Genomic DNA, 144,179 nt, shown 5'->3' with positions numbered 1-144,179 from the left:
TTTTTCTTCACAAATGGGGTATCAGCATACTCAGAAGAAATTGTACAAGAATAATTGGGGTCCATGTTTTCCTGATACCCTTGTGAAAATAAAAAAATTGTGGCTAAATATAATTTTTGTGGGAAAAAATTCCTTTTTTATTTTCACAGTTCTACGTTATAAACTTCTGTGATGTACCTAGGGGTTCAAAGTGCTCACCACAGATAAAGATTATCCTTGAGGAGTCTAGTTTCCAAAATGGTGTCACTTGTGAGGGTTTCCTTTGTTTCGGCACATCACAGGCTCTCCAAACGTGACATGGCATCCACTCTCGATTCCAGCCAATTTTACATTCAAAAAAGTCAAACTGTGCTACATCCTTTCCGAGCTTTGCCGTACGCCCAAACAGTGGTTTTCTCCCACATACGGGATATAAGCATACTGAGCAGAAATTGCACAGCAAATGTTGTTGTCCATTTTCTCTTGTTATCGTCGAGTAAATAAAACAAATTGGGTGTAAACTAAAATGTTTGTGAAAAAAAAGCTAAATGTTCAGTTTTTCCTTCCACATTGCTTCAGTTCCTTATTGAATGTGGTTTTGAACACCTTCAGGGGTGCAGATATTAGAATAGGTTTCACTTTTTAGGTATATTCTGTCATATAGGCCCCTCAAAGTCACTTCAAATGTGATGTGGTCCCTGAAAAAATTGTTTTGTAAATTTTGTTGGAAAATGAGTAATCGTTATTCAACTTTTAACCGTTCTAACTTCATGACGAAAAAAAATTATTTTCAAAAATTGTGTTGATGTAAAAGTAGACATGTGGGAAATGTTATTTATTAACTTTTTTGTGACATAACTCTTTGATTTAAGGGCATGAAAATTAAAAGTTTGAAAATTGCTAAGTTTCAGTTTTTCACAGGAATTAATGGAATGTGGAAGTAAAAAATGAACATTTAACTTTTTTTCACAAAAATTTTACTTTAGACTAGTGATGAGTGAGCATGCTTGTCACTACTCGTCACTCGCTCAAGCATCAGTGTGCTCGGGATGCTCGTTACTCAGTGAGTATTTTTTGAATGTTCGTGTGGGAGCTCGAGTTCCCTCCCTGCATGTTTGGCAATTTTTAGACAGCCAATAAACATATGGGGATTACCTGTCAGTCACTGTAATGCCATAGCCATCTTGGTTGTGGCATTACTGTGATTGGCTGTCCGCATACCGTCATCAGGTTTATATAAGACCAGTGATGCTATGCTCGTCACACTGTACCCAGGAAATAGGCAGTGTAGGGAGAATTGCTGTTGAAAGAGGAACAAAATTGTAGCTGAATATTAGCCAGGAATCCAACCACAATTATATTTCTGTTAATTATGTAAGGGGTTACAAATTATGATGTGTTTCTGTAACCCCTTTTAAGTATGTCCCGGTTACTGTATGTTATATGTGAATATATATATATATATATACTGATATAATGTGTAGTGTAATGTTATAATGCTGCTGTATGTATATATGTTTATATATGTTTCTTCTTTCTGCACAATGTATATTATAGGGACAGTGCAGATAGTGCTAAAGCCATTAGGTGGGGGTACAGAGCCCTTAGTCTAGTCTCCCTGTAAATAGTTAACATAGGAGGGGTTAGCTGGGAGTAAGGTAGTAGGATTTCCTGGTTTAGTTCTCAGGGCGAGAAGTCAACAGTGCTTGGGTGGGCAATATGCCTGAGCTGCCCAACACCCCGTAACGTTGAAGTGTGTGCCCAGCCTTCTAGAGACAGTACTCCAGCTAGTGAAGATATAGCTGATGTGGTAGGAGATCGAGTTCCCCAGAAGCAGGAAACAGAGTTTCCCAGTAAGAATATTGCAGTACAGTACACGGCAGGACAGACCAGCAGATTACTCAGTATGTGGAGATTGCTATCATGGGTGGACTCCCTTGGTGCCAGGGTGAAACGGATGAGGGTTTCCTTGTATACAGTGAGCTTACACAACGAGGAAGCCAGGAAAACATACAGTGCGGTATGTCCCGATCTTGAGCCATGTGACAGGGAGAGAGGAGAAGGGAAAGATGCAGTATCGTGTAACGTGGAAACTGATGTAGATGATGGAATGTATCTGGATGTGCTGAGAAGATCTGAAAGTAAAGTTTTGCATTTTGAGTTTTACCTGTATTGTGTCTCTGTTCATTCGCATGAAGCCAAAGGTGACCCCACGGAAAGGAGGCCCCGTCAGCACCAGGAATGATGAGGCAAGTGTACTACAAGAGCAATGTAGTGTGTTATGATTGGGACACTGAGGAGGAGAGCAAGCCCAAGCTAAGCCACAGAAGTTGGTAACTAAGCAGATTGCAGACCCCTGATCCTATCCACACAACTAGCAGTAGCCGTGGAGCGTGCCTACGATGATCCTAGACGCCTTGGCACAGCTGGAGAGCTAACTAAGCCTAAAGCAAGAAAGGAGAAATCTAAACTGCCCCAGAGCAGACCCCAAAGGAAAAGATAACCCCCAAACATATATTGTCGGTGAGACAAGATGAAAACACAAACACAGGTAGGAAAATAGACTGAGCAAACGATGGGGCCAACACTCACTAGACAAGACAGGAAAGGAAAAACACTGTCTGCGATCACGCAAAAAACCCTGCAAAAAAGTCCAACACGTCTGATGCAAAAATACTGAAGTCACACGACTTCGCCCACTATATCAGCACTCTGGTATATTCTGAAAGCAAAGCAAAAAGAGGCCAATCTAACAAGGGACAAAAATGAACTGACATAAGCAGTGACATATGGATGGTGATTCAGGACAGCCCCAGCCAGAGCTGGCTGACCCACACAAAACTGAAATAGACAAAACCAGATAAAGTGTAAACAGAATAGCAAATGAACACTTAGCTGAACATGCTGAGCTGGAAACTAAGACCTCAGGAGGCAGGAAGAAAATCACCAGCAGGGATAGAGGGAGTCGGCTGTCTTAAATCCCAGTCTGAAACCCCAGATCTCCAGTCGTCCTCATTATCAGGTGGCAAGCCTGTGTTAATCAGATCAGCTCCATTACCTCCAGTAACCACCAGAGGGAGCACAAAAAGAGAACTCGCAACCCCTCTGTCAATTTTACCAGCTCCACTACCTTCAGTAGTAACCAGAGGTAGGACAGAAAGCGAATTCACAACAGTAGTGTGTCTGTGAAGGAAGGCCAGGGCTCAGGTGCCCCGATGATGCAAGTACAACAACAGTTCTTCTTTGGGCTAATGATAATCAATAGTATTACTGCTGTTAGCAGCACTTAGGGAGAGATTTTGTTGAAGGGATTGTGTAGGACAGGATAGGGTGAATTGCGCGTCCTTTATGCTGCAGCCTGCAACTCATACTAAAACCCCTTTTCAGGGCTAGTAAAACATTTTTTGCTCTTAATCCTGCAGATTGTTCTGAGCAGGAAATATTATACACCATTTTTACTGCAGCAGTTGTGCATCAAAAGCAAACAGCCAGATTTGGTTAGATGTCAATAGCAGTGCTATATTGATACTGCAGTCTTATATGTACATCTGAGGTGTGCAATTTTTCTTGGTTTTTGGCCAGCAGGCCGCATCACATAAGACAATTACACGTGCCGCGTCCTGTTGTATTGGTTACCGGCCTGCTCGCCGTGTCACTCAGGACGGGGCACGTGACATAACTAATACAATAAGACAGGGGGAATAGGGAAAACCTGGGTAACAATAACAATGGTGGCCCTGCGATAGGGAAACGGGGAAGTGGAGACCTCCTGCACTCCCCTGAGTCAGTGTCTCTAAACACGCCTAACGTTCCCTAGGCCGGTTCCACATCGGCCTGTGGGCCGAGTCACATAGGACAATTACACATGCCGCGTCCTGTTGTATTAGTTACCGGCCTGCTGGCCGTGTCACTCAGGACGGGGCACGTGACACACCCACACACACAAATGATACACCATTTGAAAGGTAATCTTGCCCCCTTCAGCAAGAAAATAGCCAAACCAACCACACATCCACAATTTCATCACAAAATACAGTTTAAACATTAGTTTTCATAAACCTGCAGTAAGGAAAAATGACCTGCAGGTGGCACCACACTACCCCAAAGCACACTACCACAAAGCTGCTTACAGACATCACAAACAAATCCACTGGTGCAGCAGTGATGTTATAGCCCTCCACAGGCAGGGCTGTAGTCCCAGGGCAGAGTAGGTGAAGTGACACTTAGATGGTGTAGTGTCAGGCGCAAGGGATGTAGCAGTGCTGGGCGGGTTGGCGCAGGAATAACTGGAGTACACCAGGGCATGTAGTTCCAAAGCTTTACTCACAGTCTGTTGCAGATACAGGTGCCCGCATCCGTGCCATGTCCTCCGGGTCAGGAGCTCAGCCAACTTCCAGGCAAGATGAAGTACTCCTTTCCAACGCTCCGCCAACATATGTGCCTTTTATGAACGTCTCCTCTTATAGCGCCTTTGAATGAAGTACTCTCAGTACTGAGTTACACTGGAGTTCTTCCTGTCAGATGTTCCTATGAACTCAACTTGTACGGCAGACAGCTGTAGCCTGCTTCGGGGACTCCTTACTACTAAGTCCCGGCTCTCTCTTATGTTGCTGTTGTGCCCCAAGTCTTGTGTGGGAATAAAGTGATGTCAGCTTCTATTCCTCCGGTGTCTGCTGCAGGACCATTAGTATCCATACAACCTCTGGGACCGGACCCCGGCCTTGCGCTGTGAACTTGGGAAGGGTTCTCTCTTCCAACCCTGATCCTTAGTCCTCCTATTCTCCTTACATTCCGTGCTAATCCTTCTTCCCAAAGGAGAATCAAGCTTCCTTTCTCTGTCTCTTTCCTGTGCCAGCAGACCCAGATCACTGTGGCCTGCTGCAGCACTTCCTTCTTACATCCCTCTCCCGGGGATCTTCTCCGTCTCACTCTCTGTCCTTCTACATCCTCACTCACTGACTGAATGACTGACTGAATGACTGACTCACTCAACTCTTCCTGCTCTTTTATGTAAACTAAGCTCCACCCACCTCCCAGCACGTTTCGTGTTCCATGCAGGGAGCCACCATGGGGTGCTATGCTACACTCCAAGCAGGGAGCCGCCGAAGGTGCTTTGCTACACTACTTTGTGGTGTGGGGTGGAGGTGTTGGAATGTGGTCAGGTGTCTCCACCTTACCTGGATGGTGGGGTACCACACCTCAGGAGGAGGTGCAGTACCTCTGTGGCGACTGAACCCTCAGGGGCGCCAGATAATCATGCACTTCTTTTTTGGGATTACTTTGCCCCACACACACAAATGATGAGTCATATATGCAAACACATTTGTTAACATTCACTGTTTTTTCACTGATTACTTCGCCCCACCACACAAATGATACACCATTTGAAAGGTAAAATAGCCCCTTTCAGCAAGAAAAGAGCCAAACAAACCACACATTCACGATTTTATCACTAAATACAGTTTAAACATTCATTTTCATAAACCTGGGAAAGAATGAATGACCTGCAGGTGGCTCCTCAACCGGAAGACATTTTTTGGCCTCTACATATCAAACCAATTTATTGTATTACCAATCTACATATATAAATACCTGTCTGTGTTCCTCATCTCATGAAATACATTTAGGCTAAGTGCACACGTACCGGAACTCTCGCGGAAATTACCGCGAGAATTCCGGAATTCCAGTCCGCGGGAAAATCGCATTTTAAATTCCCGCGATTTTCCCGCGGAAAAACTAGCATTTTGCAAGCGTATTTAGCTTGCAAAATGCTAGTATTTTCCAAGCGATCTGTAGCATCGCTTAGAGAACTGATTGACAGGTTGGTCACACTCGTCAAACATAGTGTTTGATGAGTGTGACCAACTTTTTACTACTGTGGCCGCCTATGCAGCATCAGTAGTAAAAGAAAAAATGCAAAAAAAAATAAAAAATGGTGTTATTCTTACCCTCCGACGTCCCGCGCATCCGTTCCCAGTAATCCTTTGCGAAAATGCCCGCGATGACGTCCGTTCTCGCGGGATCGCGATGTCTCGCGGTTATTCGCGATGACGTCGCGCGAATGACCGCGAGACTTCGCGATCCTGCGAGAACAGACGCCATCGCGGGTATTTTCGCAAAGGATTACTGGGAACGGGAGCGTGGAGAGAAGCGGGAAGGCTGCTCGGGACGTCGGAGGGTGAGAATAACAATATTTTTTATTTTTAAATTCTTTTTTTTACAGGGATATGGTACCCAAAGCCCGGAGGACAGTCTCCTCTCCTCCGGACCGTGGGTACCATCCGCAAATGTTCTGCTTACTTTCCGCATGGTGTGCACAACCACATGCGGGATGTAAGCGGAACAATGCATTCCTATGGGTGCGGGATCGCCGCGATTCCGCAAATTAATGAGCATGCTGCGGTTTTTACCGAGAAGCGATTCCGCCGCGGTAAAAACCGCAGCATTAGCACAGCATTGCGGAATCCCATAGGAATGCATGGGATGCTTATTTTTCGCGTTTTCGCGGCAAAATCGCGCGATTAAAACCGCCGCGGAAACGCGAAAAAAACGCCACATGTGAACTCAGCCTTACATTTGACCAGCTTGCTTTTTCTGAAATTGCCTGCGCCCCGACGACCAATGTGATAAAATTTTGCAAGGGCCAAGCTAGTACATTTAAAGGGGATTTTGCATTTTTTTTTCTCTGATCATGGATCCGCTTTGTAACTTGGCGGATTAGGTGTCCAATCTGACTCAAATGATGCAGGATTTGTCAGTGGAACATTGGGCTCTTGCCTCCTCTCACAACCAACTCTAGTGGGAGCTTACTCAGACTGTTAAATCTTTTCAGGGTTTCATGCCTAAATCAGTTGTCCTTACACTCTCCTGACCCTATGGCCAGGCTCCCTGATACTTTCTCTGGAGAGAAGGAGAGGTTTCTTGCATTCAGAGAAAGTTGTACTGTATGCTATTTTTTTTCTCTTAGACCCAGCTCCTCTGAAGATGAGAGTCAACAGGTGGGGATAATTATTTCATTACTCTGGGAGGGACCTCTAACCTGAGCTTTTTCTTTACCTGCTTCTGCCCCTGAACGTACATCTGTGGACAGGTTCTTTGAGGCATTAGGACTGATTTATGACAAAACAGACTGGGCCAGGGTAGCTGAGGACATGATCATGGGTCTCTCCCAGAGTAAACTCACTGCTGAACGGTATTGTTCTGAGTTTAGACTGTGGTCTACTGAGGTGTCTTGGAATGACTCTGCTTTGAAATGCCAGTTCAAGAGAGGACTTTCTGATTATCTCAAGGATGCGCTGGCCCTCCATCCACCACCCAGTTCCCTGGAGGAGGCCATGACCCAGGCCATTCGTATGGAATGGAGGTTACGGGAGAGAGGAATTATCCAGCGTGAGATTCTTGTATTGCCTGCCACTTCTGAGGTGATGCCATTCATGGAGACTAAAAAATAAAAAAACACAAAAATTGAGCTTGGTTTAAGTTGGTACACATGCAGCATATAAATGCATGTTCACATGGCCAAAAAGCATACAAAACCTACAAAAGACAAAATGAAAAAAACCCCTGCTATAATTAAAAAGTAAAAAGCAAAAGTGCATTTAAATCATACACTTTTGCTTTTTACTTATTTAATTATAGCATGGTTTTTTTTCATTTTGTCTTTTGTAGGTTTTGCATTCATGGAGACTATAGAGGTTGGTGTCACCAACTTCACAGAGAAAGAGAGGAAGCAACAACCTGATGGGAAATTATGTTTTTATTGTGGAGATCAGGGACATTGTAAGAAGGACTGCACCTCTTGTCCATTGAGTAACGAGCTGCCGAGTCTGGGTGATTGTCGAGGAAGTCACCCAGACTCTCAGGTACCATTTTCATCATTTCAAAAAGTTTTGTTGGAGGTAGAACTGTGTTATGGAGGTGGTTTTGCATCTACTTCAGCTTTTGTGGACTGTGGATCTTCCATGAACTTCATTGACTCTAGTCTGGTGTCCAAGTTAAAGTTAGGGATGGTTAGGCTAGAGACTCCCATCCATATCACTGCCTTTGATAAGACACCGTTGGCTCAAAATGTTATTAAGTTTGTCTTTGAGGAGTTCCTCCTCAAGGTTGATTCCTTGCACCAGAAACAAATTTCATGTTATGTTATGAATAATCTTCCTGCAGGATTGGTGTTGGGGTTCCCCTGGTTACAGAGGCATAATCCTGTTATAGACTGAGGATCTCATGATATTATTAAATGGGGTCCTAATTGCTCCAATGGTTCTCAATCTGCTGTTTTTGTGTCTACCATTAGTCCAGAGGGTATTCCGGAGTACCTGAAGGACATTGGGGACATGTTCTCAGAAAAAGAGTCTGAGGTCTTACCACCACATTGTCCTTATGATTGTATCATAAATCTTATTCCGGGTTCTAAATTACCCATAGCCTGTTTGTACAATCTTTCTGTCAGGATCCTGTCAGCGTCGGCAACTGCCATGGCTGAGCAGGGTGACTTACCCACACTGCGGGAGAGCACAGGGCCCAATACGGTAGTGAAGGTTTAAGCAGACAGGACCAGAGGCACGGAAAATAGTAAGGAGTACCAGGACCTACGATCATGTGACTGCAGGGGGCGGGGCTTAGCGTCCTACTACTGCAGATGATGTAATGTACCTACTGCAGGAATACTGTAGTAGAGGAGAGGAAAACGCAGATCAGACAAGTAGAGGTCATACACGAGAGGGCGGTGCGGTACCAAAGGGATGAGCAGAGAATAGTCAAGTCACAAGCAGAGAGTCATACACGAGAGGGCGGTGCGGTTCAAGAGGGACAGGCAGAACTCATAACAGGGACAGAACCGGATCAAAACCAAACAAGCAACAAGTTATCAGGCACAAGGCACGCGTACACAAGAGGTCAACTAACTCAGCCGAGGGCAGGAGTATAACTGACACCGGACCTAGGTCTAGTGAGCATTAAATAGCTATTCTCTGCCAGAGAGAGGCAGAAACAATTGACCCCCTGTCTGACCAGGACGAGCCAAAGCGAAACCTCGTCCTGGATCATGACAGTACCCTCCTCTCAATGGGGGGGGCACTGGACCCCCAGGTCTCTCAGGATACTTGGCGTGACCAACCCACGACCGTTCTTCAAGACCGTAGCCTTTCCAATGTACCAGATATTGAAGGGCACGACGGACCAACCTAGAGTCAACAATTCGTTCCACCTCATACTCAGACTGTCCGTCTACCAAAACCAGTGGCGGGAAAGCTGATGATCCCTCCCCACTGGACCTCACAGGTTTCAAAAGGGCCCTATGGAAAACATTGGGGATCCGTAGAGATGGCGGGAGACGCAACCGAAAAGCCACCGGGTTAACCGCTTCTGTAATTTCATAGGGACCTATAAACTTAGGTCCAAACTTCGCAGAGGGGACCTTGAGCCTTATATTCTTGGTAGATAACCATACCTTATCCACAATCTGAAACACCGGTCCCACGGATCGTTTTTTGTCTGCAAAAAATTTAAATTTATCCTGGGCCTTCGTAATGTTACTCTGGACTTCCCGCCATACCACCCCCAACCGCTGAATAGTCTCATCCGCCCCAGGACACCCAGAGTTAAAACGGGAAAATTCTCCAAAATGAGGATGAAACCCATAGTTGCAGAAAAAGGGAGATGTACCCGTAGACTGGTTAATGCAGTTGTTAAACGCAAACTCGGCCAACGGTAACACAGAACACCAATCATCCTGTCGGGCTGAGGTCAAGCAACGCAGAATTTGCTCCAGAGACTGATTGGGCCGTTCGGTCTGCCCATTAGTTTCTGGATGATAAGTGGATGAAAAGGACAGACCAATACCCAACCTCTTACAAAAAGCCCTCCAAAATCTGGAAACAAATTGCACTCCTCTATCAGACACCACATTCAAGGGTACCCCATGCAACCGCACCACATGCTCAACAAACAATCTGGACAATGTTTCCACATTAGGTAGAGCTGCCAAAGGTACAAAATGTGCCTGCTTACTAAACCTGTCCACCACAACCCAAACGACGGTATTACCCTTGGAGGGGGGAAGGTTGGTGATGAAATCCATGGACAGATGAGTCCATGGTCTCTCAGGAATTGGCAGTGGTACCAATTCCCCGGCCGGCCGGTTATGGGGGTTTTTTGCACGGGCACAAACATCACATGCAGACACATATTCCCCAACATCAGAGGCTAAAGAAGACCACCAGAATACTCTAGCAATGGCCTTCCGGGTAGCCGAGATCCCTGGATGTCCACCCTGAACTGAGTCATGGAACTCCCGGAGGACCTTGAGATGAAATTGAGCTGGCACGAAAAGTTTATCCACCGGCTTAGCCGGAGGTGCAAGAGACTGGGCTTCCCGAATCTCCCGTTCCAACATATTAGAAACACCTGCCACCACCACCCCAGCCTGAAGAATGGAGGATGGAGGTTCGGGGGGGACACCGGATCTAGACTGCATGACAAGGCATCAGCTCTGACATTTTTGGATCCTGGCCGAAAAGTGATCGAGAAGTTGAATCGGGAAAATAAAAGTGACCATCTAGCCTGTCTGGGAGTCAACCTTTTAGCTGACTCAATGTAAGCTAGGTTTTTGTGGTCCATAATTACGGTTATAGGATGGACAGCCCCCTCCAAAAAATGCCTCCATTCTTCAAAGGCCAACTTTACGGCCAGAAGTTCTCGATTCTCAACATCAAAGTTTCTCTCCGCAGGGGAGAATTTCTTCGAGAAAAAGGCGCAAGGTCTCAAATTGGTCAAAGTGGCGGGTCCCTGGGACAATACCGCCCCCATCCCCACCTCTGAGGCGTCCACTTCAACAATAAATGGTTCAGACGGGTCCGGTTGAATAAGAACCGGAGCAGACATGCAACATTTTTTAAAAAACTGAAACGCCGCTATCGCTGCGGGTGACCAATTCTTGATATCGGCTCATTTTTGAGTCATGTCTGTGAGGGGTTTAACCACCTGTGAGAACCCCCTTATAAATTTGCTATAATAATTGGCGAATCCTAGGAAACGCTGCAGTGCCTTCAAATCACAAGCATGAACCCACTCGAAAATGGCCTGCACCTTATTAGGATCCATGCGATACCCTTCAGCAGACACAATGAACCCCAGAAAAGACAATTCCTGAACAAAAAAATAAACATTTCTCTAGTTTAGCAAAGAGACAGTTCTCCCAAAGCCTTTGGAGAACTGACCGAATATGACCAATGTGAGCCTGTTTATCAGGAGAATAGATCAATATGTCATCCAAATACACCACCTTAAAGCGTCCAATAAAATCAGAGAACATGTGATTTATGAAATTTTGGAAGACCGCTGGAGCATTGGTCAGACCGAAAGGCATGACCAAATTTTCAAACAACCCTTCAGTAGTGAGAAAAGCAGTTTTCCACTCATCTCCTTCCCGGACTCGGATAAGGTTATACGCTCCCCGTAGATCTAATTTCAAAAACCACTTAGCTCCAGACAACTGGTTGTATAAATCAGGAATAAGTGGGAGGGGATACGTATTTCTCACATTTATCTTATTTAACTCACGAAAATCGAGGCAAGGGCGTAAACCACCGTCTTTTTTCTTTACGAAAAAGAACCCTGCCGCCACGGGAGAAACAGAAGGACGAATGTGTCCCTTACGGAGACTCTCGGAAAAGTATTCCTTCATTGCAGCCCGTTCTGGACCTGAAAGGTTATACAAGCTTTGGGCAATTTAGCACCTGGAACCAGGTCAATGGCACAATCAAATGGGCGGTGTGGTGGTAAAACCTCAGCCTCTTTTTCGGAGAAAACATCCGTATAGTCTTTTAGGTACTCCGGAATACCTTCCAGACCCACGGACGACACAGACACAGTAACAAGACATTTTTCAGAACAATAGGGACCCCATTTAACAATGTCCTGAGATTCCCAGTTAATCACAGGATTATGTAATTGTAACCAGGGGAACCCCAACACCAGTCTCACAGGCAGGTTGTCCATAACAAAACATGAAATATGTTCCTGATGCAAGGAACTCACTTTAAGGAGAAACTCTTCTGTATGAAATATGACATCATTCTTAGCCAGTGGTGTTTTGTCAATGGCAACAATGTGAATAGGAGTCTCCAACCTAACTGTCCCTAACTTACACACCTGGACACCAAGTCAAAGTCAATAAAGTTCAACGACGATCCACAATCCACGAAAGCAGAAGTGGTTGTGGAGACACTCCCACATCAAAGTTCCACTTGTAACAACATTTTAGAAAATGGAGAAAAGGGTACCTGAGAGCCTGGGTGACCTCCACGACAATCACCCGGACTCAGTCGCTTGCAGGTTGGTGGACAAGAAGGGCACTCCTTTTTCCAATATCCGGAATCCCCACAGAAAAAACAGCACTTTCCCAAGCGCCGTTGTCTCTTTCCTTTCTCCTTGAAGTCGATGGTTCCCATCTCCATGGCTTCCAATGTAAGACTGGCTCCCCTTCCTTGAGAAAATAATGGGGTTTCAACCTGCATCACTCCCCTTGCCCGTAGCCTGCGATCCATTCGGACGGCTTGTGTCATAGACTCCTCCAGGGAATCAGGCGGAGGGTGAAGAGCCAAGGCATCTTTCAGATGTTCAGACAGACCTCAACGGAACAAACCCTGGAGGGCGGCATCATTCCAGCAGACCTCAGCAGCCCAGCGTCTGAACTCTGAGCAGAACCACTCAGCTGAGTGCTTCCCCTGACACACTCATCACCCTGTCCTCAGCCATACGCATCCGATCAGGCTCATCATAAATATGCCCCAAGGCCTCAAAAAATGCATCCACAGTCATACGCTCAGGGGCAGTGGTAGGAAGGGAGAAAGCCCAAGCCTGGGGAGCTCCCCTTAACAGAGACATAATGACCCCCTTCTCTCTGACTTTCATCCCCCGAAGAGTGTGGTCTCAATGAAAAAAAAAGCTTACAGCCCTCCTTGAACACTTTGAATTCCCTTCTATCTCCAGAAAAAGTATCCGGTAACTTAACCGGAGATTCAGGGGAAATTACTGTAACCTCCCGAGCCCCTGATGATAAAACCCCCTGCACAGTGTCAGCGATCAGCTGCTGAGACTGAGCCAGGGCTAGTTGTTCCCCCAGGAGTCTCTGAGACATCTGAGTCAGGTGCTTTACCTGCTCAGAAAGAGCATGCATAGGATCCATCACACACACAGGAGAAGGGGAGCAGAGAAAAAAAATGGTAACGGTCAGTTATAATGTCATGATCCTGTCAGCGTTGGCAACTGCCACGGCTGAGCAGAGTGACTTACCCACACTGCGGGAGAGCACGGGGCCCAATACGGTAGTGAAGGTTTAAGCAGACAGGACCAGAGGCACGGAAAATAGTAAGGAGTAGCAGGACCTACGATCACGTGACTGCAGGGGCGGGGCTTAGCGTCCTACTACTGCAGATGATGTAATGTACCTACTGCAGGAATACTGTAGTAGAGGAGAGGAAAACGCAGGTCAGACAAGCAGAGGTCATACACGAGAGGGCGGTGCGGTACCAAAGGGATGAGCAGAGAATAATCAAGTCACAAGCAGAGAGTCATACACGAGAGGGTGGTGCGGTACAAGAGGGACAGGCAGAACTCGTAACAGGGACCTAACCGGATCAAAACCAAACAAGCAACAAGTTATCAGGCACAAGGCACACGTACACAAGAGGTCAACTAACTCAGCCGAGGGCTGGAGTATAACTGACACCGGACCTAGGTCCAGTAAGCATGAAATAGCCACCCTCTGCCAGAGAAAGGCAGAAACAATTAACCCCCTGTCTGACCAGGATGGGCCAAAGCGAAACCCCGTCTTGGATCATGACACTTTCTGGCTCGGAACGTTCCGCTATGAAAAACTATATCTCTGATAGTCTATGCAAAGGTCACATCAATCCCTCTGTCTCACCTGTGGCTGCTGGATTCTTTTCTGTCAAGAAAAAAGATGGTGGTTTACGCCCATGCCTCGTTTTCCAGGAACGAAATAAAATTACTGTGAGAAATACCTTCCCTCTCCCACTCATTCCTGATCTCTGTAACCAATTGTCTGGGGCTAAGTTGTTTTCCAAACTTGATCTCAGGAGAGCATATAACCTTATTTGCATTCAGGAAGGGGATGAGTGAAATACGGCATTTCTCACCTCCGAGGGTCTGTTTGGAAATTTGGTCATTCCCTTCGGTCTCACAAACGCGCCCCTGGTGTTTCAGAACTTCATGAATTATGTTTTTTCTGATTTTATCAGGCGCTTCATAGTTGTATACCTGGATAATATCCTTGTTTTCTCGCCTGACAAGAAATCCCACATTGGTCATTTATGTGCTGTTCTTTACACTAAACCCGAGAAATGTTCATTTTGTGTCCAGGAGCTTTCCTTTCTGGGGATCATCCTGTCTGCTAATGGCTTTCGGAAGGATCCTGGAAAGGTGTGGGCCATTTTTGATTGGGTGCAACCCAGAAACCTCAAGGGTCTGCAGCGTTTTCTGGGTTTTGCCAATTATTGTCGAAAATTTGTCAAGGGGTTTTCTCAGGTGGTCAAGCCACTCACCGATCTCACTCACAAGGGGGCTGATCTCAAAGACTGGTCACCCCTGGCGGTTAAAGCATTTATTATATTAAAGGCTCATTCACACATCAGTATTTGGTCAGTATTTTGCATCAGTGTTTGTATGTCAAAGTTAGGAATGGAACTTACCAAGAAAAAAATATAATTGAAAGACTGATGTCTGTTCTTTGTTTTGGAGACACTCCTGGTTTTGGCATACAAATGCTGATGAAATACTGATCAAAAATACTGATGTGTGAAAGAGGCCTAAAGAAGTGTTTTATGTCTGCTCCTGTATTGGTTCAACCTGATCTGTCAGAATCATTCTTCATAGAGGTGGATGCATCGGAGCTGGGAGTTGGGGCAGTGTTGTCTCAGGGACCCGTTACTTTGACCAATTTAAGACCATGTGCCTTTTTCTCCAGGAAGTTTTCTTCTGCAGAGAAGAACTATGATGTTGGTAACTGGGAGTTATTGGCCAAAAAATGGTTTTTTGAAGAATGGAGGCATTTTTTGGAGGAGGCGGTTTATTGTATCACGGTTACATTGAATCTGCCAAGCGGTTCACTCCTAGACAGGCTAGGTGGTCGCTTTTTTTTGTCGTTTTCATTTTTCTATCACTTTCAGCCTGGCTCCAAGAATGTCAAGGCAGATGCCTTATCTCGCAGTTTTGACCCGATATTCCTCCTTCCAATGGCAAAACTGTTATTTGGGTAGTGGATGACAGATTCAGTAAACAGGCACATTTTGTACCTTTGACAGGATTGCCTAATACAGAAACACTATATAAGTTGTTTGTTGAGCACATTGTACGGCTGTATGGCGTGCCTTTGAGTGTGGTGTCTGATAGAGGGGTACAGTTTGTGTCCAAATTATGGAGGACATTTTGTAAAAGATTGGGTATTTGCTTGACCTCCTCTGCCTAACATCCCAAGACCAACGGTCATACACAGAGGACCAATCAGTCACTTAGGCTGGTTTCACACTTGCTTTTTTTTGCAGCGCGTTTTTCCCGCAAAAAAACGCATTGAAAAAACGCATACAAAAGCATACAACTGCTGCGTTTTTTTCAAGCATTTTTATGAGCATGCATGAAAAAAACGCAGCGTTTTTATGCGTTTGTATGCGTTTTTAGTGCGTTTTTTCCAAACATTAGGTGGCCCCTCACACTAACCCAAACCATGACTTTACTAACCCTAACCCTGACCCTAACCCTGACCCTAACCCTAACCCTGACCTTAACCCTTAACCAAACCATACTTAACCCTAACCCAAACCCTAAACCCTAACTAACCCTAACCCTGACCCTAAACCTAACCCTAACCCTTAACCAAACCATACTTAACCCTAACCCAAACCCTAAACCCTAACTAACCCTAACCCTGACCCTAAACCTAACCCTAACCCTAACCCTGACCCTAACCCTAACCCTGACCCTAACCCTAACCCTGACCCTAACCCTTAACCAAACCATACTTAACCCTAACCCAAACCCTAAACCCTAACTAACCCTAACCCTAAACCTAACCCTAACCCTGACCCTAACCCTAACCCTAACCCTGACCCTAACCCTTAACCAAACCATACTTAACCCTAACCCAAACCCTAAACCCTAACTAACCCTAACCCTGACCCTAAACCTAACCCTAACCCTAACCCTAACCCTGACCCTAACCCTAACCCTAACCCTGACCCTAACCCTTAACCAAACCATACTTAACCCTAACCCAAACCCTAACTAACCCTAACCCTGACCCTAAACCTAACCCTGATCCTGACCCTAACCCTAACCCTAAACCCCCTTAACTAACCCTAACTCTAACCCAAACCCCTAAATTCCATGGTTAACAAAAAAAAACGCATGTGCAAAAAAACGCATACATAAGCATGCCAATGCGCACATATGCGCACCCATAGACTATAATGGGTGTCTTGCTGTAAAAAAACGCATTGCGCGCGCATGCGTTTTTTTTGAGGCAAGTCGGACGCACCAAAAAATGCAACAGGATGCATTTTGTGCGCCCGAGCGCATACCGCAAAAAAACGCATGCGCGGTAAAACGCGTACAAACGCATGTGTATGCGCACATAAGCGCATCCCATGCAAAGTATAGGAAAAAAACGCATGCGCTATTTAGCGATAAAATACCGCGAAAAAAAACGCAAGTGTGAAACCAGCCTAAAACAGATTTTGCGGTGTCTTGCTATGTCTCAGCAGGATGATTGGTGTTCCTCATTGCCCGTGGCTGAGTTTGCATTTAACAATCGGATTAACCAGTCCATTGGCACCTTTCCGTTCTTCTGTAACTATCCTTTTCATCCCCATTTTGCTGAATTTTCTAGGCTGGATTCAGGATGTCCAGGGGCTGATACGGCAGTTCAACGATTGGGGGAGTTGTGGAGGGAGGTCCAGAAGAACTTTTGGGAGGCTCAGGACAAACATAAACAGTTTGCTGATAAGCAGCAGTCTGTAGGACCTATGTTCCTGGTAGGAGATAAAGTGTGGATATCTACCAAGAACATTTGTCTAAAAGTTCCTTCTGCTAAGCTAGGTCCCAGGTTTATTGGTCCTTACAAAATCTTTGAGGTTGTCAATCCAGTTGCCTTTCGCTTAAGTCTTCCTCCGTCGCTTTGGATTCCCAATGTGTTCCATAAGTCCCTTCTTAAGTCATTTGTACCATCCTCTGCTGAGCCCTCATCAACTCCGCCTCCTGTTTCTGTAGATGGTCAGACCGAGTATGAAGTGGAACGGATTGTGGATTCTCACAAGGTCGTCAGTTCACTTCAGTATTTGGTCCATTAGAGGGGTTACGGTCCTGAGGATCGATCTTGGGTAACGACGAGATCTGTCCATGCATATCGATTGGTTCGGGCATTTCATACACATTATCCTGGGAAGCCTGGGGGTCCGGTGGCCCCCCCCTTGAGAGGAGGGTCCTGTCATTATCCAGACCGGGTTTTGACTCCTGTCTTTCCATGTTCCCGGTCTGGTCATTTCAGGGGTTAACTTTTTTCAGCCTCAGTCTGGTCTCAGGTTTGCTATTTAGCTCTGCTGCATCCTGCAGGTGTTGTCAGCAATAGTTCTGCCTTCGGCATGTGTATCTGACTCTGGTATATCCTGATTAGTCCTGCTGTGATCCCTGACTTGCCTCGTGTCTGTTTATTCCCTCTGTCTGTTCTGACTCAGTGTTTCCCTGTAAGTTTGTTGGCTCACTGGTTTTGACTTGGCTTGCATTCGGACCTGCTTCTATATTTGTCTTATTCGCTTCCGACCGTTGCTGACCCTCTGGCTTGTTTCTGACCACGTGCACTGCTGTAACCTCTGGTTCTTCTGCTTCTGGCTGTTTCTGACTTGGCTTGTCTGACCATTTCTTTGCCACCTGGTGGCAATTGTGCTGCTGCTCAGTGTTGCTACGCTGTGTGTGCAACCTCTTTTGCCTCACCAGCACCCACTGGTGGAGGTTGTGCTATACTGCACTGCAGTAGCATGACACACACTTGGGTTTCCTTCATCTGGTGCTTCCTGCTCCTCTTGTGTGTAGTCCTACAAGGCCCACTGTCCTAGTCCTTGCTAATCCACATGCCATACAGCAAGTCCCACCCTGCTATGGCTTGGACGATTCAGCAGGTGAACAGACAAAAAGGGAGAAACTTTTCTGACACTTAGTAGTTTGTTTGTTATAGCATAATACAAACTGTATCACAATGTACTGTATCTTTGAAATTGGGGAAAACTTAGCCCATTGCAAAATATTAATAATAAATTTGTAAGTAGAGATGAGCAAACTTTTCAAGGTTCGGTTCAGTTAGATTTGACAAACGTACCCGTATCCCATTTGATACAAAGGTAGGCAAAACTAAACACATATACAACGCCTTCAGGGGGGGCAAAAAGCTGATAAAACAACTAAAATTAGGGGAAGATGCCATAAAACGTGGCATGAATTGACCCACAGTAAAAATGTGATAATGGCACACCAGCAGTCAAGCATGGGCCATGCATTAGGTATCAGAGTCTGGCCCAGCATTTACAGCTTTTAATTAAAGTTTAAATTAAGACAAGGTGGGTGTAGGCCTGCTGGGCTGGGACCTGATAACTCATGCAACAGCTCAAACTGCTTTTTTTCTCAGCCAGATTCAGGTGGCACAAATGACAGCTTGGTAGACGACGAGTGTTAGAAAATGTAAAGGATAGTAACAAAGGTAGTTGACAGAGGGGAGAATCTGGGAAATGGGGTGACAGGTGTATTAGTCAAGCAGAATTTAGGATAGTTTGGATGGGTGCTAGAGTGCTAGAACAGAGTCCACAGAGCAAGAGGTTGCAGTAAGTGAGTCGGGAGATGATGAGGGCAAACACTAGTGTTTTTGCAGATTCATGGTTGAGGAATGTACGAATCTGGAAGTTATTTCTGAGTTGATGTTGACAGGAAAGGGCATGGATCTCAACTTTGAAGGAAAAGTCAGAGTAAATCTTACTGGACTGGGGAAAATGGGCAGCCATTGACTTTGATGTATAGGTCCGTTAGGGTGGTTAAATCAGATGATGGAAAGATGATGAATTCGATTTTATTCATGTTAAGTTTTAGAAATCTAGCAGAGAATGATGAAATAGTGTACAGACATTGTAGGATTCTGTTTAGCAAGGAGGTAATATCAGGTCCTGAGACTTAGATCTGTGTTTTATCAGCATAGAGGTAATACTGAAAGCCGTGATACACCATGAGCTTTCCCAGGTCAAAGGTGTAGCAAGGATCCTAGAACTGAACCTCGGGGGACACCAACAGATAGGGGGCGAGATGAGTAGGTAATGTGTGAGTGGGAAACACTGAATGTCCTGCCTGTTAGGTATGAGGAGATCAAAGATAGGGCTAAGTCTGTGATGCCAGGAGATAAGAGACTCAGTAGTAAGAAGGAAGGGTCCACTGTGTCCAGGAGGAGGACAAAGTAGTGTCGCTTGGATGTGGCAGTTAGTAGGTTGTTGGTGACTTTAGTCAGGGCAGTTTCAGTGGAATGATGCTGTTGAAAGCCAGGTTTTACGTAGTCAAAGAGGGAGCTGGAGGAGAGTTGGGAGGATAGTTAAAATTGGAAGCGCTGTTCCAGTAGTTTTGAGGCACATGGGAGAAGTGATACAGGGCGAGAGCTATACACAAAAGGATAGGTCAAGAGATGGCTTTTTGATGATGGGTGCGATAGAGGTATGTTTGAAGTATGAGGGGAAAACAACAATTGTTAGTGACAGGTGACAGAGGCGAGTTAGGGTTGGGCTAATGACTGTGTTAGGTCGGAGTCACACTAGCGAGAAATACGGACGAGTGCTATGCGATAAAAAATCGCATAGCACTCGGAACAATGTTAATCTATGGGGCAGCTCCCATCATCCGCTATTTTCTCGGTCGTATTATACGTGTGGAGGAAATTGCAGCATGCTGCGATTTGCACCGTATTATGCCCGAAACTCACCAATGCCAAGTCTATGGGTGCGGCGTGGTACTTGACTGTACAGCGGACAGGTATGGATATTGTTGCTTTTTTATTTTTGATTTTTTTCAGGAGAACGATGGCTTCGAATGGATTGGGAGTGTAATAAAGATGGAAAAAAATGTGTGTTTATTTATTTAATTAAAAGTCTTTTTTCTTAATGTGTGAGTGTTTTTTTTAACCCCTTTCTGACTAGTGGATTAATAATGGATAAGTATATTTATGTAATTCACCGCGCTATACTGTGTAGGTTTATAAATACACAAAAAAAAGGGGGAGGATACTAGATCTTTAACCAGATTGTTAGTTGTTTAGTACTTACTTATAAATGAGGTTGATGTAGAGTGTTCAATGTAGATTGAAATATCTATGTTGTGAATAGCTCGCAGTTTCTTTCGTTTGACGGTCGGAGATGCTAGTAAGGTAATAATAATAGAATTAAAATATCCATATATGACTGAAAAAAAGGGTTTTTTTCAGTCATATATGAATACTTTAATTCTATTATTATTACCTTACTAGCATCTCCGACCATCAAACGAGAGAAACTGCGAGCTATTCACAACATACTGTAGATATAAGTACTAAACAACTAACAATCTGGTTAAAGATCTAGTATCCTCCCCCCTTTTTTTGTGTATTTATAAACCTACTCAGTATAGCGCAGTGAATTACATAAATATACAGTCTATTTAGGTTTTATAACAGGAGCTGACACAGTCCTGTCTTTTTCATCAGCTGCATCTGAGGTTTTGTTCAGATAGGTAGCGCCCGTGTATACTCTATTTTTCAATAATGGATAAGTGTCTTATTGACACCTCTCCATTACTAACCAGTCTTACAATAGCAAGGTGACATTAACCCCTTACTACACCATATGCCACCTGCTACAAGGCAATCTGAAGAGGGCAGGTAAATGCCGTTATTGAAGCATTTAACAGATGCGCCTTTTCTAGGGTGGCTGGGGACAGATTTTTTTTAGCCGGGGGGGGGGGCAAAAACAATGGTTCCTCTGTTGGCTATTAATATCTGCCCCCAGTCACTGGCTTGCCCTCTCTGGTGGAGAAAATTGGGCAGGAGCCCATGCCAGTTTTTTCCTTGAATTAATCCTTTAATTTAACACCTACAGCTCCAAAATTCTACACACACGCACTACTAACATTATTAGTGAGGGACATATAAAAAAATAACGAATATGCAATGGTTTACTGTTTGTAAACCATGTTTCATATCCTGTCGGGTTCTGTAATGATTTTACAGATGCCGACAATAATATTTTCAGCTATTCTGCTATCTAGATCTCTATGAAATATATACATATATGTGTGTCTCACTGACATATATATATATATATATATATATATATATAGACTGTATATATGTTTTCACGAATATTTGAGGCTATGGACCCATTATATGTCCACTTTGCAAGACGGGGAGAAAGTCTTGCCATATGGATGTCACACGGATCTTACACACATGCTTAGATGCGAGAAAATCGCATCCTCGCATTGCAAACGGCTGACATATGGATCACTGTTCAGGGAACACTTCTGCTATTCTCCTCCGTAGAAAACGGAACATATTTTTATAAGTTGTGTGAGACTCCGGCCTTAAGGTTTGGTATGAGGTGGGACGGGATTGGGTCAAGTTCACAGGTGGTAAGACGTAGAGTTGAGCGAAACGGGTCGAAAAAATTCAAAAGTCACCGACTTTTGGCAAAGTCGGGTTTCATGAAACGAAACCCGACCCTAGGATGAGGTCGGCCACGAGGTCGGCGACTTACGCGCCAAAGTCGCGTTTCAAAAGTTTGTTTTGCGCTCTTTTTCAGCCAATCAGGATCCACGGACACTGTGGGCAACGTGATGACATAGGCAGGGGTCACCACCATCTTTCAGAAGGGCATGCAAGTGATTGGCTTGCTTTGGTGGGCGTCACAGGGGGTATAAAAGGGCGTGCACGCCGACCGCCATCTTACTTCTGCCGATCTCAGTATAGGGAGAGGTTGCTGATTCTGTAGGGAGAGCGTTAGGCAGGGAAGAAGAAAAAAAAACTGCTTCTGCTGCTAGCGATTTGGCCTGCACAACACACCAGTCACTGTGTGTGCAGTGCAAGGGGAGGCTATATAGTGGTGTATCAGTGGTGTTGGTTGTTGGGCTGCCTTCTAAAGCTTCCTGACATTCCTGCATTGCTGTTTACCCACTGCTCCGCAAACTGCTTTTTTAAAAGCAATCCAATCTCCCTTATCCTCTAGTCACTTTTGTCACAGCTGTGCCATCGAGCCTGTGACATAGCGCTCAGATATCAGTGGGCCTCACACAATCCAAAAGTGTCCAGTGTCCAAAAGTGTGTGCAGAGATTCAAAATCTCCCTTATCCTCTAGTCACTTTGGTCACAGCTGTGCCATCGAGCATGTCACATAGCGCTCAGATATTCATTGGGCCTCACACAATCCAAAAGTGTCCAGTGTCCAAAAGTGTGTGCAGAGATTCAAAATCTCCCTTATCCTCTAGTCACTTTGGTCACAGCTGTGCCATCGAGCCTGTGACATAGCGCTCAGATATTCATTGGGCCTCACACAATCCAAAAGTGTCCAGTGTCCAAAAGTGTGTGCAGAGATTCAAAATCTCCCTTATCCTCTAGTCACTTTGGTCACAGCTGTGCCATCGAGCCTGTCACATAGCGCTCAGATATCAGTGGGCCTCACACAATCCAAAAGTGTCCAGTGTCCAAAAGTGTGTGCAGAGATTCAAAATCTCCCTTATCATCTAGTCACTTTGGTCACAGCTGTGCCATCGAGCCTGTCACATAGCGCTCAGATATTCATTGGGCCTCACACAATCCAAAAGTGTCCAGTGTCCACAAGTGTCTGCAGAAATTCAAAATCTCCCCTGTCCTATAGACACCTTGTACCTTGTTTTACATTACTATATAGTTTGTTGGATTTTGTCTACATTTCTACCAAAAATGAGGAAGGCTGGTGGAAGAGGCCGTGGAATTGGGCGGGGGTTGGCAGCTGGTAATGATGGTGTTGGTGGTGGATCTGATGGTAGTGGCAAGAGCAAAATAGGACCGAATGCAGGAGGTGTTGAGCCTGCGTCATCGTCTGGCTACATAAGGCCTCGAACACTTAGTTTTCTAGGAGTTGGCAAACCGCTTTTAAAGCCAGAGCATCAGGAAAAAGTTTTGTCTTACATTGCTGACTCAGCCTCCAGCTCTATCGCCTCCTCTTCTTCAGTTGTAAAAAGTAAAAGCACTGAGTCATCATTGGAGGCTCATGTTCATGAACCACACCTTTCCTTGTGTCCTTCACCCCAACCAAGATTGAAGGATGACGCAGGCCATACTACTGATTACTCCATGGAGCTGTTTTCACATACCATGCCTGGATTATCAAGTCAAATGGTGAATTACCCAGGCCAAGATGAATCTGACATGGAGTGCACTGATGCACAGCCGCTGATGGATGATTCTGCTGGTACATTCACTCAGAGCACTACATTGTCCTCGCAGTGTACAGAGCCAGATTCTGACCCTGATGAGACTCAGGTGCCCCTTCCCGCACACTATACCACCATACACGGTGACACAGAGGAAGGTGCACATGACATAGAAGAGGAGGTGATGGATGACCCAGTTGTTGACCCAGATTGGCATCCATTGGGGGAAGAGGGTGCTGCTTCCAATAGCTCAGATGAGGAGCATCCACAGCAGACATCGACATCGCAACAGCTGTTATCTGGCAGGCCCGTAACACTCCAAAGACAGGTTCCAAACATCAAAAGAGTTGCTGGACAGCTTGTCCAGAGGGTCAAAAGATCACAGCGTGCTAGGCCGCAAAATGTCTACCAAAGTAGGAAGAGTGCAGTGTGGCACTTTTTTGAACAAAATCCTCATGATCAGGCCAAGGTTATCTGTAAGAAGTGCGCAAAGACCTTTAGCCGAGGGAAAAATCTGAAAAATTTGAATACCAGTTGCATGCTTAGACATTTAACCAGCATGCACTTGCAAGCGTGGACACAACACCAAACCTCAAGTGCCACATGTGCAACTGATCACAACGAAGGTAGTCAGCAACGCTACATTGTTTCCCCCACTGTAAGCCCACCGGTTAGCACAGCAGCAAATGTTGAGGTGTCGTTGCAAGGCCACAGCAGTCAGGGAATCCCACTGTTATATCAACGAAAGACTGATTCGAGGCCATCAGAAAGAACACCAACTCCATCACCATCATCAACCCTCTCTCAGTCCGCCCTGTCCACCGCTACTTCCACCATATGCAGCTCTCAAGTCCAGCTCACCCTCCCAGACACTATGAGTAGGTCAAGAAAGTACTCAGTCTCTCATCCGCGTACACTGGGTTTGAACGCCCACATTGCCAAACTAATCTCGTTTGAGATGATGCCCTTTCGGTTGGTGGAAAGCACAGCTTTCCGCGAACTCATGGCCTATGCAGTACCACGCTATGACCTACCCAGTCGCCACTTCTTCTCTCGCAAAGCCATCCCAGCCCTCCACCATCATGTGAAAGACCGCATTGTCCATGCACTCAAGCAGTCAGTGAGCGGAAAGGTGCACCTCACAACTGATGCATGGTCCAGTCGGCATGGCCAGGGCCGTTACGTGTCCATCACTGCGCACTGGGTTAATGTGGTGGATGCAGGGTCCACAGGGGACAGCGGTGGTGGGACAGTGCTGCCTAGCCCACGGTATAGGAAACAGTTGGCTGTAGGCGTTCGACCCTCCTCCTCCTCTTCCTCTTCCAGAAGCGAAAGCTCGTCCACAGAGCGCAGTCGTACGAGCACTCCATCTGCAGCTGCCACTGTTGCACACGATGTGTCCCCCTATCGAGCAGCTAGTGGAAAGCGTCAGCAGGCTGTGTTGCAGATGATGTGTTTGGGCAACAGACACACCGCCGAGGTGCTGGCCGAGTACTTGAAGCGACAAACTGAGTCATGGCTGGGCAGTGTACATCTTGAGGCAGGCAAGGTAGTTAGTGATAACGGCCGTAATTTTGTGGCAGCCATAGCCCTTTCAAAACTCAGCCACATACCTTGCTTGGCTCACACCTTGAACCTGGTGGTGCAGTGCTTCCTCAAAAATTATCCGGAGTTAACAGTCCTGCTCCAGAAGGTGCGAAGACTGTGCGCGCACATCCGCTGGTCGCCTGTACACTCCGTTCGTATGCAGAAGCTGCAGCGATTGCTCCACCTTCCCAACCACCGCCTCATTATCGACATTGCAACAAGGTGGAACTCCACCCTGCACATGGTGGAGCGGCTGTGCGAGCAGAGGCAGGCCATAATGCATTTGTGGGAGGATACACGGCCAGGCACTTTGAGAGCAGACATGGAGTTGACAGGTGTGCAGTGGTCGAAGCTGAAAGACCTCTGTAAAGTCCTTCAGTGTTTTGAGGAATGCACACGGCTGGTAAGCGCAGACGACGCCATCCTAAGCATGAGCATCCCACTTATGCGTCTGCTCATGCAAACTTTGACGCACCTTAAGGAGCAGGCGTCTGCAGCCAATGTTGATGAGGAGGAAGAGGAGGAGGGAATCCTTGATGACATTCAGCCATTGTCTGCTCAGGGACCTCTCCTGGACGAGGTGGAGGAAGAAGAGGAGGAGGAGGATGATGATGGGGATGATTACTTAGGGGAGGAGGATGCCTCTCGTGGGGCAAGTGAAAATGTTGGCGTGGCAAGGTCTGGTACAGGGTTTGTGCGTGACTGGAGGGATGTGGATTTGCCAGAAAGTGCTCCTCCACCCAGCACTCGCAGTGCATCATTGACACCGGGAACATTGGCCCACATGTCAGATTATGCCTTGCAGATCCTAAAAAGGGACCCCCGCATTGCCAAAATGATGAACGATGACGACTACTGGTTGGCCAGCATCCTGGATCCACGCTATAAAGGCAAATTACAAAACATCATGCCACAGGAGAACCTTGACCTAATATTGGCTAATAAACAAGCAACTCTGGTAAATCGGTTGCTTGAGGCATTCCCAGCACACAGCAGTGGTGATGGTTCTCACACGAGCCGTACGGGCCGGGGGCAGCTTGGCAGAAGTGTTCGTGGTGCACACAGCAGAAGTGGCGTTGGAGACAGGGGTTTCATGACAATGTTGTGGACTGATTTTTCAAATACCGCTCACACAACTGGTAATACTGCATCGATGGAAAGTGACAGGAGACAGCAGTTGTCAACTATGGTTACAAACTACTTTTCCTCCCATATCGATGTTCTCCCACACAGGTCATTCCCCTTTGACTATTGGGCCGCTAAACTGGACACCTGGCCTGAATTGGCCCAATATGCCTTACAGGAGCTCGCTTGCCCAGCTGCAAGTGTGCTATCGGAAAGAGTCTTCAGTGCAGCTGGATCAATCCTGACAGAAAAAAGGACCCGTCTGTCAACCCAAAATGTGGATGATCTAACCTTCATTAAAATGAACCATGCATGGGTTTCCAAGGATTTTGTCCCACCTTCCCCTGATGACACATAGGGTGACAGAAAAATGGCTTGCTTTGGTCCACCTCTTCCTGGGACTTCACCTATTTCGCCTTTTGCATCAGCTGAATGTCCAACATCAACATATGCCACTTTCTAAAACTCCCTAACTGTGCTGCCTCCCCCCCATGGCCGGGGTCACCACCTAGCGCACGACACCGTGCGAGTGCCGTTGCCCTGGACAGGTGGGTAGGCCGACTCTTGGGCGCGGGCACTTGCACAGGGTCCCTCATAGTGCAATCAAGTGTCTCTGACGGTGGTGGTGCACACCCGCCGTCAGACACACCGCTGTACTATGAGGGGCCCAGTGCCAGTACCGACGCCCACGAGTGGGCCCCCCTTGCTTGGGCAGGGCCCCAGCATTTGCAATCTTTACCTCTCCCTGCTCCTCCGCTGTGTAATCTGGGCCGTCAAATCCATACTGTGCCTGACACCGTCTGAGCCTGCCTCCTGATGTATAGACATATATTTTGAATGTGTACGCTATCCATACATGTTATCCGGGGATACGGTACCCTTTCTAACCTTTGTGCAATCACGTGCAATCCATACTGGGCCTAACACCATCTGAGCCTGCCTCCTGAGACATATATTTTGAATGTGTACGCTATCCATACATGTTATCCGGGGAAACGGTACCCTTTCTAACCTTTGTGCAATCACGTGCAATCCATACTGGGCCTAACACCGTCTGAGCCTGCCTCCTGAGACATATATTTTGAATGTGTACGCTATCCATACATGTTATCCGGGGAAACGGTACCCTTTCTAACCTTTGTGCAATCACGTGCAATCCATACTAGGCCTAACACCGTCTGAGCCTGCCTCCTGCTGTATAGACATATATTTTGAATGTGTACGCTATCCATACATGTTATCCGGGGATACGGTACCCTTTCTAACCTTTGTGCAATCACGTGCAATCCATACTGGGCCTAACACCGTCTGAGCCTGCCTCCTGAGACATATATTTTGAATGTGTACGCTATCCATACATGTTATCCAGGGATACGGTACCCTTTCTAACCTTTGTGCAATCACGTGCAATCCATACTGGGCCTAACACCGTCTGAGCCTGCCTCCTGAGACATATATTTTGAATGTGTACGCTATCCATACATGTTATCCGGGGAAACGGTACCCTTTCTAACCTTTGTGCAATCACGTGCAATCCATACTGGGCCTAACACTGTCTGAGCCTGCCTCCTGAGACATATATTTTGAATGTGTACGCTATCCATACATGTTATCCAGGGATACGGTACCCTTTCTAACCTTTGTGCAATCACATGCAATCCATACTGGGCCTAACACCGTCTGAGCCTGCCTCCTGAGACATATATTTTGAATGTGTACGCTATCCATACATGTTATCCAGGGATACGGTACCCTTTCTAACCTTTGTGCAATCACGTGCAATCCATACTGGGCCTAACACCGTCTGAGCCTGCCTCCTGAGACATATATTTTGAATGTTTACGCTATCCATACATGTTATCCAGGGATACGGTACCCTTTCTAACCTTTGTGCAATCACGTGCAATCCATACTGGGCCTAACACCGTCTGAGCCTGCCTCCTGATGTATAGACATATATTTTGAATGTGTACGCTATCCATACATGTTATCTGGGGAAACGGTACCCTTTCTAACCTTTGTGCAATCACGTGCAATCCATACTGGGCCTAACACCGTCTGAGCCTGCCTCCTGAGACATATATTTTGAATGTGTACGCTATCTATACATGTTATCCGGGGAAACGGTACCCTTTTTAACCTTTGTGCAATCACGTGCAATCCATACTGGGCCTAACACCGTCTGCGCCTGCCTCCTGAGACATATATTTTGAATGTGTACGCTATCCATACATGTTATCCGGGGAAACGGTACCCTTTCTAACCTTTGTGCAATCACGTGCAATCCATACTGGGCCTAACACCGTCTGAGCCTGCCTCCTGCTGTATAGACATATATTTTGAATGTGTACGCTATCCATACATGTTATCTGGGGATACCCTTTCTAACCTTTGTGCAATCACGTGCAATCCATACTGGGCCTAACACCGTCTGAGCCTGCCTCCTGATGTATAGACATATATTTTGAATGTGTACGCTATCCATACATGTTATCTGGGGATACGGTACCCTTTCTAACCTTTGTGCAATAACGTGCAATCCATACTGGGCCTAACACCGTCTGAGCCTGCCTCCTGATGTATAGACATATATTTTGAATGTGTACGCTGAGCCTGCCTCCTGATGTATAGACATATATTTTGAATGTGTACGCTATCCATACATGTTATCTGGGGTTACGGTACCCTTTCTAACCTTTGTGCAATCACGTGCAATCCATACTGGGCCTAACACCGTCTGAGCCTGCCTCCTGATGTATAGACATATATTTTGAATGTGTACGCTATCCATACATGTTATCTGGGGATACGGTACCCTTTCTCACCTTTGTGCAATCACGTGTAATCCATACTGGGCGTGAGAACGGCTGGCGAGCTGTTAAGCAAGCTACAGCACCTGTGGTTTGCACACGTAAGTTTTTCATTTTTTCAGGAATGACGGTTAGGCCTAATTCCGGAACTGCGGTTGACCTGCACTTACTGGGAAATCATTGTTCGCGGGTAATAATTGTAATCAGTGATCCCCATCACTAACGTTGTTCAGCGGGTTATCTGCACCTGTAAGCGACAAACGCTGGCCTTTTCAGTGTAGCGCACATGCAGCCACGGACATGTAAGGGCATGACACACCAATTATTGGCCAATCTCATGTGCCAGAGCCTCACGTGTCCCTCTAGTATGCCGGACTCGGACCGCGGTGCATGACGGAGTCTCGTTCGTTAACGGAATTAAGCTTGCAATGTGTGCATCTGTTCTGTAACTGGCATGGTTGAGGTTTCCCAGGTGGAGTCGAATTTAACCATAGGCTCCACTCCTGGTGGTGCCCTTCTGGACATTCCTTTAAGGTTCAGCTTTGCAACCATACTGCCCACGTAAAACAAACACTTTGCCTTCATGAACGCTGTTTGGAGGGTCATGACTCGTGGGAATAACGCCGCCCAATCAGTTAACCTGCTAGAGAGATCCTTCGTTGCTCCCAAGCATGACATCACACTCCCTAGGAAGAAGGTAATGCCACTGTGGCGACTGTACTCCTGGGGGCGACACAAGTGCACTGATGCCCAGCCACTGCTCGATGAATCTGCTGGTACATTGACCCAGACCACTACATTCCCCTCGCACGCTACCCGGCCTGAATCTGACCCTGATGAAACTCAGGTTACCCTTCCCATATACAGTTCCATCTTACACGGTGACAAAGAGGAAGCTGCAGATAAAAGTGCAGGTTCGGCCCACCCGCCATCAGACACACCACCGTACTATCAGGGGCCCTGTGCCAGTGCCGTCGCCAACGAGTGGGCCCCCCCTGCTTGCCCAGGATCACAGCACTTGCAAAGTTGAAATACTGTGCAGTGAGATGGAAGATGGGGACGACGAGCAGTCTAGACTAGTACAGGGATTCCCTAGCGAGGAGACTTATTTGATTGTTTTCAATGTTGGGACAGCAATTTTTGGGGAGCACTATACTCTGGAGAATGATAGATGGGGCCCACCATACACTGGAACATTCCAAAGGTGGACATCAGACACTGGAGCAGCATTTACAGGGCCCATTATACACTAGAGCATTAGAAATGGGGCCCATTATGTTTGGAGCATTATTTGGGCCCATAAGACAGTGGAGCTTCATCCATGGGGACCAACATATACTATAGCATTATGTGGAGCTCATCATATACTGTTTCAAACATTATTTGGGACCAATGATTCTGTATGGAGAAATAGATGGGCCTCGTCATGAGATGTAAAAAGTGAGGTATTTTTCATTGTACTATACCGCTAATTCTCTGCCGTATCGGAGCATGATGAGTTGTGGTATGTGTTAAAGGGGCGCTCTTTCGCCCAGGGCACATGAAAACCTGGAGCCAGCCCTCCCCCCCACAACTTTAGCCAAATAACCCCCATTTTTCAGTGCGTAACTTGTATTATGAAGTTAATTAAGGTTGACAAGCTTAAGTAAGAAGAATTGATGCTTTTGGCATTCAAATGGGCACTGTAGGTGTGTTTCCTGTCCTCCTCTCACTGCCGACTTTTATTCCCCATTGACTTACATTGGGTTTCGTGTTTCGGGACGACCCTGACTTTTCCCTATAATCGGACGATCTTGCTCGACCCGACTTTTGGAAAAGTCGGGTTTCACGAAACGAAACTCGACCCTAAAAAACAAAGAGTTGCTCAACTCTAGTGAGACGTGATTTGGAGAGTAAAGAGGAAAGTTGATCTTCCAAAATGGTTGAGAAGTTGGTCTTGGAGGAGGAAAGTTGAACTCAGTCTGTCTCAGCCCTTACCTACATGCATGTCACTTGACAAACGGTAAGGTTTTTAATATTAGAGTTAGGATTGTTCCAATTGCGGTTGCCTTGACGATGGCTTTCACTTTTTTTAATCAAAAAACATGTTGGGGGACGGAAGAGAGAATTGAACGTACTGAATAGCTGTTTAGGGTTGTGAGACAGGGATGATATGAGAAATGAGAAGTCGGTTTGTTTTGCTGCAGTGAGTAATTGAGCACAACTTCTGTTACCGGACGGGCTATTCGACTCTCTTTCTTTTGTCAGCCGTACAGCTGTACACCTTGTAGATGAGGGCCAGAAAGAGCATGTGCTCCAGTGGATGACAATCTCTGCATCAGGTGGCCTCTCCTCCTTTTCATCCACCTTAACATCACAAACAGTACAGCCCTCAGAAGTGGCACTCAAATTTTCCTTCTTTACCCCCCACTTCACAACTCTCCAACCCCCCAACTGATTGTGAGGAACCATAGATGGGCGAGTCTGCAGAGCTTTATGCACATTCTATTCCGTGGTTTAGAGTATGTTCCAAAGATTCACAGACTCAAGAGGAGGAAAGCATCTGCACCAATGGTCAAATTATTTTTCATTTGGATCTGGGGCCAGACGAAGTAGGGTCCGAGGAGAATCCAGACCATCAGCACCAGAGGTTAACCACCGGGGAAGAAGGTGATCCTGGTGAGACTCAGATACCTGAGGCACCCGAGGACTGTACTGTGCTGTCAGGGCAGGAATAAAAGAGGGTGATTCTCAGGTCTAGGAGTGGGAGAACAGAGAAGACCATGATGAGGTTGGAGATCTCACTTCATTTGAACCCAAAGGCAAGCAGCTGAGTAGTTCATCAGAGGAGGTGGAGGAGAAGGAAGACGAGTAGGTTACATTGTAGCTTCCCACATATATTCCCTGCGTTGTAATTCGGAGTTGTATATTCCATACGCTCACTGTTAGTTTTCTGATAACTAATTATTGGCAACAGCCTGCAGTCTCCTCATTTGATTGTCGGCCAATTGTGTAATTATCTGGAAGATAGGGCCAGCTGAGAGCTGAAAGCTCCAAAGATCACAGCGGGTGGTACTACGTGACCCACAGCCTGTAATTTCTGTGATAATGGGATAATATCCTTGGCAAATATGTTGACCAATCCAATCTGTTGGCCAGGGAAAGGCAGCCTTTCTGCCTGGTGAATACAGATGGTTTCCAAAAGCTGACGGCCATCGCAGTCCCCCAGTACCAGTTGCCATTACTTCTCTAAGAAAGATGTACCTGGGCTACTCCAGCATGTCGCAGAGAATATTATCCATTCCCTAAAACAATCTGTGCCTGCCAGAGAGCATTTCACCACTTGATGGTTGAAAAATTGATTAAGGTCTTCTTGACGACTGAGAAAAACAGAAACTCTTGTTCCTGGTAATAAGAGATTCCATTCTTGTAGCCTTGATCCCAATAATTCTGCCTGCCTCTTTGACAATTTCAAATGTCTGACCAAGTTACTCAGATCAGCTTGACTGAAGAGATGTGGATTAGATGTAGAAGGCTCAAAGTCTGGGTCTGCAGCAGTTTCATTTTCCACTGACGTTGTAAGTTCATCTTCGTCGTCCTCCATTGTCCATACTTTGGGCGGCTTTGGAGCATGAAGACTTTCATCGTGTGGCACTAGTCTTATGGCTGAAGGGAGATTAGGATATTCTATTGATTTCTTGTTCTTTGCTGAATATCCTGTCACATTTGCAAGGCAGAAGTAGCAATCTGTTGCATGATCTCTCTATGCTCTCTCCATATCTTTGGGACAGCAAACTGCATTAAAGGTTGTGATCTATTCAGCCATGCTCTAAGGCTTCTAGAACAAGATGCACAGCATATATGAGGTGCCCACTGTTTGTCCTGATCTCCAATTGAACATTCAAAGTATAGTTCATATGCTTTCTTAACAAGTGGAGTCATTCCTTCTTTTGTGCTTTCATTGTATATTCTCCGCATATGTAGCAGAAATTATCACTGCTGTTGAGACACCGACATGATATTTCAAAGTAAATCTTCAGTTTTTACAATGAAAAGTATTCAGGCGAATTGCATATATGATAGTAACTAGATGGAGCCCCGATGCTATCGTATCGGGAGGGCGGTAATATTACAATAGGGGCAGGCTTTGCAGCGTTGAGAATCTCTTCCCCGATGTGCTCACCCATCTATCCACTCTCTCTTTCCCCATGTGCTGACTTGTCCCGTCTGTGCTCTCTTGAGATTGCAGAGGATACATTTTGTGAGGTAAAATATTGTTTAAAAACAGTAAGTGAAATATTTTAACTCACAAAGTGAATCCTCAGTGATCCCCTGCTGTAATGTCAGGATTGTCTTTTGCTTCCTCCCCTGCCAAGGAGATGTGGTATGCGCCGTACACGGTCAGCCGAATGATTCACTGCGCCTGAGCGGAATTTGCATAATAAGTGCTTGCATACTTGTAGACCAGTGATTTATGTTATTTCAGTGGAAAATTCAGAGTATACTGATTCAGAAAAAGTTCGTATATGAGTTTTTAGAATTATAACAGAATATTATAATGTTTCATTTTATTTCTCAAAAACCTTACATGATAGGAAAAATCTGAAGTCATTTCTGAAATCAGCATGAAAAAATCTATCAGGAACACTCAAAATTGTCCGAGGGACAAAACCTTGGTAACACAGTGTAATCGGTGCATATATTGTATTACAGTTTCTATAGCGAACACTTTATTAATACCTTAAGTGTCTGAATATGTGTCAATTTATTGCTCTATTTTTGTATAGTAATGATAAGGGTAATGTTTGATAGAACAATATTTGTTTACCATATGATTGAGATTCTGCTTTTTTCTTCTAGACCAAGATTTGAAGGTTGATTCCACCATATAATGATTGGTCCATTTGTTTTGTAATTGTTTTCACATGTGGGCATTCTCCGGTGGGCCCTGGCATCTGGTGGGCCCTGGCACCTGCTGGCATACAGGGCCAGCAGTTGCCTAGGGCCCCCGCTGCTCCAGGGGCCCCCAGCCAGTGGTGTGTCGCACACCATGCAGCTGCTATGGGGGCCCCTGCCAGCGGAGCAGCAGCGGGTGTCAGGAGGCAGGAGCCCCAGTCCCCGCTGCTAAAGAGAAATGAATATTCACTGCGAAGCAGTGAATATCATTTCACAGTCTCCACCCCCAGAGGCCCCGCCCCCAGCCCAGTAAGCCGCTCTGCATCTGTAAATCAGGGCCGGCGCCGCCCTCAGTCCTCTCTGCTCCTGGCTCACAGCCAGTGAGCGATGACGTCACTACATCGCGCACCCGCTGTGTGTCTGGCAGAGGGGGCAGCTCCTGACACTGAAGCCGGAATCAGCGTGGGAGCGAGGAGCAGAGGTGAGTATTGTGGTTTTTTTTTTTTTTTTATATCTCTCTCGCTCTCTCTATCTATCTATCTATCTATCTATCTATCTATCTCTATCTATCTCTCTCTCTATCTCTCTTATATCTATCTATCTTTCTATCTCTATCTATTATCTATATCTATCTATCTATCTCTATCTATTATCTATATCTATCTATTTCTAAATCTATCTCTATCTATCGCTCTATCTTTATATCTATCTTTCTATCTCTACATCTATCTCTATATCTATCTATCTCTATATCTTTCTATATATATATATATCTCTATATCTATCTATTATGTCTATCTATCTCTATATCTATCTATCTTACTCTATCTCTATATCTATTATCTCTATATTTATTATCTATCTAGCTACCATCTATATCTATCTTTATCTATATATATATATCTCTATCTAATATCTATATCTATCTATCTCTATACCTATCTATCTATTTATCTATCCGTTATCTATCTCTATATCTTTTCTCTGTATCTATCTATATCTCTCGCTATCTATCGCTCTATCTCTATATCTATCTCTATATCTATCTTTATATCTATATCTATATATCTATCTCTATATCTATTTCTCTCTATATCTCTCTCTATAGCTATCTATCTATATATCTCTATCTATCTCTATATCTATCTCTCTGTATATCTATCGCTCTATCTCTATATCTATCTTTCTATCTCTATATCTATATATCTATCTATCTTTCTCTATCTATTTATCTCTATATCTTTTCTCTGTATCTATCTCTCTCTATATCTATATCTATCTCTATATATATCTAGTATCTCTATATCTATATCTATTTCTCTCTATATCTCTCTATATCTATCTATCTATTTATCTCTATCTCTATATCTATCTCTTTGTATATCTATCTATCTTTCTATCTCTATATCTATCTATCTTTCTCTATCTATCTATTTATCTCTATCTATCTATCGCTCTATCTCTATATCTATCTTTCTATCTCTACATCTATCTCTATATCTATCTTTCTATCTATCTCTATATCTATCTATATCTATCTATTATGTCTATCTAGCTATCTCTATTATCTATATCTACCTATCTCTATATCTTTCTATCTTTATATCTATCTGTTATCTCTATATTTATTATCTATCTTTATCTATCTATCTATTATCTATATCTATATCTATCTCTCTATCTATTTATCGATCTCTGTATCTATCTCTCTCTATATCTATCTCTCTCTCTATCTACCGCTCTCTCTATCTCTATCTATCTTTATATCTATATCTATCTATCTCTATATCTATCTATTATCTCTATATCTATCTATCTCTATCTCTATATCTATATCTGTTTCTCTCTATATCTCTATCTCTCTCTCTATAGCTATCTATATATTATCTCTATATCTATCTATCTTTATATTATCTCTATATCTATCTATCTATCTATCTCTATATCTATCTATCTCTATATCTATCTGTTATCTCTATATCCATATCTATCTCTATATCTATCTCTATATCTATCTATCTCTATATCTATCTTTCTATCTAACACTATATCTCTATATCTATCTCTATATCTCATTATCTATCTATCTCTATCTATTATCTCTATATCTATCTATCTCTATATATATATATCTCTATATCTATTTTTATTTATAGCCATCTATCTATATATATTTATCTCTATATCTATCTATATATGTCTATATTATTATTATTATTATTATTATATATGTATATCTCTATCTATTATCTATCTCTATCTATTATCTATCTCTATCTATATATCTATCTCTCTATATCTTTCTATCTATAGCTATGTATCTCTATATCTATCTATCTATCCATTATCTATTTTCTATCTATCTCTATATCTATCTACCTATCGATCTATCTATCTATATTTCTTTCTATATCTATCTCTATCTATCTCTATCTATCTCTATGAATCTTTCTATCTATATCTATCCATTATCTACTTTCTATCCATTATCTACTATCTATCTCTATATCTATCTATTTCTACTTCTATCTTTCTATCTATATCTATCTAACTCTATATCTATATATCTATATAGCATTATACCCTATGAGGGGGGCAGTATTATACCCTATGAGGAGGCAGCATTATACCCTATGAGGGGGCAGCATTATTCCCTATGAGGGGGGCAGTATTATACCCTATGAGGAGGCAGCATTATACCCTATGAGGGGGCAGCATTATACCCTATGAGGAGGGCAGCATTATTCCCTATGAGGGGGGCAGTATTATACCCTATGAGGGGGGCAGTATTATACCCTATGAGGGGGGCAGTATTATACCCTATGAGGGGGCAGCATTATACCCTATGAGGGGGTGCATTATACCATATGAGGGGGTGCATTATACCCTATGAGGGGGGCAGTATTATACCCTATGAGGGGGTGCATTATACCCTATGAGGGGGTGCATTATACCCTATGAGGGGGGCAGTATTATATTCTATGAGATGGCTGCATTATATTCTATTAGGGGTCTACATTATATTCTATGAGGGGGCTGCTTTATATTCTATGAGGGGGCTACCCCAACTCCTGCTACATAATTAAGACATGTACAACCTTATATTATACCCGGATATTAGCGTGTTTTACCGCACAATTGGTGGTCTGGTATTTAATTCTATGCAGCTACATAGTGGGCCCCAAGAATGATTTTCTCTGGTGGGCCCAAGGTGTTCCAGTCCGACGCTGCATGTGGGGCGGGGTTTGTGTATGTGTTATAAACTTTGTATGTTCATATTATTTTTAGATGCCTATGAGTAAGGACATAAAGTCCCAAACGCATCAGATTGCGTGGGATGTTTGCCCTTTGACATTCAATGTCTCGTATGTTTTTAACTTTTTACAAACAATGAATTAAATAAATTTTTTGGGAAATCACCTAGTGCCATCTTCTGTGATGTGAAAACCCAAAAATTTCTCTTCAGCATGTTATATACTGAGACAGGTTAATCGGCCATGACTGAGTTGGGTTTTCTTGTGAGTAGCTGTAAGAGATGGGCTGGACAGAGCGTGCGGCCGCATAACAATACATGCAGCCTCACGCTCAGCTCCAGAGTGCCAGTGGCAGTGCCGGGTATTAGGCCTCATACCCATTGGCGATTTAAAAAACGGTCCGATTTCTGGACTGGAAAAAAGGGTGGAGTGTCATGCGATTTCTTTGCGATTTTTTTTTTTTCCATCCGTTTTCCATCCATTTTTAATCCGTTTTTTTTTCCCAGCCACTCTTTTTCTACAGTCATTTACCGGACCATTTACAGTGTTCTATATCACATAATGGTGATGTATCCGTTAAAACCGGATGGAAAACGGATGGTCCGTTTTTGGTCCGTTTTTTTAATCGCACCCATTGACTTCTATTGGCGAAAATCGCAGCAAATCGCAGCATGCTGCGATTTTTTTCTCAGACCGATTTTGGCTGAGAAAAAAATCACAAGTGAGATGTCACCCATTCACTAACATGGGTCAGAGTGCAATCGTCCGATTTTATCGCCAGTGAGTATGAGGCCTTAACGTGAGACTCGTCCTAGTTTCTCGCATGTGTGATCCCAGCCTATATCTGGTTTTGCGGGAAAGGCCATGTTTATTTTGTTGAACCCTACACTGCTTTATGCCATGATTTAAATAAACCAGCAGAAGAAATGATGCTGTGTCTACCTCTGTGAGCAGCTGAGTGAGTTGACCTACCAAAATCCCATTTCCCAGATTATTAACCCCTAACTGTCATGTGACGTACTATCCCGTCTATGAGCCCTGGGACTTAATTCCCAGGGATGGGATAGTATGTCACAGCGATCATCGGCGCCCACGTGGTGAGCGCCACTGTTCGCAGGCGGGTGTCAGCTGATTATCACAGCTGACACCTGACAAAATGTGTCAGGGGCGGTCACGGACTGCCCCCGACACATTAACCCCTTGCACACCGCGATCAAACACAATCGCGGTGTACCGGGGGTTAAAGGGAAGCATCGGCAGGGAGGGGGCTCCCTCCGTGCTTCCCTGAACCCCCCCACAGCAGCGCAATGTGCAGCGCTGCTGCGGGGGGCTCCATCCCTGCAGGTTCCCGAATCCAAGATGGCGACGGGGGCCTGCAGGGAGCTGGCTTCCTCATGCCTGCAAAGCGCAGGCAAGAGGAAGTCTTCTTCAATGCCTGTGACAGATCGCTGATCTGTCACAGTGATCTGTGATGTGACAGATCAGCGATCTCTCACAGGACAGTGATGTCCCACCTGGGACAATGTAATAAAGTTAAAAAAAAAGTGTAAAAATAATTTTAAAAAAATCGCTAAATAAAAAAAAAAAAATATTCCCTAATAAATTCATTTTTTGGAAATAAAAAAAAAATCATTAAAAGTACACATATTTGGTATCGCCGCGTCCGTAACTACCCGCCCTATAAAACTGTCCCATTAGTTAACCCCTTTAGTGAACCCCTTAAAAAATAAAAATAAAAAACGAAGCAAAAAATAATGATTTATTATCATACCGCCGAACAAAAAGTGCAATAACACGCGATCAAAAAGACGCATAGAATTATGCATGGTACCACTGAAAACGTCATCTTGTCCCGCAAAAAACGAACCACTATACAGCGTCATCAGTGAAAATATAAAAAGTTATAGCTCGCTGAATAAAGCGATGCAAAAATAATTATTTTTTATATAAAATTGTTTTCATTGAATAAAAGCGACAAAACATAAAAAAACAACCTAAATGAGGTATCGCTGTAACCGTACTGACCCAAAGAATAAAAGGGCTTTATCAATTTTACCGCACACGGAACGGTGTAAACGCACCCCCCAAAAGAAATTCATGAAAGAAGTTCATTCTGCGTCCCAAAAATCGGAATAAAAAGCGATCAAAACATGTCACGTGCCTGAACATGATACCAATAAAAGCGTCAACTCGTCCCGCAAAAAATAAGACCTCACATGACTCAGTGGATCAAAATATTGAAAAATTATAGCTCTCAATATGTGGTGATGCAAAAACTATTTTTACAATAAATAGCGTCTTTTAGCATATGACAGCTGCCAAACATAAAAACCACCATAAATAGTAAATCAAACCCCCAGTTATCACCCCCTTAGTTAGGGAAAAATAATAAAATTAAAAAAATGTATTTATTCCCTTTTTCCCATTAGGGTTAGGGTTAGGGCTAGGGTTAGGGCTAGGGCTAAGGTTATGGCTAGGGCTGAGATTAGGGTTAGGGGTGTGTTGGGGTTAGGGTTGGATTTAGAATTGGGGGGTTTCCACTGTTAGGGCACATCAGGTGCTCTCCAAATGCAACATGGCATCTGATCTCAATTCCAGCCAATTCTGCGTTGAAAAAGTCAAATGGTGCTCCTTCCCTTCCAAGCTCTGCCATGCGCCCAAACAGTGTTTTATCCCCACATATAGTGTATCAGCGTGCTCAGCACAAATTGCAAAACAACTTTTGGGGTCCAATTTCTCCTGTTACCCTTAGGAAAATAAAAAAATTGGGGGTAAAAATATCAATTTTGTGGAAAAAAATGTTTTTTTTATTTTCACGCCCCGGGCATTATAAACTTCTGTGAAGCACTTGGGGGTTCAAAGTGCTCACCACACATCTAGATAAGTTCCGTGGGGGGTCTAGTTTCCAAAATGGGGTCACTTGTGGGGAGTTTCAATAGTTTAGGTACATCAGGGGCTCTCCAAACGCACATGACACCCGCAGACCATTCCATCAAAGTCTGCATTCCAAAACGTCACTACTTCCCTTCCGAGCCCCGACGTGTGCCCATACAGTAGTTTTCTCCCACATATGAGGTATCAGCGTACTCAGGACAAATTGGACAACAACTTTTTGGGGTCCAATTTCTCCTGTTACCCTTGGGAAAATAAAAAAATTGGGGACTAAATGATCATGTTTGTGGAAAAAATTCGATTTTTTTATTTTCATGCCCAGTTGTTATAAACTTCTGTGAAGCACTGGGGGTTCAAAGTGCTCACCACACATCTAGATAAGTTCCTTAGGGGGTCTAGTTTACAAAATGGGGCCACTTGTGGGGGGTTTCCACTGTTTAGGTACATCAGGGGCTCTCCAAAAGCAACATGACACCCGCAGACCATTCCATCAAAGTCTGCATTCCAAAACGTCACTACTTCCCTTCCGAGCCCCGACATGTGCCCATACAGTAGTTTTCTCCCACATATGGGGTATCAGCGTACTCAGGACAAATTGGACAACTTTTGGGGTCCAATTTCTCCTGGTACCCTTGGGAAAATAAAAAAATTGGTGACTAAACATTCATGTTTGTGGAAAAAATAAGATTTATTTATTTTCACGCCCGAGCATATAAACTTCTGTGAAGCACTGGGGGGGTGCTCACCACACATCTAGATAAGTTCCATGGGGGGTCTAGTTTCCAAAATGGTGTAATTTGTGGGGGGTTTCCATTGTTTTGGTACATCAGAGGTTTTCCAATCGCGGCATGGTGTCCGATCTCAATTCCAGCCAAAAAAGTCAAATGGCGCTGCTTCCCTTCTGAGCTCTGCAATGCGCCCAAATAGTCATTTACACCCACATATGGGGTATCAGCGTACTCAGGACAAATTGCACAATAATTTTTAGGGTCCTGTTACCCTTGGGAAAATAAAAATTGGGGGTGAAAAGATCATTTTTGTGGAAAAAATATGATTTTTTTAATTGTACCGCTGTACATTATAAACTTCTGTGAAGCCCTTGTTGGTTCAAAGTTCTCACCACATATCTAGATAAGTTCCTTGGGGGGGTCTAGTTTCCAAAATGGGGTCAGTTGTGGGGGGTTTCCACTGTTTAGGTAAATCAGGGGCTCTCCAAACGTGACATGGCGTCCGATCTGAATTCTAGCCAATTTTGCATTGAAAAAGTCAAACGGCGCTCCTTCCCTTCTGAGCTCTGCCATGTGCCAAAACAGTGGCTCTCCCCTGCATATCAGGTATCAGCGTACTCAGGACAAACTGCACAATTACTTTTGCAGTCCAAATTCTCCTGCTACCCTTGGTAAAATAAAAAAAAATTGAACCTGAAGTATTTTTTTTTGTGAAAAAAGTTAAATGTTCATTTTTTTTTAAATATTCAAAAAATTCCTGTGAAGCACCTGAAGGGTTAATAAACTTCTTGAATGTGGTTTTGAGCACCTTAAGGGGTGCAGTTTTTAGAATGGTGTCACTTTTGGGTATTTTCTATCACATAGACCCCTCAAAGTGGCTTCAAATGTGATGTGGTCCGTAAAAATAAAATTGTGTTGCAAAAATGAGAAATCGCTGGTCAACTTTTAACCCTTATAACTTCCTAAGAAAAAGAAATTTGGGTTCCAAAATTGTGCTGATGTAAAGCAAACATGTGGGAAATGTTACTTATTAAGTTTTTTGTGTGCCGTATCTCTGTGATTTAAGGGCATAAAAATTAAAAGTTGGAAAATTGTGAAATTTTTGCCAAATTTTGTTTTTTTCACAAATAAACGCAAGTTATATGAATGAAATTTTACCACTAGCATGAAGTACAATATGTCGCGAGAAAACAATGTCAGAATCACCAGGATCCATGGAAGCGTTCCAGAGTTATTACCTCATAAAGGGACAGTGGTCAGAATTGTAAAAATTGGCCCGGTCATGAATGTGCAAACCACCCTTGGGGGTTAAGGGGTTAATATCAGCCCCAAGTGGTGGGCTTTCCATCTGCTAGTTAGAAAAATATGAGGGAGACCACGCTGTTTTTTAATTTTTTTATTTTATTTATTTAATACACACTGGACACACGCCGACCGCTGACTACAACTGTCATCAGCGTCGCCTGCTAGCTCTGATAGCAAGTACAGAGCATTCGACACTGATGATAGATGTAGTTAGTGAGATAAACACACGCCGGCCACTGACTACTAGTATCATGAGCATCGTCTGCTCTCGCTGATTGCAGATTGCAATTGTAGTAATCGCAGGCACGCGGGATGCAGTGACGTGTCGGGACCCAGAGTAAGCTTAGAAGGTAACCTTTATGTATATATATATATATATATATATATATACTGTATATATATATATATGTATGGGGCTATTTTGAGTAACTTGCAAGCTAACAATAGTTATCCTCGCAGGGATCAAACAATAATACACTGGTAACACGGTTATAACTACCTAGTTGGAACCGGTAATTATGAGGCCGCGTTGTGGCCGACTACGGGTCCAAGAACTAAGAATGAACAACTACGATGTGTCACTTATCCTCCTCTGATGTCCGGCAGAGTGGTGGTCGGTGTGTATTCGCCGTCTCAGCCGCTGGACCCAGCCGATGAGGAGCTGACGCAAGCTTCTACGCCCAGGTGGAGCGTGGGCACAACAGGCCCCTGAAGAGTTCCTCTGCGTTGTGCCTCCCGGCGGAGGTGGGATGGCGGTGGCTGGGGCCCTGGATGGGTGACGGCAGGCAGGTCGCAGCTGCGGGCTGAAGTCGGGCAGCGGCGGCCGCTAGTGGCAGCGGGAAGGCCACGACCGCGGGACGGAGTCGGGCAATGGCAGCCACGGGTGGCGGTGGATAGGTCACGACCGCGGGCTGGAGTGACGGGAGCAGGAGTCCAGTCGTTTGGTCGGCGTCCCTCGGTTGGGCTGCTTGGTGCTGTCTGCTCCCTGACCGTGGTGAGTCCCCTTCCAGTCTCTCTGGTCGTCACTCACTCCTTCTGGCTCTGACACTCTGGTGCCACCTAGGCTTCCTGCTCCTTCTCTCCCGTTCTGTCGAGTGCCCCCTGCTGGCATTCTCAGCTCCTTTTATATCTGCTCACCCCCACTCCTTCTAGAACTGTCTCTGGTCCATCCTCTAATTATGTCCCCCCGGAAACAGTCTCCCTAGGAACCTTGGTGACAGTCTCTTTGGTTCCGGTCCGGTTACACAGCGGGGACACTCCCTCCTACACTATGATGAGAGCTGCCTTCAGCCTACAGCACCTGGAAGCAGTGCAAACTGTACAGCTTTTCCCAGGTGCCGGAACATGTCACACGCATGACACTTGGATGTCATCAGTGCGTCATCAATGTGCATATGTGCGACATGCATTTCGTCTGTGTTGCTGGTTAAAAATGGACATGTCTGTGTGGGTTTTCCACATGGACACAAAGTCGGTGTGAAAAACCTGACATGTGTGCACCACCATTGAAAACAATGGGTATCCGTGTGGCCGTATTTGTAGCCCTTAAAAATGAACCGCATGTGGACATGAGAAACGGGCATGTGAAGGGCAAAGGAAGACAAGCTTGGGGTGAATCATGTCTTTGATATCCACAGCCCACAATATGATCCTTGGTGTGGACCGAGTAAATCCCATTAGGTATATGTTAATTAGGAAGAAGAATATATTACATCCCGGATGGTGGCGTCCTACAAATACTACATCAATTTTAAGTCCCGTTAAGCTTGAAGTCACTGCAATTGAAAAAATGTGTGAACCAACTCAAAATCCTGTGACTTCACTCTTAACAGGACTTGATGTAGCATTTGTAGAGCGCCTCCAGCCGGGACATAATACATTCCTTTTCTTCCTGACAAGTATACAGGTGCTTCTCACAAAATTAGAATATCATCAAAAAGCATTTATTTCAGTTCTTCATTACAAACAGAGTGATCTATTTAAAGTGTTTATTTCTGTTAATGTTGATTATTATGGATTACAGCCAATGAAAACCCAAAAGTCATTATCTCAGAAAATTAGAATACTTTATAACATCAGCTTGAAAAATTATTCTCAAATCCGAAATTTTGGCCTACTGAAATGCATGTTCAGTAAATGCTCTCAATACTTGGTCAGGGCTTCTTTTGCATCAATTACTGCATCAATGCGGCGTGGCATGGAGGCGATCAGCCTCCTGGAAGCCCAGGTAGCTTTGATAGCAGCCTTCAGCTCGCCTGCATTGTTGGTCTGGTGTCTCTCATCATCCTCTTGACATTAACCCATAGATTCTCTATGGGGTTAAGGTCAGGCAAGTTTGCTGGTCAACCAAGCACATTGATTAAGCTTTTATACCAGGTGTTGGTACTTTTGGCACTGTGTACAGGTGCCAAGTCCTGCGCGAGAACGACATTTCCATCTCTTGTCGGCGGAGGGAAGCATGAAGTGCTCGAAAATTTCCTCGTAGACAGCTGCGTTGACTTTGGTCTTAGTAAAACACAGTGGAATGACATGGCTCCCCAAACCACCACTGATTGTGGAACTTCACACCAGACCTCAAGCAGATAGGATTATGTGCCTCTACACTCTTCCTCCAGACTCTGGGACCTTGATTTCCAAATGAAATACAAAATTTACTTTCATCTAAAAAAAAAACACCTTGGACCACTGAGCAACAGTCCAGTTCTTTTTCTCCTTGTCCCAGGTAAGACTCTTCCGGCATTGTCTATTTGTCATGAGTGGCTTGACACAAGGAATGCAATACTTGTAGCCCATGTCCTGGGAATGTCTATGTGTGGTGGTTCTTGAAGCAATGACTCCAGCAGCAGTCCACTCCTTGTGAATATTCCCCAAATTTTTGAATAGCCTTTTCTTAACAATCCTTTCAAGGCTCCGGTTGTTAGGCGTCGGGTTCCTGTCGGTGCACAGAGGGAATCCCGAACCTTACTTCCAGCGGTCTCCCATTCCTCTCCAGCTGCAGGGGAGGTTGCTCAGCAAACTCGTCGGTCCCGGCGCTCTGCTGATACCAGCTCCATGGGTTTTCTTGCTGCTGCCACCTCTGGCACAGCTATGGCAATACATGCTGCTCAGTAGCGAGATTCTCCAGGGACTAAGTCCCCATGTCGGGCCACTGACCATGCCCGTGGAGTGATCTCCCATTGGAGATCGAAGGTCACGTGCTCAGGTCCTGCTCCTGTTCGGATTGGCCTATCCGAGAAGCCAGGAAGGTCCCGGACGCTCGCGGCTATAAAAGGGTTGCATGGCCGCTCAGCCATGCGCTAGGATAGACTGTATTTTCAGACTATAAGGAGTTAGTGATGTATGCACGTATGAATGTCTCTGGTGGCTAACTCATTATGAAACCCCTAGGCTTAGTACGCATGTGTTGTGCAGCCTAGCCTGCTAGTGCCCAGGCTTAGGCGTATGTAGGTCAGAGTCTGAGTCAGGCATTAGTCTTCATCAGTGACTCGGCACGCCTCAGTGCAAGTGCTCCACACTCCATAGCCAGCGTCTATAGTGGCGTTCGTGGCAGAGACGCCGCACGCTCAGTGGGCCTAGGGGGACTCTATCCCCATGTCCTTGGAGGTAGAGTTCTGTGGCCGTGTGCTGTCTGCTCTTTGGCCAGGCTCTGTGAGCTAAACAGGCTCCGGCATCCACGTTCAGCGGTTGTGCGGCTCTGTGAATTAACAGAGTCCGCTCCTGTTCCCACTGGGTGACGTAACCCACGTGTGACTGTTTTCACGCCGTTCTATTCTTCCGCCATTGTCTAGCAGCGGTGTACCACCGCTGCACCGTGGACCCCAGGCTGCGAACGCACCTACTACTACTTTATAATTTGGTGCGTTCCGCCAGCCCTAACACCGGTTGCTTGTGCACCATTTTCTACCACACTTTTTCCTTCCACTGAACGTTCCATTAATATGCTTGGATACTGCACTTTGTGAACAGCCAGCATCTTTAGCAATGACCTTTTGTGGTTTACCCTCCTTGTGGAGTGTGTCAATGACTGCCTTCTGGACATCTGTCAAGTCAGCAGTCTTCCCCATGATTGTGGAGCCTACTGAAACAGACTAAGGGACCTTTTTAAACACTTAGGAAGCCTTTGCAGGTGTTTTTTTTGTTAATTATTGTAATTTACTGAGATAATGACTTTTGGGTTTTCATTGGAAGTAAGCCATAATCATCAACATTAACAGAAATAAACACTTTAAATAGACCACTCTGTTTGTAATGACTATATGAGTTTCACTTTTTGCATTGAAGAACTGAATTAACATTTTGATTATATTCTAATTTTGTGATAAGAATCTGTGTTCCTAATGGGAGTTCTCCCCCTCTACACCCAGGATCATATTGTAGGCTGTGGATACCTGTGACGTCCATCTGCGAGTCTGGGCTGCATTAAGACTGCACCCCGAGCAACCCTGATACCCTTTACCCCTATACAGGGATCTGGATTTACAGTAGAGTCCAGGAGGTGCTGTCTGAATAATAGCAGTGGACCAGAGCAGGATGGTCGCCAGAAAGGGGTTAAAAAGCGAGACCAATAGCGTAGTCAGGAATCCAAGTCTAAACCAGGCGGGCAGCAGAGGTACAAAACGGCAGACAGTAGCAGAGTCAAATCTAGGCCAAGGTCAGAGTCATAAACCGGGAGGGAGGCAGAGGTACAAAATCGTTAGGCAGTCGCAGCATCAAAAACCTGGCCAAGGTCAGAGTCGTAAACCATGAGGGCGGCAGAGGTACAAAATCGTCAGGCAGGAGCAGAGTCAGAAATCCAGGCAAAGGTCAGAGTCAAATATAGCAAATAACAAACTAGCACACTGGGTAAACCAAGGCTATATCTGGCAGCCTGCAAGACCAGCCCCAAGGTATTTGAAGGATCAGGCTATCCCTCACAGGCTCACAGTCTGATGATGTCATTTGGACCGCCCACAGGACCAGGCCAGATGGTGATGCACCAACCCTTTCATGACTGACAGAGGAGCGGAGCCTGCGCCCATCAGATGCCTGGGCAGGAGCCCCTTCTCTGTCACCACCACCCATGGGGGGAACCACGGCGCCTCCTAGTGGCCGAGGCAGGAACAGCCGTCCCCGAGTCTGACGGCGACGTGACTGTCCAGCACCTCCCAGTGGTTGAGACCGGAACAGCAGTCCCTGTATCTGACGGCGACGTGACAGTCCGGCGCCTCCCAGTGGCTGAGGCAGGAACAGCAGTCCCTGTGTCTGACTGCGACGTGACAATACCTAAGACCTGATTCACACCAAGCTGGTGTTCCAGTGACTTTCATAATATTTGCAATTGTGCAGATCTTCATTAGATCGGTACTTAGTTTTGGTCATATGTTTATCCCATATGTATCCATAGTTATTTATTTTTTGTTTTATAGTTTTACAGTTTTACTCTCATTTTGGTTTATTAATGTGATATTGAGCTGATATTGAAATAGGAGCATGGAGTCATTATTTTATATAATTTATTGACCATATAATGCAGAATCATATAATGTATGCATATAATGCAGGAATCAGGCAAACTCACTTTTGGTGAGTCTGCCATCTGTGTACAATCTACCGTGCATAGACAGCACACGGACCCATGTTAGTGAATGTGCAGGAGTACGTGAGTAATATTCTAGCACACAAAAAATGGAGCGTGCGATATTGTCATCAATTCTATAAATGAAAAGAGTCCGATAATGGCCGAGTTGTGATACAGATGAGTGCACAGAGCTGTACACAGGAGACATGTACGCTAACGCTATTTATGGACGTGACTGAATCAATAAGTGTCATCTGAGCCCGGCCTTACATAGATTACACTTTGTTATCATATAAACTTTAGATATGATAATAAAACAATTACAATGATGATCAGTGTGTCACAACACGAGGTGGCAATTCATCCTTTTTGCCATGGCCAAAGGCCACACGATGAGCAAACTTGGATGACTGTGAGTCACCACAACTTGGGGAGTTGTTACTAGCTGGGGCCAGCCATTGCGGGTGGTCTCAACCTCACACTGTATATATTACATTGCACTTCATTATATACAGTAGACATTAAATTTCACAGCATACTATATACATAACATTACATGTGGCATATATTACATTATCTACAGTATTTATTTACTGGTCACCTTTAGGCGTAGATGCTGTCTTCACAGTATCAACACTGCTCTTCAGGTCTGTGCTATTAATCCTCCTGGCCTCCTTTTAGATTGATGCAGAAAGGCCACTGCCAGCCACCAATTGTGTCCTTCTGTCCTGTCCAGGAGCCGCTGCTGGAAGTCAACCTCGTTGGGTTTGCAGCGGCTTCTGGATTTCAAAAACATGTCCGCCTTCCCCCACACTCTTCACTTACTCTATAACCTATAGATGAAGAAGAGCCATGAAGGGTCCTCCCTGGATTAAATTGTATCTGCATCCAATTGTGAAGGGTTCACATGAGTAATTAGGTACTGCCTTGGTGCTAGGATGCCCTCCACCCCTGCGCCATCATTCAGGGGTTTTCCTTAACCCTGCTTTTCTGCTCGCATTTACTATACACTTGTACTGTTTCAGGTAAATATGACCCGACCTCCTAAAAAGCTTGATTTTCGCTACTGTGATTTATTTGATTACCTATTTCATTACTAAACTGTATGTGAACATGGTTGATCATTCATAAACAAATGAAAAATGAAGCTTACATCATGACACAGTAATCAAAAAATGGCTTTACAACCTGCAGTCTAAAGAACAGAATTGAATAATTTGAGAAGAAAAGCATAACTTATACTGTATGCTACAAGCCTGTAAAGATGTGTATTCACAGCTCAGTGTCCTATCTCACAGAATTGAAAGAACAGTGAAATCTCCACCTTTTTGAATAATGAGATGAAGTACACAGGAAAACAAATACATTTTGCAGGCAGAAAAAATTAGTTAATGTTTTTTGGGTCATATTGACCCGAACAGTACAAGTGTAACAATCAGTGTGCAGCAAAAAGTAAACAAAAAAAAACAAAAAACAACACTCATAGTAAGAACCCCTCAAATGAGGAAAAGTCAATTAATCACAAGTTTCAGATCAACGTAACAAAAAATCTGCAAGGTCTCAAATTTCATTTCAGCTCATATTGACAGAGTTACAATGCTGGCAAAACCCTTATCACAACTAGAGATTGTCATGTCTTTCCATGTTCCAGGTCTGGTCATTTCAGGGGTTAATCTTGCTCAGCCTCTGTCTGGGTTCAGATTTGATACTTATTGCCACTGCTTCCTGCAGGCGATATCAGTTATAGTTCTGCCTATGGCGAGAGTAGCTGACTCTGTTAAACCCTGATTTGTCCTGATGTTATTCCTGACTCAATCAGTGTCTGTGTTATTCCCTCCTCCCTGTCCCGACTCTGTGTGTCTCATTTGTGTCTTGACTTCTTGGTACTTGAACTCAGCTTGGACCCTGACCTGCTTTTGTCTATTGTCTCTGGCATATCCTCTCCTGACCTTTACTGATCCCCTGGCTTATCTCTTACCCTTAGTTTGCTTATTCTTTTGGTACTGCGCTACAGTCTAGGATTTGACCCAGCTTGTTTGACTTCTGTGCTGCCACCTGGTGGTAGCTTCGCTGCTGCACGGCAGATCTGCTTCATCTGTGTGCTGGAGCTCTCTCCACGCTTTTCCCTCCTAGTGAAGCTAGCTCCTACCTGCATTTGCAGCAGTGTGATAGAGATATGTCACGTGCAGAGTCTCATAAGGTACAGGACTGAGCGTGACTTACGTGCCAATAGTATTGAGTGAAGGTCTTTTAATGTCAAATTTAATGTGCACTGGAATGCAGAAGAGATGACTGGGTCACAGGTTAGCTTCGGGTCAGCCGAATGTGTCCTCACACCCCCTGTAGTGGCTAAAAGAGCATAAATGGAAGGATTATCCCATAAGTGAGGCTCAGATGTGCAGACAGGCTGAACATGAGCAGTTAGCGCTAATGGCCCTTTTGACGGAGTCACTGGCGATGTGTGTGATGGGAGATATGTGTCATGAAGATTGCTATCTTCCGTGATTTGAAAGCGCAGAAGTTTCTCTCCAGCATGGTGTGAGCTGAGAGGGGTTAATTGGCCATGACAGGGTTGGGTTTTCCTGTGAGTAGCAGTAAGAGATGGCTGGGATGGTTACTCATCATATCTCCTCTCCAAGAGTGTGGTTAGGCATATTAAATGTCCTGCCACTGAGTTATTTTCTCTGCTTGTGGATGTGGTGGCAGGAAGCTCCAGAAAATTATTTATGTGAGACTGTGCTGGACCCTGATTGTACACTGAGCGGGCGGATTCCCTCAGGTGTAAGGACTTGTTCTTTTTGTTTCCCGGTTTTCCCAGAAACGACACTTTTATTTTGTTTAATCCTGCACTGGTTTATGCCGTGATTTAAATGAACCAGCAGAAGAAACGTTCCTATGTCTACCTCTGTGATCAGCTGAGTGAGTTGACCTACCAGTCCCCTTACCCAGAATTTTAATATCAGCCCCCTGTTATGTGTCGGATTTCTGCATTTACTCCGCAGGGATCCAGACCCTCACATTCTGCAGTCTCCTGCTGTTTATCTACTGCAGAGGAGATTGCAGAGGAGATTGCCTTGTAGCAAATCTCTCCTGAGGCTAAGTCCTTCTGTCCTCCTACTGAGCATGCTCATTGGAGATCGGGAGTCATGTGCTCAGGTCCCGCTTCAGATCTCATTTGTCCATCTCAGAGATCTGGAAGCTTGCGGAAGGTCCCGGCTGCTATAAAAGGCGCGCATGGCTGTTCCGCCATGCGCTAGTATAGACTTACTTGCTGTGTGTATGAGGACGGATGTATGATTCTGGTGAATGACTCATTAAAAACCCCCTTCCCTCTGATATTACGTATGTGGTTAGGGACTGAGTTAGAATCAGTGCCAGCGATCCTCTGCTGCCACATCCACAGCTGCTAGCGTCTGACATTGCGCTTGCGCCTTAACCTTGTCGTTTAGCGGCAGTGTCCACGCCGCACTGCAGTAGCAGCCCCTTTGCGTCTGCAGTTGCGACGCTCCACACACGGTAGGTCTAGATGGACGTAGTGCCGCCGTCTTGGGCTACTCCTGTAACCTGATACCGTGTGTGCATTTTTACTGAGTACTGTGACCTCAACAGGCTCAGTCTTTTGTGTTTGTACTTATTTGGCATCTCTGTGAATTAACTGAGATTGCTCTGCGCACTTGGGTGAAGTTTAACCCTGTGCGCATTTCCGCGATATTGCTCCTGCCACCACTTAGCAGCGGTTATATCACCTACTACACGGTGGACCCCGAGCGGTGAACGCCCTTTATTATTATTTTTATTTAGTGCGTTCTGCCATTCCTAACACCCCCAGCGGTTGGCTTTCCATCTGCTGTTTAGAAAGTTACGAGGGAGCCCACACCGTTTTTTAAAATTAATTTAATACAGACTAGATACACACCGGCCACTGACTACAACTGTCATCAGCGCTGGCTGCTCTCACTGATAGCAGGAAGTGCAGGAGTCAATAATGATAGATGTAGTTAGCGAGATACATACATGCCGACCACTGACTGACTAAAAGTATCATCAGAGTCTCCTGTTTTTGTGACACCCCAGAGTCCGGTTGTCACAGTGACATTGCCTCCCTCTAAGGAGTGAAGTCATGCCTGGAGGCAGAAGGGGGGCCCCCATGCCAGGTAACACAGATTACTTGACAATTCGTGCTGCAGGTCAGAAAGGGGAGCTTCCTAATAAATTCTGGCCAGCAGATGGGGTTAGTGAGTCAGTAAGGAGTCAGCTGCGAGAGTAAACAAGGGAGTTGTCATGGAAACGGGAGCAGCTTGAGCTGATGACAAGACAGTTAGACAGTTGGAGTTGATCTGTGAAGAGGGAAAGGACAGGAGCGGAGACAAGAGGCTCTGGGGGAACTAAAATTGCATATAGGAGACCCCAGAGTGAAGCGCTGATATAAAAAAGGACGCCAGAGTCCTTGGGGGAGCAGGAGCGGTACGCCCTGACAGCCGAATCTGGTGTACAGGGGACTGCAAGTTCCTTGGCGACACTGAACACCTGAAGGCACGGCAGCAGATCAAGAGCCCTGGGCTGACAGTGAAAAGGAAAGTACCTGTGATACAGGCTCACGCTGTCAGCGATACAGGTTAGAAACCATCACGCAGGAGAGGGTCACAGCTTAGTTGCAAGCAGCAGGGACCCAAAAACAGAGCGCAGAAGGAAGGTCCTAAACCCCCACCTGGCAGGGTGGATTCCCTGAATGCCTCCAGGCGAGCCGGACTCAAACCATCATCTGTATGTGGTGCCCCGGATTGCAACCACTTGCAAGTAAAAGGTAAAGAAAACTGCACCTCTCTGTGTCCTTCTCTTATTCTCTGCACCCCAACGTTCACCACCATCTGAACAATCAATCAAATATATTTGCCCGTGGGGAGCTGAACCATCTTTGCTGCGTCACCATCAGTCCCAGAGGACCAAAACCGCAGCGTCGGCCACTCATTGCCGAACACCACGGGTGGCGTCACAATTAAACATGACACAACTTTCCTCTATTTAATTACTGGACGCCCAGGGCCACGGACCGGGTCACTGCCACCGTGACATCCCCTTCTAAGAGCCTGACCGACCCGGTACCGAGTAACCTAAGGCCCTGCGGGGCGCTCCATTTTCACTGATTGCAAATTGCAATGATGAGAGCTGCCTTCAGCCCCTGAAACCTGGGAACAGTGCAAACTGTACAGCTTTTCCCAGGCTCTGATACATGTCACACGCATGACAATCGGATGTCATCAGTGTGACGAACATGTGTGAGGGATTTTCACACGGACCATGTGAAAAACCTGACGTGTGCATCACCATTAAACACAAAGGTTAAACTAAGGTTCTGAGGTGCCACTAGTAATGTGCGAGGGTCTTTTAATGTCAAATGTAATGTACACTGGAATGCAGAAGAGATGGCTGGGTCACAAGTTAGCTTCGGGTCAGCCGGATGCAGGGGTGGGATTCAAATTTTTAACTACAGGTTCTGTGCTTGTGTGTAGGAAAGCCACACCCATTTTTAAGCCACACCCATTTACACACATATTTTCCTCAAACATATACAAGTAGGGGTGCAGTCAAACAGTTGAAAAAAATAATAAATTGGAATGAGATCAGAACAGTGCATATTCTGGCCAGCGGCCATTTCTATGCAGCTGTCTCACTTGACTGACAGGCTGGCCAGGCTGTGCACTACATTCTGATTCTTACGACAGTCTGTCTGCGTCCAGTTTACATGACTACAGATTGTCACCAGACCAGTATATAAATACACTGTATACACAGGAGCTGCATCCATGACCGCAGTGACCCCTGTCTACACCGATAGACACACTGACACATACACTGTGAGTCTGTGACACTGGTGAGGTGACCCGCGCTCTGCTCTCCTGATCACCGTGGCCTAGCTATGGCCCAGCACGCCTATCCTTGCACTGGGAAGAGGACGCGCGCAATCCAACGGTGCACACCACTGATGATGTAGTCGGTGAGGTCCGTAACCATCCAGCTCTGCCAGGCTAGAAGGCGTGGTTATACTAGTTTAAGGGATGTCACCGTCACTTCCAGGCTTGTGTGTGGGCCATGGGTGGAGTAGTCAGTACTGATGAGGCCAGCATGAGAGGAGACTGAGAGAAGTTAGTGGCAGCAAGGCCGACTCCAGGTTTTTAAAGGCCCCAGGCGAAAGAGTCTCAGTGGGTCCACCCTTTAACACATACCACGATTCATGTTGCACAGATACAGCAGAGAAATATAGGTATAGTACAATGCCAAATTTCACTTCTTACATGTGTGGCGCCCGCAGGGGGTATGGTCGCCACAGTGGCTTTGCCTTCCTCCAGGGGAGGGTAAATGCCAGGTTTGGAAGCAGTGATGGGTCTCTCCAGCAGTTAGCCTAATGCATGCAACACAGTTCCACTCCGGGCCAGCAGGGGGAACTCTGAACTAGGATTCTGGAGAGGAGTGTCCTCTGAGGGCCAGGAGGAAGAAGGGTCAGATAGTCTGCGGAGGGTGAAGTGTGCAGACGGGAGGTGCGAAACTGAGAGGTTCAGCTGCAGAAGGCGAGCTCCCTCATTTTGAGAGCGCACAGAACTGGAGCCTGGTCTCCACGGTGGTACGGATACTGACGGTCCTACCACAGATACCAGAGGAGTAGGAGGCTGTAAATGCCCTACTCTCACCAAAGACTTTGGACACAACAGCAATTGAATAGAGAGCCAGGACTCAGGAGAGGAGTCCCTGAGAGAGGCTACATCTGTCTGTCATACAAGTAAAGTTCTAGGAACATCTGAAGAGAGGCATTTCAGAGTAACTAAGTAATGGAGTGCTTCACACTACAAAGCGCTAGGAAGGAGACTGCACAGCCCTTCTGCTGAGAGAGAATCCTGATGTACTTCCAGGCTAACCTGCTCCAATACCATCTGTAATCAGGACTCTGGACTGCATATGTTCAGTAAAGGTACATAAACTACAAACGCTGTGTCTTGTCTGTTCCCTACGCTTTTGGCACTGCTACATCCCCGTGCCAGCTACATCTACACTGCCCTGAAACTACAGCTCCACCTGTGGGGAGCTTTACCATCTAAGCTGCACATACCATCAGTCCCAGTGGATCTGTATGCAGCGTTGGCCTAACACCATATTTGCCAAACACCAGGGGTGGTGTCACAAACTATTCTACCATTAACTACATTTCCCCATTGCTTGGGTGCCCAGGGCCACAGACCGGGTCACTGCTGCTGTGACACATCCCCCTGATACCGGCCCGGTACCGAATACCCCACAGCCCTGGGAGGGCGACCCAATTTGGCGTCACAAACAGGATTACGGAGCCCGGTATCCCCGGGTCCTGTGTGCCATAGACTGTGTTTGTGAACTGTGTGAATTTGGCGCCATTTGCCGCCATTGCCGCACTGCTTGGCGCGCGCGGGAAGAAAGAGGCGGGTCTTCGTGGGCGGAGCCTGCCGCTGAGCGCGAAGAAGAGAAGTGCCGCGTGGGAGGAGAGGACAGCGCGCGAGAGGAGGAGGAGCTGAGGCCTACAGCCCGGAGCGTCAGGCCTGTGAAGCAGCCGCCGATGAGCTCACACAACCCCCGGCCCTGGCTAACGTTAACTAGGGGGGAGAAGATGTCTGCGCCACAAGCCAATGCAGCGGTCCCCATAATGCCGCTATCCATGCCCTACATACCGGGAGCGGCCTGGCTACCGCAGCACTCGGGTGAGTCGCATTCCCTGAGTGAATTTAAAGAGAGACTGTGCAGCTTGTTTAAAGTTTACCCCCTGTCTGAAAGCCAGAAAGTGAATATCCAGATTGGACAGCTAACGGGTGCCGCACTGAGGGAGGTGAAAGCCTGGCAGGACACCGATAAAGAGACTGTTGCAAAGGTCCTGGCCAAGCTGAAGAGCACTTTTGACAGCCGCACTGCAGCTGAAATCAAGATGAGGTTCTATGGCTGTAAACAGAGGGCACAGGACAGTATCAGAGACTATGCTCTCAACCTGCAGGAGGTGCTGCGAGCAGTTAAACAAGTTGACCCTGACAGTGTAAAGGAAGAAGATCATCTGTTAAAGGAGCAGTTCATTGAAGGGCTCCTGTCCAGTACCCACAGAGGGCAGTTACGTATTCTAACCCTGCAAGACCCTGATCTGGACTTTGCTAATTTCAAGGACAGGGCTATCCGGGTACTGCAGGAATCCTCTGACAGCTGTCCAGTGCCCCCTAGGCGCCCAGCGATCACCTACCATCAGGAAGCTGCGTCCTTTCCTTCCATCCCTGTGGAGGCTGATGCCCAGACCCTGGATAAAGATCCAACAGAGGAGCTGCGTCTTCAGGTCCTGGAGCTGACCAAAGGAATGGCTGCACTCACCAGAACCGTGCAGTCCCTGTAGGATTCCTCCAAAGAAAAGGTCCAGCTTGCTTCCAGTCCAGAGGATGCCCCGTGGCCCCGGAGGAGGAGAATCCCGCCACTTCGAGGAAGGAACAACGATCGCTACGACCAGGACGGACGTCCCATCTGTCGCCGCTGTTACAAGGCAGGTCATCTTGCAAGGTACTGTCCTTTAAACAAGCAACCCCTGGGGCAAAGGGCCAACCCCCAGCAGTAGGTTCAGCAGGCCCAAGGAACTGGAGAGCCAAGTATGTGGGAGGGAGACCGATCCTTCCTGTGGTGAATGACGGCATCCCCATGAACGCTTTGCTGGACACTGGCTCCCAAGTGACCACTATGCCGTATATTTTGTACAAGAGGTATTGGGCAAATTCTGAACTCACCCGTGGCCCAACTGATGAACTAACAGTAGTTGCTAGTAATGGTCATACCTGACCGCAGATTGGATGCAAGGAATTTACTGTTAAAGTGGGACGGGGGGAGCTAAAATCACAAGGTCTGATAGTTGTTGATATTGACCGACGTGAATGTAATCCCATGATGACTCTTGGTACAAATGTAATTGAAAACTGTCTGTCCGAGGTTATTGTCTTGTTACAACAGGTGGCTGAGACTGCTGGTTCTGGTGAACAACGAGTCCTGCAGAAGGAGATCCAAGCCCTGATGCAAAGGCAACAGGTAGAACTCTCTGGTGGAGAGATTGGCAGCGTCAGAGTGAGTGATGCTTTTCCCATTGCAATACCCCCCAGATGTGAAATGTTGGTTTGGTGTCGGGCTGCCATAGGGCTCAGAGGGCAGGATTACCAGGCATTGATAGAGCCAGTATATTTAGATAGCAGGCCCATTGTCCTGACAGCCAGAGGGGTGGTTGATGTACGAAAGGGGAGAGTACCTGTACGCCTTCTGAATTGTCGGGAGGAGGAAGCCACAATACCTCGGTACGCCACAGTTGCTACACTGCTCACTGTTAATAACAACTCATTGCAGGCAGCAGAGCCTTTGGTCTCATCCGATCCGGTGGAGGACAATGGCCCTGTGAAGCAGCTAGAAGAGTGGTGCCAGCAACTGCAGGTGGGAACTGACTCTACACCTTCATACCAGAGAGATGGGGTTTACAGAGTGACACAAGAGTATGAGCGGGTATTCAGCAAACACCCACTAGATTTTGGGCAGGCAAAAGGGGTGCAACATCATATCCCCACTGGAGACCATCCACCCATAAAGGAGAGGTACAGACCTATACCCCCAACACAGTACCAATGTGCTAAGAGTATGTTGAAAGAGATGAAGGAAGCTGGGGTCATTAGGGACAGTTGTAGCCCATGGGCAGCTCCAAAAGTGTTTGTAAAGAAAAAGGATGGTACTATGAGAATGTGTGTTGATTACAGGAAAATTAACAGCATCACACATAAAGATGCCTACCCATTGCCTAGAATTGAAGAGTCATTAGCTGCACTTAAAACTGCTAACTACTTTTCCACCTTGGATCTTGGTATTGGCAGGTTCCCGTGGCAGAGGCAGACAAGGAGAAAACCGCATTTACCACTCCAATGGGTCTCTGTGAGTTCAATTATATGCCATTTGGACTCTGCACTGCTCCAGGAACATTTCAGCAGCTGATGGAGTGTTGCCTGGGACACATGAACTTTGAAACAGTCCTGTTGTACTTGGATGATGTCATCGTTTTCTCCAAGACCTATGAAGAGCATCTGGAACACCTGGCCGAAGTGTTTGAAGCTTTGTCCAATTTTGGCCTGAAAGTGAAGCCTTCAAAATGCCACCTCCTGAAGCCTAAGGTACAGTACCTCGGTCATGTGGTCAGTGCAGAAGGTGTGGCACCAGATCCTGACAAGGTCACGGTCATCCGGGACTGGATGAAGCCCAGCAACCTCCATGAGGTATGCCAATTCCTTGGACTGGTAGGCTACTACTGGAGATTCATCAAAGGCTTTACTGAAATAGCCACCCCGATGCAAAACCTTCTGGTGGGGCAGTCAAAGAAAGGCAAGCAGAAGAATGCCACATTTGAATGGACTGAAGAGTTGGAGAGGTCTTTCACCAGATTGAAGATGGCTCTCACAGGTGACGAAATTCTGGCCTACCCTGATTATGACAAACCCTTTGTGCTGTACACGGATGCCAGCAACGTGGGATTGGGAGCAGTGCCGTCGCAGGTACAGAATGGAAAAGAGAGAGTGATCTCCTACTCCAGGAGGAAGCTGCGACCCACTGAGAGGAACCCTGATAATTACAGTTCTTTCAAGATGGAGTTCCTTGCCATAGTCTGGGCTGTCACCGAAAGGTTCAAGCATTACCTAGCTTTGGCCAAATTTACAATCTTCACGGACAACAACCCATTGACCCACTTGGACACTGCCAAGCTAGAAGCACTGGAGCAGCGATGGATGGCTCTGTTATCCAATTATGAGTTTACCATCAAGTACCGGGCAGGGCACAAGAACGCCAATGCTGATGCGCTATCCAGTATGCCTAATCTGCCAGATGCAGGAGAAGACCCTGAGGCTCTGGAAGAGGTAGAATTGCCTCCCTTCCACTGGCCACTGGCGGCCCAACGTGCTCAAGGAGTGAGAAACAGGCGGCCTGGCTTGAAGGAAGTCACTCTGAATCTGTTGCCCCATCATGATTGGGCAGAAGCGCAAGATAATGACCCTGCAGTCCGCCTGGTGAAAGAGCTGCTGACACAAGGTGACTCATGCCCAGATTTGAATGCTCCTAAAGAAACTCATCAGTTGTGGAAGGAAAGAGGTCGGCTGTTCATTTATGAAGGGAAGCTGTGTCGGAGGAGTATCAATGCCTGCACACATGAGCTGGTCTGGCAGGTGGTGGTCCCAAAGAGAGATGCATCAATGGTCCTAGGAGCATACCACAATGGAGCTGGACATTTTGGATGGAAGAAGTTGGAAACATTGCTCCGAGAGAGGTTCTACTGGACTGGCATGCGGAAGGCCATTGAGAGGTGGTGCTGGGAGTGTGGACAGTGTAACCTGCGCAGAAAGGATCGAGACAGCCACAGAGCTCCCTTACAGCCAATCATCACCAAACAGCCCCTGGAGTTAGCAGCCATGGACCATGTGAAGCTGGTTCCAAGCTGGTCAGGCTACCTCTGTGCCCTTACCATTGTGGACCACTATTCAAGATTCCTGGTGGTTGTGCCCGTCAAAGATCTAACGGCCAAGACAGCGGCCAGAGCATTCCAACAGCACTTCTGTAGACCACATGGTTATCCTGAGAGGGTGCTGACAGACCAAGGTCCAGCTTTCGAGGCAGAAGTGTTCCATGAATTTTGCAACTTATATGGGTGTAAGAAGATCCGGACAACACCTTATCACCCACAGACCAACGGCATGTGCGAGAAGATGAACCAGGTAGTGATTGATTTACTGAAGACATTGCCCTTGGAGGAGAGAAATCTGTGGCCAGAAAAGTTGCCCGATCTGGTGGACCTCTACAACCATATCCCAGTGAACTCTACCAACTGTACTCCAGCGTACCTGATGAGAGGAAGGCCTGGTAAGCTGCCTATTGACTTGGACATGGGAGTCCTGACGCCAGAAGTAACGTCACCAGATGCTGACTGGGACAAGGAGAGGCAGCAGCAGTACAGAAGGGTACAGGAGTGTGTGGAGAAGAGTCTGGCTCAGGCAAGGCAGAAGCAGGAGAGACTTTATAACCAAAATGCACCTGCTGTTCCTTTTTCGCCGGGAGAGCAAGTTCTCAAGAGAAAAAGAAGACTGCATAAGCTGGATGACCAATGGGAAGAGGAGCCCTATACAATTCTGCCCTCGAACTTTGATAATGCCAAAGTATGCCTTGTTAGCAAAGATGGAGGAGAGACCTCAGGAGCGGTATCCAGGGATCACTTGAAGTTATTCCCTGACCAGTTGAAAGAAAAAACGGGAGGATCAGATAACGTCCCACCTACAGAGGAAGAAAAGACAGTCAGTACCGTGCTGGGAAAGTTCCCTGCGAATTAGACTAGAGTTAATGATGCAATCATGGTGCCGGTGTTGCTGTTTTCCCAAGTGGTAGCGCAGGAAGATGTGACTCAGGAGAATCAGGAGAATCGGGTGACGGATGCCGCGCCAGCAGTGGAGCCAGAAAGCCCTCGCCCTGCCAGTGGTGGACCTGTTGTACCCATGGTGAGTCTAAGAGTCCATAGGAGAATGCTACCCAGTTTACCCACATTAGAGTTACGCAGGTCTACCCGCACCACACAAGGCATACTACCAGTTAGATACCGTATATAGAGTAATGTAATTGTTGAAATTGCGTTTGTAAATATGTAACTGTTTTTCAAGTTTTGTACCTACAGGTGACCTGTAAGAGTTCTCTTTGGTTTGTTTTATGGACACTGAGCCACAGGACTTGTGTGTGGTCAAAAACTTTTACCATTTGCCCAGGAATGGACCATGGACATTGATGCTGGACCTATCATCATAGGACCATTTTTGAGCTCTTGGTTTTTGTACATTTTTCCCTTTTTCAAATATTGTACAATTATTGTTGTTTATATGTTATATATGTTGTTTTTCATGTTTCTTGTTCAGCCCAGGAGTGTAGACTTTCACTAGGGGGGAATGTGGCGCCCCCAGGGGGTATGGCCGCCACAGTGGCTTTGCCTTCCTCCAGGGGAGGGTAAATGCCTGGCTTGGAAGCAGTGATGGGTCTCTCCAGCAGTTAACCTAATGCATGCAACACAGTTCCACTACGGGCCAGCAGGGGGAACTCTGAACCAGGATTCTGGAGAGGAGTGTCCTCTGAGGGTCAGGAGGAAGAAGGGTCAGATAGTCTGCAGAGGGTGAAGTGTGCAGACGGGAGGTGTGAAGCTGAGAGGTTGAGCTGCAGAAGGCGAGCTCCCTCAGCTTGAGAGCGCACAGAACTGGAGCCTGGTCTCCACGGTGGTACGGATACTGACGATCCTACCACAGATACCAGAGGAGTAGAAGGCTGTAAATGCCCTGCTCTCACCAAAGACTTGGGACACAACAGCAAATGAATAGAGAGCCAGGACTCAGGAGAGGAGTCCCCGAGAGAGGCTACAGCTGTCTGTCATAAAAGTAAAGTACTAGGAACATCTGAAGAGAGGCATTTCAGAGTAACTAAGTACTGGAGTGCTTCACACTACAAAGCACTAGGAAGGAGACTGCAGAGCCCTTCTGATGAGAGAGAATCCAGATCTGCTTCCACGCTAACCTGCTCCAATACCAACTGTAATCAGGACTCTGGACTGCATATACTCAGTAAAGGTACAGAAACTGCAACCGCTGTGTCTTGTCTGTTCCCTACACTTTCGGCACTGCTACATCCCCGTGCCAGCTATATCTACACTGCCCTGGGACTACAGCTTCACCTGTGGGGAGCTTTACCATCTAAGCTGCACATACCATTAGTCCCAGAGGATCTGTATGCAGCGTTGGCCTAACACCATATTTGCCAAACACCACGGGTGGCGTCACGAACTATTCTACCATTAACTACATCTCCCCATTGCTTGGGCACCCAGGGCCACTGACCGGGTCACCGCTGCTGTGACACATCCCCCTGACACCGGCCCAGTACCGAGCACCCCACAGCCCTGGGAGGGCGACCCACATGATTAATAGCTATTGTAAATTCTACAATACCATACAGCAGAGGGGCTTTATATAAGTCAACCCCTTATATGCCAGGTTCCACACCAGCTCCACCTCCACCGTCCCACCGCCCACTCTTGGAAAAAAATCACCACATCCTCACCGATCAGATATTAACTGTTCCCATCAAACATCAGATCACACATATAACCAGCAGCTTTTGTTCTGGCCAAAATAATTTTTAAGCTGATACCACGACACGAGACTCTTTCGGCCGGGCCCTACTCTACTCTAAGCTATTAAAAATAAATATATATTTATGTATTTTTCTTTAAGGGAATGAGTCACATACATTTACATTTTTTTTAAGCAACCATTAATACCACATACAAGGGACAAATATCGTCACACCATGACCAGACCACATATTACCAACACATAGTTGTAGAGTCGTGGACCGGGCTGGGGGGTGGTCCCTCTGTATACCTCGCAGTGACGTACAGACACAAGATAGAGGCAAGTTTCGGGTGCAACAGGTCCAAGTTTATTTTCCACCGTCCGACTGACGGCCCTCACAGCACACCGCAATATCTCTTTCTCACGGCCCTCCGTATTAGGGCCGCTTCACACACCGTACTTTACACCAGGGACGTATTTATATGTACCGCCCCCTTTTTCACTCTGTGACGATCCTGTCAGCTCAGTCACTGTGGCCGCATTAGGCCCGTACACCATCAGCACTTTACTGGTCAGTTTCGTCATTCCAAATACGGTGTCCTACACCCAGAGCCTCACCTATACTCAGGTTCTTCCTGTCAGGACCACCCCCCTGACTTCCTTTCACCTCAGTCCCCCTAGTTTGGTTTTCCTCACAGTGCACAAACTGTCGTAGTCCTCCTGTCACTGGAGCTCCACCTGGGGACTGGAACTTTCTGGAACCCTCCTGTCAAATTTATATCATTCCTGGTTCCCTGTAACTCCGCCACCCATGACCAACGCTTTCCTAAGCCCTAAGCTGATGTCAAGTCCTTTGCTCACACTCCTCCCTGCCCTCTAATGGTCAACCCAAGGTACTGCACGTCCACTAAACTTTCTCAGCTGTTTCCCCACTGTAGTAACTGACACCTATCTAAACTGTGCAAACCTTCCTTTCTCTGTTCTGACACGTCTGTCCGTCCGTCAGGTCACCTTCCCTACATAGTCACCGAATAATACCACATACAAGGAACAAATAACGCCGCACCATGTCTAGACCACATATTACCACCACATAGTGACTGAATAATACCACATACAAGGAACAAATAGAGCCACACCATGACCAGACCACATATTACCACCAGATAGTGACTGAATACTACAATCCTGATCATTAATTAAAAAAAAAACACAATACTAAGTTCAATTGTAAACAGGAACTCTGTATTTACTGTCAGTGTACAGGTAACACACTGACTCACCAGTGATGTCTCTAGCTGAAGTCCTTCATCTTTGCTTTTCTTTTTCAACCAACACAGACTGCCATCACTTCTTCCAGCCAGGACTTGTCTCTGCATAAAATAACACAGTTACTTAGAGCACCACTTCCAGAGCACATTCCCCACTTTTTCCCTTTATTCTACACTACACATCTGAATACAGATATGAACCCACCATTAATACATAATTGGTTATTATACAACCCACCATTCCAAATATAAATTATAATCCACCACTGTGCACCCACTAACTATGAATGCCACATTCCCTATTTAATATATAACTTAATTAGCACCTGTACTCTTTCCCCCAATTCATTACCAGGCACTTCAACCTCAACGCCCCCCACTATGTACCTCCCGCTCTAACCCTAACCCCAATTCATTATATTTACATGCCCCTCCCGCCTCAATTCATTGTCATGTCTTTCTCTCCCACCCTCTATTCATTATCAACTGCTCTACCCCACATTCAATACATCACTTACTCCCCCACACTCAAAATTCTTTATTTGTTCTCCAGATAGATCATTTGCTCTCCCCAGCCCCCACCTTCAATTCATCATTTGCTCTCCTCATCCCCCCACCTTCAATTAAATTGCTGTGCCCCATCACTCACACTGAATTTATCATTTGCAGTCCCCCCACTTTAATTTGAAGTTCTCTTACTTCATCCGTTGCAGTTCCCTATCACCCCTCACTTCATCTGCAGTGCCCCTTCATCATTTGCAGCCCCCTATCCCCTTTCCATTTCATCGTGTGCAGTCCCCCTTACCCCCCACTTCATCATGTGCAGTCACCCTTACCCACCACTTCATCATGTGCAGCCCCACTCCCCCATCATCATGTGCAGTCACTCTTACCCCCACATCATGTGCAGTCCCCTTTACCCCCCAATTCATCATGTGCATTCCCCCTTACCCCAATTCATCCTGTGCAATCCCCCTTACCCCCCACTTCATCCTGTGCAGTCCCCTCACCCCCCACTTCATCATGTGCAGTCCCCCTTCATCATGTGCAATCCCCCTTACCCCATCAAGTGCAGCTGCCCTCCATCATGTACAGCCCCACTCAACCCACTTCATCGTGTGCAGCCCCAATCCATCATGTGCAGCCCCATTCACCCCCCTCCTTCATGTACAGCCCCATTCACCATCCTTCATCATGTGCAGCCCCACTCCCCCCACTCTATCATGTACGGCCCCACTCCCCTTTCATCATGTGCAGCCCCACTCCCCCACTCCATCATGTACCGCCCCATTCCCCCCACTCCATCATGTACAGCCCCATTCCCCCTTCATCATGTGCAGACCCACTCACCCCACTCCATCATGTACAGCCTCACTTCTCCCATTCCATCATGTACAGCCCCAATCCATCATGTGCAGCCCCACTCCCCCACTCCATCATGTGCAGCCCCACTCCCCCACTCCATCATGTGCAGCCCCACTCACTCCCCTCCATCATGTACAACCCCATTCACTACCCTCCATCTTGTGCAGCTCCCACACCCCCTCCATCATGTACAGCCCCACTCACCCCCCTCCATCATGTACAGACCCGTTCACCCCCTTCATCATGTGCAGCCCCCGCACCCCCTCCATCATGTGCAGCCCCATTCACCCCTCTCCATCATGTACAACCCCATTCACCCCTTCATCATGTACAGCCCCCGCCCGCACCCCCCTCCATCATGTGCAGCCCCATTCACCCCCCTCCATCATGTACAGCCCCATTCACCCCCTCCATCATGTGCTGCCCCCTCACCCACTAAAATCCTTTTACAAAAAAAAAGTGTCCCATACTTACCTCACAGCCGCTCCTCAGCAACGCCTCTCTGCATTCAGCATCCAGGTACGTGTCGGCGTTTGCGTGATGACATCATCACGCATGCCTGACACCTGACCCGGAAGTAGAGAGGAAGCAGGAGCTGCGCAGCCGTCAAGGTGACGGCCGTGCACAGCTCCCAGCTTGATACACTGTGATGTGGGCGACTGTGTCTGCTGCCAGCCATGTCACAGTTCAGAGGGTACAGCCGCACACGCTGACGTCGGCCCTGAGTGGCAGTACTGGATCGCGGCTCTGAATCTCCCCAGTTCGGGGAACTGGATGCTTTTTTAACAAGCGGTTCCATCGAACTTGGGAGAACTGGCCGAATCCCACCCCTTTAGTGGGTCATAGAGCATAAATGGAAAGATTCTCTCACAAGTGGGGCTCAGACGTGGCAGACAGGCTGATCATGAGCACCTCTGTTCCTTTTTGAGATGGGCCTCTGCAGAGGGAGAGAGGAGGACCCCACATCACTGACCAACCATAAGAGCTTACACTCTACAGGCGAGAGAGAGGACCTCACTAATTATAAGAGCTTACACTCTACAGAAGAGAGAGACTTACCCAATGATTCTAAAGGTGTGAAGCAACTGTGTTGTACAAACTGTTCTCCATTGAGAACCGCTGATCTATGATGGATGTGAGGCAGGTAGGGGTCTCTGTGTATTCTTCCTAGGATGCGCACGAAGACGTATGGAAGCCAGGAGAGTGCATTGTAGTCACAGGCATAGCAATGCGGACTAAAAATAAATGTTAGTATTGGGCATGCTAGTGTCCAAGGCAGATTTAGGGAAAACCTGCTCTGGGTTTGTATTTTGAAATAGACTTCTGGATGGTAGTAATGCAGTCCATTTCCTTCCAGGCTGAGTTTTCCTTGGGGCTGTAGGCCACAGATCCATGTTAAAGTCCCTGCAGGAAAGGGTTTGGGTGTGTCAGGTCCTGTGTCAGGGCCAGTGTCAGTCTGGTGTTTGAAGTAGTACAGAACAGTCGGCTCTGCAGCGCTTCACCTGTGTGAGGCAACACAGGCCAGCATAGCCAAACAGCGAGGAGAGCTGAGACGCCTGGCACCCACAGCTTACACAGCGGTGCAGACGTCCATGGCAACTGGTCTCAGAGGTGGATGTCTTGTGCCCAGCGATGAACCAGAGGTAGACTGTCCTGTGCCCGAAGGAGAACAAGCTTGTTTAGTGACTGTAAACTGAAGGATATTGTGTAGTGTGGAAAGTTGTGAGTAGGGAGACATTAACACAGCGGTGCAGTCATCAGCCGGTCATGAAGGTGGACCGGCGTGTTTAGTGACTGTGTAATCCAGAGGATATGTGCCTGGCTGCGATCCGGAGGATACTGCATACTACGTGGTGCTGTGAACTGAACATTAATGCAATGCACTTGTGTGAATTGGACATTAATGCTGTGAAGTAACCGCATTAAACAGACTTTGTGTTGGAACTTTGTTGGGTTACTGCCTCCTCACTGCATAAGTGTGCTACAGCTGCTCTACATGGCCCAGGTAATGACCATCACTGTAGATGTTATGATAATCCACTAGATGTTACAGCTGCAGGGCACTAGAGGAAGCCTGTGCGAAAATGTAAAATGATGTTTGCCTGCTCTTTGGTGCTTCAGCAGTGTGGAAAATGGTGCCTGACAAGTTTTCTTTGATTTGTGAACCGTGAACCCAATCTCAAAATGTTCAAACTCACATGAAACTGCAAATTTCACAAAATATGACTCAAACTCCTTCCTCTAATGATGGATCTGTTCATCTCCAGACTATAGGCACAAAGTTGCACAACTCTGGGGCATGTATTCAGTTTATAATGTGAAACATATTTCCTAAATGTGATGTAAACAACATAATCTATTCATTATACATTTTGGTTTGTTTATTATGTTCTTCTTTGGAATATTTTATGTACAGAAGAACAAGGTGCACATAATTACGCTACAGGAGAGAGAGAGAGAGGACCCCACTTACCATAAGAGCTTTCATTCTACATGAGAGAGAAAGGACCCCACTGACCATAAGAGCTTACACTCTACAGGAGAGAAAGGACCCCACTGACCATAAGAGCTTACACTCTACGAGAGAGAGAGAGAAGACCTCACTGACCATAAGAGCTTACACTCTACAGGAGAGAGAGGACCCCACTGACCATAAGAGCTTACACTCTACAGAAGATAGAGAGGACCACGCTGACCATAAGAGCTTACACTCTACATGAGAGAGAGGACCACACTTACCACAAGAGCTTACATGCTATAGTAGAGAGAGAAGACCTCACTGACCATAAGAGCTTACACGCTACAGGAGAGAGAGGAGCCTGCTGACCATAAGAGCTTACACTCTACAGGAGAGAGAGGACCCCACTGACCATAAGAGCTTACACTCTATAGGAGCGAGAGGACACCTCTGACCATAAGAGATTACACTCTACAGGAGAGAGGACCCCGCTGACCATAAGAGCTTACACTCTACAGAAGAGAGAGGACCCCGCTGGCCATAAGAGCTTACACTCTACAGGAGAGAGAGGACCCCACTCACATAAGAGCTTACACTCTTCAGGAGAGAGGACACTGCTGACCATAATAGCTTACACTCTATAGAAGAGAGAAACTTACCCATTGATTCTAGAGATGTGAGCAACTCTGTCGTTCAAACTATTCTCCACGGAGAACCGCTGATCTGTGATGGCCTAGGTGCTGACCATCACTGTAGATGGTATGATAATCCTCTATAGATGTCACAGCTGCAGGGCACTAGGGGAAGCCTGTGTGACGACGTAAAATGATGTTTGCCTTCTATTTGGTGCTCCAGTACTGTGGAAACTATTTTCTTTGTTTTGTGAACCCTGAATCAAATCTCAAAATGTTCAAACTCACATGAAACTGCAAATTTCGCAAAATATGGCTCAAACGCTTTCCTCCATGGATGGATCTGTTCATCTATAGACTATAGGCACAAGTCGCACAAGTCTGGGGCATGTATTCAGTGGATCATGTGAAACATATTTCCTACTTATGTTCTTCTTTGGAATATTTTATTTACAGAGCAATAAGTGCACACAATAAATATCCATGAATCCTATGATAGCAAACCATACACGTGTAGAATTATAAGAGTGCAAGTCAAGGGATAAAAGATGAGCACGTTTGTCGTATAAAAATGTTTGCTAAATTTATTGACATAAATAGTGCACGATGATTTGTTTTAGAAGCAAGCAGACAGCAAGTTTACAAAGGATTTGTAAAACAAACATCCCTTTAATAATAATAATAATAATAATAATAATAATAATAATAATAATAATTGTTATTATTATTATTATTATATGTGATATTATTATTATCATTATTATTAATAATTTTCCACACTTTGGATGGAACATAAAAAACACTCACATGATGTTATTATTTACATAGACGACATCGGTTCAACAACAGTTTACACATAAGTTAAAATCGTCATATAAAAAGGTATAATTTACAGCAGAGATGGCTTTGATGTTGCTATTAATATGAAATCATAGTTAATGCTTTTGATTAGATACACTTACAGATATGATTGAGGCATAGAAGTGTGCAAAAGATTCAACTGAAGCAACTTTGTATTGACGTATGCCGTGTGATTAGAGAAAAAGAGAACACAAGATACAGATATACATGGATTTGATGTTATTCCTTTAGTGCCAGGGTCAGACGACAGTGTAAAAAATCGTTCCGAGTGGCATCCAGAAAAGTGGGACAATTTTTTTCTCACTTGTCATCCCTGTACAATCCGTTATTTACAGCAGCAGCAATTAATCATTCATTTCCTATGTTACAGGATTTCAATGTATCTGTGAAAATCGGATGTTGTTCTGTGTCTTAGTATTGCATCCGATTATTTTTCTCTCGCGGATGAGTCTCATCCGAGTTTCGGAGGAAAATCGTGCATGCTGTGATTTTTTTTCACATGCAGATTCAGTCAGTGAAAAAAACCCACAGAATAACATTGGTCCGATTGCGATCTGTTTTTTAACCGCTCAGACCGAAAATATGGTCACGTGCACGAGCCCTTTCTCTGTTCTATTGCAGTTTAATAAATCTTACATTCCGTAATTACTCTAAACACCCCACATTATATAACAGAAATGGCTGCGACAGTCAAAGGAAGAGTAAAAATGACTTAGGATCAGGATTGTGAGCATTTAAAAAATAAAAATACACACTTTTTTTTGCATTTTTGCTTCAAACTGATAAGCACAAAATGAAAAAAAAAACATTTTGAAGGGTATTTTTTGCTCTTTGTGATTATTTTGTAAAGAAGCTCAATATGTAATATCATCAGAGGTTTAGCAGCTGCTTGCATGAATAGTATCACTACATAGCAGATGGTCCATGTTTGTTATGCGTAATAGACGGGAAGATTTTCAGTAGACATCATCCTAGGTTACTCAGATGAGACTAATTCTACTAATAATGTCTTCATTTCATTGTTTCCTTTTTTGGGCTGTTTTGAATGAAAGTCCTCATGTATAGTTCATGATACATTACAGTATCTACCGGGCCGATGGGAGCGCTGTCTCTTCTTCATTCACTTATACGTAACCGGTAAGGCTATAGCCGCTGTTCTCCTTCTTAGTAGTCTGTGTTCCACTGGCAGCTTTTTGTCCTTTATCTGCCATCAGAGCTTTGCTCTGATATCTACTGTAGAAATTTGGGTCTGAATCCTTAGGTGGACAAGAGGCACAGAGAATTGAACCACCTAATACAGAAAATATTGAAGAGACGATGCCAAGATAGAGAGCGGATCCAAGCTCATATCTCTGGGCATCAGGAAGCAACGGGTTATAGAAGTCTTGGAGGATAGCATGCAAGTTCCAGCATATAGGCACCAGACAAATAATGCCACCCAAAATAAAGACAGCTCCACCAGCCACTGCCAGCTTATCCTTACCAGGGTTGCCTTGGTTGAAAATTGTACATTTCATGCCAAAAACTGTGAAAAGGGTTGCTATTGAAGACAGTACGCAAGATGTGATCATCAGAGCCTGGGCAGCTTGCGTTTCTTGTGGCAGTCCCAGCATGGAATTGTATATATCACATTGGGTGATGCCAGTGCTAAAGATTGCACATTCCATCCACAACCCTTTACTAAAGCCAACAGCAGTCACAATACTGGCACCAATATACGAACTAACCTTCCAGTCGGGTAGTAATGTAGCAATGATTGTGCCGATCAGACCCAAGACTGCCATGAAGTAGCCCATCATCTGCAGTCCAATCGAAGCCATGTTCTTCTATACTCTTCTTGGTATTACTAGCAGTCAAGATACTTTTTCTTAGCTTATTGCTAATAAGTGGATCTCTTTGGGTTGATCTTTTTTCTGGACGAACATCCTATTCAGTGCAAGCTGACTTCATGTATGGTGTATTTTTTTTTTATGCCAGGAACTTTATTCCTCCTTTCATGCTCAGTATAATTACAAGGCTGTGAGTTGCTTCCAGCTGTGTGGATTTGATGTCACGTTGAGTCCAGTTTAGATTAAAAGTGAGAAGGTGAGTACAGAATGAAAGGAGGAGGATGAGGAAAAGCGGGAGTTGGCCAGGGGGTTAAATATTCACCAACACCAATTGATTTACAAAATGCTCCTTGACCGTGTTATCTGTGGAACATAAAAATCAAACAGACCCTTGCCAGAGAGCTGTGATCTCCTGCCAGAGTTACAAAGACACCTACTTGTGTTGTGCAAACCTACTCCACCTTGCCATATTGCCCATACAGTATCGCATTGTGACAAGCTATCTTCTCAATGAATGACACCACTCGATGGCTTGACATCCTCTTATCTATTTACGAGAACTACAGTAGTATGTTGTGCTATCAAATCAAGCTGTATCAAGCAGCTATTGATGGTGGTATTATTATTAATGATAATAACAGAACAGACTAATTTATATGGTAAGTAAACATTGGAGGAGTTCTATAGAGTTGAGCAAATTTTTCAAAATTCGGTTCAGATTGCGATCACCAGCGAGAATTGTTTATGCCATAGTCGCCAAACACAGCTGAAGGTCAATGGAGTCAATGAGAGTAGAAATAAGCTAATATTTTCGGAACCAATCATCAAACATATATTTGGAACGAACTGGGTACCAATATGGCACAAATATGACAAGTTCAGATTTGACGACCGTTTCTGAACATATTCTTTCAACTCTAAGTTCTAATAAAGATTTACTAAACGTTGGGGGAAAATGCAAAACATACCAGAATCCTGATACAAATTGCACCAAACAATGTTCACATAAAGGCTGATTCAACAAAAATGGCATTTTTAAGAGATGTGCCCTACAGTTAGACATGCTAAATTCAATAAGAGATGCATTTCATCACATCCGGAGCACCCACAGACTTTGAACGTCCATGCAGTTTGCATTATGCTCTGCAGTAATGATCTACAATATCACTGCATAGTTCATCAGTTGCTTTTATTTTCCAACTGTCTTTGAGATGGCACAGATAGTTTATTATTACCATTTTTGCCTTCTTGATGGCTGTATATATAACGCCAAACAAGCGCTGTGTATATTGTAATATTTAGCGCTATTGGTGCTTCATCCTCCACACCCAGTGGTCATGAGATATAGGGTTATTAGGAAACCCAAACAGCTCTGCTATCATTTCCACTATAACTGGGGCTAGTATAGTAACCCCAGTTACAGGGGAAATCAGATTAAAGAATAAAAAAGTATTTAAATGTTGAAATGCTCACCAAAAGTTTTTTATATCCTCATGTACAATATGTGAAATAAAAAATGAATCTCTATATTTAAAAATCAATGTGTGTGTGTGTATCACCAGCCAATCATGAAGCATCTTTCATTTCACCAGAGCTGTACAAAAGAAGCTAAGCTGTGATTGGTTTCTATGACCAACAGTTTTCCTTGCAACCAATGACTAAGCTTCTCTCATTTCACCAGAGCTGGTTAAAAGTAGCTGAGCTGTGATTGGTTGCTATGCGCAAGTTTTCCCACTTGACAACACCTCAGCAGACACTGACATGGTGGGAGAAATATAGCATCTTTGGGAACATAAGCTCCCAGCCATCGTCTGTCCCCCAGAAAGGAGCAGTGAGCACATGACAGAAATGAATCCCCCCTCCCGTGTGGTATTATTAAGTGACACACTTGAATGTAAGAAAGTGCACATATTAAATGTCATTTGGTTGCTATGACCAACAGTTTTCCTTGCAACCAATCACTAAGCATCTCTCATTTCACCAGAGCTGGTTAAAAGTAGCTGAGCGGTGATTGGCTGCTATGCGCAAGTTTTCCCACTTGACAACACCTCAGCAGACCCTGACATGGTGGGAGAAGTCTAGCATCCCCAGGAACATAAGCTCCAGCCAACGTCTTTCCCCCAGAAAGGAGCAGTGAGTACATGACAGAAATGAATCCCTCCTCCTATGTGGTATCATTAAGTGCCACACATGAATGTAGGAAAGGGCGCAAATTAAATGTCATATAGATTTAATATTTTCTCACAGACACTTTTATGCATTATTGATGTGTCACTGTGCTCTGATGCTGTGAGTTTTTTTAAAGTGCTACTTTCCCCATAATTCACCTGAATATACCCATATAACACGTAATGCTTTTCCCATAACAACCCACTAAATATGATACTATACTTGATGCTGTACATCCATGAGCAACTCAGCCAAATTGCAAGTTGACTGTGCATGAAAATGTGTGTGAAGGTTTCTCTACTGTACTAATGTATAAGGTTTGTGCCTGTCCATTGGTGAAAAGCATGACTGTGATATTTAGGGCTCATACTCACTTGCAAGAGACCCACATAGGCGTCATGAAAAGTCGTGCCAAAACGACCCATGATGCCTAAGTAGCATCATGACTTTAAAGCCCCCCTGCTGGTCAGGTGACCAGGGTCACTGAAAGGTCACCCGACCCGCAGATACAGGGGGCTTTGCTCTTCACCACAGGGGGCATGGCATCGCCCCCACATGGCTACGATCGCTCTGATTGGCTGTTAAAAGTGAAACAGCCAATCAGAGCAATAGTAATATTTCATCAATGAAAATTGATGAAATATTACAATCCAGCCATGGCCGATGCTGAAATAGCATCGGACATGGCTGGAGACACAACATTAACCCCTCCGCCGATTGACTGCGCCGATTGGGCGCTGCCACCGACTGACGGTGGCGATCGGCCGCCGCACGATACTCACTAACCCCCCTGGCTGTCCCGGTGTCCCGCCGTCTGGCCGTCCAGGTCCATGGGCGCCGCCATCTTGGAAAATGGTGGGCGCATGCGCAGTGCGCCCGCCGGAATTTCCCAGCGGCAGATCCATTTTTTTTATTTTGATCACTGTTATAAACTCTCACAGTGATCAAAATTAAAAAAAAAGTTAATCACTGCCCCCCTTATCACCCCCCATAGGGACAAATAATAAAATATTTTTATTTTTCATTTAGGGTTAGAAATAGGGTTAGGGTTAGAAATAGAGCTAGGGTTAGGGTTAGGGCTAGGGTTAGGGCTAGGGTTAGGGCTAGGGTTAGGGTTAGGGCTAGGGTTATGGTTAGGGCTAGGGTTATGGTTAGGGCTAGGGCTAGGGCTAGGGTTAGGGTTAGGGCTAGGGTTATGGTTAGGGCTAGGGCTAGGGTTAGGGCTAGGGTTAGGGCTAGGGCTAGGGTTAAGGCTAGTGTTAGGGCTAGGGTTAGGGGTGGGTTGGGGTTGGGATTAGGGTTAGGTTTGTGAGGGTTAGGGGTGGGTTGGGGTTGGGATTAGGGTTAGGTTTGTGATTAGGGTTAGAGTTGGTATTAGGGTTAGGGGTGTGTTGGGGTTATGATTAGGGTTGGGATTAGGGTTAGGGGTGTGTTGGGGTTAGGGTTGGAGATAGAATTGAGGGGTATCCACTGTTTAGGCACATCAGGGGGTCTCCAAACACGACATGGTGCCACCATTTATTCCAGCCAATTTTGCGTTCAAAAAGTCGAACAGTGCTGCCTCCATTCCGAGCCCCGACGTGTGCCCAAACAGTGGTTTACCCCCACATATGGGGTATCACTGTACTCAGGAAAAATTGCACAAGAACTTTAAGGGTCTAATTTCTCCTGTTACCCTTGGGAAAATTAAAAATTGGGGGCTAAAAAAATTATTTTTGTGGAGAAAAAATTATTTTTTATTTTCACGGCTCTGCATTATAAACTTCTGTGAAGCACTTGGTGGTTCAACGTGCTCACCACACATCTAGATTAGTTCCTTGGGTGGTCTAGTTTCCAAAATGGGGTCATTTGTGGGGGGTTTCCACTGTTTAGGTACAACAGGGGCACTGCAAACGTAACATGACGCCCGCAGACCATTCCATCAAGTCGACATTTCAAAATGTCACTACTTCCCTTCCGAGCCCCAACGTGTGCCCAAACAGTGGTCGCCCCCCCACATATGGGGTACCAGCGTACTCAGGACAAACTGGACAACAACTTTTGGGGTCCAATTTTTCCTGTTACCCTTGTGAAAATAAAAAATGGGCTAAAAATCATTTTTTGAGGGAAAAAAATATATTTTATTTTCACGGTTCTGCGTTATACACTTCTGTGAAGCACTTGGGGGTTCAACCTGCTCACCACACATCTAGATAAGCTCCTTAGGGGGTCTAGTTTCCAAAATGGGGTCATTTGTGGGGGGTTTCCACTGATTCGGTACATCAGGGGCTCTGCAAACGTAACATGATGCCCGCAGACCATTCTATCAAGTCGACATTTCAAAACGTCACTACTTCCCTTCCGAGCCCCAACGTGTGCCCAAACAGTGGTCCCCCCCACTTATGGGGTACCAGCGTACTCAGGACAAACTGGACAACAACATTTGGGGTCCAATTTATCTTATTACCCTTGTGAAAATAAAAAATAGTGGGCTAAAAATCAATTTTTGATGGAAAAAATATTTTTTATTTTCACGGTTCTGCGTTATACACTTTTGTGAAGCACTTGGGGGTTCAACGTGCTCACCACACATCTACTTTAGATAAGTTCCTTAGGAGGTCTAGTTTCCAAAATGGGGTCATTTGTGGGGGGTTTCCACTGATTCGGTACATTAGGGACTCTGCAAATGTAACATGACGCCCGCAGACCATTCCATCAAGTCGACATTTCAAAACGTCACTACTTCCCTTCCGAGCCCCAACGTGTGTCCAAACAGTGGTCCCCCCCACTTATGGGGTACAAGCGTACTCAGCACAGACTGGACAACAACTTTTGGGGTCCAATTTATCTTATTACCCTTGTGAAAATAAAAAATAGTGGGCTAAAAATCATTTTTTGAGGGGAAAAAAATACTTTTTATTTTCACAGTTCTGCGTTATAAACTTCTGTGAAGCACTTGGGGGTTCAGAGTGCTCACCAAACATCGAGATAAGCTCTTTAGGGGGTCTAGTTTCCAAAATGGAGTCACTTGTGGGGGAGCTCCAATGTTTAGGCACACAGGAGCTCTCCAAACATGACATGGTGTCCGCTAACGATTGGAGCTAATTTTCCATTCAAAAAGTCAAATGGCACGCCTTCGGGGCTCTGCCGTGCGCCCAAACAGTGGTTTATGACCACATGTGAGGTATCGGTGTACTCAGGAGAAATTGCCCAACAAATTTTATGATCCAATTTTTCCTGTTACCCACGTGAAAATGAAAAAATTAATGCTAAAAGAAATTTTTTGTTGGAAAAATTAAAACGTCCATTTTTTCCTTCCACGTTGCTTTAGTTCCTGTGAAGCACCTGAAGGGTTAATAATCTTCTTGAATGTAGTTTTGAGTAGCTTGAGGGGTGCAGTTTTTAGAATGGTGTCATTTTTGGGTATTTTCTGCCATATAGACCCCTCAAAATGACTTCAAATGTGAGGTGGTCCCTAAAAAAAAATGGTTTTGTAAATTTTGTTGTAAAAATGAGAAATCGCTGGTCAACTTTTAACCCTTATAACACCCTATCAAAAAAAAATGTTGTTTCCAAAATTGTGCTGATGTAAAGTAGACATGTGGGAAATGTTATTTAGTAACTATTTTGTGTCACATTCCTCTCTGGTTTAACAATAAAAATTCAAAATTTGAAAATTGCGAAATTTTCGCCAAATTTCCATTTTTTTCACAAATAAACGCAAAAATTATCGACCTAAATTTACCCCTAACATGAAGCCCAATATGTCACAAAAAAACAGTCTCTGAATCTCCTGGATCCGTTGAAGCGTTCCTGAGTTATTACCTCATAAAGGGTCACTGGTCAGAATTGCAAAAAATGACCAGGTCATTAAGGTCAAAATAGGCTGGGTCATGAAGGGGTTAATAGCCCTACCCTCCATAAAAAATGAGGCTGATATATAAAAACTATTGTTACAGAAAGGAGAACAAATTTGATAATGTATTTCTGTCATCCTTAATACTCATAAAAAAATGCACAACAGACACATTATCATGGTTCCTTCTCTCTGTGTATCTTGGATGCAGTGACTGACATCTCAGTCGTCCAATCCAGTGCAGTAGCATGCTGAATTGCATTGTGATTGACATCTGAGCTGTCCAATCTGAGACTGGGCTGTACTGAGCATCCGTCAGGTATTCCCTTGTTCTAAGTGATTACCCAGCTACTTGGCTAAGCTGTCGGTTCCAGATCTCTGCTATCGTAGCATTTGCTTGGTGGTGCATGTTTGCCTTTTATTCCTGTTGATCTATTGCTGCCTGACCTTGGACCTTGTTCTTACCATCCATTTGCCTAGCCCCTTTGATTTCATCCGCTATCTTCCTGACATTCTGACCTCAGACTGTGACCTGACTGCGCTCTTGTCTTTCCCCTTTAGTTTACTACTTGCTCTTATCATATCTGACCCCGGAACATTTGACTACCCTGCCTCATGGCTTGTCTGTGAGTAGTGACTAGCGTCAAACACATATTTCCTTTATTTTCCCAACAATTTTATCTGATATCGTCAGAAATAAATTAAAAAAAATATGAAAATAAAATAATAATTAAGCCCATGTGTCTTGAAAAAAAGTTGCTATAAATATTTGAATATCTGAACGAGAGAAAATGTACAGATCTTTAAACTGCAGAACAGGAGTAAATGCACCCGGGCCTGAAATGAAGAAATTAATTTGATGCATCTTTTAGGCTGCCTTCGTGCTAGAATCTCCTCCAGTCCCTTTCCCCTGCTGTCACCACTCGCCTAACTAAAATATTTAACCTCTCTCTCTCTTCTGGTATTTTTCCCTCCTCATTTAAGCATGCCATCATACATTCACTACTTAAAAAACCATCCCTCGACCAAAACTGTGCCGCTAACTATAGACCTGTCTCTAATCTTCCCTTCATCTCTAAACTCCTGGAACGCCTGGTCCACTCCCGTCTGATCCGCTATCTCTCAGAAAACTCTGTTCTCGACCCTCTCCAATCTGGTTTCCGCTCTTTACACTCCACTGAAACAGCCCTCACTAAAGTCTCTAATGATCTGCTAACAGCTAAATCAAATCGTCATTACTCCATGCTAATTCTCTTGGATCTCTCTGCAGCATTCGACACTGTGGATCATCAGCTCCTCCTCACTATGCTCCATTCCATTGGCATCAAGGACACCGTTCTCTCATGGTTCTCCTCCTATCTCTCCGACAGCTCCTTTACTGTATCTTTTGCCGGTTCCTCCTCCTCTCACCTTCCCCTTACTGTTGGGGTCCCTCAAGGATCGGTTCTAGGCCCCCTCCTCTGCTCCTTGTACACTGCCCCTATTGGTCAAACAATCAGTAGATTTGGTTTCCAGTACCATCTCTATGCTGATGACACCCAATTATACGCTTCTTCTCCTGACATCACGCCAGCCCTTCTAGAAAACATCGGCGATTGTCTAAACGCTGTGTCTAATATCATGTCCTCACTATATCTGAAACTGAACCTGTCAAAGACTGAACTCCTGGTGTTTCCTCCCTCTACTAATGTACCTATACCCGACAGTGCCATTTCTTGGAGTCATACTTGATTCCGAGCTTTCCTTTGCCCCCCACATTCGATCACTGGCTCGCTCTTGTCATCTGCACCTCAAAAACATTTCTAGAATTCGACCTTTTCTTACTTTTGACTCTGCAAAAACTCTTACTGTTTCTCTTATTCATTCTCGTCTCGACTATTGTAACTCTCTTCTAATCGGTCTCCCTCTTACCAAACTCTCCCCTCTCCAATCTGTCTTGAATGCTGCAGCCAGGATCATATTCCTCACCAATCATTACACCGATGCCACTACCTTGTGCCAGTCATTACACTGGCTACCCATCCACTCCAGAATTCAGTATAAACTTATTACCCTCATCCACAAAGCCCTCCATAGCTCAGCACCACCTTACATCTCCTCCCTTGTTTCAGTATACCACCCTACCCGCGCCCTCCGTTCTGCTGATGACCTGAGGTTAGCATCCTCAATAGTCAGAACCTCCCACTCCCGTCTCCAAGACTTTACACGTGCCGCACCAATTCTTTGGAATGCACTTCCCAGGTCAATACGATTAGTCCCCAATCCCCACAATTTTAAGCAAGCCCTGAAAACGGATTTATTCAGACTGGCCTACCGCCTCAACACATTAACCTAATCTATCCCTGTGTGGCACAGCCAAAAGTTTTACCATAACCAGGTTCCCCGCATCATGTTCCCACATGCTTTATGCATCTATTAGCCCTCTATGTTTGTACTGTTACACACTTAACATTATGGCTGGTCCATACAATCAGGGCAACTGTTACCACCCACCTTTCGTGTCTCCCTCTTTCCTCATAGACTGTAAGCTTGCGAGCAGGGCCCTCTTTCCTCTTGGTATTTGTTATAATCTACTGTATGTGATTATTGTTATGCTGTAATGTCTATTGTCTGTACAAATCCCCTCTGAAATGTAAAGTGCTGCGGAATATGTCGGCGCTATAAAAAATAAAATTTATTATTATTATTTATTATTATTATAGAATGAATGGGAGGAGATTTCTGCTATGATTTACACCCCTTTTTTGTAAATTATAATGAATCTATTGGATGTTATTTTGCCACACTCCTTCTACTAAGCCTCACCTATTTTTTCTTTTTTAGAAAAGTAGCGGAGTAAAAGCAAAAAAGCTGCCATTGTACTTGATGCAAAAATGTGCAACTTTAATACTCCAGTTTTCTGAAGTTAACTCCTTGTTATACAATAGGTGGCTGTACACAGGAGCGCTTGTCTTCTATAAGAATTCTGCCAGCTAACACATTGGCCGATGTCTTATATCAGGGACAACAATGTGATCGCCAGTCCAAAGTTTGACATGCCTGATTGACATCCCTCCAGACCATCAGTTGAGCAGCGCCCCGATATACATTAGAGCATCAGCCAAGCCTGTCGATATCTGTGGGTTCAGTCAATGTTAGTCGAATGTGTATGGGGGTCTTATGGCAATGAGGCCGGAAGAACACTCTGTTGGCCTCTGTCTAGTGCTTGGTCACCTATGGCAATTTTAGAGAATACGTTGGGAATAGCTCCTGGCATATGCTGAGGAGTTCACAGAGCCTAATATGAATTTTGCTAAATGTATACATTTTTCGTGCATCAATACTGATAAATGTTGTATGACGTCCATCTGTCTAGCGTTGTTTTGTCCTACCTAGCTTCATGACAGTATTAGGACAAGCTTCATGACAGTATTAGGACATTTGCCTGAATATTCCTAGATCATAAATTCATGTATACTTCATGACATATCTCTCTATGGCCCCTCACAATCAGTTTTTCGCAATGTGATAAATTCTTCCTATTGGTGTCTCATCTTCTTCCTGTTAATACATACAGACTGAGCAATTCCAATATTTCACCACCATGTAATTACAATAATTAAATGGTAATCTCTTTCTTGTGTACACTGTTATATTTTTTCCAAACCACAATATTACAAATTCACCAGATACCACTAGTGATTTAAGGACCCCTTAAAATTATTTAATTGTGAAAGGAAAACAGCACCACATGCTATTCTTATTGTTGAATTCTGCAATGACTGCTGATGGAGATTTCAAACAGCTCCTAAGATGGTTGTGTGAACAGAGCTATAGTAAATGCTTGTAATATTGCACTGCAGAAGCGTCTTTTGTTAGAACGTTATGTTGTATTGTTCCCCTGTTATTCCTTCCAGATGTATATGAATACATTGTCAGCTGGGTGTTAGTGGGAAACATCCTAGGAGACACATTTCCAGGCAGTGACCATTCAATGTACAGTATCTACAGTCATGGCCAAAAGTTTGGAGACAGCACACATTATGGTTTTCAGAAAGTTCGCTGCTACTGAATTACAATTATCAGCATTTCCTTAAGTTTTTACACTTTTATTGACAAATACATTAGACATGTAAAAACTCATTCTTTCCAGTGTTGACCCTTATTTTCCCAAACTCCTGCCCTTCTTCCCTGGAGCTGGGTATCTGCTTCTGGGCCAAATCCTCACGGATTACCACCGATCCTTGGCTTATCATGTCTGGTTTTCACTATTAAAGTGTTTTTGCCCCTTAATGAGGACTGAGATTCTTGAAATTGGGGGAGCTTCCTGGCCATGGATTCAGAATTTCAATGTTTGATTCACCCAGCCACCTAGTTATTGTCATGATCCAGGACGGGATTTCGCTTTGACCCGTCCTGGTTAGACTATGGGTTAATTGTGCTGCCTCTCTCTTGCAGAAGGAGGCTATTTAGTGCTCACTGGACCTGGGTCCGGTGTCAGTTATACTCCTGCCCTCGGCTGAGTTAAGTGACCTCTTGTATACATGTGCCTTGTGCCTGATAACTTGTTGCCTGCTTGGTTGTGATCCGGTTCTGTCCCTGTTACAAGTTCTGCCTGACCCTCTTGTACTGCACTACCTCTCGTGTATGACTCTCTGCTTGTGACCCGACTTCTCTCTGCTTGTCCCCTTGGTACCACGTCGCCCTCTTGTGTATGACCTTTGGCTTTGTCTGACTACCCGTCTGTTTGTCCCTCCTGTACCTCGTTTGCCCGTACTGTTGTGACCTCCGTTTTGCCTGACTCTGAGTTGTTGTGTGGTGTCCTGTCATATCTGAAAGCAGGACGCTAAGCCCCGCCCCCTTGCAGTCACATGACCATAGGTCCTGTGCCAGCTTGCTCATTTTCAGTGTCCGCAGGTCCTATGCCTCTTTACTTTCCGGCGCTGACTGGACTCTGACACTATTAGCCTGAAGCACGCCTGGTCACCTCTGCTGCCCTGCTCCACAGGTATCTTTTAGCACTGCTTCTGTACTCAGGACACGCGCACTGGCTCTATGAGCAAGTGTAGTGCGGTGTCTCTGACATTATAACTGACCCATACCATTTTTTTTTCTCTCTGCTCCCATTCACCTGTGTGTGTGATGGATCCTATTCACACTCTTTCTGAACAGGTTAAGCACCTGATGCAGATGTCTCAGAAACTCTTTGGGGAACAAAGAGTCCTGGCTCAGTCTCAGCAGCTGATCGCCGACACTGTGCAGGGGGTTCTTTCATTGGGGGCTCGGGATGTTACATTAATTTCCCCGGAATCTCCGGTTAAATTACCCGATACCTTTTCTGGAGATAAAAATGAATTCAGAGTTTTCAAGGAGGGCAGTAAGCTTTTTTTCCTTACGACCACACTCTTCCGGAGACGAAAGTCAGAGAGTGGGGGTCATTATATCCCTGTTAAGGGGAGCCCCCCAAGCTTGGGCTTTCTCCCTTCCTACCACGGCCCCTGAGCGTATGACTGTAGATGCATTTTTTGAGGCCCTGGGGCATATTTATGATAAGCCTGATCGGATGCATATGGCTGAGGACATGTTGATGAATGTTTGCCAGGGGAAGCACTCAGCCGAGTGATTTTGCTCAGAGTTCAGACGCTGGGCTGCTGAGGTCTGCTGGAAAGACGCCGCCCTCCGGGGGTTGTTCCGTAGAGGCCTGTCTGAGCATCTGAAAGACGCCTTGGCTCTCCACCCCCGACACAGGCCGTCCGGATGGATCACAGGTTACGGGCAAGGGGAGTGATACAAACCGAGACATCATTATTCTCCCAAGGAAGGGGAGCCAGTTCTACATTGAAAATCACGGAGATGGGAACCATCGACCTTAAGGAGGAAGAAAGGAGACAACGGCGCATGATAAAATGCTGTTTTCACAGGGGCGAGTCTGGACATTGGAAAAAGGATTGCCCCTCCCAGCCACTAACCAACAAGCGACTGAGCCCGGGTGATTATCGTGGAGGTCACCCAGGCTCTCAGGTACCCTTTTCTGCCTTCTCTAAAATGTTTTTTCAAGTGGAACTTTGCTGTGGGAGTGTCTCCACATCCACTTCTGCCTTCGTGGATTGCGGTTCATCATTGAACTTTATTGACTCTGACTTGGTGGCCAGGTGTAAGTTAGGGACAGTTAGGTTGGAGACTCCGATTCACATTGTTGCTATTGACAAAACACCACTGGTTAAGAATGACATGTTTCGTACTGAAGAGTTTCTCCTTAAAGTGAGTTCCTTGCACCAGGACTGTATTTCATGTTTTGTAATGTACAACCTGCCTGCGGGACTGGTGTTGGGGTTCCCCTGGTTACATCTGCATAATCCTGTGATTAATTGGGAATCTCGGGACATTGTTAAATGGGGTCCCTATTGCTCTGAGAAATGTCTTGTTTCTGTGTCTGTGTCGTCCGTGGGTCTAGAAAGTATTCCGGAGTGCCTGATAGACTATACGGACGTTTTCTCCGAAAAAGAGGCTGAGGTTTTACCACCACACCGCCCATTTGATTGTGCCATTGACCTGGTTCCAGGTGCTAAATTGCCCAAAGCCCACTTGTATAACCTCTCGGGTCCGGAACGGGCTGCGATGAAGGAATATATTTCCGAGAGTCTCCGTAAGGAACATATTCGTCCTTCTGTTTCTCCTGTGGCGGCGGGGTTCTTTTTTGTAAAAAAAAAAGACGGTGGTTTGCGCCCATGCCTCGATTTCTGTGAGTTAAATAAAATAACTGTGAGGAATAAGTATCCCCTTCCACTTATTCCTGATTTATACAATCAGTTGTCCGGAGCTAAGTGGTTTTCGAAATTAGATCTACGGGGAGCGTATAACCTTATCCGAGTCCGGGACGGAGATGAGTGTAAAACCGCTTTTCTCACTACTGAAGGGTTGTTTGAAAATTTGGTCAAGCCCTTCGGCCTGACCAACGCTCCAGCGGTCTTCCAAAATTTCATAAATCATGTGTTCTCTGATTTGATTGGACGTTTTATGGTGGTGTATTTGGATGACATTTTAATCTACTCTGCTGATAAACAGGCTCACATTGGTCATGTTCGGGCAGTTCTCTAAAGGCTCAGGGAGAACTGTCTTTTTGCTAAACTTGAAAAATGTTTCTTTTTTGTGCAGGAACTGTCCTTTCTGGGGTTCATCGTGTCTGCTGAAGGGTATCGCATGGATCCTAATAAGGTGCAGGCCATTGTCGAATGGGTTCAACCGTGTGATTTGAAGGCTCTGCAGCGTTTCCTAGAGTTCGCTAATTATTATCGTAAATTTATAAGGGGGTTCTCACAGGTGGTTAAACCCCTCACAGACATGACTCAAAAGGGGGCCGATATCAAGAATTGGTCAACCGCAGCGGTAGCGGCATTTCAGTTTTTTAAAAAATGTTTCATGTCTGCCCCGGTTCTTATTCAACCCATCTGAACCATTTATTGTTGAGGTAGATGCCTCAGAGGTGGGGGTGGGGGCGGTATTGTCCCAGGGACCCGTCACTTTGACCAATTTAAGACCTTGCGCCTTTTTCTCAAAGAAGTTCTCCCCTGCGGAGAGAAACTAAGATATGGGGAATCGGGAACTTCTGGCCGTAAAATTGGCCTTTGAAGAATGGAGGCATTTTTTGGAGGGGGCTGTCCATCCTATAACGGTAATCACTGACCACAAAAACCTAGCTTACATTGAGTCAGCTAAAAGGTTGACTCCCAGACAGGCTAGATGGTCACTTTTTTTTTCCCGATTCAACTTCTCGATCACTTTTCGGCCAGGATCCAAGAATATCAGAGCGGATGCGTTGTCACGCAGTCTAGATCCGGTGTCCCCCCCGGAACCTCCATCCTCCATTCTTCAGCCTGGGGTGGTGATGGCAGTTGTTTCTAATGTGTTGGAATGGGAGATTCGAGAAGCCCAGTCTCTTGCACCTCCAGCTAAGCCGGTGGATAAACTTTTTGTGCCAGCTCAGTTTCGTCTCAAGGTCCTCCAGGAGTTCCATGACTCAGTTCTGGGTGGACATCCAGGGATCTCAGCCACCCGGAAGGCCATTGCTAGAATATTCTGGTGGTCTTCTTTAGCCTCTGATGTTGGGGAGTATGTGTCTGTGTGTGAGGTTTGTGCCCATGCGAAAACTCCCCATAACCGGCCGGCCGGGGAATTGGTACCACTGCCAATTCCTGAGAGACCATGGACTCATCTGTCCATGGATTTCATCACCAACCTTCCCCCCTCCAAGGGTAATACCGTTGTCTGGGTTGTAGTGGACAGGTTTAGTAAGCAGGCACATTTTGTACCTTTGGCAGCTCTACCTAATGCGGAAACATTGTCCAGATTGTTTATGGAGCATGTGGTGCGGTTGCATGGGGTACCCTTGAATGTGGTGTCTGATAGGGGAGTGCAATTTGTGTCCAGATTTTGGAGAACTTTTTGTAGGAGGTTGGGTATTGGTCTGTCCTTTTCATCCGCCTACCATCCAGAGACTAATGGGCAGACTGAGCGGACCAATCAGTCTCTGGAGCAAATTCTGCGTTGTTTGACCTCAGCCCGACAGGATGATTGGTGTTCTGTGTTACCATTGGCTGAGTTTGCATTTAACAACCGCATTAACCAGTCTACGGGTACATCTCCATTTTTTTGCAATTATGGGTTTCATCCTCATTTTGGAGAATTTTTCCGTTTGAATTCTGGGTGTCCTGGGGCGGATGAGACGATCCAGCGGTTGGGGAGGTATGGCGGGAGGTCCAGAATAACATTACGAAGGCCCAGGACAAATTTAAATTTTTTGCGGACAAAAAATGATCCGTGGGTCCAGTGTTTCAGGTCGGGGATAAGGTATGGTTATCCACCAAAAATATAAGGCTCAAGGTCCCCTCTGCGAAGCTTGGACCCAAGTTTATAGGTCCCTATGAAATTACCGGTTGAGTCTCCCGCCATCTCTACGGATCCCTAATGTTTTCCATAAGGCCCTTTTGAAACCTGTGAGGTCCGGAGGGGAGGGATCATCATCTTCCCCGCCACCGGTTTTGGTAGATGGGCAGACTGAGTACAAGGTGGAACGAATTGTCGACTCCAGGTTGGTCCGTCGTGACCTTCAGTATCTGATACATTGGAAGGGCTACGGTCCTGAGGAACGCTCGTGGGTTCCTGCTTGATCAGTTCATGTGGATCGGTTGATCCGAGCCTTTCACGCCAAGTACCCTGAGAGACCTGGGGGTCCGGTGGCCCCCCACTGAGAGGAGGGTACTGTCATGATCCAGGATGGGATTACGCTTTGACCCGTCCTGGTTAGACTATGGGTTAATTGTGCTGTCTCTCTCTGGCAGAAGGAGGCTATTTAGTGCTCACTGGACCTGGGTCCGGTGTCAGTTATACTCCTGCCCTCGGCTGAGTTAAGTGACCTCTTGTATACATGTGCCTTGTGCCTGATAACTTGTTGCCTGCTTGGTTGTGATCCGGTTCTATCCCTGTTACGAGTTCTGCCTGACCCTCTTGTACTGCGCTACATCTCGTGTATGACTCTCTGCTTGTGACCCGACTTCTCTCTGCTTGTCCCCTTGGTACCACGTCGCCCTCTTGTGTATGACCTTTGGCTTTGTCTGACTACCCGTCTGTTTGTCCCTCCTGTACCTCGTTTGCCCGTACTGTTGTGACCTCCATTTTGCCTGACTCTGAGTTGTTGTATGGTGTCCTGTCATATCTGAAAGCAGGATGCTAAGCCCCGCCCCTTGCAGTCACATGACCATAGGTCCAGTGCCAGCTTGCTCATTTTCAGTGTCCGCAGGTCCTATGCCTCTTTACTTTCTGGCGCTGACTGGACCCTGACACTATTAGCCTGAAGCACGCCTGGTCACCTCTGCTGCCCTGCTCCATAGGTATCTTTTAGCACTGCTTCTGTACTCAGGACAAGCGAACTGGCTCTATGAGCAAGTGTAGTGCGGTGTCTCTGACAGTTATCACTTTTGTCTTGTGACTTGGTCTCCATACTGCTGGAAACATCATTGTTCATCAACCAAATTGCTCCTGGAGTGTTGGGAGAAGTTGTTCATCTGTGAATCACGCCACAATGATGAAGTCTCTCCAGCCCGCTAATCAGAAGCTGCACCGATGATCCCGGGAAGGTAAGAAACGTGCAGAGCTTCCATTCTACTGACTTGCCCAAAGGATTTGACTCCTGCAAAACACTCTGCCCAGCTATACCATTAAACATACAAAGCCATTCCTGATAGCTTGATACAGAAAAAAAACTATATAAAATTGAAGGTAAAGTAAAAAAATGGTGCACATGGAAAGACCCCCAAAAATGTATATAAATTATAACTTTTTATGAATATGATTAAAAATTATTAAAAGGACTAACAACAAGACACACAACACAATGTAGTTAAGGATTATCTTAGACCAACCCTATAAAATTTCTCACCCGTGTTCCTGCCTACCAGCGGCGGTTGGCACCCTATGTATGGGATAACGGTGCCCTTACTCCTCGATGGCTGTCCCTTCTTGCCCTGATGTGCCTATAAAATAAAGTGCATGACACAACAGCAGCGGAACCAATGTCCAATCCTAAAATGAATCCATTAAAGCCTATAATAGCAATGGCTTATATATTGGAGCAATAAGAAGAAGCCAAAAAGCAGGTAACACAGTAGAGCTAACTCCAAAAAATTGTGCAGCACCGAACCAAAGAACTGTATGACCTTCATGGTGTGCTATAGGGGCTCGAAGGAGAAGGCTCTGCCGTGTACGTGAGCTTTGTGCCTTTGACTAGCTTAATAAAAGCACATAAATTCAGGGAAACATATATACTGTATATATAAATGGTAAAAACAAAGTGTATGAATGGATTCAAAGTTTCAAAGTAGTGAAGAGGTTTTGCACCAATATTAGACGACCTAATTTAAGCAGTGGGAAAAACTGTCAAAAGGACATCTGGTGCAGGTAGAGTTTGTTAAGAGTTAAGATTATTTTCCTGATAGATGTAATAATTAACATAGGACTGTGAGTGCAACCTTAACGGAGAACTTAACTCTGTTGTGTGCGATATTTCCTAGGACAGGAATTCCTGGAACTATAAATGGTTAAACAAAGCTTATAACTGCAAGACTGTGTTGACCTAAAAGGAGGGGAAGATAACCCCTTAACGCATTTCCTCAGCCCCTCTTAACCACTATTAATTAGACACTGAAAACCAATGATGGGTGAAAGTCGGTCACAGCTTTATTAAAATTCTTTTATAAAATTTAACAACCTTTTGTAAACAGGCACTTAGCTTTCTTAAAACGCGCTAGCCGCTCAATGCCCCGCTCCATAGACGCAGGCAAGTCAGCCGGCAAGCCGTAGCTTCGTGCAATAACTTCTCCAACGCCGTGACTTGTAATAACTACAAATAAAAGAACGAAACAACATAACATCAGCAAATTCGTAACAAAAAGGGGAGGGAGGGTGGGAAAAGCACTTCCAGGACCGCAGTGAACGGAGGAAGAGGAAGGGCTGCTAAAATCCCAGGATTTTATGTACATAGGAAGGGGCTGTGCTAATCCCTTCTTTATCCCAATTGGCTCCCCATACTTAAATCCCACCTTCATTAAATCATGGAAGGGCAGCTGTCATGCCCGAACCAATCAGGGTAAGGGGAGGGTAGGAAAGGCACACCCAGTCAGTGGCACTTTCCTTAATCAGATCAGTGCCCACCAGACTGTGTTGACCTAAAAGGAGGGGAAGATAACCCCTTAACGCATTTCCTCAGCCCCTCTTAACCACTATTAATTAGACACTGAAAACCAATGATGGGTGAAAGTCGGTCACAGCTTTATTAAAATTCTTTTATAAAATTTAACAACCTTTTGTAAACAGGCACTTAGCTTTCTTAAAACGCGCTAGCCGCTCAATGCCCCGCTCCATAGACGCATGCAAGTCAGCCGGCAAGCCGTAGCTTCGTGCAATAACTTCTCCAACGCCACGGAGGATCCTGACCTCAGACAGGACTCCGACCCCCACCCATCAACAGCAATGCCTGCTCAATGCCATCTTGGAGACCAGAGAGAAAAATATCGAGCCCGATATCATTCAGATGTACACCATCGGGTCTCAACAATGCAGCATTGTCCCCTTCCAACTGTCTATGCCTAACCACTACCCCAAAACGCTCGCGAACGAACTTATAAATCCGAGCATTTATGTTCCTCCTGGTACGCTCCACGGCTATACCATCCCTCGCTCCTTGCCACACTGCCCTCGGAACAATTTCTGACCATACGAAAACCAATTCTTGAAAAAAACCATGAAATCGCTCCATGTCGGCTCGCATCATTGTAAGGAGCTCCGCCATCTTGTAGGAACATAAATCATTTCCCCCTGCATGCAAAACCAAAATTGTCGGACCCCTGGTTCCTCTTGAAATCGACACCACTTCCGGGAGAACTTGCGGCCATTGCAACCCCCGGATGCCTCTCCACATGCAGGACACATCTCGAAAGCCTAAATGTCTCCCACCAGGGCGACATTCCGCTCGCTGCACTGCCCAAAATATATACGAGTGTCCCAGCAGCCATACCGTTGGTCTAACCGGATCTGCAGAAAGAATTGAAACGTTAGTACAATAAATCCGGACGAATGTACCTAGCAAAACACGCTGAACGCCACCTCCCGATCCGCTGAACTTCTTCATCGGGCAAACCTTCCTTAGCAGCCTCCGTAGCAGCCCCAATTCGAAAAGAATGTGTGCCGTAATCACGAACCGGCACTCCCACCCCCTTCAAACATTTATTGAATACCACCTGGAATTGGTATCTCGTCAATGGCGATGAATCTACGTGCGTGAAGAAAAATTCACCACTGCATCTAACATCCAAGTATACCGTCAGCAAACCAACCGGGCACGTCGGGGAGTTTGAGGCATTCAGCAACACCCAAGAACCCCGACCCAATGTATCAGTCTTGGACTTCCTTATGAGTACCCGCACCGCTGTGTCCAAGAAAACCACATCCCCAACTAGTAATCCACAGTCTGAACCATTTTTACCACGCGGAACTAATTCCCCAACCCTTAATGCTCCAAAAAATGCTAAACTGAACGCCGCGGATATGAGGGCCGCTTCGAACTTTGAACTACAGACCTTTTGCGAAATCTCTATCAGCTGGCCCAGTAAGGCTAGCGAAATGGGACGCCAACACTCACTAGTAGGAGGAATCCTCTTCCACCCTTTAATGGCTTGCCGAATAATAAAGGATTTCGTCACATCCCCCCAACCTAACAATTGAAAATGAAAGGCAATACCCGACAAACGCTGCTGTACTGATGTCCCCGACAATCCCCTATCCCTCAAATGGCAGAGGTACTCTATTACCACTTGCAATCTCGCCTCCCCGCAGTCTTGCACCGGCCTGGAACCTGCCACTAAACACCATTCCTTCCACGCCTTACCGTAAGCTTGCCACGTAGACGCAGTCACCGACGAGCGAACCAGCGACATCAGCTGTTCGCGACCAACTCCCACAGGTGCGGCGGACATCGAAAAACCTCCTGGAGAGCATTGGGGCAAGAACCTGATAGCACCTGTAAATCAGGGTGAATGGAAGAGTTAGACATGCAAAGATCACTTTCTTGTACCAATTGAGCTCGAAGCCAGATATTAAATCTCAGACTCAATAAAGCCAACCGACGCAGCAGGCTCAATACCGGCTGCGACTTGGACGACATATGATTGATACATCTAGCAACGCGCAAATCAGCAGTCTGCATATGAATCTCTTGGTTACTGAGTAACTCACCCCAAAGTTCAATCGAAACGACAATCGCAAAAAGTTCACATAACGTCCCGTCCCGACATAACTCCGAACTCCGCCAAACCTCCGGCCACGGCTCCCTACACGTCCTGTTCTCAAAAACCGCCGAAAAACCAGCCTCTGTATCTCCCGTGAAACGTAATCCCATATCACGAGCCATGCGGCGGGGCAACATGAAACAGGTATGACCATTGAACTTTTCCAAAAACAAACGCCACACTTCCAAATCCGACTTCATAGTCTTTGTAACCCGCACCCTGTGATGGGGGCTAGACGCACCTTTCGTAGCTAAGGATAGCCTCCGCGAAAAAACCCTGCCCACTGGCATGATTCTGCTGGCAAAAACCAAGAGACCTAACAGCGATTGCATCTGTAAAAGGGTCACCTTGTTAACAGACATGAATCCATCAATCAGCGACATCAATTTTTGAACTTTCTCACTGGGAAGACGGTACACCATTGCGACCGTATCGATTTCGATGCCCAAAAACGATAAAACTTGCTCCGGGTCGATGGTCTTCTCTTGGGACAATGGCACACCAAATCTCTCTGCCATGGTCGTGAAAGCCATAAGCAACCTGTTACACAAATCCGAGCCCTTTGGGCCAACAAAAAGAAAATCGTCCAGGTAGTGGGTAACGGACCTGCTCCCCGATTCCCATCTCACTACCCATTCCAAAAATGAACTAAAAAGCTCAAAATAATAACAAGAGATAGAACATCCCATGGGGAGACACATGTCATAGTAAAATTCGCCGTCCACTTGGCAACCCAGCAAATGAAAACAATCCGGGTGCACTGGCAGCAAACGAAACGCCGAGTCAATATCCGATTTCGCCAACCAAGCACCTTCTCCCGCCGTTCTAATCAACGTTACCGCCCGATCAAACGATGCATAAGACACCGATGCATCTTCGGGCGAAATCCCATCATTGACGGAAAACCCTTTCGGATGCGATAAGTGATGTATCAATCGAAACGAACCCGGTTCCTTCTTCGGAATGACCCCTAACGGCGACACTCTAAACTCCGAAAACGGTGGTATTGAAAAGGGGCCAGCCATCCTACCAAGACGAACCTCCTTTTGTATCTTCTCGACAAGAACCTCTGGATGTTCCCGGGCTGATTTCAAATTTGCCGGGAAACCACTACATTTTTGCAGTCGGAACGGGATGAAAAAACCCTCAGAAAAACCAAAACGCAGCTGACCAGCCGCTTCTTTATTAGGATAACGGTCTAACCACGGTCCCATCTCGACTACGCTCACCGGCGTCCTTCCTATCAGTTTGCTGCGGCTTAATGGGCAACTTTCCTGCTGGCCGCACACATTTACATGATGGATGGGAACCGCCACATGCCGAACATTCGTGCTTAAACTTACAAAGGCCGTAGAATCTGCAGTGCCCTTCATTGAACAACCAACAGGCACCGGGTCTTCGCACGACCACTGAACTGGAACCTGTTGCGCTTTGTCCAGCAGCCGCTGATGGAAAGGGAGATGGCCTTTGTGTCATCATCAACCTTAACCAAACCTCGGTCGCTTTCACCCCCCAACCAATATCTGGATGGAGAGCCAATCTCCTCCGGAATTCTTCGTCATACCGCCACCATGCCGATCCACCATGAGCCTTATAAGAGTTGTAAATCAAATCTTGGTAAATAAAAAGCTCCGAACAACGACCCAGATGCTTCTGACCCATAATGCAACCCAGCACTGCAAAAGCCTGCAACCAATTGTTCATCGTTTTCGCCACCTTCTGGCGCCCTTTATCCGTAAATCTCTCAAACGTTCTCCTCTCTTTATCCACCGTATGTTGATCCACAGAAATTAGCGACCAAATATCTATAAAACCATTATTCCAAATTTTTGTTTTAGTTTCCTCGTCGACGTGCGACCCAAGCGCACTCACCCCACAAAACATGGTATCTTTATATACTCCCGCTGGCGCGGTATCAACTTTTGCTTTGTTTTGCACAACATCGGATGTTAAGGGCAATTGCCCAAGCAACGCCTTCAGAGCTGAAAGAACCACAGCATTATCCGCACTTTTTAGTCCCAAAAGGGAACACTCACCCGCGTCCGCTGATGGAGGAGGGACTCCCATCGATGGAGGTACTCCGGCTCCTGGACACCTCTCCTGACTGAAAGTGCTGCGACTTGAAGCCCTGGGAGGCACGGCCACCTCGACCAGGCTGAAAGTCCTTGACCGTGCCCTCGACTCCCGATGACCAGGAGGAGGGCCCTGGCCATGTTCAGGACTCGCAGACGTGCTGGACACCTCCGACACCGAAGATGGGGAGCCACGCCTCGAGGACCGATGATGATGACGACCACGAGAAGTTTCCCTGCGCCCCGACCGCCGGGACCTCTTCCTATTCCTCCGAGAAGTGCGACGCTCCCGCCGCGACTGTGGGGACGACGAATAAGAGGACGAGGATCTCCGGCGCCTACGCCTGTCCTCCCTCCTGCCTGGGGAACCCCTTAAATCCGCATTAACCCCTGCAACCCCTTCCGCAGCCACCCTGTTCTGGGCCTGCGAAAACTGGGCATCATTAGACGTAGCCACAGTGTCCTCCGTATTTAAGTTACCCCTTGTGGCACTAACAGCCATAATCAAGGGTGGCTGTGACGGGCTTGACCCCGGCTGCTGCTGAATAGCTAGTGGTTGTCCCTGTCCTCCCCCTAATGGCACCGTGGCCTGTGCTCTAATTGCCTCCTCTGCCGACCCTGCGGAGGATGTGCTATTCCTGCCCCCCATAATGTGTCCCACCGCTGGGACCGACAGCTCCCCACTGCCCTGACCCCACACCTCCCTCCCTGTGCTCGATTCCCTGGGTACCGCACGTGAGGAGCGCACGCTACCACCGCTGCGCGCTGCCGCCGGGGACCTGGTCACTATGCCCTGCAGCGCCGCCGCCTCCTCACGTGCTTCGGCGCCAGACCGGAAGTGAGGGGGCGGCGACTTCCGGCCTGCCGCCCGCCGCCCACGCAGCCCAACAGGCGCCGGTGAGGCCTCCCGGAGACGCCGAGGAGGGCGGGTACGGCGCCCGGACCGCCTGCCTCCTCCCTGCCCCCCCGCCGCCGGCTGCACACACTGAGCCGCAGCGGCCGCGGCAGGGGTGACCGCCGCTTGAACCGCGCTATGGGGCCTAACCGCTGAGGACAGGTGAGCGCTGATCCCTTCTATCACTGACCGAAGCCAGGGCTCACCCTCCTGCAGCACCCGAGCTCGCAGGGCCTCAATCAGAGGGTCTGCCATCTTCCTACCAGACAGTGCTAAAAAAGCACTTCCAGGACCGCAGTGAACGGAGGAAGAGGAAGGGCTGCTAAAATCCCAGGATTTTATGTACATAGGAAGGGGCTGTGCTAATCCATTCTTTATCCCAATTGGCTCCCCATACTTAAATCCCACCTTCATTAAATCATGGAAGGGCAGCTGTCATGCCCGAACCAATCAGGGTAAGGGGAGGGTAGGAAAGGCACACCCAGTCAGTGGCACTTTCCTTAATCAGATCAGTGCCCACCATTGTATTCCCACCAACTTAGTAACACTAGGTGAAGGACTTTTCATAAGAATGTTATGTTCCTCAATAAATTCAGACATCCCCCACACTACAGAGCATGCCATACTTATAGTATCCAAGCCAACTGACCATGTCGATTTCAGAAGCACACCATGGCAATCCATGGAGGCTGTTAGGGCTTGTGCAGAGCATGATCCGACAAAACATCAGACCGATGTTCCTCTATGAGGCCATGCACATGTCCAATTTTTTTTCCCTCGGACGGCGTCTGTCCGAGGAAAAAGTCACTGCATGCCTGAGTTTGATCTGATATCCGGATCACACTCGGCCATGCAAGTAAACAAGCGTGTGGAAAGCATCGGACTGCACTTGGGTAACATCCGATAACTGCGGCACCACAGAATGGATGGAGAAGATGGAGAATTTTTTTTCTCCAACTTTTCTTCATCGAAAAAATTGGATCGCATCAGAGTGTGATTAGCATAATCATCCTAATTTTCTTGGATAAGAGAATCGACGGCCTTCTACAGCTGCCCTCAAAGAGATCCAGGTATACACTTCTATTCCGGAGGAGATGAAGTTTTCTGGGAGTCAATGTGGATGAAGGAATACTGGTGAGGCCCATGAGATACTGGGAGACAGACCATGGTGTCATTGATGATCTGAATCACCACACTGTCAAGTGCGTTAGGAGGGAGCCTATAGACCATTCTGGAGGTGTGTAGAGATATCGTTAGTCTGTATAAAAGGCCAAAACCATGATTGTTAGGCATGGCCACTTGTCCCTCTGTGGATAGAATTAGAATGGCAAGAAGGTTGTTAAGTTGCAGTGGTGGACCAAGTGTCAGAGGTGGTAAGTACAGTACATGGCCTTTGAGATGCTGCGGATGCAGGGGAGGGTTTGATTAGGCTACTGATGCACATGTTAAGGAGAGACTTATGGGCAGCATGTTGGCTCAGTGGTTAGCACCCCAGTAGAGGTGTCATATCAGGATAGGTTCCCCAACAATAAAGAACACTTTGTCAATGGCTGTTGGGCTCTCATGAATTGACCAATTTATGCGTCAAGTACCTTCATTTTTTCTGTAGCAATTTTTTTCTGAGCTATAATGCCGTTCCATTTTTCAATATTTCATATTTACATAATATCGCATTCATGTGTTTTCTAAGGCAGCAAGGCAGATCCAAATTTATAAAGTCATTATTTTTAGCATTTCGGAGTGAAGCTATGTTTTTCTAGATTTGTTTGCCTGGCTTTCTTGCACCTGCGCTCACTAGTTTGATTGTGCCAGTCAGTTTTTTGTTTCAAGCCTCTGGAGTGCATGTTAAGGGGGGACTTGCGGGCAGCATGGTGGCTCAGTGGTTAGCACTGTTGATTTGACACCTTGTAGTCCTGGGTGTAAATCCCATCAAGAACAACATCTGCCAAGATTTTTTATGTTCTCCACATGTTTGTGGGGGTTTCCTCTTGTTTCCTCCCACAATCCAAAGACATCCTGATAGGGAACATAGTTTGTGAGCCCCAATGGGGACAGTGATGATGTCTGTAAAACCCTATGGAATATGATGGTGTTATATAAGTGAATAAAGATAAATATTGAGACTTGAGTTGTCGCATGGGGGTCTTGTGGCTGGAGAGGCCTCCTTAGGATCTAAATCTGTAAAATGAAGGCCAATTAAGGAAGAAAACTTCAGGGTACTGTCACATACACACTAAGCTCTTTTGCCCTACTTTAGGGCCAGTGATACAGGGCAGTGAATCTGGAAGTGAAGAGACAATGCCCCAATTAAAATCTCATTAGGCCGGTATCACACTAGTGTATGGCATCCGACGCGAGAGCATCAGATGTGATATGCTAATGAAACCTCCCCTAAGTGTTTAACGGGGGAGGGCATGGTAACACGGGCCCCTATTGTTTTAATGGGTTTATCTATTACAGCCAGAAGGCATAGGATGTTTTTTGTTGTTGCTAGCCAACTTCTGTCAGGTATGTTTAACAATTGGTTTATGTCCCGCCAATCACATGTGTAAGTCCAGCTGTGTTTTTTGATTGGCTGGTGAATTTCTGGCAGCAAGGTGTGGACTATTTATAGCCAGCTATTCCTGTAAGAGCTCATTATCAGCTCTAACCATCAAACAATGGACCAGCTGGTGGCTGACATTCTCCTCAGAGCTGGTCAGTCAGGGGGTGAGGACTGGCTGCGGACCTGTTTGGCCTTACCACAGGTCCCTGCTGCCCCCGTTATGCCTTTTCAAGCACCGGAGCCGCCGGTAACCGGTGATTTACCTGAAGCTGCAGGGCGCAGTCTGCACAAGAAGAAGCCTCCCAGGGAACGCTATTCACCATCCCCAGCTCCAGGGAAGAGGCGCCAGCCCCCTTCTAGACACCGGAGGTCTCCTTCCCCTGCTTTTTCCTCGCGGGGTAAGCGACCGCATAAGTGTGATGTCTTACCGTCACCACGGGAGTCTCGGAGGAACTCGCGAGATCATCCCAGAGGCCCCGGGACTGTTGTGTCCAGCTCACCTGCTGTCTCTCTCCCTGCTGTGGTTCCTGTTATGGACACTCATATGCCTCTGTCCTCTGCTGTGGGAGCGCCATCTACAGGCTTGGATGGTTTAGTCTGTGCCACCCAGAGGCCTGCTATTTCTGTCTCGGCCTCTGCTTCTTCTCCCATGAACTTGCAGCTACCTGGATCCTCCTCTGGACACCAACTTCTGCCGGATTCAAGGATGGACGTCGCTCATAGAGCCTGGATGTCGAACTCTGATTCCTCTGATGATGACTTCCCTCATTGTCGTGACGACATTGGTGCCCCGGCTGTTGCTCCTGTGAGGTCGGCGTCTCCTGCTGTCGGTCTCCATGCTGGTGCCCGTCCTCGTCTGCGTCAGACTAGTGGTGAGAACTCTGCAGTTTCTAATTTTTCTGCCACTCAATGTCTTTCTTTGGAGTTAGTTCAATCTTTAGTTAGTCAAGCTTTGGCTAATGTGTTCCCTGGGAGGCAGGGTGGGGTTGGCTCAGGGATTTCTCCTTCATTACCAATTGCTCAGTCTAATGTGTCTGAGTCTATTTATAAAGAAGCGTTAACATGTGAATTGTCCCCTCTGGGTTTCCATCTATCCACATCCGTGAAAGAGAAAATCTGGAATAGGGAATATATAGATATTTTTTCCCTGTTGCCAGATAATAGGGACAAAGGGGACAAGAAGGATGACAAATCTGAGCAAGATTCGGATAAGCACAAGGCTTATCGGTCTTTCCATTCTTGGTTACAGGTGTTCGTGATCCACGCCTCGGTTTTAGGAGAACGGTCTCCTTTGTGTAGTGGTTTGTTTCAGCATTTGGATATCATCGTGGAGGCGCACCGCAATTTTGGTGGTGTTGCATGGTTGCAATATGATGAATCGTTCCGGCAGAAGCTGGCGGTTCATCCTTCATTACACTGGGGTGTGAAAGACGTCGGGTTATGGCTTAACCTGATGTTACCCCAGTGTACTCCATCTACCAAACCATCAGCTAGACAGATTCTTCATAAGGGAGTTTGTTTTGCGTTTAATGAATCTACCTGTAAGTGGTTGAATTCTTGCAGGTTTCACCATGATTGGTCTTTCTATGGGGGCAATCATGCTGCGTTCAAATGTTTTAAAAAACAGCAGCAACAGGGCCAGTTAACTGTCCAGGGACGTGAGCAGTTTCTTAAAAGCTATGACACCAGTGAATCTGGCAAAAATGTTACCGTGGCTCGCCAGGTTCCCAGACAGACAGACGGCGCTCCTTCTCATTTAAGGTTTTTGTTTTGGTTTTAAGGTTCCTAGTTTTCGAGGCCACGGTTGTTCGTTAGTAAGGAATTTGTCATCGTTTTTTTCTCATATGTCGGCAGTAGTGTTGCACATTGCTAAAGAATATTTCTGGGCTGTTTTCTGAGCCCCCCTTTCCGGATTTTAGGATATCCCCTTTTGGGGTTGTTCCTAAAAAGGAACCTGGTGCATTTCGCATCATTCATCACTTGTCATTTCCGAAAGGGGGTTCTCTCAATCATGAGGTTGATCCTTCTACCTCATCAGTTTATTATAGCTCCTTTGATTGTACAATTGAGCTTTTACAACGTTCAGGTGCTAACTGCTTGCTGGCGAAGTCCGACATTAAGACGGCTTTTCGTTTACTGTCAATACGGACTTCTGGTTTTAATTCTCTCAGTTTTTATTTTGATGGGCATTTTTATTTTGATCGTTGTTTGCCCATGGGCTTTTCATTGTGTTTTTATTTCAAGGCTTTTTCGACTTTATTGGCGTGGACAGTGAGCTCTATTTGCCCTGTTGGCGGAGTGCTTCACTACCTCGACGACTTTTTGTTTGTTGGTAGGGATGGCACTTCTGAGTGCCATTCTCTTTTGAATCATTTTGTGGAGCTTATGGGCCAATTTGGAGTCCCATTAGCTCCTGATAAAACTGTGTGGCCTTGTCGCCGCCTTGAGTATCTGGGCATTATCATCGATACTACCAAGATGGAATTCAGCTTATCTGACGAGAAAATTTGTAAGCTGAAGGGTCTGGTTTTTGCTATGCTGGGGAAGGATAAAGCGACTTTGAGGGATTTCCAATCTTTATTGGGGAGCCTCATTTTCGCTCTTCGTATAATGCCTATGGGCCGCCCTTTTCTTCGGCGTATGTATGAGGGTACAAAAGGGGCGTCTTCTCCGAGATCCCATATTCGGATTACTGCTCCTTTAAAGTCTGACCTTTTGGTTTGGTCAGATTTTTTAAAAGATTTTAATGGGATTTGCTGTATCCAATCCCCTTTTTCGGCAGCTGAAGATTTAGGCTTATTTTGGCATGTTGTTCCTTCAAGGGGTTTTGGGATTCTGTATGGGAACGAATGGTGTGCTTCCTCATGGCCTCTTTTCATTGCAGCAGTACATTTGAGTTCTAACTGTCATGGTTTGAACAGGGTTCTTGCCCTGCACTCACAGGGTTAAGTGTTCGTGGCCTCTTTCTGGATCTGGGAGGGGTATTTATACTCACTCTTTACCAGGGTTCTCTGTCAGCTATACTGTTGTTCTGGTGTGTCTGACCGCTGGTGTGCGTGTACTCTGCGTTGCTTGTTTGCTTCCCGTGTATGATCCGATCTGTTCCCTCACTCTGTACTCCGTCTCTCGTTTTGGTACTTTTGTCTTTTCTGGTTCTGACCTCCTGGCTTGGCTATCGTTATTCTGTTACAGTTTGTCCCTATTGTACCGTCTATTGCCCGTTCTGGTTTTCTGATCTATTGCTACGTCCTGACTATCCATTCTGTCTAACCCTTTGGTACTGTATTGCTATCTCGTGCTTTAACCCGGCTTGATCTGGTTTCTGTCTCTGTCTATGCCCCTTGGTAACATTGCCCTGTAGTTACCTTTCTAGGAGTTCCCTGCAGCTTCTGGCTCTGTGGGGCTGAGGCCACGTCCCCAGCAGTCACATGCTTCAGGTCCGGTGAGCTTGGAGCATGCATCGTCACCACTGAAACCCCGCTCCGCAGGTATCTTTGTGCACAGCCTTTGTACTCAGGACACGCGCACTGGCTCAATGAGCAAGTGCAGTGCGGTGTTCCTGACATCTAACGCTGTGGTTTTGGATTTGCTGATAATCCTAATTTGGGTGGAGCTTTGTTGTTCTTGTTTTTCCAATTGTCGGGTTTTGTTGCATTTTTCTTCCCCTGGGATGGTCATGGTCATTAACACTCTTTTGTCCAAATTGGATATAGCTAACAAACTTCTCCGACATATTGTTCTTAAATATTTACGTCTTAATTTATGGCTGAGATTAGCCTTGATCACTGATTTGCATGACAATCCTGCGGTTTTCCTCTCTCACCAGCAATGCAATCGTGTTCAGGAGGCTTACCCTACTGTGAACCGCAATGGGATGGTGGTCCCTACCAAGGTGTGGTCTCTGATTCTAGATTAGCCCTAAGTTATGTCAGGAATTCGTTAGCTCCTTCAACTTGGGCTGCTTATGCAGCTGCTTGGCGGGAGTGGTGTACTTTTTGTGTTTCTAGGGATGTTAATGTCCTCAATAATATAACTGATCGTGTGCTATCTTTTTGTGATATGCTAGCCAATCGAGGCTTACGCCATTCGAGTTTGTCTAAGCTGCTCTTTGGAGTTTCCTTTTTTCTTCAGCTTTACGGAGGAACTTCATTGATGAGCCTTTTTCCTGTTAGGCAGTTCCTAAAAGGTGTGAAAAAGCAGCATTTTACAGCGGATGCGCGCCGGCCGATTTCTTTGGACTTATTGCTTAAGCTTTGGTTTTCATTAAAGGATGTTTGTTCTACCCCATTTGAAGTTTGTCTGTTTCGTTCTTGTTTTGTCACTGCATTCTTTGGGGCTTTTCGTATTGGGGAATTGATCTGTTATAGTCGTAATAGGCCCTACGGCTTGCAAGCGGAGGATCTCTCATTTTTGTCTTCTGCAGTGACTTTGTTGGTTCGCCGTTCTAAGACGGATCAACTTGGATATGGTGTAAGTATAAAGCTTTGGGAAATTCCGGGCTCTCCCATGTGCCCGGTAACTAATCTTCATCAGTGGTGTTCCACACGGCCGCACGTGGCAGGCCCCTTGTTTGTTCATCAAAATGGGGAACCTGTTACTTGTTTTCAATTTTCTGCAGTACTTAAAAAATGCCTGGGTCGTCTGAACTTAGGGCATTTGATTTTTTCGTCACATTCATTTCGAATTGGGGCTGCCACTGAGGCGGCTAGAGCAGGTTTAGGGGATATGCAAATTCAGTGTCTGGGGCGTTGGAATTCTAATAGAGCTAAATTGTACATACGTCCTGCTCTGTTGGTTTAACCATTTTATTCTTTTATAGGTCCTATTATCATATGGATTGTTGGCCACTCATTCATCTTTTGGGCCAGAAAGAGAGCTTTGGTTCATTCTTATGGTGAGAATCTATCATTTGACACCTCGCAAGTGGCTATCTGTTGGCTTGGGATGAGAGGCATGCGCTTGCCTCATGTGTGCCCGTGCCTTAGTCAACTTTCAAGGGTCTTCCCTCCTCCTGATGTTATCTTATTGCACGTTGGCGGGAACGATATTGGCAAGGTCCCAACCTTAGACCTTTTAGCGTATTTTAAGCGGGACCTGCATTTGATCAAGTCCATGCTCCCTGGGTCTTGGTTGATCTTGTCCGAGATCGTTCCTCACCTTATTTGGGCTTCTGATAGGTTAAAGTTCATGGAGAGCATCAGAAAAAGGGTCAACAGGTGTTTGGAAAGATTTTTACAGTCAGCAGGCGATATGTCTTATCGTCATGTCGATTTTGGGGGTTATCTTCCGGGTTTGTATAGGCCGGACGGTGTCCATTTGGGAGATATTGACCTGGATATTTTTAATCTTGGTCTTCAGACTACTGTGGAATCTTGCCTTTCTTGGCTGTGGGAGTTTCTCATCTTTGATGTTCAGCCTTTTGGGGCAAAAATATCTAAATTTTAATGGGATGATTTTGGTCTTCGGTTTTAATAAAAGACTTTATTTTGGGGTCCAATTTCTCCTGTAACCCTTGTGAAAATAAAAAATTGCGGACTAAAAAATATTTTTTTTAGGAAAAAAAAAATTTATTTTCACGGCTCTGCGTTATAAACTTCTGTGAAGCACCTGGGGGTTCAAAGTGCTCACTGTTATGAATGAGTCACCGTAGGAGGCAAAAACAGAAATGCTAGCTAAGGCCAGAAAACCAGAGAAGTTGGCAGCTATCGGATTGCAGACCCCTGAACCTATCAACACAACTAGCAGTAGCCGTGGGGGGTTCCTACGATGCCCTAGACCCCTCGATCACAGCTGGAGGACTATATAGCCTAAAGACAGAAAGGGAAATCTAAACTGCCCCAGAGCAGACCCCAAAGCAAAAGGCAGCCCCCGACATATAATGACGGTGAAGCAAGAAGAAAGAACACTAACACAGACAGAAAGATAGACTGAGCAAAGACGGGGCCCAAGCTAACTAGACAGGAAAGGACAGGAAGGCTGCTGTCTGCAATCCGTGAAAAACCCTGTGAAAATAAGAGCCAACAGACTGACAGTGAAAAAGGCCCTGAAGACGCTAGGCTTCAAAAAGGCTATGTCAGTACTCAGGAATATTCTGAAGACAGAGCAACCGGCAAAAGGAGATTCAGCTCACCCCAGCAGGGAATGGTAGAATCCAGAAAAGCAAGGCAAACAAAAACAAAACACAAATGCTAACAGGCAAAGCAGAAAAATTAGCTTTAGAGGAGCAGGAATCAGACTGGTCTCCTAGAAGTCCACAGAGAAATCACCCGCAAGGCAGAAGGGCGTCGGCAGCCTTATATCCAGTCCGTGACTCCACTCAGCCAGTCATCATCATTAGGCTCAGGTGCCTGGTAATCAGGCTCATTACCTTCCTTTACCAGAATAGGGAGTTCACCAGACCTCAGTGACGAAGGGGAAAATGAACTCACAACAGTACCTCCCCCTTGAGGAGGGGTCACCGAACCCTCAACCATGCCACCAGGGCGATCAGGGTGAGCCCGATGAAAGGCACGAACCAATCTTTTGGCATGAATATCAGAGGCAGAGACCCAGGAATTATCCTCCTGACCATAACCCTTCCACTTAACCAAATACTGGAGTCTCCGTCTAGCCAGACGGGAATCCAGTATTTTCTCTACCTCATATTCCATGTTACCTTCAACCAATACAGGGTCCGGAGGTGCCACCCCAGGAACAACTGGTTCAACAAACCTCTTCAACAAGGACTTATGGAACACATTATGGATTTTAAATGTGACAGGAAGAGCCAAACGAAAAGAGACCGGATTAATAATCTCCAAAATCTTGTAAGGTCCAATAAATCTAGGCTTAAACTTAGGAGAAGCCACCTTCATAGCAATATTTTTTGATGATAACCACACCATATCACCAATCTTAAACTGGGGACCAATGGTCCTATGTCGATTGGAAAACCGCTGGACCTTTTCCTGGGAGAGAGATGACTTATCCACCACTTGGTCCCAGATCTGGTGCATTCTCTCCACCACAGTATCAACACCTGGGCAGGCAGAAGGCTCCACCTGCTCTGAAGAAAATCGAGGATGAAACCCAAAGTTACAAAAAAAAGGTGACATCAAAGAGGCAGAACTAGCTCTATTATTTAAAGCAAATTTGGCCAAGGGCAAAAATGAAACCCAATCATCCTGATCAGTGGAAATAAAACATCTCAAATACGACTCCAAGGTCTGGTTTGTTCTCTCTGTCTGCCCATTGGTCTGAGGGTGAAAAGCAGAGGAGAAGGACAACTGAATTCCCAGCTTGGAACAGAAAGTCCTCCAAAATCTAGACACAAACTGAACTCCTCTGTCAGATACAATGTTCTCAGGAATCCCGTGCAAGCGAACCACCTGTTGCAAAAACAGGGGCACCAACTCAGAGGAAGATGGCAACTTAGGGAGTGGTACAAGATGAACCATCTTAGAGAACCTATCACAAATCACCCAAATAACAGTCATTCTTTGAGAGACAGGCATATCAGAGGTGAAATCTATTGAAATATGGGTCCATGGCCTCCTGGGGACTGGCAAAGGCATCAACAACCCACTAGAGCGAGAACAAGATTTAGACCGGGAGCAAGTCCCACAGGACTGCACAAAATTCCTGACATCATGAGACAAGGTGGGCCACCAAAAAGAGCGACTCACCAGATCTCTAGTACCAAAAATACCTGGATGACCAGCCAATGCAGAGCAATGAACTTCAGACATCACTCTCTTCTTCCACTGGTCAGGAACATACAACTTTCCACTGGGACAACGCTCAGGTTGGTCCTCCTGGAACTCTTGCAGAGCAAGTCTCAAATCGGGCGAGATGGCAGAAAGAGCTATCCCTTCGCCTAAGATGGTAGCAGGCTTGGTCACCACAGGAGAATCAGCAAAGAAGCTCCTAGAGAGGGCGTCTGCCTTGACATTCTTAGTTCCAGGAAGAAAAGACACCACAAAATCAAAACGTGTAAAAAACAAGGCCCACCTAGCCTGTCTAGGGTTCAAGCGTTTAGCCGACTCTAGGTGAATCAAATTCTTGTGGTCAGTGAGGACCACAACTTGATGTTTAGCTCCCTCCAACCAATGTCTCCACTCCTCAAATGCCCATTTCATGGCTAACAGTTCCCGATTCCCCACATCATAGTTACGTTCAGATGGAGAGAACTTTCGGGAAAAGAAAGCACAGGGATTCATTTTAGATGTTACAGGATCCTTTTGGGACAAAACAGCTCCTGCACCAATCTCAGAAGCATCCACCTCTACCTGGAACGGGAGTGAGACATCAGGTTGCCGCAAAACCGGGGCGGAGGTAAATCTTCGCTTCAGCTCCTGAAAGGAAGCAACAGCCTTCGGAGACCAATTCAACACATCAGCACCCTTCTTAGTCAGATCAGTCAATGGCTTGGCAATACTAGAACATTTTGCTATAAATTTCTGATAAAAATTAGCAAAACCCAAAAACTTCTGGAGGGCCTTCAAAGAAGTGGGCTGAACCCAATCATAAATGGCCTGTACCTTGGCCGGGTCCATTTCAGTAGTTGACGGAGACAAAATAAATCCCAAAAATGAAATCCTCTGTACTCCAAAAAGGCATTTCGATCCTTTGACATACAGGGAATTCTCCCTCAAGATCCAGAACACAGTCCAAATATGTTCCACATGAGAATCCCAATCCTTGGAGAAGATCAAAATATCATCCAGATAGATAATCAAAAATTTATCCACAAAGTCTCGGAAAATATCGTTCATGAAGCACTGGAAGACAGAAGGGGCATTAGTGAGCCCAAAAGGCATCACCAGGTACTCAAAATGTCCCTCCGGAGTATTAAACGCCGTCTTCCATTCATCCCCCTGCTTAATGCGGATAAGATTATACGCCCCCCTGAGGTCAAGCTTGGTAAACCAGCAAGCACCTCTAACTCTAGAGAATAGATCCGAAATCAGGGGTAACGGATACTGATATTTAATAGTAATTTTGTTGAGGGCATGATAATCAATACAAGGCCTTAAAGAACCATCCTTTTTGGCCACAAACAAAAAAACCGGCACCTAAGGGTGAAGAGGATGGTCTAATATGACCCTTCTCCAATGCCTCCTTAATATAGGATTGCATAGCCTCGTGCTCGGGTACAGATAAATTGAAGAGCCGACCCTTGGGAAATTTACACCCCAGGCTCAGTTCAATTGCACAGTCATAACTCCTATGAGGAGGCAAAGATGCAGACTCATTCTCACTAAATACATCATAAAAGTCTGCCAAATAGTCAGGAACATCATGCGACTGAGGAGAGGTGAAAAAAACCGGAGCCTCACTAAAGGCACACCAACAACTCCAACTCACCACAGACACAGATTTCCAATCCAAAACTGGATTATGAATTTGCAACCAGGGGAATCCCAGAACAAAGGCATCATGCAGACCATGCAACACCAAAAATCTGCAATTTTCTTGATGGTCTGGGGCGACCCGCATGACCACCTGGGTCCAAAACTGAGGTTTATTTTTCGCCAAAGGAGTAGCATCAATCCCCCTCAAAGGGATAGGTGTCTGCAGAGGTGTCATCGGAAATCCACAACGTTTAGCAAAATCCAAGTCCATTAGGTTTAGCGCTGCTCCTGAATCCACAAAAGCCTTGGCGGAAAATGTGGACAGGGAGCAGATCAGAGTAATTGCCAGAAGAAACTTAGGTTGAACACCACCAACAGAAAACGTGTGTGCAAAGTGTTTCTCTCGTTTAGGACAAACAGAAACAATATGCGAGGCATCTCCACAGAAAAAACACAGCTTATTACGCCTTCTGAACTCCTTACGTTGCGCCCTAGACAAAACTCTATCACATTGCATAGGTTCAGACGTCTGTTCAACCGGTGGCAACACCTCTCGTGCAATCCTGCGTTCACGTAAACGCCGATCAACCTGAATGGCTAATGACATAGAATCATCCAGACCAGAGGGAACAGGAAATCCCACCATAGTATCTTTTATGGCTTCTGACAAACCCTTCCGAAAGAGAGCAGCCAAGGCATTATCATTCCAGGTAGTAAGGACCTCCCACTTTCGGAACTTTTGACAGTACAACTCTGCAGAATCTCGACCCTGGTTCAATGCCAACAGGGTCTTTTCAGCCTGATCAATAGCATTAGGTTCGTCATACAACAACCCCAAGGCTTGAAAGAATGCGTTAACATTAGTCAGAATAGGATCATCTGGTTTCAAAGAAAACGCCCAATCCTGGGGATCGCCACGCAGCAAAGAGATGACAATTTTAACCTGCTGCGCGGAGCTCCCTGGGCTTCAAGGCAAAAAATAATTTACAATTATTTTTGAAACTCAAAAATTTAGATCGATCCCCAAAAAATACATCAGGTGTAGGGATCTTTGGTTCAACAGCAAACGAACGAGCAAGGTAGGCGGAAATTCCACGCACTTCCGCAGCGAGCTGCTCCAAATGATCAGACAATTGCTTTATCTCCATTGAGAGAGAAAAAAAAAATTCCCCCTATGGCCTCAGAGATATAGAGGAAAGAATATACACACTTTTTTTTCTTTTTTTTTTTAAACACAATTGTATTGTTGTGCTCAAGAGAAATTGCCCAACAAATTTTAGGATCCATTTTATCCTGTTGCCCATGTCAAAATGAAAAAACTGAGGCTAAAAGATAATTTTTGTGAAAAAAAAGTACTTTTTTTTACGGATCAATTTGTGAAGCACCTGGGGGTTCAAAGTGATCACTACGCATCTAGATAAGTTCCTTGGGGGATCTAGTTTCCAAAAGGGGGTCACTTGTGGGGAAGCTCCAGTGTTTAGGCACACAGGGACTCTCCAAACGCGACATGGCAAGCGCTAAATATTCCAGCATATTTTCCATTCAAAAAGTCAAATGTGCTCCTTCCCTTCTGAGCCCTACCGTGCACCCAAACAGTAGTTTATGACCACATATGAGGTATCAGTGCACTCAGGAGAAATTGCCCAACAAATTTTAGGATCCATTTTATCCTGTTGCCCATGTGAAAATGTAAAAACTGAGGCTAAAAGATAATTTTTGTGAAAAAAAGTACTTTTTTTTTTACGGATCAACTTGTGAAGCACCTGGGGGTTCAAAGTGATCACTATGCATCGATATAAGTTCCTTGGGGGATCTAGTTTCCAAAATGAGGTCACTTGTTGGGAAGCTCCAGTGTTTAGGCACACAGGGGCTCTCCAAATGCGACATGGCAACCGCTAAATATTCCAGCATAGTTTCCATTCAAAAAGTCAAATGTGCTCCTTCCCTTCTGAGCCCTGTCATGCGCCCAAACAGTGGTTTATGACCACATATGAGGTATCTGTGCACTCAGGAGAAATTGCCCAACAAATTTTAGGATCCATTTTATCTGTTGCCCATGTGAAAATGAAAAAAATGATGCTAAAAGAAAATTTGTGTTGGAAAAATTAAAATGTCCATTTTTTCCTTCCACGTTGCTTTATTTCCTGTGAAGCACCTGAAGGGTTAATAATCTTCTACAATGTAGTGTTGAGTAGCTTGAGGGGTGCAGTTTTTCGAATGGTGTCACTTTTGAGTATTTTCTGCCATATAGACCCCTCAAAGTGACTTCAAATGTGAGGTGGTCCCTAAAAAAATGGTTTTGTAAATTTTGTTGTAAAAATGAGAACTCGCTGGTCAACTTTTAACCCTTATAACTTCCTAACAAAAAAAAAAATTTGTTTCCAAAATTTTGCTGATGTAAAGTAGACATGTAGGAAATCTTATTTAGTAACTATTTTGTGTCACATAACTCTCTGGTTTAACAGAATAGCAATTCAAAATTTGAAAATTGCGAAATTTTCAAAATTTTCGCCAAATTTCTGATTTTTTCACAAATAAACGCAAAAATTATCGATCCAAATTTACCACTAACATGAAGCCTAATATGTCACGGAAATACAATCTCAGAATCGCTGGGATGCATTGAAGCGTTTCAGAGTTATTACCTCATAAAGGGACACTGGTCAGAATTGCAAAAAATGGCCAGGTCATTAAGGTCAAAATAGGCTGAGTCATGAAGGGGTTAATAAAGCCTCACGGCCACAAGATTTTATTCCACATCAGTCTGAGTCAGTTTGCATTATTTATATTAATTTTATTAATTTAAAAGGGAATAAGTGGGCCTTGTGTTCCCATGATCCTCGGCTCCTCCTCTGCTGCGGGCGGCATCCAAGTGTCAGTGCTCTGTGGTTTGAGCCTCTCGCACAGAGGATTGGAGCACAGCTGCAGAGGAGGCGGAGAAAGTAATTTCTCCATCTCCTCCATTGCCGGGGTCAGCGTATATCGCACAGCTCTTGGATGATACGGGTGCGAGTGAACCGAAACTCGGACGAGTGTCGGTGACAATCGCAGCATGGTCTGATTTCAGTCGCCCGTTGAAAACGGCCGAGAAAAAAAAATGCTGATGGGAGCTGCCCTATAGATGAATACTAGCACTCGTCCGTATTCGTCACTAGGGTGACGCCAGCCTTAAAGAAGGTTCTGATCTTGGAAGTCAAGTGTTCACTGTTAAGTATCAGGGTTGAGATATTTTATGTCAGTGAGTGAACTTTTCACAATGATTTCTGTCCCCAGTAAATAATGTTTAAATAACCTAAAACAGTGAGGATATCTTCAGGAGAGCCAAGAATTAATGGGGTGGTCTACAAAATACATGTTAAAATAGCAAAACCTATTCCATTAACTCCAGTGACAATCCAACACTGGTGCTTCTGTGGCCACTCGCTGGTCTTTATACGCATGGCTGCAGCTGGAACATATGGAACATACTGGCAATACTGCAATGGGCAGTGATGGCCTTTAGTGGTGAAATGACAGGGCAGCATATTAATGGTGCTACAAAGCTTCTTAAAGGGAAGCTGTCACCAGGTTTTTCTCACCTAACCTGATGTAGGGGCAGAGACCCTGATTCCATCAATGTGTCACTTACTAGGCTGCTTGGTGTAGTTTTGATAAAATCAACTAGAGATTATCACTAGAGTATGAGTAGGACTAGGATTGGGACTAGTAAACCTGCTGCCTGTAGTCGACCATGTTCATGAGCTCTGTATAACCCCACCCCCACCACTGATTGGCTTACTGCCTGTTGCTTCTGTAGTTTGTTTTGTTCACCCTGCCATATGTACTGTATAGACTCCTCCCAGTGTGTCTTGGTTCACTGCTCTGGAGACTGCTGACATCTGCTGTTAATTTTGGGCAAAACTCCAGAGCAAGAAAGCAAACAGCTCTAATTTTTGTGGACAGCAACTTTATTTATCAGTAGTGAAATGCTGAGTAAATTCCCTAGTAAATGTTCCCGTGTAAAGAGTCATGAGCTGCCAATTGTCTATTTTCCTGATAACAGATCTATCACACATTAAAAAAAAAGAATTTAAGAATATAAAATTAGATTAATCCAAATGAAAATTGAATAGAAAATTATACACATTAGGGCATATTTACCCCCACTGTCTAATTCCTAGTCAGTGCAAACTTACACTAGACAGTGTACCAAGTATTTAACCTCTAATATAAATAGAGAATCTTCTTCTTCTTGATATCAGAGAGAATAAATGATCGCCATACACAACACAGTCCCCTATGCCAAGACCAATAACACCACATACAAGGGGCAATTACCACCAGACCACATATTACCGTAGTACCAAATAGTGACTGATTAATCACAATTCATGCCCCAGGGTAAATAGCCAATAAACCACAAAGGTATGTATCAAAAATACTAGATTAATTAATTAATCACCCTTTGGATATTAATAATGAAAATTAGGCTCCAAAACAATTGTACAGTACTTCAAATAAATCAATATTTTTATTAATTAAACAATTGTAAAACTCATATATGAACAGAGAGGTGTATATCCAAAACAGAGGACATGCAGCCCTTTAAAATGTAAACATTTGACAGTGTGCAAAATATGCGCATAAAAAATAAACAAAGGCATCTTAATTCAGCCTAGGTAACTAGCAGTACATATAACAATGAAAGGTATGCACAATACATAAGCCTAATTTTCATTATTGGTATCCAAAGGGTGATTAATCTAATAGTGACTGAATAATACCATATGCAAGGGAAAAATGCAGCCACACCATGACCAGATCACAAATTACCACCACATAGTGACCAAATAATACCACATACAAGGGTAAAATACAGCCAGACCACGACCAGAACACATATTGCCACCACATAGTGACCGAATACCACTAACAGGGAACAAACACACCACACACCATGAACATACCAAATAGTGACCAAATAATACCACAAACAAGGGACAAATACCACCACACCATGACCAGACCACAAATTACCACCACATAATGACTGAATACAACAGTACTGATCATGAATGCAAACCACAATAATAGCAGCAATGTTTTTACCACCAGTGACATTATACACAGGAGCTCTATATATAGTATACAGAACAAAGTGTAAGTGTACAGGTTACACTGTGATCACCAATGACATTATACACAAGAGCTCTGTATATAGTATACAGTGCAAAGTGTAAGTGTACAGGTAATACAGTGATCACCGGTGACATTATACACAGGAGTAAAGTTCGGGCACGGACACCAAACGTGGACTTCACCAGGACGTCCATGTCACTGTTCAGGTTCGGATGCCCAAACACCGGGTGTTCGCGCTGTCATGTGCAAGACAGTGCAGCAAACACCGCTTCTGATTGGCAGTGAAATCATCCCCGTCGGTCAGAGAGCCCCGGTTCCCACACTGTCAAAAGACAGGGTGACCACTCAGCTGTGATCGGAGGTATAATGTTTACATCCGGTCACTGGTGTCAGCTGATTGGACTACAGCTCCCTTCATCTGACACTTGCTGTCGCTAATAACAGTGAGAGCAGGAGCGGCTAATGGGTGTATTCACCAGCCGGCTCCCGCACTGTAAATAAATTTAAAAAATGTTGTGCGTTCCCCTGTATTTTTGATAACCAGCCAAACAAAACTCACAGCTGGGGGCTGCAACCCTCAGCTGTCAGCTTTAACAAGACTGGTTATCAAGAATAGAGGGGTTCCCGGGCCATATTTTGTAATTATTTAAATAAATAATTTTAAAAAATGGCATGGAATCCCCTCTATTTTTGACAACCAGCCTTGATAAAGCATACAGATTGGGGCTGGCATTCTCAGGCTGGTAAGGGGCCATGGATATTGGCCCCTCCAGCCTAAAAATAGCAGCCCACAGCTGCCCAGAAAAGGCGCATCTATTAGATGTGCCAATTCTGGTGCTTTGACCATCTTTTCTCACTTGCCCTGTGGCGGTAGCAAGTGGGGATTAATATTTGTGTGGTGTCACCTTTGTTTTGTCAGGTGACATCAAGCCCAAGGATTAGCAATAGAGAGGTGTCTATGAGACACCTATCCATTGCTAATCCAGTAGTTTTATGGTAAATAAAGACACAGCCAGGATAAAGTCCTTTATTAGAAATAAAACAAAACATACTTTTACTTTTTTATTTAAAAATAGTAAACACAGTTATACTCATCTAATGCCAATTCCAATGAAGCCCTCCTATTCCTGTAATAAAACAAAAATAAAAAACAATATTCCTCACCTCTATGTTGTTCTATCCCACGCTGTAATCCATGTCTGGGGGAGAAATAGTTTTCAACCTGGATGGTGCCAAGATGCAACCATCCAGGCTGAGAACCACTGGTGACTGAATTGGTGTGAGAGCAGCCTCAGTGACCGGCAGTGACATCATCGAGTTTACCACAGGTCACTGAGGCTGCATTCCCAGCCAGGCTGAACTGCCATGACCTCGGTGAGATCCCCGCTAGCACTGTGAGAAAAACTCTCACGGTGCTAGCGGGGATACACAGGAGTGCTGTATATAGTGTCAGTGTACAGGTAATACAGTGATCACCAGTGACATTATACACAAGAGCTCTGTATATAGTGTCAGTGTACTGGTAATACACGGATCACCAGTGACATTATACACAGGAGCTCTGTATAGAGTGTATAGTGAGCAGGTAATACAATGATCACCAGTGACATTATACACAGGAGCTCTATATATAGTGTAGAGTATATAGGTAATACAGTGAGTACCTGTGACATTATACACAGGAGCTCTGTATATTATGCATAGTGTACAGGTAATACAGGGATCACCAGTGTCATTATACACAGGAGCTCTGTATATAATGCATAGTAAATAGGTAATACAGTGAACACCGGTGACATTATACACAAGAGCGCTGTATATATGTCACGTGCCCCGTCCTGTGTGACACGGCCAGCGGGCCGGTAACTAATACAACAGGACACGGCACGTGTAATTGTCCAGTGTGATGCAGCCCGCAGGCCGGTAACTAATGCAACAAGACAATAAAAGGGAAAACCTGGATATCAATAACAATGGTGGCCCTGCGATAGGGAAACGGGGAAGTAGAGACCTCCTGCACGCCCCTGAGTCAGTGTCTCTACACTCCTAGCGTTCCCTAGGCCAGTTCCGCACCGGGCGCTGATCAGGATACCTAATATCCCTAGCTCGCCCTGCACCTAAATCCTCACTAGTGAAGTGGACGGTGCGGAAACTAATCCACCACTGCACTAAAACACACATAAGGAAAAGAGACAAAACAGGGAAACACCACTTAGCTTTGCTCTGTTGCTTACGCTCCCAGCAACAGAGCCCACCACCTGCCTGCATCTTTTCCTCCGACCGGCTCCAACACCATAGTGCAGCCTTGGAGCAAACAGAGTCCATCACCTGCGTGCAGCTGTCCAGAAACAGAGTCCAGCATCATGAGTCCAGCTTTCCAGCAAAAGAGTCGAGCATCTTGAGTCCAGCTTTCAGCAACTGAGTCCAGCATCATGAGTGCAGCTCTACACCATAGCTGCCACTCCACCAAGCCATGCAAAAACTCCTTGCTGACACCATAGCTGCAACTCCACCAAGCCATGCCAGTCCTCCTCGCAGACACCATAGCTGCCACTCTAGGACTCTCACTGAGCTGCCCGGGACTCTCCTTCTGCTCCATCCTTCATCCAGGCTTGCTTGTAACTGAGAACTAATCACCAACAGTGATTGACACACCTGACACTCTCTTATAGAGCAATCACACCTGTCACATAATAACGTCCACTAAACCAAAGGAACCAGAGTGCAATGACCCTAATGGCCACCGGGGGGGAAAACCACCATTAGCACAGATAAAGAAAACAAAGGTTACTTGAACATTTAATCTGTCAGATCCAACCTGGATCATGACCGTACCCTCCCCTTAATGAGGGGCTCTTGACCCTCAAGACCGCTCCTCATTAGGGAACCACCAACAGCGGGGACGCCCAGATCCAGAGTTCACCCCAACCACTACCTGACACTTCAGGTTAATGACAAACACACCGCTGGTATAGGCAATGTATGTTCTGGAGGCACCACACATCTCCAAAGCGCTGACTTGGGGAACGAGTTATGCATGTGTATGTTCGGTATGAGCTGGTAAGATTCTGCAACACACTTAAACAGGATGTTTTCTGGTGGCCACCCATACATGCTTGTTCACACACTGGTCCGGACCTGAACGTTTATTGCCACACATTCATTTGTCAATAATTGGGGAACTCTCTCTGGGATCGACAACAGAGGCGTCCCCCTGTGTCACCACACTCACACCCCAGCTATTCACCAAGGGAACACCACCCTCCAACCCTTTACACCACGAGGTCCGCGCCTCCAGGGATGGCTAATGGCGAGGGTTGAGATTTTCCCCTACTCCCCCGCAGCACACCTGCTGCTCACACCGGAGAGGGAGGGGCCTGGGATAAGGAGGAAAAATGCACTACCTGGTCGCCTTCCTCCACACGATCAGGAGGGGGCGGCTTCTTCGGTGGTATGGAAGATTTGGCGTGAGCCCCACGGACTAGAACACCAGTCTGCTCACTAACGGGACATACCCCTTGACCTCGGGGAACCCCAGACAGCATCATGGGGACACCAACTCCACCCACTTGTCTGGGTGCGTCCACTTGTATGAGCAAGTCCTGCTCCCCAGCAGCGACTCTAAGGGGCTTCATTGCCAGCCGCTATTTGATTTTCCGGTTGAGTCAGAGGGAAGGCACCAGACCCTGATTACTGCTGCTGGAACTGCTTACACACCATGCAGCTCCTCACTCACCTCAGTGAGGCCCAGCAGCAAATGCTCACAGGTCTGAACATGGCCCGAGGCTCACCAGAATAAAAATGTATGGGTTGTTGATTATGTCACATGCCCAGTACTGTGTGACACGGCCAGCGGGCCGGTAACTAAAACAACAGGACACGGCACGTGTAATTGTCCAGTGTGGCGCGGCCCACAGGCCGGTAACTAATACAACAAGACAATAAAAGGGAAAACCTGGGTAACAATAACAATGGTGGCCCTGCGATAGGGAAACGGGGAAGTGGAGACCTCCTGCACTCCCCTGAGTCACTGTCTCTACACTCCTAACGTTCCCTAGGCTGGTTCCGCACCGGGTGTTGATCAGGATACCTAATATCCCTAGCTCGCCCTGCACCTAACCCTCACTAGTGAAGTGGACGGTGCAGAAACTAATCCACCACTGCACTAAAACACACATAAGGAAAAGAGACAAAACAGGGAAACACCACTTAGCTTTGCTCTGTTGCTTATGCTTCCAGCAACAGAGCCCACCACCTGCGTGCATCTTTTCCTCCGACCGGATCCAACACCATAGTGCAGCCTTGGAGCAAACAGAGTCCATCACCTGCGTGCAGCTGTCCAGAAACAGAGTCCAGCATCATGAGTCCAGCTTTCCAGCAAAAGAGTCCAGCATCTTGAGTCCAGCTTTCAGCAACTGAGTCCAGCATCATGAATGGAGCTCTACCCCATAGCTGCCACTCCACCAAGCCATGCAAGAACTCCTTGCTGACACCATAGCTGCAACTCCACCAAGCCATGCCAGTCCTCCTCGCAGACACCATAGCTGCCACTCTAGGACTCTCACTGAGCTGCCCGGGACTCTCCTTCTGCTCCATCCTTCACTCAGGCTTGCTTGTAACTGAGGACTAATCAGCAACAGTGATTGACACACCTGACACTCTCTTATAGAGCAATCACACCTGTCACATAATAACGTGCACTAAACCAAAGGAACCAGAGTGCAATGACCCTAATGGCCACCGGGGGGAAAACCACCTTTAGCACAGCTAAAGAAAAAAAAAAGCTTACTTGAACACTTAATCTGTCAGATCCAACCTGGTTCATGACAATATAGTGTCAGTGTACAGGTAAAACAGTTATCACCAGTGACATTATACATGGGGTCTCTGTTTATATTATCAGTACACAGGTAATACACTTGCATTATATACAAGAGTTTTGTGCCAGTGTACAAGTAACAGAGTGATCACCTGTAATATTATACAGAGAAGCTCTGTATATAGTATATAGTGTACATGTATATGTAATACTCTGACTCACCAGTGACGACTGTAGTTGAAATACTTCATCTTTGCTTTTTTTCGTCATCCACCACAGACCGCCATCACTGCTTCCAGCCAGGACTCGTCTCTGCAGAAAATAACACACAGTCATCAATAGGTTATTGCTTCCAGAGCACATTCTCCACCATTCCCCAACTTCTACATTACGTCAGATGAAGAAAAAAAGCAAAGTAGTGCTGTCCTGCACAGTATAGAATCATAGAATCCTAGAATAGTAGAGTTGGAAGAGACCTCCTGGTCATCTGGCCAAACCCCCTGCTCAAAGCAGGATTCACTAAATCTTCCCGGACAGATGTCTGTCCAGCTTCTGTTTGAAGACTTCCATGGAAGGAGAACTCACAACCTCTCCTGGCATCCTGTTCCACTCATTGATCACCCTAACTGTAAAAAAAATTCGAATATCTAATCTGTGTCTCCCCCATTCAGTTTCATCCCATTGCTTCTAGTCTTTCCTTGTGCAAATGAGAATAAAGATGATCCTTCTACAATGTGAGAGCCCTTCATTTATGTGTAGATAGCTATTAAGTCTCTTCTCAGTCTTCATAGGACATGGTTTGCCCACCGATCACCATTCCAGTCGCTCTTGTTATGAATGAGTCACCGTAGGAGGCAAAAACAGAAATACTAGCTAAGTCCAGAAAACCAGAGAAGTTGGCAGCTATCGGATTACAGACCCCTGAACCTATCAATCAACAACTAGCAGTAGCCGTGGGGGGTTCCTACGGTGCCCTAGACCCCTCGATCACAGCCGGAGGACTATATAGCCTAAAGACAGAAAGGGAAATCTAAACTGCCCCAGAGCAGACCCCAAAGCAATAGGCAGCCCCCAACATATAATGACGGTGAAGCAAGATGAAAAAACACTCACACAGATAGAAAGATAGGCTGAGCAAAAGATGGGGCCCAAGCTAACTACATAGGACAGGATAGAAAAGCTGCTGTCTGTAATCCGCCAAAACCCTATCTAAACAAGAGCCAACAGCTGATAGGGAAAAAAAGCCCTGAAGACGCTAGGCTTCAAAAAGACTATATCAGCACTCAGGTATCTTCTGAAGACAGAGCAAAAAGGAATTCAGCACATCCCAGCAGGGAATGGCAGAAATCCAGAAAAACAAGGAAAAACAAAACCAAAACACAAATGCAAAAGGCAGAGCAGAAAACTTAGTTTTGAGGAGCAGGAATCAGACTGGTCTCCTAGAATCCCTCAGAGAGATCACCAGCAAGGCAGAAGGGCTTCGGCTGCCTTATATCCTGTCAGCAATTCCCGTCACCCAGTCACCATCATCCTGCCCAGATGCTTGGTAATCAGCCTCACTACCTTCCTTCACCAGAAGAGGGAGTTCATCAGACCTCAATGGTGAAGGGGAAAATAAACTCACAACAGTACCTCCCCCTTGAGGAGGGGTCACCGAACCCTCATCCACGCCACCAGGGCGATCAGGGTGAGCCCGATGGAAGGCATGCACCAATCTTTTGGCATGAATATCAGAAGCAGAGACCCAGAAATTATCCTCCTGACCATAACTCTTCCACTTAACCAAATACTGGAGTCTCCGTCTAGCCAGACGGGAATCCAGTATCTTCTCTACCTCATATTCCATGTTACCTTCAACCAATACAGAGTCCGGAGGTGCCACCCCAGGAACTACTGGTTAAACAAACCACTTCAACAAGGACTTATGAAGCACATTATGGATTTTAAATGTGACAGGAAGAGCCAAACGAAAAGAGACCGGATTAATAATCTCCAAAATCTTGTAAGGTCCAATAAATCTAGGCTTAAACTTAGGAGAAGCCACCTTCATAGCGATATTTTTGATGATAACCAAACCATATCACTAACCTTAAACTGGGGACCAATGGTCCTTTGTCGGTTGGAAAACCGCTGGGCCTTTTCCTGGGAGAGAGATAACTTATCCACCACTTGGTCCCAGATCTGGTGCATTCTCTCCACCACAGTATCAACACCTGGGCAGGCAGAAGGCTCCACCTGCCCTGAAGATAATCGAGGATGAAACCCAAAGTTACAAAAAAAAGGTGACATCAAAGTGGCAGAACTAGCTCTATTATTTTAAGCAAATTCGGCCAAGGGCAAAAATGAAACCCAATCATCCTGATCAGCGGAAATAAAACATCTCAAATAAGACTCCAAGGACTGGTTTGTTCTCTCCGTCTGCCCATTGGTCTGAGGGTGAAAAGCAGAGGAGAAGGACAACTGAATTCCCAGCTTGGAACAGAAAGTCCTCCAAAATCTAGACACAAACTGAACTCCTCTGTCAGATACAATGTTCTCAGGAATCGCGTGCAAGCGAACCACCTTTTGCAAAAACAGGGGCACCAACTCAGAGGAAGATGGCAACTTAGGGAGTGGTACAAGATGAACCATCTTAGAGAACCTATCACAAATCACCCAAATAACAGTCATTCTCTGAGAGACAGGCATATCAGAGATGAAATCCATTGAAATATGGGTCCATGGCCTCCTGGGGACCGGCAAAGGCATCAACAACCCACTAGAGCGAGAACAAGGTTTAGACCGGGAGCAAGTCCCACAGGAATGCACAAAATTCCTGACATCACGAGACAAGGCGGGCCACCAAAAAGACCGACTCACCAGATCTCTAGTACCAAAAATACCTGGATGACCAGCCAATGCAGAGCAATGAACTTCAGACATCACTCTCTTCTTCCACTGGTCAGGAACATACAACTTCTCACAGGGACAACGCACAGGTTTGTCCTCCTGGAACTCTTCCAGAGCACGTCTCAAATTGGGCGAGATGGCAGAAAGAACTACCCCTTCGCCTAAGATGGTAGCAGGCTTGGTCACCACAGGAGAATCAGCAAAGAAGCTCCGAGAGAGAGCATCAGCCTTGACATTCTTAGTGCCAGGAAGAAAAGAGACCACAAAATCAAAACGTGTAAAAACCAAGGCCCACCTAGCCTGTAAAGGGTTCAAGCGTTTGGCCGATTCCAGGTAAATCAAATTCTTGTGGTCAGTAAGGACAACGACTTGATGTTTAGCTCCCTCCAACCAATGTCTCCACTCCTTAAATGCCCATTTCATGGCTAACAGTTCCCGATTCCCCACATCATAGTTACGTTCAGATGGAGAGAACTTTCGGGAAAAGAAAGTACAGGGATTCATTTTAGATGTTACAGGATCCTTTTGGGACAAAACAGCTCCTGCACCAATCTCAGAAGCGTCCACCTCTACCTGGAACGGGAGTGAGACATCAGGTTGCCGCAAAATCGGTACAGAAGTGAATCTTTGCTTCAGCTCCTGAAAGGAAGAAACAGCCTCCGGAGACCAATTCAACACATCAGCACCCTTCTTAGTCAGATCAGTCAATGGCTTGGCAATACTAGAAAATTTTGCTATAAATTTCTGATAAAAATTAGCAAAACCCAAAAACTTCTGGAGGGCCTTCAAAGAAGTGGGCTGAACCCAATCATAAATGGCCTGTACCTTGGCCGGGTCCATTTCAATAGTTGACGGAGACAAAATAAATCCCAAAAAAGAAATCCTCTGTACCCCAAAAAGGCATTTCGATCCTTTGACATACAGGGAATTCTCCCTCAAGATCCGGAACACAGTCCGAACATGTTCCACATGAGAATCCCAATCCTTGGAGAAGATCAATCAATCAATCAATCAAATTTATTATCGCCAAGTACATATTACATATATACAAGGAATTCTTTGTGGCAAAGAGGCAACATAATATATAACAACAGATACAACAAGTAACATCTAACAAGACAGATACAGTGTATAGTCTACACATGACGATTTAATTGTTGAACAGAGAGTGGATAGAAGCTGTTCATATGGCGGGTGGTGCTGCATTTGGGGACTCTGAAGCGACGTCCTGAAGGGAGTAGTTGGAATGAGCAGTGTTCCGGGTGAGAGGGATCGGATGAAATTTTCAATGTGTGAGATCAAATACTCTTATGATAAAGATCCTGGATTTTAGGCAGGGGGAACCTATAACTCTCTTCTGTTCTGAAAGTCCTTTGTAAGCGGAGTTTGTCATGCGCAGTGGCTCCCCCATACCAGACTATCAGAGAGGAACAAATCACAGATCTGATGACAGCATTAAAGAATAAGATCAGCAGATTCTTAGACAAACCATATCTTTTCAGCTGACGCAGGAAGAATATCCTCTGTTGTGCTTTTCTTATAACAGCATCCACGTTTTTCCCCCATTTAAGATCATGAGAGATGATAACACCAAGGAATTTGGTCTCTGTGACCCTAAGAACCACTTCGTCATGGATGTAGATTGGAAGTACAGTGGGGCAAAAAAGTATTTAGTCAGTCAGCAATAGTGCAAGTTCCACCACTTAAAAAGATGAGAGGCGTCTGTAATTTACATCATAGGTAGACCTCAACTATGGGAGACAAACTGAGAAAAAAAAATCCAGAAAATCACATTGTCTGTTTTTTTTTCATTTTATGTGCATATTATGATGGAAAATAAGTATTTGGTCAGAAACAAGCAATCAAGATTTCTGGCTCTCACAGACCTGTAACTTCTTCTTTAAGAGTCTCCTCTTTCCTCCACTCATTACCTGTAGTAATGGCACCTGTTTAAACTTGTTATCAGTATAAAAAGACACCTGTGCACACCCTCAAACAGTCTGACTCCAAACTCCACTATGGTGAAGACCAAAGAGCTGTCAAAGGACACCAGAAACAAAATTGTAGCCCTGCACCAGGCTGGGAAGACTGAATCTGCAATAGCCAACCAGCTTGGAGTGAAGAAATCAACTGTGGGAGCAATAATTAGAAAATGGAAGACATACAAGACCACTGATAATCTCCCTCGATCTGGTGCTCCACGCAAAATCCCACCCCGTGGGGTCAGAATGATCACAAGAACGGTGAGCAAAAATCCCAGAACCACACGGGGGGACCTAGTGAATGAACTGCAGAGAGCTGGGACCAATGTAACAAGGCCTACAATAAGTAACACACTACGTCACCATGGACTCAGATCCTGCAGTGCCAGACGTGTCCCACTGCTTAAGCCTGTACATGTCCGGGCCCTTCTGAAGTTTGCTAGAGAGCATTTGGATGATCCAGAGGAGTTTTGGGAGAATGTCCTATGGTCTGATGAAACCAAACTGGAACTGTTTGGTAGAAACACAACTTGTCGTGTTTGGAGGAAAAAGAATACTGAGTTGCATCCATCAAACACCATACCTACTGTAAAGCATGGTGGTGGAAACATCATGCTTTGGGGCTGTTTCTCTGCAAAGGGGCCAGGACGACTGATCCGGGTACATGAAAGAATGAATGGGGCCATGTATCGTGAGATTTTGAGTGCAAACCTCCTTCCATCAGCAAGGGCATTGAATATGAAACGTGGCTGGGTCTTTCAACATGACAATGATCCAAAGCACACCGCCAGGGCAACGAAGGAGTGGCTTCGTAAGAAGCATTTCAAGGTCCTGGAGTGGCCTAGCCAGTCTCCAGATCTCAACCCTATAGAAAACCTTTGGAGGGAGTTGAAAGTCCGTGTTGCCAAGCGAAAAGCCAAAAACATCACTGCTCTAGAGGAGATCTGCATGGAGGAATGGGCCAACATACCAACAACAGTGTGTGGCAACCTTGTGAAGACTTACAGAAAACGTTTGACCTCTGTCATTGCCAACAAAGGATATATCACAAAGTATTGAGATGAAATTTTGTTTCTGACCAAATACTTATTTTCCACCATAATATGCAAATAAAATGAAAAAAAAACAGACAATGTGATTTTCTGGATTTTTTTTTCTCAGTTTGTCTCCCATAGTTGAGGTCTACCTATGATGTAAATTACAGACGCCTCTCATCTTTTTAAGTGGTGGAACTTGCACTATTGCTGACTGACTAAATACTTTTTTGCCCCACTGTATCTCATGTTGATCTTTCCTAAAATCCACAACCATCTCAGCAGTTTTTTTAGTGTTGAGTGCAAGATTATTGGCTTTACACCAGTCACATATTCTTTCCACCTCACTCCGATACAAGTCTTCAGCATTTCCCCTGATGAGACCAATCAGTGTCATATCATCGGCAAATTTCAAGATTTTTACTGAGTCTGCTGAAGAGATGCAATCATTCGTATAGAGAGAAAACAGTAACGGGGACAAAACACACCCCTGAGGTGCCCCGATGTTTGTGACCAAGGTGTCCGAAGTGAATGGTCCAACTTTTACACTCTGTATCCTGGCTGTCAGGAAGTTATAAATCCACAAGCATAAGTTGAGAGGGACTCCAAGAGCTACCATTTTCTTATGAAGTAAGTTCGGATCAATGGTATTGAACGCTGAGCTAAAGTCCATGAAAAGAATCCGGACATATGAGTGCAGTTCATCTGTATGATCCAAAATGTACTTCAGTGCCAGATTGACAGTGTCGTTTGCCGAACGATTCTCCTTATAGGCAAACTGAAGCGGCTCCCATAGCTTCTGCGAGAATTTTATCAGGTGGGACATCATAATTCTTTCGAAGATCAAAATATCATCCAGATAGATAATCAAAAATTTATCCACAAAGTCACGGAAAATATCGTTCATGAAGCACTGGAAGACAGAAGGGGCATTAGTGAGCCCAAAAGGAATCACCAGGTACTCAAAATGTCCCTCTGGAGTATTAAATGCCCTCTTCCATTCATCCCCATGCTTAATGCGATAAGATTATACGCCCCCCTGAGGTCAAGCTTGGTAAACCAGCAAGCACCTCTAACTCTGGAGAATAGATCCGAAATCAGGGGTAACGGATACTGATATTTAATAGTAATTTTGTTGAGGGAACGATAATCAATACAAGGCCTTAATGAACCATCCTTTTAGGCCACGAAAAAAAACCCAGCACCTAAGGGTGAAGAGGATGGTGTAATATGACCCTTCTCCAATGCCTCCTTAATATAGGATCGCATAGCCTCATGCTCGGGTACAGATAAATTGAAGAGCCGACCCTTGGGAAATTTACACCCCGGGCTCAGTTTAATTGCACAGTCATAACTCCTATGAGGAGGCAAAGACGCAGACTCATTCTCACTAAATACATCATAAAAATCCGCCAAATAGTCAGAAACATCATGCGACTGAGGTGAGGCGGAAAAAACAGGAGCCTCACTAAGGGCACACCGACAACCCCAACTCACCACAGACACAGATTTCCAATCCAAAACTGGATTATGAATTTGCAACCAGGGGAACCCCAGAACAATGGTATCATGCAAATTATGCAACACCAAAAATCTGCAATTTTCTTGATGGTCTGGGGCGAACCGCATTACCACCTGGGTCCAAAACTGAGGTTTATTTTTCGCCAAAGGAGTAGCATCAATCCCCCTCAAAGGGATAGGCGCCCACAGAGGTGTCATCAGAAATCCACAACGTTTAGCAAAATCCAAGTCCATTAGGTTCAGGGCTGCTCCCAAATCCACAAAAGCCTTGGCGGAAAATGTGGACAGGGAGCAGATCAGAGTAATTGCCAGAAGAAACTTAGGTTGAACACCACCCACAGAAAACGTGTGTGCAAAACATTTCTCTCGTTTAGAACAGACAGAAATGCGAGGCATCTCCACAAAAAAAACACAGCTTATTACGCCTTCTGAACTCCTGATGTTGCTCCCTGGACAAAACTCTATCACATTGCATAGGTTCAGACACTTGTTTAACAGGTGGCAACACCTCTCGTGCAGTCCTGCGTTCACGTAAACGCCGATCAACCTGAATGGCTAATGACATAGAATCGTCAAGACCAGAGGGAACAGGAAATCCCACCATAGTATCTTTTACGGCTTCTGACAAACCCTTCCGAAAGAGAGCTGCCAAGGCATTATCATTCCAGGTAGTAAGAACCGCCCACTTTCGGAATTTTTGACAGTACAATTCTGCAGAATCTCGACCCTGGCTCAATGCCAACAGGGTCTTTTCAGCCTGATCAATAGCATTAGGTTCGTCATACAACAACCCCAAGGCTTGAAAAAATGCGTTCACATTAGTCAGAATAGGATCATCTGGTTTCAAAGAAAACGCCCAATCCTGGGGATCGCCACGCAGCAAAGAGATGACAATTTTAACCAGCTGCGCAGAGCTCCCTGACGTGTTAGGCTTCAAGGCAAAAAATAATTTACAATTATTTTGAAATTCAAAAATTTAGACCGATCCCCAAAAAACACATCAGGAGTAGGGATCATTGGTTCAGCAGCATGTGAATGAGCAAGGTAGGCGGAAATTCCCCGCACTTCCGCAGCGAGCTGCTCCACACGATCAGACAATTGCTTTATCTCCATTGAGAGAAAAAAAATTCCCCCTGCGGCCTCAGGGATATAGAGGAAAAAATATACACACTTTTTTTTAACAATTCTTTCCTGCTATTGAGTACCCTAGGATCTGCGGTATGGCTGGTGATTCTGTTACGAATGAGTCACCGTAGGAGGCAAAAACAGAAATACTAGCTAAGTCCAGAAAACCAGAGAAGTTGGCAGCTATCGGATTACAGACCCCTGAACCTATCAATCAACAACTAGCAGTAGCCGTGGGGGGTTCCTACGGTGCCCTAGACCCCTCGATCACAGCCGGAGAACTACATAGCCTAAAGACAGAAAGGGAAATCTAAACTGCCCCAGAGCAGACCCCAAAGCAATAGGCAGCCCCCAACATATAATGATGGTGAAGCAAGATGAAAAAACACTCACACAGATAGAAAGATAGGCTGAGCAAAAGATGGGGCCCAAGCTAACTACATAGGACAGGATAGAAAAGCTGCTGTCTGTAATCCGCCAAAACCCTATCTAAACAAGAGCCAACAGCTGATAGGGAAAAAAGCCCTGAAGACGCTAGGCTTCAAAAAGACTATATCAGCACTCAGGTATCTTCTGAAGACAGAGCAAAAAGGAATTCAGCACACCCCAGCAGGGAATGGCAGAAATCCAGAAAAACAAGGAAAAACAAAACCAAAACACAAATGCAAAAGGCAGAGCAGAAAACTTAGCTTTTGAGGAGCAGGAATCAGACTGGTCTCCTAGAATCCCTCAGAGAGATCACCAGCAAGGCAGAAGGGCGTCGGCTGCCTTATATCCAGTCAGCAATTCCCGTCACCCAGTCATCATCATCCTGCCCAGATGCTTGGTAATCAGCCTCACTACCTTCCTTCACCAGAAGAGGGAGTTCATCACACCTCAATGGTGAAGGGGAAAATGAACTCACAACACGCTCTTCTCTGAACTTGCTCCAGTTTGTTGATGTATTTTTTAAAATGTGGTGCCCAAAACTGAACACAGTATTCCAGATGAGGTCTGACCAAAGAGGATTAGAGGGCAATAATGACTTCACGTGATCTAGACTGTATGTTTCTGTTAATACATCCCAGAATTGCATTTGCCTTTTTTTGCTTCTGCATCACACTGTTGACTCATGTTCAGTTTATGATCTATTAGTATACCCAAGCCTTTTTCACATGTGCTGTTGCTTAGCCCTATTCCTCCCATTCTATATATGCTTTTTTAATTTTTATTGCCCAGGTGTAGTACTTTGCATTTTTCCCTATTAAAAACCATTCTGCTAGTTGCTGCTCACTGCTCCAGTTTATTTATATATTTTTGAATCCTCTCTCTCTCTTCTCTAGTATTAGCTATTCCTCCTAGATTTGTGTCATCAGCAAATTTAATCAGTGTACCCTCAATTCCTTCATCTAAATCATTGATAAAGATTTTGAACAATACAGGGCCCAGGACAGAATCCTGTGGTACCCCACTTGAGACATTCTCCCAACTGGATGTGCAGCCACTTACGACCACTCTTTGGGTCCGATCACTAAGCCAGCTATGAATCCACCTAACAGTTGCCTTGTCCATTCCTTGCCATTTTTTTCAATAAGGACGGTGTGAGATACTTTGTCAAATGCTTTGCTGAAGTCAAGATATATTATATCTACAGCATTTCCCTGATCCACCCAGTTAATGATTCTGTCATATAAGGAAACGTCTGACATGACTTATTAGTTACAAACCCATGCTGACTCTTTTTAATCACTTCATTCTTATCCAGGTTCTTACATACATGTTGTTTAATAATTTGTTCAAAGATCTTTCCTGGTATAGAAGTCAGACTCACCGGCCTATAGTACCCTGGGTCCACCTTCTTCCCCTTTTTGAAGATAGGAACAACATTTGCTCTTCTCCAGTCTTCTGGGACTTATCCTGTTCTTTAAGAATTTTCAAAGATTATGGAGAGTGGTTCAAAAATTTCTCCTGCTATCTCCTTCAGTACTCTGCGGTGTAATTTATCTGGACCTGGAGACTTGAATTCATTTATGTTAGCTAAGTGTTTCCTCACTATCTTTCTGTTTATAGATATCCTGGATTCTTCTATTCTTTTAATAGGACAGTGAGGATCAGTTGATGTTACATTTCCTTTCTGAGAGAAAACCAATGCAAAATAGGAATTTAAAAGTTCGGCCTTCTCAGCTTCCTTTCTTACCATTTCATCATTTTCATCCTGTAAAAATCCGATAGCATCTTTGATTTTTCTTTTACTTTTGACATATCCCCAAAATCCTTTTTTATTGCTTTTGATGTCACTTGCAATCCTTAATTCATTGTCAGCTTTAGTAATCTGATTCATGCCCTGCAAGTTCTGCAGACAGCATTATATTCTTCTTTAGATATGCCTCCCTCTTTCCATTTGATAAACATTTCTTTGATACTTTTTAGCATGTGTTTAAGTTCTTTGTTCATCCATCCTGGTTTCCTTAAATGCTTCTTATTCTTCCCTCTTTTTGGAATTGATAACAACTGTGCTTTGAGAATCTCATTTTTCAAGATTTCCCATCCTTCCTAGATATTTTTGTCTTTATGGATATCCAGCCATTGGATCCCTCTGATTTTCTATCTGAGTCCCCTAAAATCTGCCTTTCCGAAATCTAACCTTGACGTCTGAGTCTTCACAGGTCTTTCTCCTCTAGTTATCCAAAATTCTAAAATAGCATGGTCGCTACCTCCTAGGGACCCAGCTAGTAACAGGACCCCCCTTTTGTTCCCTCCATGGAAAACAATTTCCTAAAAAGTAAATTATATTACAGTAGTAATAATGTCCCTAATTGGGCCCTAAAGAAATTGTGCTCCCCATTTGTCACCATAAACCAGTATATAGGTGCATCTCACAAAATTAGAATACCATTAAAAAGTTAATTTATTTCAGTAACTCAATATAAAAAGTAAAACTCATATATTAGACATAGTCATTACAAACGGAGTGATTTATTTCAAGCGTTATTTCTGTTAATGTTGAAGATTATGGCTTACAGCCAATGAAAACCCAAAAGTCATTATCTCAGTAAATTAGAATGCTTTATAATACTATAATACTTTGTTTCCACTCCACTACTATCTATTCCTACTCAAAATAGGTTTCAAGCATTAGAAGACCCAGATAATCTTCCCTCCACAAGTAAGATAGAATGTCTTAACCATATTGTTTGACCTCCCCACCAAAAAAATACAACTAAAGATCTTCCTATGGAACAAAGAACTAAACAAAGTCACCTTCCTTTTTTTCAAATAGGTCAAAAAAGATACGGAGGAGGGGCTGTAGGGGTGGGAAATTTACCCAAAAAAAAGGAAACACCAAAATAAACTAAACACTATAGAACAGAAGATTTTCAATCTAAGTAAACATAAACTGAATGAAAATGAAATATCCCTATTAAATAAAGGATTAAAGTACGCCCCAAGTGCCAAATTTGATAATTTCCAGGCTTTCATTGGCATTAAATTATTTATGAGAAGGTTGACTATTAAAAAGCATTTTATAAAAAACAATAAAATAACAACTAACAGCCCTGAAAATTCTCCTGAGTGGATTGATCCATATAAACATCCTCTTTTAAAAACGAAGTCTAATTTTAATCCAATTCAAGAGTACTCTGAATCATTTGAGGCATTTCAAAAAAATGTTATGCATGATATAAGAAAAATCTCAAATAAGAGATGTTCACAATTTAAATATAACTTGTCTAACAGTGAACGTCGAGCTATTAAACACCTTCAAAATAATAAAGATATTATTATTTGTCCAGCTGATAAGGGGGGATAGTTATTTTAAATTCCGCAGACTATGAACAACGCTCCATCGCTACCCCCACTGTAAGACCACTGCCACCATTAAGCACACCACCAGCACTAATGTGGAGGCGTCGTCGCAACGCCAAAGCACTCAGGGAATCACAATGGTTTTGCAACACAACACTGAATCTAGGCCATCACCACCAATACCATCACCAACCCCCTCTCACTCCATCCGGTCCACAGCTACTCCCCCCATATGCAGCTCTCCAGTTCAGCTCACCCTACCAGACACTTTGAGTAGGACAAGAAAGTGCTCATCCTCTCATCCGCGTACACTGTGTTTGAACGCCTATCATTGCCAAACTAATCTCATTAGAGATGATGCCCTACCGTTTGGTTGAAAGCAAAGCTTTCTGCGACCTCATGGCCTTCGCTGTCCCACGCTATGACCTACCCAGTTGTCACTTCTTTTCTCGAAAAGCCATCCCTGCCCTCCACCGGCATGTGAAAGACTGCATTGTCCATGCACTAAAACAGTCAGTGAGTGGAAAGGTGCACCTCACAACGGATGCATAGACCAGGAGGCATGACCAGGGCCGTTACGTGTCCATCACTGCGCACTGGGTTAATGTGGTGGATGCAGGCTCCACTGGGGACAGCGGCGGAGGAACAGTGCTGCCTAGCCCACGGTATAGGAAACAGTTGGCTGTAGGCTTTCGCTCCTCCTCATCCATCAGTGAAAGCTCGTCCACAGAGCACAGTCAAACAAGCACTACATCCGCAGCTGGCAGTGTTGCACACGAGGTGTCCCACTTTCGAACAGCTAGTGGTAAGCATCAGCAGGCTGTGTTAAAGATGATGTCTTTGGGCGACAACAGACACACCGCGGAGGTACTGGCAGACTACTTGCAGCGACAAACAGAGTCATAGCTGGGCAGTCTACATCTTGAGGCTGGCAAGGTAGTCAGTGATAATGGCCGTATTTTTGTGGCAGCCATAGCCCGTGCAAAACTCACACACATACCTTGCCTGGCTCACACTTTGAACCTGGTGGTGCAGTGCTTCCTTAATAATTATCTGGAGTTAACATCCCTGCTCCATAAGGTGCGAAGACTGTGCTCGCACATCCGTCGTTCGGCCGTACACTCCAGTCGTATGCAGAAGCTGCAGCGATTGCTCCACCTCCCCAAGCACCACCTAATCATAGACGTTGCAACAAGGTGGAATTCCATCCTGCACATGGTTGAGAGGCTGTGCGAACAGAGGCAGGCTGTAATGCATTTGTGGGAGGATACACGGGCAGGCAGTTTGAGGGAAGACATGGAATTGTCGGGTGTGCAGTGGTCAAAGCTGAAGGACCTCTGTAAAGTCCTTCAGTGTTTTGAGGAATGCACACGGCTGGTAAGCGCAGGCGACGCTATCATATGCATGAGCATCCCACTTATGCGTCTGCTCATGCAAAGTTTGAGGCACATTAAGGATCAAGAGTCTGCAGCGGAGGAGGAGGAGGGAAGCCTTGATGATAGTCAGCCATTGTCTGGTCAGGGAACTGTCCTGGATGAGGTGGAGAAAGAAGAGGAAGAGGAGGAGGATGAGGGGGATGATTACTTTGGGCAGGAGGATGTTTCTCAGGGGGCAAGAGAAAGTGTTGGCGTTCCAAGGTCAGGGGCAGTGTTTTTGCATGACTGTAGGGATGTGGATTTGCCAGAAACTGCTCCTCCACCCACCACGGGCAGTGCATCATTGACACCTGGAACATTGGCCCACATGTGCGATTATGCCTTGCGGATCCTAAAAAGGGACCCCCGCATTGCCAAAATGATGAGGGATGATGACTACTGGCTGGCCAGCATCCTCGATCCACCCTACAAAGGCTAATTACTAGAGTTGAGCGACTTTTGGTTTTTTAGGGTCGAGTTTCGTTTCGAGGAACCCGACTTTTCCAAAAGTCGGGTCGAGCAAGATCGGCCGATTATAGGGAAAAGTCGGGGTCGTCCCGAAACACGAAACCCAATGTAAGTCAATGGGGAATAAAAGTCGGCAGTGAGAGGAGGACAGGAAACACACCTACAGTTCCCATTTGAATGCCAAAAGCATCAATTCTTCTTACTTAAGCTTGTCAACCTTAATTAACTTCATAATACAAGTTACGCACTTGAAAATGGGGGTTATTTGGCTAAAGTTGTGGGGGGGTAGGGCTGGCTCCAGGTTTTCATGTGCCCTGGGCGAAAGAGCGCCCCTTTAACACATACCACAACTCATCATGCTCCGATACGGCAGAGAAATAGCGGTATAGTACAATGAAAAATACTTCACTTTTTACATCTCATGACGAGGCCCATCTTTTTCTCCATACAGAATCATTGGTCCCATATAATGTTTGAAACAGTATATGATGAGCTCCACATAATGCTACAGTATATGTTGGTCCCCATGGATGAAGCTCCACTGTCTTATGGGCCCAAATAATGCTCCAAACATAATGGGCCCCATTTCTACTGCTCTAGTGTATAATGGTCCCTGTAAATGCTGCTCCAGTGTCTGATGTCCACCTTTGGAATGTTCCAGTGTATGGTGGGCCCCATCTATCATTCTCCAGAGTATAGTGCTCCCCAAAAATTGCTGTCCCAACATTGAAAACAATCAAATAAGTCTCCTCGCTAGGGAATCCCTGTACTTGTCTGGACTCCTTGTCATCCCCATCTTCCATCTCACTGCACAGTATTTCAACTTTGCAAGTGCTGTGATCCTGAGCAAGCAGGGGGGGCCCACTCGTTGGCGATGGCACTGGCACAGGGCCCCTGATAGTACGGTGGTGTGTCTGATGGCAGGTGGGCCGAACCTGCACTTTCATCTGCAGCTTCCTCTTTGTCACCGTGTAAGATGGAACTGTATATGGGAAGGGTAACCTGAGTTTCATCAGGGTCAGATTCAGGCCGTGTAGCGTGCGAGGGGAATGTAGTGGTCTGGGTTAGGGATGGGCGAATCTACTCATTTGGATTCGTTACTCTGCGAGTAGTAGGGGACACGCAGGAGTCGGTACTCTGCGAGTTTCCAAGCGATTACTCGCACAGTAACGAGTCCAATGCAAATCAATGGCAATCCTAGTTTTTTCAGAGTTTAATACAAGCAATCCTAGTTTCTTAGCGATTTTGTGTCCCGCTGTCAGCAGCGAGTCTTAGCGAGTCTAGGACTCCTATATACTGTATTCGGGACTCGCAGAATACAGAATATGTTAATTTTCAGAGACAGCCTAGTTTGTTAGGTGAGAAAACTGTGAAGAGCACTACTATGATTGGCTGCTGTCCATCGTGATGCCTATGTCATGTATCACAGGCAAGGCTGTATATAAACCCTGCCCCCGCCATTTTGGGCACATTCCTGTGACGATCTGAGCTAGTGCAGGGCGAGTTGGAGACATAGAGCAGATCTAGGGACTGTTAGTCAGTGTGGGACCTCAAGATTCCTCACATATAACACAAAAGTTCTTTTCAGAACTACCAGGACGGAGGAGTACTGTAGAGGACTGTAGGCAGGGAGAAAGGCAGGAGCAGCCTTACAGTGCATACAGCACCATCCTCAGAGCTTAGCTTACTCACTCAGCTTCCATCAGAGCTGAAATCAGAAGCATAGCTGAGCAAATTTTCTTTTTTTTTCCACCAGATATTATTGGGGTCATATTTACCCCTGCAGCGTTATCGTTTCTGTGGCAGACCAGTGCGTTGCTGCTATCTATCCCACCAGCTAATAGCACGCACGCTGCCTGCTTGTGTGCACTAAACAATTTTTTCAGGGAGAGTGCGTTGCTTCTCTGCTAAGTTACGGCACGCACTTCACCCCAGAGCGGTGACGCAGACAGCACCACAGTCCACCTAGGTGACTGCCTTTGCGCACTAAACAATTTTTTCAGGGAGAGTGCAGGGCTTCTCTGCTACCAGCTAATAGCATGCACGTTACCTTCCTGCTGTGCCAATACGCATCACTAGCCTTGATTGTCCTCCTATTACAGTCCCCTGTAGTTATCCCCTTTGCACTGTGCATCCCCTGAGACTACAGCACGGGTCACATCACATCCCCCAGTGAAGCAGACCCCGGCCCGGTGCTGGGTACCACGGTTTCAGTGCGTCACAGACGCCAATGGTGACACAAGAAATCTCACTCTCTCCTAATCCAAAAAAGGGTACAGTAAAAGAAAATAGAAGAAATGACATCACATAACTCTTACCCATGTTTGCCTGCCCATCTTCTCCAGCGTGATCAAATGACGGGAACATACTTCTGGCGATGGACCTCCAAGCCATATTTCGCTGTCTTTCATCACCATAGCCAGGGTGGGTGGGCTGCCACAGCTGGGGCCACTCTTCAACCAGGCCGATCAGCCTCTCTGTATCACGTCTGCTACACATCTTTGGTGGGCCTGTGTGTGCAGATCTGATCGCCCTGTGTGTGCAGATCAGATCGCCCTGTGTGTGCAGATCAGATCTGCCTATGCGTGCAGAATATCAGATCAGCCTGTGCAGTAAATCGGTTAGCACAGGCGACTTCCTGTTTAGCTTCTAGCGTGATGTAGAAACGATTTTCTGTGCTTTAGGGATGAATTCTAAATCTCTAAGCTAGGGGCCACTTGCGAGAGTAAAGAGTAAAAAAAATGGCAGCACAGGAATCGCTGCAATACTCGCATCCCCATTCATTAACATTGGACTCGCTAGACTTGCAACGAATAGCGAGTTTCCGAGTCGGACTCGTTAGAGTCTAGCGATTCCGAGTATTTCAGGATTCGCCCATCCCTACGCTCTGATATTCAGTGGGCCTCACACAATCCAAAAGTGTCCAGTGTCCACTAGTGTGTGCAGAAATTCAAAATCTCTGTGATCCTGTAGTCACTTTTTTCACACCTGTGCCATCGAGCCTGTGACACAGCGCTCTGATATTCAGTGTGTTGTGAGTTCATTTTCCCCTTCACTACTGAGGCCCGAGGAACTCCCTCTTCTGGTGAAGAAAGGTAGTGAGCCTGATTGTCAAACACCTGGGGCTGATGATGATGACTGGCTGAGTGGAGTTAATGAATGGATATAAGGCTGCCGACGCCCTTCTGGCTTGCGGGTGATTTCTCTGTGGACTTCTAGGAAACCAGTCTGATTCCTGCTCATCTAAAGCTAAGATTTCTGCTTTGCCTTTTTGCATTAGTGTTTTGTTTTCCCTGCTTTTCTGGATTCTGCCATTCCCTGCTGGGGTGAGCTGAATCTCCTTTTGCCTGTTGCTCTGTCTTCAGAATATTCCTGAGTACTGACATAGCTTTTTTGAAGCCTAGCGTCTTCAGGGCCTTTTTTACTGTCAGTTGGCTGGCTCTTATTTTCATAGGGTTTTTCACGGATTGCAGACAGCAGCCTTCCTGTCCTTTCCTATCTAAGCTAGCGTGGGCCCCATCTTTGCTCAGTCTATCTTTCTGTCTGTGTTTTGTTCTTTCTTCTTGCTTCACCGTCATTATATGTGGGGGGCTGCCTTTTGCTTTGGGGTCTGCTCTGGGGCAGTTTAGATTTCCCTTTCTGTCTTTAGGCTATGTAGTCCTCCGGCTGTGATCGAGGGGCCTAGGGCATCGTAGGAGCCCCCCACGGCTACTGCTAGTTGTGTTGATAGGTTCAGGGGTCTGCAATCCGATAGCTGCCAACTTCTCTGGTTTTCTGGACTTAGCTAGCATTTCTATTTTTGCCTCCTATGGTGACTCAATCATAACAGAATCACCCGCCATACCGCAGATTCTAGGGTACTCAATAGCAGGAAAGAATTGTATAAAAAAAAAAGAAATGTATATTTTTTCCTCTATATCTCTGAGGCCGTAGGGGGAATTTTTTTTTTCTCTCAATGGAGATAAAGCAATTGTCTGATCGTGTGGAGCAGCTCGCTGCGGAAGTGCGGGGAATTTCCGCCTACCTTGCTCATTCACATGCTGCTGAACCAAAGATTCCTACACCTGATGTATTTTTTGGGGATCGGTCTAAATTTTTGAATTTCAAAAATAATTGTAAATTATTTTTTGCCTTGAAGCCTAACTCGTCAGGGAGCTCTGCACAGCAGGTTAAAATTGTCATCTCTTTGCTGCGTGGCGATCCCCAGGATTGGGCGTTTTCTTTGAAACCAGATGATCCTATTCTGACTAATGTGAACGCATTTTTTCAGGCCTTGGGGTTGTTGTATGATGAACCTAATGCCATTGATCAGGCTGAAAAGACCCTGCTGGCATTGAACCAGGGTCGTGATTCTGCAGAATTGTACTGTCAAAAATTCCGAAAGTGGGCAGTACTTACTACCTGGAATGATAATGCCTTGGCTGCTCTCTTTCGGAAGGGGTTGTCAGAAGCCATAAAGGATACTATGGTGGGATTTCCTGTTCCCTCTGGTCTGGACGATTCTATGTCTTTAGCCATTCAGGTTGATCGGCGTTTACGCGAACGCAGAGCTGCACGAGAGGTGTTGCCACCTGTTGAACAGATGTCTGAACCTATGCAATGTGATAGAGTTTTTTCCAGAGAGCAGCGTCAGGAGTTCAGAAGGCGTAATAAGTTGTGTTTTTTCTGTGGAGATGCCTCGCATGTTATTTCTGTCTGTCCTAAACGCGAGAAACGCTTTGCACACATGTTTTCTGTTGGTGGTGTTCAACCTAAGTTTCTTTTGGCTATTACTCTGATCTGCTCCCTGTCCACATTTTCCGCCAAGGCTTTTGTGGATTTGGGAGCAGCTCTAAACCTAATGGACTTGGATTTTGCTAAACGTTGTGGATTTCCGATGACACCTCTGCAGACGCCTATCCCGTTGAGGGGGATTGATGCTACTCCTTTGGCTAAAAGTAAACCTCAGTTTTGGACTCAGGTGGTAATGTGGGTCGCCCCAGACCATCAAGAAAATTGCAGGTTTTTGGTGTTACATAATCTGCATGATATTATTGTTCTGGGGTTTCCCTGGTTACAAATTCATAATCCAGTTTTGGATTGGAAATCTGTGTCTGTGGTGAGTTGGGGTTGTCGGTGTGCCTTTAGTGAGGCTCCGGTGTTTTCCACCTCTCCTCAGTCGCATGATGTTCCTGATTATTTGCCGGACTTTTATGATGAATTTAGTGAGAATGAGTCTGCGTCTCTGCCTCCTCATAGGAGTTATGACTGTGCTATTGAACTGAGCCCGGGGTGTAAATTTCCCAAGGGTCGGCTCTTCAATTTATCTGTACCAGAGCACGAGGCTTTGCGATCCTATATTAAGGAGGCGTTGGAGAAGGGTCATATTAGACCATCCTCGTCACCCTTAGGTGCCGGGTTTTTTTTTGTAGCCAAAAAGGATGGATCATTAAGACCTTGTATTGATTATCGTGCTCTCAACAAAATTACTGTTAAATATCAGTATCCGTTACCCCTGATTTCTGATCTATTCTCCAGAGTTAAAGGTGCTTGCTGGTTTACCAAGCTTGACCTTAGGGGGCGTATAATCTTATTCGCATTAAGCATGGGGATGAATGGAAGATGGCGTTTAATACTCCGGAGGGACATTTTGAGTACCTGGTGATGCCTTTTGGGCTCACTAATGCCCCTTCTGTCTTCCAGTGCTTCATGAACGATATTTTCCAAGATTTTGTCGATAAATTTTTGATTATCTATCTGGATGATATTTTGATCTTCTCCAAGGATTGGGATTCTCATGTGGAACATATTCGGACTGTGTTCCGGATCTTGAGGGAGAATTCCCTGTATGTCAAAGGATCTAAATGCCTTTTTGGAGTACAGAGGATTTCTTTTTTGGGATTTATTTTGTCCCCGTCAACTATTGAAATGGACCCGGCCAAGGTACAGGCCATTTACGATTGGGTTCAGCCCACTTCTTTGAAGGCCCTCCAGAAGTTTTTGGGTTTTGCTAATTTTTATCGGAAATTTATAGCAAAATTTTCTAGTATTGCCAAGCCATTGACTTATTTGACTAAGAAGGGTGCTGATGTGTTAAATTGGTCTCCGGAGGCTGTTTCTTCCTTTCAGGAGCTGAAGCGAAGATTCACCTCCGCCCCGGTTTTGCGGCAACCTGATGTCTCACTTCCGTTCCAGGTAGAGGTGGATGCTTCTGAGATTGGTGCAGGAGCTGTTTTGTCCCAAAAGGATCCTGTAACATCTAAAATGAATCCCTGTGCTTTCTTTTCCCGAAAGTTCTCTCCATCTGAACGTAACTATGATGTGGGGAATCGGGAACTGTTAGCCATGAAATGGGCATTTGAGGAGTGGAGACATTGGTTGGATGGAGCTAAACACCAAGTCGTGGTCCTCACTGACCACAAGAATTTGATTTACCTAGAGTCGGCTAAGCGCTTGAACCCTAGACAGGCTAGGTGGGCCTTGTTTTTTACACGTTTTCATTTTGTGGTTTCTTTTCTTCCTGGAACTAAGAATGTCAAGGCAGACGCCCTCTCTAGGAGCTTCTTTGCTGATTCTCCTGTGGTGACCAAGCCTCCTACCATCTTAGGCGAAGGGGTAGTTCTTTCTGCCATCTCGCCCGATTTGAGACGTGCTCTGGAAGAGTTCCAGGAGGACAAACCTGAGCGTTGTCCCAGTGGAAAGTTGTATGTTCCTGACCAGTGGAAGAAGAGAGTGATGTCTGAAGTTCATTGCTCTGCTTTGGCTGGTCATCCAGGTATTTTTGGTACTAGAGATCTGGTGAGTTGGTCTTTTTGGTGGCCCTCCTTGTCTCGTGATGTCAGGAATTTTGTGCAGTCCTGTGGGACGCACTCCCGGTCTAAATCGTGTTCTCGCTCTAGTGGGTTGTTGATGCCTTTGCCTGTCCCCAAGAGGCCATGGACCCATATTTCAATGGATTTCATCTCTGATATGCCTGTCTCTCAAAGGATGACTGTTATTTGGGTGATTTGTGATAGGTTCTCTAAGATGGTTCATCTTGTACCACTCCCTAAGTTGCCGTCTTCCTCTGAATTGGTGCCCCTGTTTTTACAACAGGTGGTTCGCTTGCACGGGATTCCTGAGAACATTGTATCTGACAGAGGAGTCCAGTTTGTGTCTAGATTTTGGAGAACTTTCTGTTCCAAGCTGGGAATTCAGTTGTCCTTCTCCTCTGCTTTTCACCCTCAGACCAATGGGCAGACAGAGAGAACAAACCAGACCTTGGAGTCATATTTGAGATGTTTTATTTCTGCTGATCAGGATGATTGGGTTTCATTTTTGCCCTTGGCCGAATTTGCTTTAAATAATAGAGCTAGTTCTGCCACTTTGATGTCTCCTTTTTTTTGTAACTTTGGGTTTCATCCTCGATTTTCTTCAGGGCAGGTGGAGCCCTCTGCCTGCCCAGGGGTTGACACTGTGGTGGAGAGAATGCACCAGATCTGGGACCAAGTGGTGGATAAGTTATCTCTCTCCCAGGAAAAGGCCCAGCGGTTTTCCAACCGACATAGGACCATTGGTCCCCAATTTAAGGTTGGTGATATGGTGTGGTTATCATCAAAAAATATTGCTATGAAGGTGGCTTCTCCTAAGTTTAAGCCTAGATTTATTGGACCTTACAGGATTTTGGAGATTATTAATCCGGTCTCTTTTCGTTTGGCTCTTCCTGTCACATTTAAAATCCATAATGTGTTCCATAAATCTTTGTTGAAGAGGTTTGTTGAACCTGTTGTTCCGGGGATTGCACCTCCAGACCCTGTATTGGTTGAAGGTAACATGGAATATGAGGTAGAGAAAGTACTGGATTCCCGTCTGGCTAGACGGAGACTCCAGTATTTGGTTAAGTGGAAGGGTTATGGTCAGGAGGATAATTCCTGGGTCTCTGCCTCTGATATTCATGCCAAAAGATTGGTGCGTGCCTTTCATCGGCCTCACCCTGATCGCCCTGGTGGCGTGGTTGAGGGTTCGATGACCCCTCCTCAAGGGGGAGGTACTGTTGTGAGTTCATTTTCCCCTTCACTACTGAGGCCCGAGGAACTCCCTCTTCTGGTGAAGAAAGGTAATGAGCCTGATTGTCAAACACCTGGGGCTGATGATGATGACTGGCTGAGTGGAGTTAATGAATGGATATAAGGCTGCCGACGCCCTTCTGGCTTGCGGGTGATTTCTCTGTGGACTTCTAGGAAACCAGTCTGATTCCTGCTCATCTAAAGCTAAGATTTCTGCTTTGCCTTTTTGCATTAGTGTTTTGTTTTCCTTGCTTTTCTGGATTCTGCCATTCCCTGCTGGGGTGAGCTGAATCTCCTTTTGCCTGTTGCTCTGTCTTCAGAATATTCCTGAGTACTGACATAGCTTTTTTGAAGCCTAGCGTCTTCAGGGCCTTTTTTACTGTCAGTTGGCTGGCTCTTATTTTCATAGGGTTTTTCACGGATTGCAGACAGCAGCCTTCCTGTCCTTTCCTATCTAAGCAAGCATGGGCCCCATCTTTGCTCAGTCTATCTTTCTGTCTGTGTTTTGTTCTTTCTTCTTGCTTCACCGTCATTATATGTGGGGGTCTGCCTTTTGCTTTGGGGTCTGCTCTGGGGCAGTTTAGATTTCCCTTTCTGTCTTTAGGCTATGTAGTCCTCCGGCTGTGATCGAGGGGCCTAGGGAATCGTAGGAGCCCCCCACGGCTTCTGCTAGTTGTGTTGATAGGTTCAGGGGTCTGCAATCCGATAGCTGCCAACTTCTCTGGTTTTCTGGACTTAGCTAGCATTTCTATTTTTGCCTCCTACGGTGACTCAATCATAACACAGTGGTCCTCACACAAACCAAAAGTGTCCAGTGTCCACTAGTGTTGCAGAAATTCAAAATCTCCCTTATCCTGTAATCACTTTTTTCACACCTGTGCCATCGAGCCTGTGATATAGCGCTCTGATATTCAGTGGGCCTCACACAATCCATAAGTGTCCAGTGTCCACAAGTGTGTGCAGAAATTCAAAATCTCTGTGATCCTGTAGTCACTTTTTTCACACCTGTGCCATCGAGCCTGTGATATAGCGCTCTGATATTCAGTGGGCCTCACACAATCCAAAAGTGTCCAGTGTCCACTAGTGTGTGCAGAAATTCAAAATCTCCCTTAACCTGTAGTCACTTTTTTCACACCTGTGCCATCGAGCCTGTGACATAGCGCTCTGATATTCAGTGGGCCTCACACAATCCAAAAGTGTCCAGTGTCCACTAGTGTGTGCAGAAATTCAAAATCTCTGTGATCCTGTAGTCACTTTTTTCACACCTGTGCCATCGAGCCTGTGACATAGCGCTCTGATATTCAGTGGGCCTCACACAATCCAAAAGTGTCCAGTGTCCACTAGAGTGTGCAGAAATTCAAAATCTCCCTTATCCTGTAGTCACTTTTTTCACACCTGTGCCATCGAGCCTGTGACATAGCGCTCTGATATTCAGTGGGCCTCACACAATCCAAAAGTGTCCAGTGTCCACTAGTGTGTGCAGAAATTCAAAATCTCCCTTATCCTGTAGTCACTTTTTTCACACCTGTGCCATCGAGCCTGTGACATAGCGCTGTGATATTCAGTGGGCCTCACACAATCCATAAGTGTCCAGTGTCCACAAGTGTGTGCAGAAATTCAAAATCTCCCCTGTCCTATAGACACCTTGTACCTTGTTTTACATTGCTATATAGTTTATTGGATTTTGTCTACATTTCTACAAAAAATGAGGAAGGCTGGTGGAAGAGGCCGTGGAATTGGGCGGGGGTTGGCAGCTGGTAATGATGGTGTTGGTGGTGGATCTGATGGTAGTGGCAAGAGCAAAATAGGACCGAATGCAGGAGGTGTTGAGCCTGCGTCATCGTCTGGCTCCATAAGGCTTCGAAGGCTTAGTTTTCTAGGAGTTGGCAAACCGCTTTTAAAGCCAGAGCATCAGGAAAAAGTTTTGCCTTACATTGCTGACTCAGCCTCCAGCTCTATCGCCTCCTCTTCTGAAGTTGTAAAAAGTAAAAGCACTGAGTCGTCATTGGAGGCTCATGTTCATGAACCACACCTTTCCTTGTGTCCTTCACCCCAACCAAGATTGAAGGATGACGCAGGCCATACTACTGATTACTCCATGGAGCTGTTTTCACATACCATGCCTGGATTATCAAGTGAAATGGTGAATTACCCAGGCCAAGATGAATCTGACATGGAGTGCACTGATGCACAGCCGCTGATAGATGATTCTGCTGGTACATTCACTCAGAGCACTACATTGTCCTCGCAGTGTACAGAGCCAGATTCTGACCCTGATGAGACTCAGGTGCCCCTTCCCGCACACTATACCACCATACACGGTGACACAGAGGAAGGTGCACATGACATTGAAGAGGAGGTGATGGATGACCCAGTTGTTGACCCAGATTGGCATCCATTGGGGGAAGAGGGTGCTGCTTCCAATAGTTCAGATGAGGAGCATCCACAGCAGACATCGACATCGCAACAGCTGTTATCTGGCAGACCCGGAGCACTCCAAAGACAGGTTCCAAAAATCAAAAGAGTTGCTGGACAGCTTGTCCAGAGGGTCAAAAGATCACAGCGTGCTAGGCCGCAAAATGTCTGCCAAAGTAGGAAGAGTGCAGTGTGGCACATTTTTGAACAAAATCCTCATGATCAGGCCAAGGTTATCTGTAAGAAGTGCGCAAAGACCTTTAGCCGAGGGAAAAATCTGAAAAATTTGAATACCAGTTGCATGCTTAGACATTTAACCACCATGCACTTGCAAGCGTGGACACAACACCAAACCTCAAGTGCCACATGTGCAACTGATCACAAAGAAGGTAGTCAGCAACGCTACATTGTTTCCCCCACTGTAAGCCCACCGGTTAGCACAGCAGCAAATGTTGAGGTGTCGTTGCAAGGCAACAGCAGTCAGGGAATCCCACTGTTATATCAACGAAATACTGAATCAAGGCCATCAGAAAGAACACCAACTCCATCACCATCATCAACCCTCTCTCAGTCCGCCCTGTCCACCGCTACTTCCACCATATGCAGCTCTCAAGTCCAGCTCACCCTCCCAGACACTATGAGTAGGTCAAGAAAGTACTCAGTCTCTCATCCGCGTACACTGGGTTTGAACACCCACATTGCCGAACTAATCTCGTTTGAGATGATGCCCTATCGGTTGGTGGAAAGCGCAGCTTTCCGCGAACTCATGGCCTATGCAGTACCACGCTATGACCTACCCAGTCGCCACTTCTTCTCTCGCAAAGCCATCCCAGCCCTCCACCATCATGTAAAAGACCGCATTGTCCATGCACTCAAGCAGTCAGTGAGTGGAAAGGTGCACCTCACAACTGATGCATGGTCCAGTCGGCATGGCCAGGGCCGTTACGTGTCCATCACTGCGCACTGAGTTAATGTGGTGGATGCAGGGTCCACAGGGGACAGCGGTGGTGGGACAGTGCTGCCTAGCCCACGGTATAGGAAACAGTTGGCTGTAGGCATTCGACCCTCCTCCTCCTCCAGAAGCGAAAGCTCGTCCACAGAGCGCAGTCGTACGAGCACTCCATCTGCAGCTGCCACTGTTACACACGAGGTGTCCCCCTATCGAGCAGCTAGTGGAAAGCGTCAGCAGGCTGTGTTGCAGATGATGTGTTTGGGCGATAGACACACCACCGAGGTGCTGGCCGAGTACTTGAAGCGACAAACTGAGTCATGGCTGGGCAGTGTACATCTTGAGGCAGGCAAGGTAGTTAGTGATAACGGCCGTAATTTTGTGGCAGCCATAGCCCTTTCAAAACTCAGCCACTACCTTGCTTGGCTCACACCTTGAACCTGGTGGTGCAGTGCTTCCTGAAAAATTATCCGGAGTTAACAGCCCTGCTCCAGAAGGTGCGAAGACTGTGCGCGCACATCCGCAGGTCGCCTGTACACTCCGTTCGTATGCAGAAGCTGCAGCGATTGCTCCACCTTCCCAACCACCGCCTCATTATCGACATTGCAACAAGGTGGAACTCCACCCTGCACATGGTGGAGCGGCTGTGCGAGCAGAGGCAGGCCATAATGCATTTGTGGGAGGATACACGGCCAGGCACTTTGAGAGCAGACATGGAGTTGACAGGTGTGCAGTGGTCGAGGCTGAAAGACCTCTGTAAAGTCCTTCAGTGTTTTGAGGAATGCACACGGCTGGTAAGCGCAGACGACGCCATCCTAAGCATGAGCATCCCTCTTATGCGTCTGCTCATGCAAACTTTGACGCACCTTAAGGAGCAGGCGTCTGCAGCCAATGTTGATGAGGAGGAAGAGGAGGAGGGAATCCTTGATGACATTCAGCCATTGTCTGCTCAGGGACCTCTCCTGGACGAGGTGGAGGAAGAAGAGGAGGAGGAGGATGATGATGGGGATGATTACTTAGGGGAGGAGGATGCATCTCGTGGGGAAAGTGAAAATGTTGGCTTGGCAAGGTCTGATACAGGGTTTGTGCGTGACTGGAGGGATGTGGATTTGCCAAAAAGTGCTCCTCCAACCAGCACTCGCAGTGCATCATTGACACTGGGAACATTGGCCCACATGTCAGATTATGCCTTGCAGATCCTAAAAAGGGACACCCGCATTGCCAAAATGATGAACGATGACGACTACTGGTTGGCCAGCATCCTGGATCCACGCCATAAAGGCAAATTACAAAACATCATGCCACAGGAGAACCTTGACCTAATATTGTCTAATAAACAAGCAACTCTGGTAAATCGGTTGCTTGAGGCATTCCCAGCACACAGCAGCGGTGATGGTTCTCACACGAGCCGTACGGGCCGGGGGCAGCTTGGCAGAGGTGTTCATGGTGCACACAGCAGAAGTGGCATTGGAGACAGGGGTTTCATGACAATGTTGTGGACTGATTTTTCAAGTACCGCTCACACAACTGGTAATACTGCTTCGATGGAAAGTGACAGGAGACAGCAGTTGTCAACTATGGTTACAAACTACTTTTCCTCCCATATCGATGTTCTCCCACACAGGTCATTCCCCTTTGACTATTGGGCCGCTAAACTGGACACCTGGCCTGAATTGGCCCAATATGCCTTACAGGAGCTCGCTTGCCCAGCTGCAAGTGTGCTATCGGAAAGAGTCTTCAGTGCAGCTGGATCAATCCTGACAGAAAAAAGGACCCGTCTGTCAACCCAAAATGTGGATGATCTAACCTTCATTAAAATGAACCATGCATGGGTTTCCAAGGATTTTGTCCCACCTTCCTCTGATGACACATAGGGTGACAGAAAAATGGCTTGCTTTGGTCCACCTCTTCCTGGGACTTGACCTATTTCGCCTTTTGCATCAGCTGAATGTCCAACATCAACATATGCCACTTTCTAAAACTCCCTAACTGTGCTGCCTCCCCCCCCATGGCCGGGGTCACCACCTAGCGCACAACACCGTGCGAGTGCCGTTGCCCTGGACAGGTGGGTAGGCCGACTCTTGGGCGCGGGCACTGGCACAGGGTCCCTCATAGTGCAATCAAGTGTCTCTGACGGTGGTGGTGCACACCCGCCGTCAGACACACCGCCGTACTATGAGGGGCCCAGTGCCAGTACCGACGCCCACGAGTGGGCCCCCCTTGCTTGGGCAGGGCCCCAGCATTTGCAATCTTTACCTCTCCCTGCTCCTCCGCTGTGTAGTCTGGGCCGTCAAATCCATACTGTGCCTGACACCGTCTTAGCCTGCCTCCTGATGTATAGACATATATTTTGAATGTGTACGCTATCCATACATGTTATCCGGGGATACGGTACCCTTTCTCACCTTTGTGCAATCACGTGCAATCCATACTGGGCCTAACACCGTCTGAGCCTGCCTCCTGATGTATAGACATATATTTTGAATGTGTACGCTATCCATACATGTTAACCGGGGATACGGTACCCTTTCTCACCTTTGTGCAATCACGTGCAAGCCATACTGGGCCTAACACCGTCTGAGCCTGCCTCCTGATGTATAGACATATATTTTGAATGTGTACGCTATCCATACATGTTATCCGGGGATACGGTACCCTTTCTCACCTTTGTGCAATCACGTGCAAGCCATACTGGGCCTAACACCATCTGAGCCTGCCTCCTGATGTATAGACATATATTTTGAATGTGTACGCTATCCATACATGTTATCCGGGGATACGGTACCCTTTCTCACCTTTGTGCAATCACGTGTAATCCATACTGGGCGTGAGAACGGCTGGCGAGCTGTTAAGCAAGCTACAGCACCTGTGGTTTGCACACGTAAGTTTTTCATTTTTTCAGGAATGACGGTTAGGCCTAATTCCGGAACTGCGGTTGACCTGCACTTACTGGGAAATCATCGTTCGCGGGTAATAATTGTAATCAGTGATCCCCATCACTAACGTTGTTCAGCGGGTTATCTGCACCTGTAAGCGACAAACGCTGGCCTTTTCAGTGTAGCGCACATGCAGCCACGGACATGTAAGGGCATGACACACCAGTTATTGGCCAATCTCATGTGCCAGAGCCTCACGTGTCCCTCTAGTAAGCCGGACTCGGACCGCGGGGCGAGTCTCGTTCGTTAACGGAATTAAGCTTGCAATGTGTGCATCTTTTCTGTAGCTGGCATGGTTGAGGTTTCCCAGGTGGAGTTGAATTTAACCGTAGGCTCCACTCCTGGTGGTGCCCTTCTGGACATTCCTTTAAGGTTCAGCTTTGCAACCATACTGCCCACGTAAAACAAACACTTTGCCTTCATGAACGCTGTTTGGAGGGTCATGACTCGTGGGAATAACGCCTCCCAATCAGTTAACCTGCTAGAGAGATCCTTCGTTGCTCCCAAGAATGACATCACACTCCCTAGGAGGAAGGTAATGCCACTGTGGCGACCGTACTCCTGGGGGCGACACAAGTGCACTGATGCCCAGCCACTGCTCGATGAATCTGCTGGTACATTGACCCAGACTAGGGATGGGCGAATCCTGAAATACTCGGAATCGCTAGACTCTAACGAGTCCGACTCGGAAACTCGCTATTCGTTGCAAGTCTAGCGAGTCCAATGTTAATGAATGGGGATGCGAGTATTGCAGCGATTCCTGTGCTGCCATTTTTTTTACTCTTTACTCTCGCAAGTGGCCCCTAGCTTAGCGATTTAGAATTCATCCCTAAAGCACAGAAAATCGTTTCTACATCACGCTAGA

The 144,179-nt window shown here is 45.7% G+C and overlaps 1 protein-coding gene across 1 annotated transcript; it reads right to left on the bottom strand.

Moving 5' to 3' along the window:
• Window positions 1-67,956: 67,956 nt before the first annotated feature.
• On the bottom strand, window positions 67,957-70,421 carry CLDN2 (claudin 2). Its single transcript, XM_073573071.1, has one exon. It carries the CDS (start codon window positions 70,157-70,159, stop codon window positions 69,464-69,466), a length of 696 nt encoding a protein of 231 aa, XP_073429172.1. The 5' UTR covers window positions 70,160-70,421; the 3' UTR covers window positions 67,957-69,463.
• Window positions 70,422-144,179: the final 73,758 nt, after the last annotated feature.

The sequence above is a fragment of the Dendrobates tinctorius genome, unplaced genomic scaffold, assembly GCF_039654945.1.
Source record: "Dendrobates tinctorius isolate UK_male_01 unplaced genomic scaffold, ASM3965494v1 ptg000034l, whole genome shotgun sequence".
NCBI lineage: Eukaryota > Metazoa > Chordata > Amphibia > Anura > Dendrobatidae > Dendrobates > Dendrobates tinctorius.
The sequence above is the reverse complement of the archived record's forward strand: the minus strand, read 5'-3'. Positions and strand labels throughout refer to the sequence as shown.

Coding starts and splice junctions, on each gene's coding strand:
- CLDN2 (XM_073573071.1), bottom strand. CDS start 70,159: ATGGCTTCGATTGGACTGCAGATGATGGGCTACTTCATGGCAGTCTTG.